This window comes from Xenopus tropicalis, chromosome 6 (genome assembly GCF_000004195.4).
Source record: "Xenopus tropicalis strain Nigerian chromosome 6, UCB_Xtro_10.0, whole genome shotgun sequence".
In the NCBI taxonomy this organism is placed as follows: domain Eukaryota; kingdom Metazoa; phylum Chordata; class Amphibia; order Anura; family Pipidae; genus Xenopus; species Xenopus tropicalis.
In genome coordinates, this window is record NC_030682.2 from 23,137,343 (window position 1) to 23,281,521 (window position 144,179).

Below are 144,179 nucleotides of genomic sequence, written 5' to 3' on the forward strand. Positions count from 1 at the left end.
ATTAGGGCCCCAGGAAGATGGGAAGCACCAATCACAGGCATTAGGGTCCGGGAAAGGTGGGAAGCACCAATTACGGGCATTAGGGTCCCGGAAAGGTGGGAAGCACCAATTACTGGCATTAGGGTCCAGGAAAGGTGGGAAGCACCAATCACGGGCATTAGGGTCCCGGAAAGGTGGGAAGCACCAATTACTGGCATTAGGGTCCCGGAAAGGTGGGAAGCACCAATCACTGGCATTAGGGTCCCGGAAAGGTGGGAAGCACCAATTACTGGCATTAGGGTCCGGGAAAGGTGGGAAGCACCAATTACTGGCATTAGGGTCCGGGAAAGGTGGGAAGCACCAATTACTGGCATTAGGGTCCGGGAAAGGTGGGAAGCACCAATTACTGGCATTAGGGTCTGGGAAAGGTGGGAAGCACCAATCACGGGCATTAGGGTCCGGGAAAGGTGGGAAGCACCAATCACGGGCATTAGGGTCCGGGAAAGGTGGGAAGCACCAATCACGGGCATTAGGGTCCCAGAAAGGCAGGAAAGATGAGGAGAGAGTAGAAATAGAAGTGATGGAGACAACGACCACATTGGCCAATATAATGACAACTACAGAGCCAATACCACTTACCGGCATCGAAGATTATTTTGATACATTTTTTTACCAACTCTAAAAGACACTGACTGGTTTGATTCACTTATTCTCTCAAAACTAAAAGGACACGAAAGGACGGCAGTTATTGTGACAATGGCTGTCGGATCATTCCTTGTTTTAACCTCAGTGATATCACTGATTGGATGGTAAGTCACAGGTTTTTTATCTCTTTATCTGATTTTTGGGCAAAATTAACACCTAAATCAACTGACACAACTGACTTAAGCTGTTTAAGAAATGAAGTGAATGGTTTTTACCCTTGGGCTACTAAGCATTGTGTTCATGGGGTTCACCTTATGGACAGTTCTTAGAAAGTTTTCAGTTGGTCTTCATTTTTGAATTTTTTATAGTTTTTGAATTATTTACCTTCTTCTTCTGACTCTTTCCAGCTTTCAAATAGGGGTCACTGACCCAGCAGCCCCTAACCTACTGCTCTGCAAGGCTACAGTTTGTTTTTTAATTGTGATTTTTTAAAATAATTATTTTGTTCTATTCAAACCCTTTCCTATTCGTATTCTACTTTCACTCAAACCACTGCTTAGTTGCTAGGGTAATTTAGACCCTAGCAACCAGATAGATGCTGAAATTCCAAACTGAACAGCTGCTGAACAAAAAGCTCAATAATTCAAAACCTGCAAACAATAAAAAATGAAGACCAACTGCAGATTGTCTCGAAATCTTACAATACTACAAACTAATTTAAAGTTTAACACAGACCATAGTTAAATAATATCATCTCTCAACTAATTCACCCTCTTTTTATATTAACAGCTTCCTGTATTGCTGCCGGAATAAAAAAGTGCCAGGACCGAAACCCAGGACAGACCAACCCAACAATACAGTCTAAAAGGTTTGTAAGCCTGAATAAAATGTGTTTCTATATCATAAACCCGGGCCTATGGGTATGTGTCTAACAGAAATAACTGCTAATGGGACAATCATTATTTTACACCTTAGTTTTTATTTGTTTCATTTTTTGTGACCCAATAAAAGGGAATCATTCTTAGTACAATACATGAGTCCTGATGTAATTCAGAGGCTTTCTCTGAAGCTGCTAAGGATGTTTTAATAACAGGTATCACCCAGGAGCAGCTTTTGTTTTGATACTGCCTGATATATGTACATCCCATCATAATTTGTTAGAATAGAAAAGACTGTTTGTTTATAGTTTTTGAGATATAAATTGTATAATTTAGAAAAGATCCACCAAAGTTTAGAGAATTTAGGATGCAATGGTTCCTCTACCAAAGGCAATTTTATTCACCATTGTACTGGCCATGGCACCAAAGCAAATAATAAAACAATGCCCTTAATTTGCTTTATAGTCAAGCTCAGCTCATAACTGAGAATGAGATTTCAAGTCATGATTTTCGAGGAGGATGATGACGATAATGAAGAAGGGGACAAGATGTAATGCCAGTCAGATGATGAGAACTGAGGAAGACAGAAGGTACCTTCCCCCTTGAACCAATGACATGGGAACGTAAAGCTGGCCATACACGAACTGATAATATCGTACGAAACCTCGTTTCGGTGCGTGTATGGCATGTCGGCGAGTCGACCGATATCGCAGGAAGCTGCTGAAAACGGCGATTGGCCAGGTTAGAAAATTTTGATCGGGTGCCATAGAAGGCGCCTGACCAAAATCTGCCGTCAGGGCTGAATCGGCAGAAGGAGGTAGAAATCCTATTGTTTCTACCTCCTTATCTGCTGTTTCAGCCCTGAACGGTGTGTGGCGGATCTGATGATGTCAGATCGCCACATGTGTGGCCACCTTAAAGCAGAAATGGATAATTGAACTTGAGAGTAGAATGGAGGAGAGTAGAGTGGAGTGGGGAGAAGTGGGGAGGATGGTGGGCTACTGGTTGAAGATCTTCATCCACTACTACCAAAAGCCTACCACTATATTACCAGCTGTGGGTGAAGAAACCAGTAAGGAATGAACTTAGAATTAAAAAAGTGAAGAAGAAGGCCAAAGATGCACAGGATGATAGTTATAAAAATACTATAAAAATGTTAATAAAATCAGAATTTAGTTTTTGTTAATTGATTTCATGGCATTTGATCATAAGTACTGTTGGCTGATGTGTGAGCCTTAGGGTATTTGGTAGCAAATCAGTAGGGTTCATTGTGTAGATTTGGGATTAGTGATCACTGCAGTTGCTTGGGGGACATGGAGATATTATTGTACAGAGACCCCCTGCAAATTCTGTGGGTGGGGGGGGGAGCAGCTTGCAGTCTCCGGCGCATCAGACTCTCCCCTGCCCTGCAGAACCCCCACATGCACATGTTTGTTCATTTGTTTTGCCCCGGTCCAATTAATCTAAAATTAAAATACAGCAAATGTTCCACTAAACCTGACTGTTTGCAAGGGAACCCATCAAGAAATGCTTGGGAATAAGATAGTCAGGAAGTTTCCTTTTTTTAAGGAACAAATCAATCGGTCTCAATGGGTGTTTCCCATATTGCTCAGGATAAACACAAGCAGGCATGTAAATGTGGGGCAAACAGATGGCAGAATTAACCTCAGTGTGACCAAGAGCTGTCAGGGGATGGGGGGGGGGGGGGCAGGGGGCACTTGCTCTCTCTACCCCATCACATAAGCAACTCTGCTCTTCCTCCTATTTGCTTAGTGAAGTATTCCCATATCCACAGTATGAATGTAGTAGAACATCACTGAATATTAGAGAAGGGAGTTCTTCAGCAGAGCATAGTGTGACATTTCTCTTTATCTGGGTGAATCTAGATATAGTGAGAGATGAATGTACAACACACCTGTTCCTGTGGTAATTCCATGAAAACCAGTTCTCAGTAACTGGCACTAATCAAGATCAACACACATGTGCCACTCGGGCAACTCTGCCTCTGATTATACACCAACCCCAAGGGAAAGGTTCAGCTCTGTAACAGAAGAAACCTGTTGCTTTGGTTCATTGTTTAGAGCAGGAGTAGGCAAAATGCTTCTAGGCGACTACTCCTAGGTTAATTGCCATGTATGTAACTCAGCCTGGTCTTGGGTTTAGTTCCAGCCATGGCACTATTTGTGTTTGTGTTTATTATGTACCCCTTGTGTTTGTTTGGGCGCCTTATAACAGTTCAAAGCATGCTGGTTCATTGGCTACTGATGAAACTACTTCTCTCTGTATAGGCAGGTATTGATGCACTTGATTATTACACATACCCATGTTCAAGTTATAAAATTACTCAGAATCTTTTTCTAAACAAAATGTCATGATATTACCCCTGTAACTTGGCCTATTTAAGGGCAGGGCAGAACAGCACTGAAGCAGGAGGCATCTCCTGGCACTTTTCTGGTAAGTTCTATCTCCATCACTTTGAACAATTGAACTGAGCTAGGAAGTGACAAGAGATGCTTCCTGCTGCAGTAAAGTTAGCTTTTTGCTAGTCTTGTTCTTGCAGAGATAATCAGGTTTGCAGGAATTAGATACCAAACAGGCAAGTGTGTTGGCAGGGCTCCATTCCTAAAGCTGTCCATACACTGAAAGATCTGCTTGTTTGGCAAACAAGCAGATCTTCCCCAGATATGCCCACCTTGAGGTGGGCAATATTGTATTGATCTGATCATTTGGCCCAAGGGATCACATTAAAGCTCATTAAAGCAAGGACTACATCAATGCACCCATGTGCTCCTTGTCCAGAAGGCATTTTAAAACCTGCACAATCAACAGATACCGTCTGAGGGCCCCATACACAGACCAATAAGCTGCTGACTCAGGCCATCACCAGCTTTTATTGGCCCATGTATGGTCACCTTACAGAATGTACAAAAAACAGTAATTTCATTTTGTTTGAGGACAGTATTTTATATTAATTTTTCAAATCACCTCCATCATGTAGGCAATGATGGGCTAAAATTGACTTTAAGAACAACACCTGAGTGGTGGGCATGTCTTAATCTTCTATGCTCAGAAGCCCAGTAGTAGGTGGGTAGCCAATCACAGCTTTGCCTTCAAGGAAAGACGAACTGCAGGTCCCTGTCAGGTCTGCTTAACTGCTTATTGGCTGCCATTGTTCACTGAAGTTTGCTGGGAGCAGTGACTCCTACTCAGCCAGGGAGAGCAGTAAGCACAAAGTGGAAGGGATAGATGGTACTAGTAGGGTTTTTGGGACAAAGCTACTTTAATAAACACATTCTTCTATTTTAAGAGGTGTATATTGCAATGAGAAATCCTTGTTCTTGATGCTGTAGGGAAGGGTGAAAAAACAGGCAAGAACCACCATGTTTTCTTGCAATTTGCAAACTGCCCACAGTAAACACTTGTTTGTATGAATTCATAAGGGATAGCCCATTCTATTCCTTTCCTTCCCCAAATGCCATCATTCAGACAAGCAAACTAGGGGGCACCGGGGGTGCATAGTGCAACCCATGGGAAGGGGGGTGAGTTTGTGGCCCTTAGTACTCTGACCCTTGTGCCTGGGGCATTGCTAAATTCCTTTAATATGTCCCCTTTCTATTCTTGTTCTCTGCAGCCTGCATTTAAAGGCCAATGGTCTTGTTGGAAAGTCTCTATTGTGTATAAGCCATATATGTTACATAGCCTACTGATTTAGGAATGAGTACAGGGCTTTCCTCTTTCATATTTTATTCTTTGTGGCATTTAATTCTTGCTGATGTTCTTTGCAGTCTCTTTTCCTTTCCCTCAGTTTGTATATCTGCCCCTTGCCTGGGTGCTCCATTAGTTTGCCTGCCAAGCTACAGACCTCTGACCTGCCTGCAGTCATTTTTTATTGATTCTGCCCTGTCTATTCTTTGTCTTTGTAAAATCTATCTCATAAAAACACGTCTTTTAACATAACTGGATCTTTTAGGGGCCTGAACTGCACACAGTATGGGGCAATGAATAAACTAACATTGTTCCACAGCACCTCTCCTCTCTCTGTATGGCCTACATGTAAACAGGGCTGGTCCTGCTGTACAGGTTCTCCAGGTTCCACTGGCCATACTGTAGTGTGGTTAGACTATGGCCCTTGGAAATGAGGCCAAACCCACCCAGTGCTGTCTAACGTATTCCATGTAGTGGGCCGATTATTTCTCATACAGCATGTTGAAGGACCAGATTAAGTTAAAATAATGATATCATACAATGAAATATATAGATCCCTAGAACAGACTGGGGGCCATAAAAATCCTTTGAAGGGCCACATCCAGGCCACGGGCATCCAGCTGGACATGTATTTGATTATACCACCAAATGAGGGCATTGCAAGGTGATAAGCCTGAGGCCAGGAAGCCAGTGGGAAATGGGTTGTTGATTTAGGCCTAAGGGCTTTCAGCAAATTAAAGTAACTCAAGGGAATTCCATGGACCAGCCACGTCATATGAAAAAGTAAGCGAACTCCTTGTCATATGCTGACTAGAGATGTAGCGAACTGTTCGCCGGCGAACTAATTCGCGCGAACATCGGGTGTTCGCAAGTCCGCAAATTCGCAAACTTTTCGTGATGTTCGCAATTTGGGTTCGCCGGCACCGAAAAAATCGCAAAACTTACGATAACGGTACGAATGCTCCGAAAAAGTCGCAAAACTTACGATAACGGTACGAATGCTCCGAAAAAGTCGCAAAACTTACGATAACGGTACGAATGCTCCGAAAAAGTCACAAAACTTACGATAACGTTACGAAAGATCCGAAAAAGTCGCAAAACTTACGATAACGGTACGAATGCTCCGAAAAAGTCGCAAAACTTACGATAACGGTACGAATGCTCCGAAAAAGTCGCAAAACTTACGATAACGGTACGAAAGCTCCGAAAAAGTCGCAAAACTTACGATAACTTTACGAAAGCGCCGGAAAATACGAAAAAGTCGCAAAATTACCGATCATTTCGAAAAACGGCGTGTGTCAATTTTTCAGAGGTTTTTGCCCTTGATCCCCCTCCTGCATGCCACTGTCCAGGTCGTGGCACCCTTTAAACAACTTTAAAATCACTTTTCTGGGCAGAAATGGCTTTTCTAGGTTTTAAAGTTCGCCTTCCCATTGAAGTCTATGGGGTTCGCAAAGTTCGCGAATATTCACAATTTTCGGCGGAAGTTCGCGAACAGGTTCGCGAACTTTTTTTTTGAGGTTCGCTACATCCCTAATGCTGACATATTGATCTTGGATTTCCATTCTAACTGTATATAAAGATAATGATGTAACTGAAAAAAACAAGGAAAGTGTATGCTAGTGACCCTGGTTCGATTCCCTGTGGTAGCTCCTTGGGGAAGTCTATATATAATAAGCAACTAACAATTTACAAAGACAAAACATTCAAACCCCTTTATTACACCACCCTATGTCTCACACTTTTATCTCCATACATTACTAGAAGTCTCTGTTTCTTGCAGTCTGTCCCGCAAAAACCACTTCCACTGGCTGAAACCTTTTTTATTTTCTCGTTGTTCCAATCACCTGCATACTCAAACCCAAACCGAACCCCTTTGGAGTTCTACCATCTGGGGGGGGGGGGGGGGGGAAATATTGAGGAAACCCTTGGAGCACTACATGTTCTCATTGTTATACTGCAGACCCACAGCTGGCTCCAACCATTTGCACTTACAATTCTGCGCCTGAGTTTAATGTTTATCATTCACCTGTTTAAGAATTATCACCAAAGCGAGATTGTTCTTGTTGGTTCTGTAATTTACGGAGTCTATGAAAGCATACAGATGTCTTCATTAAGACAAAGTGGCTGTGCCCGAATGGGACATTTCACTATCAGCTAATGGCAATTAAGGAAAATGATGGCTGCTATAAATTTGTGTAAAGTGAATAACAAACAGCATTCACATTTAAAGAGAAAATCAGTCTAAAGACTTCCCTATAGCAGACAACCAAGCTTGGTTAGATAGAGCTGCTAAAGGAACTTAACTAGAACATAAAATATTTATGTCTGAAGGCTTAAAATGAACATTTATTTGCTAAGCCCCTTATTATCACCATGGGGTATATGTCAGAGGCCTTGGGTGCAAGTGGGCTCTCATGGTATCTGGAAGATGAATGGTATAAGGTTCTGCCTGAGGGGTTCAACTTATCTCTACAGAGGTGTAGGTCAATCATTAAGGAATACTGTCATGGGAAAACATGTTTTTTTCAAAACCCATCAGTTAATAGAGCAGAATCCTGCATTGTAATCTGTTTTTTAAAAGCACAAACAGATTTCTTTGTATTTAATTTTAAAATTTCACATGGAGCTAGCCATATTCTTCATTTCAGTCACACTTTACTGCTGAGCTGCAAGTTGGAGTGATATCCCCCCCCCCCCCAGCAGCCGATCAGCAGAACAATGGGCAGGGAGCAAGATAGCAGCTCCCAGTAGGTATCAGAATAGCACTCAATAGTAAGAAATCCAAGTCCGGCTTGGGACTCCTCCAGTTACATGGGAGTAGGAGAAACAATAGGTTACCTGAAAGCAGTTCTAATGTATAGCGCTGGCTCCTTCTGAAAGCTCAGACTCAGGCACAATGCACTGAGATGGCGCCTACACAACAATATTACAGCTACAAATACATTTGTTGACTAAATAATAAAAGTTTAAATGGCAGAGTGAATTATTTGCTATGTAACAGTGTAATTTAGAAATAAAAAGTACCCCATAAATATCATGACAGTATCCCTTTAGTTACCAAAGTCAACTCCCTTAGGGTGAGGTCACACGTAGTGCAGATGCAAATCCCCTGCATTTTTCTGTCAGACTGAGAGAAGCAAATCTATTTCCCTGCACTGAAACCTACAGTATCCCCTCAGTGCCGCCACAGGCAGCGGAGCTCTTCCCAAAAATGTCTGCTTTTCTTTTTTTAGCGCAGGCACATGGTCAGCGTGGGGAAGAGGATTTGCTTCTCTCAGTCTCACAGAAAAACGCAGGGCTGACAGAAGCGCATCTATGCTACGTGTGACCTCACCCTTAGAACACCAGTGTCTATATAATACTAAAAAAACGTAAGGTAAACTACTCCTTTAACCTGTTGCAGGTATAGATCTAATAAACCGAGATATTTTACCTCTCAATGAATGTTCTAAGAGGGCTTCTAAGTGCAAAACATTCCAATGACTTTCATAAGATCATTTATCCGGCTGGCCAGTGCTTTCAGCAGAACTTTCCGTTAGAGCACATTGGAACTAGTGATGAAAACGTGATATAAGCTAAATGTAAGATAACACACTGTGCAATATTAAGTTCTATGCCTACAGCAGCTAGGGTTACCACCTCACCCCTTTAATACAGGCCACATATTAAATCTACATCCTACATGGCTAGGTAGCAATTATTTTAAATGCATTCAGCATGGCCCCACATATATCAGTTCAGTCTGCAGCATGCATCTAAATTAATTGTTTATTAGCCATTCATGATGTGGATTGAATATGTGGCTGGTATTAAGGTGGCACCCTAATAGTGACTCCCTCTTACATCACTGTTCTGTGATAACACTGTTGGTATAGAACTATGGGCAAATGTGTTCTACACAAGATGATAACATAAATAAATTAAAATAAATTGCCCCAGTGGCTGTGATGCTCTGCAAATACAGTTGTAAAATATCCAAAAAGCCTGAAACCACTGATCTGTTATACACAGTATTTACTAGCACCTAAACAAAGGATTGACTTTATACAGTAAATTGAGTTGTTTGATGAGACTATGGGGCAAGAAGTAGAATCCTGCCAGGTAAGTTGTACCCAAGGGTAAGTGCCTTTAACTGCTGGTACTTGCAGAACATCGCGCCTCCCTGCATAATTTGTTTGATACAGTGGGTGGCAGCTTGTGGGTCAGGGGGAAGGTTCTGAAAAACTGCTTGGGTAGCAGAGGGTTAAATGATTCTGCTGTGTATAGGGTTGCCGCCTTTGTCTGTCAAATCGAAATGAGGAATTGTTTCCCTAACTTGGCCTCGCTGTATTTCAGAGCTTTCTGGATAACTAGTTTCTGTAAAATAGATCCCTGCTATTTGTAATTTTGCCTTGAAAGTACTTGGCCAATGCTTTGACACAATCTGATCCTCCATGTCCCTCTATGAGGAGACGACCATAGTTGTGCAGCAGGAGGCTGTTAGCATTAGAAGCTGTAACTGACAGGCAGAGAAGGGACAGTCAGGTTGGCAAAACAGTCAGGTTAGGGAACTGCAAGTAACAATTACTTACAAAAGCAGCCCCTTCAGGGAGAAACGATCCCTAGTAGTAGTTTTTTAACATCAGTATCACTTTAAGAATTGGATTTACTTATCAGGCAGAATAGAGATAGAGATAGGGTTGACATCTGTCTGGACATTTCGGACACCCTAGTTTTATAAAGCACTGTCCAGTTCAAAACTCTGCCTGGTTTTAAATGTCCAGAAAACTGGACAGAAATCCTGCCAGTTGCATGTAAGTGACCCAATAACCCTTCCCCGGCATAAAAACCCCACCCAACAAAATCATGCCCGCCCCCAGTATCACTCCCCCACCCCCGATGCCATCAGCCCCACCCACTTTGTTTGGGTTTAGCCATTGGCAAAGGTGGAACCCTTTGAAACCTGTGAAAAACTATCACCTTGTTTCTGATCATTCCCATACTGTACAAGAAGAATTTATAGTGTATTAATTAAACCCCATTGCCAAGGAGAGACGATGACATCTACATACAAACAGTGTGTGTGCAACAGGCAGAGACTGCCAGGCCCATAAGCAGGGTGTCCCTGTGTCTCGTCTTACATCAACACAAACGTTCTGCTAGAGCGAACAGAGTGAAACTGGACAGTGAATCCGGCACGCGATGGGGCAGATTTATGAAAGGTTGACCAAAAAAAATGCTTTTCACTTTTATCAGTAAAATTTAAAAAGGTTGTGATAGGGATTAAATTACTAAATGCTGTGATAGGTTATCAGGTTGTTGGTAAAAAAGTGCTTATTTTTATTAGTTAGTATTCTTTTGTACCATTTCTCCAGCTTTCCCATAGGCTCCCCGGTGGAGCTTACAATCTAAGGTCCCTGTCACATTCACATAGATAAACCCTTGCTCTGCTTTAGCGCAGTGGGTTCCATGGATAATTACTGATGTGTAATTGGGTGAATCAGTGGGGCTGAAATCAGATCTGAGTGCTATGGTGCATTGCATTTGATTTGTGCATCTGGCGTCTGCTTTTCCCCACTCAGATTAATGGCATAATGGTATAATGGTATGCCGTGTTTGCTGACTTACATCTGCTCCATAATATATTAGAAGCACATTTAATTTTTTTGACAATCAAAGGCTTAAAGTGGAACTGTCCAACAAAAGAAAAATCCACTACAGGGATAGAAAGGATGCTTAGTAAGTCTGTTTCACAAATATTCTCAGTTTAATATTTTTTTTTGGCAGATTAAATTGAGAGAGCTCTCTAATAAAACATGGAATAGGGTCTCCTGCTGCAAACAAGTCACTCCTGCTGGAAACTACAGATAGCAGCAACAATGGGTTGGACCAACAATTAGGAGGAGGAAATTTCTTTCCCCTACAACACTTTTTATTAAAGGTTGGTATATCTACTGTAAGGGGGAAGACACACAGAGCTACTAGTAGCAGCTACTTGTCACGGATACTAAATCAGACAATACTGATCATTTACTGATAATTGTCTCTATGTGTGTTTTAGCAGAGGCAATTCTCAGTATTGTCTGTGGCAGGGGATTTTCTGCCATTTAGTAGCTCTAAAAAAATAGACCTATAAATGGTCTGAATTATTGTTCTATAGATTATTATTTTAAAGGCTGCCAATGCACCACATCTATTGGCCCGAATGTAAAAACAGCTTGGATTTGGCCATCTTTATCAATGTCCCCTCTTCCCTCACCGAGGACAATGTCACCAATGGAGTTATGTAGATAAGGCTAATTCCCTAGCAGCATTATCAGCAACAGACAATGTGTATCAGCCGCAGTATGTCTGGAAACCCACCAGCCCCCAAAAAGGGAATTGACAATGTTTTATGGGGTATTTGTCTATTTTTTTTCTTTAAACCCTTTTATAAATAGGGATTCAACTCTGGGCAGATATGGGGGCATATTTTGTGGCCCCATCTTATAGGTTAAGAAACCCACATTCTGTACTGTCTGTCTGTCTGTCTGTAAGCCGGGTGTAGACCTGACTGCACTATTTTCACTTGCAGAACAGAGAAAGTATTTTTTTTGCAGCCTTCTGTTCTTTCAGAGAAGGATGTAGATTAAAATTAGATTGCCCCTGGGCAGTTAAAGGAACAGTAACACCAAAAAATTAATATATTTCAAAGAAATTAAACTATAATGTGCTGCTGCCCTGCACTGGTAAAAGTTTTGTGTTTGCTTCAGAAACATTACTAGAGTTTATATAAACCCTGGTATGTAGCCATGGGGGCAGCCATTCAAAAGAAGAAAAGGCACAGGCACATAGCAGCTAACAGATAAACCCTGTAGAATCAAATGGTGTTTTATCTGTTATCTGCTATGTAACCTGTGCCTTTTCTCCTTTTTTCCAGCTTGAATGGCCGCCCCGTGGCTACACAGCAGCTTATCTATATAAACTAGTTGTGTTCCTGAAGCAAACACCCCAGTTTTACCAGTGCAGGGCAACAGTACATTATATTTCAATTAGTTGAAAACACTTTCATTTTTTGGTGTTACTGTTCCTTTAAGATGAGCCTTACCTATGTCCCCAGCTTATGCATTAAATAAGTGATCCCCAACCAGTGGCTCAGGGGCAACATGTTGCTCACCAACCCCTTGGATGTTGCTCCCAGTGGCCTCAAGGGGCTTATTTTTGAATTCCTGGCTTGGAGGCAAGTTTTAGTTGCATAAAAAACAGCCGTACTGCCAAACAGAGCCTCCTGTAGGCTGCCAGGCCACATTGGGCCCCCTGCATTAAATTAATGTAACATTCATACAGTAATACCCCCAGGATGACTATGAAGCACTGCGAGGCAGGATACTAGGGGCTAGGAATAATATATGAATTTGAATAAAAGAAAGTACCGTCCACTGCATATTGCAGCTTGGGGATTGCACCCTATAAATTCCAAAATCTCCCTGTACTGTATGTGTCCCGGTAAAGGCATTGTGCTGTGTCCCTGGGGTAATTACTGGGTGACTTTCCTTTGTGGCTGTTGTATGTGCCCAGATCTGTCTGTGTCAGTGACAGGGAGAGAGTGTATTTGTTACAATAGATATAACAGTCAGAAACAAATAATGATGGCAGGGTGCACAAAAATGGTCCTTCCATCTCTAATGGGAAGAATTTACAGGCGCACAGCAGGAAATTTAAGCAGAGATGGATACATTGCACATCTTCCTGATTTATGTCAGATTCCCCTGCTATCGACACACAGGAGCCATCACTCCAACCGCTATCGGCAAAGGTCTGATTGGACTGAACTCCTCCTTTCAGAAGAACGACACGGGAGACAGGCAGCCTGCCTGCTTGGGACTTTCGCCCATCACTCAGAATGCAAGACGAGGAAGGATAGATTGTGTAGTCGCAATCCAATTTACTGCGGTGATCAACAGTGAGAACAGATGGTCATTCTAGAGGTCAAGGATTCATTAAAGAGAAAATAGAGAAATTCTGCATCAGGGAAAGCAAGTGCTGGGCAGACTGCATTAGGCAAGGTTTAGAATTAGAATCCTTTCCTGCAGGGCATGGACACCTACCTTTAATGTTCAGGGTTCAGACTAAATTGTTCCCCTATTGAAAGCCAATAATACACAGGCCAAGGCCCTGTGCAGCACTACCGTAAAGCAAACCTGGTACCCAGTGACCCAAACCATGAAAGTGCAGACGCCATACAAAGCCACGCGCACACAATAACTGGTTGATGTATTTTATTGTGAGAGAGGGAGCTTGGTAAAAAACTAGAAAATGACTATGATATAACAATGAACATAAAAACTTTATGTTTTGTTTACTTTTCCCTGCCCCGCCCCCCCAAAACAGAACAAAAACAAAAAAACAAAACACATGAATACTGGAACAAATTGGCACAAAAATGTTAAACATTGTTCCCAAATTCCCAATACTGTATTGTAAAATGTAAAATTCTAATTTGGCTTTGCTAGAGACCATTACCCCTGTGGCGCCCTGTAACCAATGGCAGAGCTCGGACGCAGCCCCACAGCATCGGCGTTTGTCTTTTTAACTATTAAAAACCAGATAAGAGCAAGATGTCTGCAACGGTGAATCTAATACATACATTTCTGTCTCAAGTTACCTCTCCTACAGTCCAAGGCAAGTAAAAATGTCAACGTAACACTGTTAAATCTCAATGCGAGAGAGAGAGCGCTGTTTGGTTCTCTACTATTTTTTTTTTCATTTTTTTTTTAAATCTTATCAACTTTCCAAAATTTCATACTAAAATATATTATTGTATTAATACAAACTACAGTTTTATACACTAGAGACTGTGTAATAAATAAAGAAATATAAAAATAAGACACATAAATATAAAAGTTTTCTAAAACTAAAAGGGTACGTCAGTAAGAAGGAAGGAGGGGGGGGGGGGGTATTAATACTGCCGGGTTTTGAAGACATACAGTACAAAACAAAAAAAAAATGTTGCACAGGACTAAACTAAATAAAAACGTAAAATAATACTGATAGGTAATCTTAGCTAACACCATTAATGAACGAGGTCCATAATAATTAGCATTTTATGGAGAAAATATTGGCAAGACGGAATATTCCCAGAAAGCATAGCTCCCACTATTCCCATTGGGAAATGTTACCGCCACTAATTAAAACCACTCCTATAACAACCCTACTCGGCTCCAAACTCCTCCCACTTTCTAGTAAGCTCCACCCATATCCTGGACAGTGCCAAACAATAGGGAGGTATGGGGGGATATGATGCAAGACAGAAGATCCTATGTGCTCAAGAACTTCAGTTTCCTATCAAAACACAAAAAGCAACATTAACACAGAAACACAGATATTATATACAAAATAAAAGTTCAGAAATATAGGTTCTCTTTAAAAAATATTATCAGACCACAAATGCTAGTTATTATAGACCCCCCCATGAACCCTTTGAGTGCCAGAAGGGATTGTCATGCATTGCACACCCATTGGGCACCCTCAAGAGTCAAACACAGGCAAATGTAAGCCTTTAGAATACTGAAAATGGCACTAACAGCACAGAGGTCTTGCATAAGGCCAAAAGGAGATACATAGCTTCATATCCTTCATTTTTATACTACACGTTCAAGCAATTATGAACTGTTGGTTTTTGTTTTTTGCTGTCCCAGTATAAACGGGTATTCCAGGTATGGGTAACCTGGGGCCTTCAAGACGATCTAGAACTTCCGGCAAAGCACAGAGTTGCAGAGCGACCTCTGTAGGCAACTGAAAGCCCATCGACTGGGTTATTCCCTGCAATCAAGAAACTCTTAATACATCAATTTAACCACATCAATAAGAACACGCCCTTTACCCCCTCCCCCAAAATTCATCGCCCCTCCCCCAACACATTTTGTCTTAAGGCTAAAACAAAAAACAATCTGCTGTAAATGATAAACTTGAAAACTCTATCCTCTGGGAGCCTCCGCCCGCGCCCCTCTCGGCAGGAGCACCGAGGCAGCGGTTCCGTTCCATATACCAATATGCATTATTTGTAAAAGGAATTCTGTAGTGCAGTTATACTCACATTTTTTCTTTTTTTTTATAAAATAAAATACTGAAGCGGACTTTTAGTAAAATGTCTGAACAGAAAAAAAAGAACATTTTTCTCCCAAATGTACAAACTAACCGACACAATAAATGAAATGTAATACTGATAAAAGCAAGGGTTCCAGATGTGTGTATGAGCAGAATGAATAGGTTCCTTAAAACCTGATTTTTTTCCTTTTTTTTTTTTCTTTTTTTCTTTAACTTCCAAGTCATTATTTCTATATATATATATCTTTGACGTTGCATGTAACAAACTTGTTTCCTAAATTTTTTTTTTTTTAAAATTGCTGTGAAAAATTTCTAAGTTTGAGATTTCAGGCACACCTGGATTTTTTGTTTTTGTTTTTTTTCTTTTTTAAACACAGTAGTGAAACAGAAATCACAGTATTTAAGCTACTGTGTTTCAGAGAAAGAAGCATGTATATTATAGAATAGACTTCATTATAACTTCAAAAAAAAGCCTTTTCCACCTTGGGAAAATAGGAGGAGTCTGGCTACGGCTGAGGGAGGGCTTTCTCCGATACATTCTCTTCTGTGACCTCTTCTTCCAAACATTTGTCTTCCTCTACACATTCTTCATCCTTCAAAGTACCTGCCAATGGTTCTGCTTCTCCCTCTTCCATTTCCCCCTCTCCAACATGTTCCTTTTCTTCCTGTCCATCATCCATATCTTTCTCATCCTCCTCTTTCTCATCCTCCTCTTCCTTTTCCTCCTCTTCCTTATCCTCCTCTTTCTCATCCTCCTCTTCCTTATCGTCTTCTTCCTTATCCTCCTCTTCCTTCTCACTGTCTTCCTCCCGGGTTATGCTCTCGCGCTCATCAGAGTCTATCTGAGATGGAGACACCTGGGAATCCACGTTCTCGTTGCCAAGGATCTCCTGAGCGGATTCTTCCTGCTCCATGCCATCTCGTTCCTCGGCTTCCTTCTTGCAGTAAGAGTAGCGGTGGTTCATGTGCTGAGAGTAGGATCCGGAGTGCGAAAACCGTTTCCCACATTTGTCACATTGATAGGGCTTTTCTCCAGAATGTAGGCGCATATGCTCAATTAAATGGTGTTTGTGTTTAAATGCCTTTGCACAGATTCCACATTCATGTGGCCTCTTACCTGCAAAAATATAAACGGTCATTAGAACATCACTGGATACAATTTAGATCAGAGGTCAGACCTTTGGTCAGGGCACCTCGTAGCTTATAACAAAGTTTTATTTAACCATTATGCCAACAACATACAGAACAGAAAAGTAAGTATTCAACCCAAATCCTATTGTACCTGACTTTCTTGAAAAGCAATCCGCTGAAATCTTAACCTAATAGGCCTTCAGTCCCCCAACTACTCATTTAGACCCCACTGGGGTTGGACAGCATCACAGTTGGGTTTTATATACTTGTTCTAGATCTGCAAATGCACTAATGGAACAGCAAAGGGAACATACCGAAGCATTCCTATATAAAGAACTTATAGGGGGTTCAGTGTAGTACAGGGATCCCCAACCTTTCTTACTCATGAGCCACAGTCTACTGTAAAAAGACTTGGAGAGCAACACAAGCACCATAAAAGTTCATGGAGGTGCCAAATAAGGGCTACGATTGGCTATTAGGTACCTCTATGCACACTATCAGCTTACAGGGGGCTTTTATTTGGTAGGAAATCTGGTTTTTATTCAACCAAAACTTGCCACCAAGTCAGGAATTCAAAAATAACTCCCTGGTTTTAGGGAACTGAGAGCAACATCCAAGGGGTTGCAGGGCTGGTTGGGGATCACTGGTGTAGTCACATGACTAATTTTCAGGTGACTATCATGCTGGACAAACATTTCTACTCACTAAATGTAAAATTTAAGGCAGACGTGCAGAGACAGAAGCTCTACGGTCATATTGTTAGGGGAACAGAAGGTGATGTGCTCCCATGCACTAAACGTGATTAAGCAAATAGATGTCGGGAGGTTAGGCGGCTTTGGATATATCAGGCATATAGTAAGATAAATAAAAATAATCCCAAACACACGTACCTGTGTGTTCATACTTATGTCTCAGCAGTGAGCTGCTTTTCTGGAAAATTTTGTCACAGAGGTCACAGGCATAGAGACCGTTCTCTGTTTTTTTCAGTTTCTTTTTGGGTGGGGTGGAATCAGAGTCATTCTGATCTTCTACATTTGACACTCCTTCCGAGCTTGTATCCTGCCGCTCATCCTGAAACAAGACAAAGGCCTCAAACTTACTGTAAACAACATATCAAAAGGGTTAACGGTCTCCCTACAGCGATTGGCAGAGAACCAAACCCCTTCTCCTCTTCTGCTGACAGTGTGTATTTACCCTTTGCTGCCTTCACTGGCCTTTCCTTGAGTTATCCCAAGTCACATTGGCAATTATTACATTTATTATTATATGTACAGCACCCTAAGAACCCCCATTAAAGGGAAAGCTCACCTTTGAATAAACTATTAGCATGATGTAGAAAGTGACATTTGGATACAAGCAGCAACTGAGCTTCTTTTTTATGGTTTTGTAGTTATTTAGCTTTAGTTTAAGAACCTGGCAACCAGAAATACTATTTACCCTAGCAACCAAGCAGTGGTTTGTATGAGAGACTAGAATATGACAAATAAAAATTAACGATACAATACAGTTACAGCCTCACAGAAGAACAGTTTTTCGGCTCTTGGGGTCAGTGACCCCCATTTGAAAGCTGGAAAGAGGCAGAAGAGGAAGGCAAATAACTGAAAAACTATAAAAAATAGAATGTCATATTCTTAGCAAAACATGAACATCGGTGGCCAGTGGTCCAGGGAGTTTTAGCTACTCTATAATGATTTTTTTCCAGTTTTATTTCGTTTTTACAGTTTTATTGTTACTTTTTTCAACTTTCTTTTCTATTCAGCCCCTCTCCAATTTATATACCAATCTCTCAGCCGAACCACTCCTTGGTTGCTAAGGTAACTTGGACCCTAGCAACCAAATAACTACTGAAACTCCAGACTGGAGAGCTCCTGAACTGAAAATGAAATATCTAAAAAAATACAAATAATAAAAAATGAAGACCAATTGCAAACTGTCTCAGAATATTACTCTACATCATACTAAAAGTTAAAAGTGAACAACCCCTTTAAAACCAATGTTTTTAATCAATGTAATTTAATTGGTCTCAGAGTTATTTGTAAAATAATTGCTAATGAAAGTAGTGGTTGCTTCTTTCTATTCTCTGCACTGCTAGTTATGACTTTTGAAGTAATGTAGCAGAGGCCAGTGGATTATAAAGCTTATTAGGGTGAAGACACACAGATCTACTAGTAGCAGCTACTTTTTCATGGCTACTAAACTCCAGAAAATCCCCTGCCATAGACAATACTGAGAGTTGCCTCTGCTAAAATACACATACCACTGGGATATGGATCTAGTCAGGAGCAAGGTGGGGTAGAAGGCAAGCCCCAATTCATTTAGTAACTATGATCCCAGGATCATGCACTACAGCTTCTTTCCAGCAGTATTTAAACATCTACTTGTTTGTCTTAGGCCCCTATACACACATTACCATTGCTTACTATTTAAGCAATAACATAACAATCCCATTAGTGACTAATTTAGCCTGGGATAACTCATTTTTGCAAGGGAATTAGAGGAGGGCTAGAGGGGAGTGATACAGTTATTGGCAGCAACCCTTGGGCAGGTTGGGGTAATGACATATATGGGGTTATGTAATAAAAGGCACCAAGTTTGCATGGATGCAGTAACCCATAGCAACCAATCAGCAGGTTGCATTTACTGGTCACCTATTTAAAAGCAAACATCTTATTGGTTGCTATGGGTTACTGCTACCGGGCAAACTTAGTGCCTTTTATTACATATGGGGGATAGACTGTTTCGCTCTTTATGTTCCTTTTCATTACAAGAAACCAGAAGAAGGCATGGCCTGATATTCAACAGAGCATGATATGACATCACTGGGGGATCCCTATGTCAATGCTAATGTAGGCACCCCTGTATTAAGTAAAATTCTACTGAAAACATTGATGGTATAGTTGCCCTTTGAGTGATAAAAGTGGACACACTATTATTTAACTCATGCAGCACAAGACCACAGCGCCAAGAAATATCTTGAAGGTGCATTACCTGATTTCCATTAGGCTGGATGTTCTTGAGTTGCGGTTCCGGTACTGAAGGATTAGCAGTGGTTGAGTAAGTGTACGTCACTTGGGGAATCAAGATAGTTCGCTTACTGGCAGCTAGAGCTCTTAAACACGGAACACCGTTTTGATCGGCAATGGCAACGATTGTAGGTAACTGGGCAGTGACTGTAGGAATAGCAATATTTATTGGATTGGCACTTGGGTTAATAATTAGCATTGGCTCTGCTTTTGTAACATCGTCCACTTGCATTGGCTCTTTTTTAACACAAGACAAGTTCAAGGGTTCTTCTTGAACAGAATATGAACTGCTCTGGTAAACACTAGTGATGGAAGGTCGCTCCGGCACATTTCCATGTGGCTTTGGTAAGGATAGATCAAGAGGCTCGGCCTGCTGCTCCCCATCTGGGGTTCCATCGGAGCAGGCTGCACCTTCTGAGTTTTTTAAAGAAGAGAGGTTTAGTGGTGTAGGAGAAGCTGTGCCACTTTCTGGACCATTAACAGCTAACGGTTCCTCAGGTTCTTGTTTGGGGGATTTCAGTGAAACGTTCGTGCCGTTATGCAATCCACTTTCATCTTTAGATTCCACACTGTTTTCTGTAACACTGTCTTGTCCAGGTTTTGGAGATGAGGGCCGAGATGACTCCACAGATATTTCTCCATTCTGCATTTTTTCAAACCAGTCTTTTACCACGTCGAGTGGTAGGTTTACTGAATCTGCAATTTTAGAAAGTTCCTCGGAGCTCGGCTGAGCATTTAAAGCATAGTATGCTTTCAGAAGAGATAAGAGATTCTTTAAAGGTGGTTGGCTTGGAGTAAGATTGCCATCTTCGGGGTCGGCAGAAGTTGGCTCGGATTTGATAGGTTCGGCTTTGCTACTCTCTGGAAGTAGGCTGTTCTTTTTCTGATCATAGTGCTTGGGTTCTTGAAGTGCATTTTTGTCTCCTGGGTGATCGGCACCAAGTAAACAAGTGCTTTCTTCTGTAAACTTAGTATCCTTTTCAGTTTTGATAGTGAGATCTTCTGGCAACTTCTCCGTTTTGCAGACTTCTGCAGGAGCTGTGGCTTCTTTTTTCAAATTTTGCGCAACGAGGGGAAGCTGACTAGGTTGCTCTAAGCTGTAATTGATGATGATCTTGGTTGTACCGTCTTGATCAACCAATGGAAGACTAATAGCGGAAATAACAGAATGGCCGGCTTGTTGGATTGTGGCGGAGGTGAGAGTCCCTTGTTCTTTGGATGCAAGACTGACATGGTTATTTTCTAATACTTGTCTTATTACATTCCCATCAACTGCCACCTTAAGAACATTCTGAATGTCATTAAGGTTAATACTTATGGGGGACACCAGACCCATAGTTGGCAGAACAACAGCTTGTACAACACCCTGAGGAGAATTAGTTGCCTGCAAACGGCTACCACTACTAAACACCCCATTTTGCAAAGGGGCTGAGCAGTTGATTCCTGATGTCACCACGATAGGCTTGATTTCATAATCCACAGGTTCGGTTTTGATTTGGTTAACTGGAATCTGCTCTTGCAAAGGTTTGTTCTCTATCTTCTGGCGGATCTGTGGTCGAGCTGGACTTCCCGGAGAAGCAGAAAGGGACGGGGAGGAGCACTGGGGAGTCTTCAGCCCTGAGCGCACGCGTCCATTCACAGGCGCCACACCGATACATTTCTTACTGCTTATGTGGGAACTGTAGGAACCAGAATGAGAAAATCGCTTCTTGCAGTTTGGGCACTCGTATGGCTTCTCTCCTGTAAGAGAAAAACACAAAAGTTAAGTTATAATGCAGAATCTCAATTAGTATACTGAAATGCATATAAACTTATGGATCTCTCTGTGTACAGGGTATAATCAAAGCTCGTGTTGCTATGTCTGTAGTATTTCATTAGGGAGCTATTATTGCCAGCAATGCCCATAATTGTCAGGTCATACCCTCTTGGTCAGTAGGTCACACCCCCTTGGCCAATATACCACGCCCCCTTGGTCTGTAGGCCACTCCCCTTGCCGGCTCCTTGTGATGATATTAAACATTGCAGGAGGGCTACGGTTGATTACCTGGGAATCTGTATACAGAATAGTAGCTCAGCAAGAATGTAATTGGTCAGTATCAAGCGGAAATAATTACACAACCACCTTCATGCAGGTTCATAACAACAAAATGAGAACACTATTCACAATACACTGCAAAGCCAAACAGCTCCCAGAATTCACCACATTCTCAGCCACGCAAACAAACACACGACCGGACAACTTACCACTGTGAATCCGTAAGTGTTCTTTCAGATGGTGTTTGTATTTAAAAGCTTTTCCACACTCAGGGCATTTGAATTTACGGTTGCCTCCAGACTGCGTCACATGTCTCTGAAAGGTTAAAACATTTTTTTTTAACAAAATTTCCTATTAAGATTCTTTCATGAAGGCCTGAGGTTACAGAGGGTTTCCCCACAACACAGGAAGGCTGAGCCCCCCTCCCCCCAATCTAAAGGGAAACATAACATAAATAAATGACCAACTTGCAACTGTTATTGTCTCAGTATGGCCTTTCTATCTTACATCCATAGCCCTTTTTCTTGTTTACCCCCTCTGACATTATACTGTTTAGCAATTGCTCTCTTGGCCCCTCAGCATTTTGGATTTGTGTTGTTTGCGGCAAATGCCAGTCCCCTACTTGCTAAATCCTGACCAAAACCACTTACCTTGGGAAAAAATGCTTCCCCCCTCCCCCTTCCATAAGCAATAGCCATTTTCTCCATAAGATCCTTTTTTTTTTTTTTAAATATATATATATTTTTCTAAATATTTAGTTTTTTGTTCAGCAGCTACTTAGTTTGTTATTTCAGCAGCTATTGCTTGCTAGGGTACAAATGACTGGAATATGATTAAGAGAGGGCCTGAATAGAAAGATAAGGAATATAAAGCTACAATAACAATAAAGCTGTAGCCTCACAAAGCAATTGTTTTTGGCTACCGGGGTCAGTGACCCCCCCATTTAAGGGCTGAAAAGCATCAGAAGAGGAAGGCAAAAAATTCAAAAATAAAAAAACAATTAAAAAGCTGCAAATAACGTAAAGGTGAACCACCCCTTTAAATCCCATCAATGCAGTCTGATAATCCAGTAAGTCAGTAGGTGGGCCAACATAGCCTACCCACATAGCCTATTTCACTTACCTGATCTTTTCCTGATTTATGAGAGGTCATGTGACGATCAAGCTGGGTTCTATAAGCAAAGGTATAACTACACATCGAGCAACTGAAATTGTCTTCATTTTTCTCATGGCGGTACTTAATATGTTCCTTCAAAGACGTGAAGCGCTTGTATCCCCTGTCACAATACGGGCAGGTGAGGAGCTGGGAGAATGCGTCTGGCGTTCCTGTAAGAGGAAGGGAGCAGGGCATCAGCACCATTGCTGTATAATGCATTCAGTAGTATGTGACATGCGTGTGTGTATGTGTAGTAACTCTGCTTACCATTTTCATCTTGACCAACCGCCTCCGGCGTGCCTTGCCTCTGGTCATCCTCTGGCGCTTCCGGATAGATTACAGCAGTGTCGCTTTGCTGTAGGAATTCTTCAACGTTGGGATCTTGGTTTTGTTCATTTTCTAGGTCTGAATCGCATTCTTCATCTTTAACTTTGAAAACAAGAGATTATACATTACACACTGCGCTGCTGATCTCTCTATTCGTCACAAAAAATAAAGACTAAATTACAAGCTTGGAATCCTATTGTTTAAACCATACCAAAAGTGAATTGTAAAGGACAAGGAAAGACACCTTGCAGTGTTTGTATACACTGAACTTGTGATTAAGAGGAAATTAATTAGGTGGCTCATATTTAAGTGACCTTTTAGTATGTTATAGAATGGGCAATTCTAACCAACTTTATAATTGGCCTTCATTTTTATAGGTTTTTTGTTTTTTTTAATCATTTACCTTCTACTTCCAGTTTTCAAATGTGGGTCACTGACCCCAGCAACCAAAAAACCTATTGCTCCGTAAGGCTAAAATGTGGTTATGTTTTTAATTAGGTCCTCTCATATTCATATATTAGTCTACAAGACCAATTCAACCCCTTTAAGATCATCTGGCCCTTTGACTTAGCAATTAGGTCTAAAGATAAAAATCCAAATTAATCACTGACAATTAACACAGTAGAGAAATATAATTTTCTGACAAACCATACATTTGCAAGCACATAGGGCCATTATAAAACCCGAAGCATACAGATCCCAGCGAATGACGCACAAGCATAATTAAAATGTGCCAAAATGGCACAATGGATGACAATTTAAACAATGTACTGACTGGCACAACATCCTGAAAGTCAGGCCTAGGGTGCCGGCAGTATTAAGGTGCTTTGCAGACAGCTAAAAAGTGCCGGAAAACCCTACCCCCTGCTGGCTCCCATTTATTTGAATGGGAAATACGTAACAGTGCCAAGATTTGCTATATTTCGCTAGAATGTTCTGTAAGTGCTACTTGCACCCCCCCCCCCTCTCATTAACTGCAAAGTGTAGATTGGAAATACGGCAAGCAAACTGTTACATGACTGTTAAATTCCCATAAGACAGAGCTCTGGAGATAAACTTAATGGGATCCAATGGCTCATCTAGACTGAGACTGTCTGTCGTAGCTTAATATCCCACCAGAGACCACAGAACGACACCGTCTGATTGGGGAATTGCCGAGGTGCCAAGCAGGCAGGCAGCTAGCTTTGGCAGACTTGGCTCAGCACAGACCAGGCAACCCAGATTAGAATCAATCTGATGAATAAGCACCTGTACATCCAAGTTCATCAGCTTCGGCTTCAGGCCCCAGGATCTCATCACTGCAATCTGCCCCTTCTGCAAAACACAAGCAAAGGTGTGCTGCTGAGACGGTGCAAGGTCCCCAAAAGTCCTGACAAATCTGCAGCCCTTCAGCTGCTGTTGAACTATAGCTTCTAGTGTGCTTGTGTGCCTGGCTGTAGCAGAGGTGCTGGAGGGTTGCCGGTTATACAACAAATATTGTCGTCATTATCCATTTCTATACTAAGGTTTAATCAAGGACATTTCCCGGCCAAAGGCAAATGCACTTTTAGACTTGTTTTACTGATTCAGAGGGGCTAACAGTGTGGTAATCAATGACAACCAATCCCAGATTGCCATTCATTTATGACCTTACACTTGGCTGATGAAAGCTTCTTAATGATTGGTTACCATGATTTACTGCCATAAGGCAAATGTAGCAAGCAGCTCCCAATTGTCATTATCAGAATAATCAATTGTGCTGCCTCCTAGAGAGAGGGAATGTTGCCTTCCTGTTACATGGCAATGGTTTATTTAATGCAGCAGCCTCCGTATTAAGTATTTACTTAGGGAGTTCGGACAAAATACTTCTATGCTGTCACAATGTGGCCCATAAAAATACATTTCAGAGGCCTAAAAGTACTTTGCTCTTAGGAGTGTGTGCCGAGTGTTGCTGATTGTACATGAGAGTGGCGCTGGCACAGAGGAATTTTTGTGGTTTAATCGACACCTCTAATCAGCTCTAACTGAAATAACTCCCCTAGGCACCTGTCTGAGGCTGGAGTGTGAGAGCGGAAGCAGTCACATCTGAAGCCGGGGGAACCCAGCAACGTTTATTAGATCCCTTACCCCAAGCCTGGCAGTATGTTACTTTCTGCTGAAATGGTTACGTTCTTGTGTAAAAAGCCAGGCACAGAGAAGCAAACCCTGTCTTACTGTACTATGGCTAAATCAGACAGACACTGGGTCTTTTTTCAACCCTGACAGCTATGCTTTGATCACTTTTAAAGGAGACCTAAACCATGAATATGGCTAAAAATGCCATATTTTACATACTGAACTCACTGCACCAGCCTAAAGTTTCAGCATCTCAACAGCAGCAATGATCCAGGACTTAATGTAATGAAATGAAAATAAGGTTGGCCTGTCATATAAGCTAATGCCACAGGGCTGATTATTACATTCTGATGCTAACTGCACTGGTTTCAGAGCTTATATTGTGCCATTTATATTCTATATATACAGTATAGTGTGCCATTTATATTCTATATATATATACAGTATAGTGTGCCATTTATATTCTATATATACAGTATAGTGTGCCATTTATATTCTATATATACAGTATAGTGTGACATTTACGTTCTATATATACAGTATAGTGTGACATTTATAGTCTATATATACAGTATAGTGTGACATTTACGTTCTATATATACAGTATAGTGTGACATTTATAGTCTATATATACAGTATAGTGTGCCATTTATATTCTATATATACAGTATAGTGTGACATTTACGTTCTATATATACAGTATAGTGTGACATTTATATTCTATATATACAGTATAGTGTGCCATTTATATTCTATATATATACAGTATAGTGTGCCATTTATATTCTATATATACAGTATAGTGTGCCATTTATATTCTATATATACAGTATAGTGTGACATTTACGTTCTATATATACAGTATAGTGTGATATTTACGTTCTATATATACAGTATAGTGTGACATTTACGTTCTATATATACAGTATAGTGTGACATTTACGTTCTATATATACAGTATAGTGTGACATTTACATTCTATATATATATATATATATATATATATATATATATATACAGTATAGTGTGACATTTACATTCTATATATACAGTATAGTGTGACATTTATATTCTATATATACAGTATAGTGTGACATGTATACTCTATATATACAGTATAGTGTGACATGTATACTCTGTATATACAGTATAGTGTGCCATTTATATTCTATATATACAGTATAGTGTGCCATTTATATTCTATATATACAGTATAGTGTGCCATTTATATTCTATATATACAGTATAGTGTGCCATTTATATTGTATATATACAGTATAGTGTGCCATTTATATTCTATATATACAGTAGTGTGACATTTATATTCTATATATACAGTATAGTGTGACATTTATATTCTATATATACAGTATAGTGTGACATTTATGTTCTATATATACAGTATAGTGTGACCTTTACATTCTATATATACAGTATAGTGTGACATTTATATTCTATATATACAGTATAGTGTGACATGTATACTCTATATATACAGTATAGTGTGACATTTATATTCTATATATACAGTATAGTGTGCCATTTATATTCTATATATACAGTATAGTGTGCCATTTATATTCTATATATACAGTATAGTGTGACATTTATATTCTATATATACAGTATAGTGTGACATTTATGTTCTATATATACAGTATAGTGTGACCTTTACATTCTATATATACAGTATAGTGTGACATTTATATTCTATATATACAGTATAGTGTGACATGTATACTCTATATATACAGTATAGTGTGACATTTATATTCTATATATACAGTATAGTGTGCCATTTATATTCTATATATACAGTATAGTGTGCCATTTATATGCTATACAGTATAGTGTGACATTTATATTCCATATATACAGTATAGTGTGACATTTATATTCTATATATACAGTATAGTGTGCCATTTATATTCTATATATACAGTATAGTGTGCCATTTATATTCTATATATACAGTATAGTGTGCCATTTATATTCTATATATACAGTATAGTGTGACATTTATATTCTATACATACAGTATAGTGTGACATTTATATTCTATATATACAGTATAGTGTGACATTTACGTTCTATATATACAGTATAGTGTGACATTTACATTCTATCTATATATATATACAGTATAGTGTGACATTTATATTCTATATATACAGTATAGTGTGAGTGGGCCCCTAAGCTCAGGTAAGTGACAGCAGCACAGAGCAGGGAATCAGCAGAAAAGAAGATGGGGGCTACTGGGGCATCTTTGGGGGCACAGATCTTCCCTGCTAAAGGTCTGTGGGTGCCTTGGGCTGGTACAGAAGCACAAAACATAATGTACAACATTTCTAGCCTAGTTAGGCTTTAGTTCTCCTTTAAATACTGTGACCTTACTCATGATTCTTATTTCTGCTCCACTGCCAGAGAGCATTTCATCCTCTCTCTACTGCTTCCCTGCTTCCCTTCAACAGTTCTTGCAGTGCTATCCAATGGCATATAAGTGGCAAATGGTTTCAGTACAAAAATACATTTCATCTCTCAAGAGCTTGCAGTCTGTTCATTTACAGCCACTTCACAACACAACCAATTTACAGCCACTGCACAATGTGCAAAATACAGGAGTGCATCACAGGCAGTTACAACACTACAATGAAACATTCATTTGGTTTGCACTTGGGAAGATTCTGCTTTCTGGGAAAAAAAACACACACCAAAAACTTTAGCTTCTATTTGTAGGGCTTTTGGGGTAGGTCAAGGATGTGCCCTATATAAAAGGTATTGTACATACATTAGCAAATTTGGTGAAGTCAGACCATCTGCATGTATGTTACTGCTTGAGATCATGCCGGAAGGAAAAAATCTCTTCTGTATCTTTTATATGAGTACAGAGACGCCAACCTGGATCTGAATGCTTATGAGGACTGATTCAGGTGATTTTCCAATGCAGGGGAGGGGGAGTAAGTTGAGAATTGGATGGAGATTACTTATAGCAGCTGAATGGGCTGTTCCTCGTAGCTTTTATGAGGCAGTAGATAATTAGATTACGGTACACAAGCCTCCCATCATCCTTTGTTGTGACTGTTTTGTAAGCAGGAGCCTATTATGAAGGAAGAATTACCTGTGCACTGGGAATCTATGTTTCTCTCAGCTAAACCTCCCCCCACCCCCTTTACCACAGGGTTGGAATATTTATTTAATAGAGAGAGAGCAGCTCCAGGTTTACATCTACTCAAAATCAATACCATCTAGATGTCAAAATCAAATAATATCCAAGTATTTGAAGCATATGTTGAATGGTCACATGACAGAGTTGGTGGCCTTTGTAAGAAATCCCTTCCCACCAGCAATAAACTGAATCACCAGTGGGAAGGAATGCACAACTCTTCATTTTTTTTTAAAGCCGCCCTAAAGTTTCCTGGCCATGGCCCTGACCCTTTACTGAGCAGAATAGCTGAGACATCTGATTACAGCCAGACACACAGGGAGACCCTGGTCTTGGGAAGAATTTTCATTTTTTAATGAACTGGGAATTCTGGTCTCTCCACACTAGCGATCTATCAGCCCTGCCCTCATGTTAGAGAAGGAAATGTAAGCATAGGCGGCAGAGAGGCAAAAAGCCAGAAAATGCCCCTGTGAAAAAAACAAAGCTGGCGCTAAGCACAGTGCAGTTTAAAGTCAAATTAAGAATCTTCAGTTTTTAAAAGTTCTTGGGTTTGAACCGCAACATTTTGGCAAGTATTATACACACACCATGGGCCTCCTGCCCAAAAGGCTTAGCAGCACCAGATAGACAAAAGCAAAATTCCAACTCGTGTTGTACAACTAATTTACCTACATTGAGACAAGCCAGTACTTTCATTTTAGTGAGACCTCTGAAAGGAACAGTGATTTAGATGTAGGAGACTAATGGGTTAAAGTAACCCTCCACTGCTAATTGTGCATAAAGAGTCCCACTGTAAAACAAAAAGCTCCCCAAGGAGCAAACAGAGTCTGAACTGAAAGCACAGCAGCTGCAATAAGCTCCGAGATTGTGTGCTTTATCTAGAGCGGCACCAGTATGAATTTCTGGACGCCCTGCAGCAATGCCATCTTCTCAAAAAGTTCTCTCTGCTAAATTAATACACTGTAATGTCACAATAATAATAATAAATGGCTAAAAGGAAGACTGAATAGCATAATGCCAAATATCCAGTTGAAAAACCAAAGTCATACTTGGCCTTTAAAGGAAGGGCAGTTCAAATGTAATCCTAAAATAAAACTGCAAATATTAAAATGGAAAAGGGTGGGGAATGAGCCACAGGGACCAAGTTGGTTTCCAGCAGACTGCTGACTTAATAACTTTGTCCCAAAATTGCTCAAATCCAGTCTATGAACCATGAGCACATTTTATGGTGTGCACAAAATACCGCCCCCAACCTATAATCACTTGAGATATGCAGGTAGGACATTTACCCTTCCACCCCAATAAGTTTCAGGTGATTGTCTATTTACATCTCAGCCAGTCATATATACTGTGCTAACAAGTCTTCACTACCCTATGTCATAAGGCCAGGTTATGATATTAAAGGAAAACTATACCAATGTAGGACTCTATAAAAATATATCACATAAAACAGATTATATGTAAACCCTGCTTCATCTAAAAAAAAATATATTTTCATAAAAGTATACTTTTAAGTAGTTTGTGCCATTGGGTAATCCTAAATTTAAAAAAATGCCATTTTAATTACTAAGGGCCGCCCCCTGGGATCATAGGATTTACAGGGCACACAAACAAGCCAAGGCACACATACATGCTAGGCCCCATCAGCCAATGAATGGACTGAGTTCTGCCTTTTGCTCCCACACTACTTCCTGTTACAGTTAGAGCTGCATTATTTCCTGTCAGCTGATCTCTGAGGGAGCACACAGCCCATCACTAAATGGCGGCTCAAGGGAAAGGATGTAAAAGGGCAATATTTACTGATGTATATTCCAGTTTGGCAAGATCTTTAATTTAATCTTTAATATCATATAAACTGTCTGTTGGTTGCTTATTCATTCTGGGGGTATCATTTTCCGTAAAGCACAAATGTAGTTTGTAACAAGGAGCAGCAGTACAGCTGGGCAATGCACTTCCCCACAAGTCCCTTTATTTGCAGATACAGTAAGTGGTTTCAAGAAAGGATTAGATGCCATTGTAAGGCTAATGGAATTACAGCATTCATTAGAGTGTTGCTGCAAGGATACGTCTAATTGCCATTACACTTTTGATGACTAACAGCAATTAAGCTTTTGTGGCGCATCTCATAGAATCTTGCGGATTCCCTCTGTACGAGAGCGCTATTTAGCCACCCAAGGGGGCCCGGGGGCACATAAATCACCTCACATATGAGTCACGTTTAGACAGGTCCACTGAGGCCCTTGCATGAGAGTATTTTCAAGCCACAAAACAGGCCGAGTCCCAATCAGATATTGATCAGGAATGACACATGGGTCAATGGGTCATTTCCAAACTGTGCCCAGGGTGCTACCACCAACAAACAGCTTATATCGGGGCCCTCAGGCGCACGCTCCTTCACCTTTTGGACGTTATATATTGTGGTTTAAACTTGACAGTCATATGGAAGAGGGCAGCAAATTTGCCTTATAAAGAGACACAAAATGAAACAAAGGCAAAGTATACCTTCATCTTCCCAGCAAGTTTTGCCGCTCCCCTTTGCGCTCTCGCTGCCTTCTGGTAATACTGTTTGGTCTGTTGGCAAGTCATCTTCTGGAACGCTGCCCTCGCCATCTGCTGCGTCTGTAACACTTTCCTCTTCCACTATGTGCAATTTGTCTTCATCATCCGAATCAGAATTTGCTTCGAGCACACTGTTGTAATTGGTAACTGTGGGAAAGGAGACGAAAACAAGTCAGCGAACGCAAGCGACACGACGAGGTGCTAAACCCATTACAGCTTTCAGCATATACAATGAGATCATGTGAATCATTAGTACGTGTCTACAATTAGTGGCTTCCCCTCCCTACTTGGTACCAGGGGCTGAAATCAGCAGGGCTGTAATGGAAGAATAGGCCAACTAATGCCCAAGTACCTGTAGGATCAGATAAGGAACTGCCTGCCCCAATCCTCTCTAATGAAAATAAACTCTACATAAGCTCAACTTGTCATGTTCATGTATAATAAGTATAACTATATAAGGCTGATTAATTAATACAGATAATTACTACATGGCAGCTCTGAAACCAATGCAGTCAGAATTTAATAATCAGCCATGAAGCATCATCTTATATTACAGATTAACCTAATTTTCTGCTTAATAATTTGGGTCAACCCCTAAGTTTAGCTTCTCATCAGCCACTCAGAGCCCACTGAGCATGTGCAGTGTCACTGACACTCCTAACAGAATCCAAGATGGGGAGCTGCTATGACAACTCTGAAGTTGGTGGATCATTACTGCTATAGAGATGCTGAACCTTTAAGCTTGTGCTGTAAGTTCAATATATAACATAAGGCATTTCTACCCATATTTATTTTTAGGGTTTAGTTCTACTTTAATGGTTCCTAAGTGCCCCTGATTTCCTGGAATGCAATTTCTGGGGTACACGTCCCAGCTATAGGCACACACTAATAATGCATAGATTTAATTTTGACAGGTTTTTTAAGCAGCACTAATGATTAGCAGTTAGCAACGGCACAGAAAAATACACATCACTGCAACACAAAATGTCTGAGAACTGTCACACAGGAGAAAAGACATATACGGTGCTCATTTCTACCACTGCCCATTATATGCAGCCTCATTAGTACATTAGTATGTGCAATACTGATTTTACTGTCACACATATACACAAACACATCAATCAAAAAGTGAGATTTTGAAAATAAATATGTATATTTTATTTTTGCCTAACTGCCATGTCTGAGACGTCTAGATCAAAATCTATTGCCTGTTGTCATTGCCCTTTATTTTGCCCTTAGGAGGGCCGTGTTTTATTATAGCCCCCTTCTTGCCAAATAAGCAGTGCAACTTTCTCTCATACCAATCAATACAAATATGCAGAAAGCCAGCCATCATGGCATATACACAGGCACAGGGGGGAAGGGTTGACATATCAGCGTGCAATCCTATTGGACAACAGCTAAAACTTTCTACCTACACCCCTTCTAAGCTCACCGATATACAGGGGTGTTTCTGGGAGAGCTGCTACCTGGGGCCTTCTATGGAACTATATTATTAAAGGAAAACTAAAGCCTAAAAATGAATATGGCTACAAATGGCTGCTATGTTATAAAAACTGGAATGACTAATTAGCCTTGTATTGTGGCTTTTATACGCTATATATACTGTATAGTGTGCCATTTATATTCTATATATACAGTATATTGTGCCATTTATATTCTATATATACAGTATAGTGTGCCATTTATATTCTATATATACAGTATAGTGTGCCATTTATATTCTATATACACAGTATAGTGTGCCATTTATATTCTATATACACAGTATAGTGTGCTATTTATATTCTAATTATACAGTATAGTGTGCCATTTATATTCTATATATACAGTATAGTGTGCCATTTATATTCTATATATACAGTATAGTGTGCCATTTATATTCTATATATACAGTATAGTGTGCCATTTATATTCTATATATACAGTATAGTGTGCCATTTATATTCTATATATACAGTATAGTGTGCCATTTATATTCTATATACACAGTATAGTGTGCCATTTATATTCTAATTATACAGTATAGTGTGCCATTTATATTCTATATATACAGTATAGTGTGCCATTTATATTCTATATATACAGTATAGTGTGCCATTTATATTCTATATATACAGTATAGTGTGCCATTTATATTCTATATATACAGTATAGTGTGACATTTATATTCTATATATACAGTATAGTGTGCCATTTATATTCTATATATACAGTATAGTGTGCCATTTATATTCTATATACACAGTATAGTGTGCCATTTATATTCTATATATACAGTATAGTGTGCCATTTATATTCTATATATACAGTATAGTGTGCCATTTATATTCTATATATACAGTATAGTGTGCCATTTATATTCTATATATACAGTATAGTGTGCCATTTATATTCTATATATACAGTATAGTGTGCCATTTATATTCTATATACACAGTATAGTGTGCCATTTATATTCTATATATACAGTATAGTGTGACATTTATATTCTATATATACAGTATAGTGTGCCATTTATATTCTATATACACAGTATAGTGTGCCATTTATATTCTATATATACAGTATAGTGTGACATTTATATTCTATATATACAGTATAGTGTGCCATTTATATTCTATATATACAGTATAGTGTGCCATTTATATTCTATATATACAGTATAGTGTGACATGTATATTCTATATATACAGTATAGTGTGAGTGGGTCCCTAAGCTCAGGTAAGTGCCAGCAGCACAGAGCAGGGAATCAGCAGAAAAGAAGATGGGGGGCTACTGGGGCATCTTTGGGGGCACATTTCTTCCCTGCTAAAGGGCTGTGGGTGCATTTCTAGCCTACTTTTTTTGTTAAGGTTTACTTCTCCTTTAATGCACACAGAAGACTCACAGAGCTAAGACACAGAGCTAAATAAAATTCAATGCAAACAGTGTAATGGAGGACCAGTATTGGCATCAGTGTTTAGGCCCCCCTTACAGCCATGAAATCTGCTGGGGGTGAAACAACCCGCGTGTCCCAACACTACACATCAAATCCTTCTAGAGAAGGAAAGAGGTCGTTTTGAAAATGCTCAGTTCCAAAACCTATTTTCCTGCCTGTAATATATGGCTCTGCCAATGGAAAAATGAGAGGGAGACACGTATCCTGCCAGAGTGACGCCTGGCCAGCTTTTTCACTTTATCCCTGGGCCGAGGGAGCCAGGTTGAAATCATCTATGAATCACCGAGGCCTTTAAAGTTTAATTCCAATTTCTAAGCTTAACAAAGAATTTGCAACCTGTGGCTGCGCAGCTGTGGCTGAAATACTACTCCCAAGCTCACCGCGCCTAACCCCACCCTCCAACAACTGCCAGGGGGATGCTGGGAGTTGAAGGCTCAGCAACAGCTGGACAACACCAGTTTCCTAGGTTAATAAACAAAAGTCTGAGATATTTCAGGCCTTTCTACTGACCAATGTAACGCTTTCAAATGGTTTTATAACCTGTACAGACTGGGTACTGCACATTTTATATAATTTAAAAGGGGCACTGTCATAAAAACATGTTATTTTTTAGTAAATCAGTTAATTCTACAGGTAAATCTGCATAGACAGAAGGGATTTATGTAATTTTATATAGACAAGTACAGTCAAGTAGTCCTTTTTTACAACAGCAGTTCTATCGTGCTTTACGGCTGAGATTCAGGGTATCTATAAAATTCAGATTACTGTATTCAGAGATCCTATCAGCAAATTGCAGGGATCTTAATTTGGGTACAAGATTAATTAGCTTTAAATAGGATACGGATACAGTCAGGAGTGCCATTCATTTAAACTTAAAATAAGCAGTAAGGTAACTCCTACTCATGTACATACATAAAGTAATTAGCCAAATGCAACCTATGCGTGTCTATGTTTTACTGAACATTTATAGGGAAAAACAGGGCAACACCAGTGCTATTATGTACTGACTTGAGTAACTTTGGTCACTAGATGGCGCCATTATGTATAACGGAATAAACTGTAATTGTTCAGTCATTTCCGCAAATATATTTCCACTTTAACTATAATTTGTGTCTCACATGACTAAAATGATAATTCCTCCTATCATTAGCGTGTGCTGTAATCACTGAGGAGACCTCATCTGGCTAATTCCTGCCCTAGGAGAAAACATTAGTCTCAAGTGAGTACCTGCCTAGAGCGGAAATTCTATTGGCCCTGGACTACCAAGGGGCCATAACCTGCTGCTAGAATTCCAGTCACAGCGGGAAGTTTTTGCCCATTGTTTGTATTTTTCAGAGCCAACAGGAAGGGCCACTCGGCTGCTGTGGGCAAATACCTAGTGGGCACTACTCTAAAAACCAGCAGTGATGATGCCAATGCCCCTATGTGGGTTAAAAAGGATTTTGATCATCCAGCTGTTATTGTGTCATTGCAATAAAGGGCCCAGTGCTGACTGCTATAGGATGCTGGGAGTTGCACAGTAACAGCTGGAGGGGTCGAACAGCCCAGATCTCTCAGCACAGACACTGGCTATAAATGTGCTCCCATCCACCCCCACCAACACATGGGTCCCATAACAGAACTTTTCCGCTGCGTCTCGTGTTTTGGCCTGCGCTCCCCGGCGCTGACAGATCACATCCATGCAGCCTGGTGATGTGGCCCCTCCTCTGTAATGCTGTGAAGGCCAGCTGTTTGGATCACTGTCATGACTTCTCCCTGATACATTACATCAGCAGCCGCACAGCGAGCCAGGGACACTCGGGGAGAATGTCGCTGTAATGGAATTAAAGCCTCTCACTGGCAAAGCATTAACTCTCTCCTAGGAGCCTGCCCTTATAGAAATCCTGCTCTCTGGCTCCCCAGCAGCAGCTGTCTATCCTAGAGGAGTTGTGGTCCTTCACTCCACTCTTGCATAATTGCGTTGCTACCCCAGGAACATAATAGCAACTGACTAACTTAATTAAAACGTCTGCTATTAGTCCACCAGTGGTGCCTTGGGAGGAGATATATATACAGCAAAAGCTAACTGGCCTTTGTAGCTTCCAATGCTGCCTTCATTGAAGATTCCAGAGTGCATCATGGGGTATTCCATTTTTCTAGCGCACGACAAGGCAAACTTGGGCTCATTTATAAACACTAGGTAAATTTGAACCTGGGTAGTAACCCATGGCAACCAATGAGAAGTCTGCTTTCATTGGTATACCTGCAGCTGGCTGGAAAATTGTAATTGCTGATTGATATGGGTTATTGGCAAGGTACAAATTTGCCCAGTGTTTATAAATGAGCCCCAGACTGTTCATCACCTAACAGTCACTTATACTTTGTGTTAATGAAGACTTCACAGTATAGCATGGAATTTAACTAATGGAAACTAACCCAGCAAAACCCCAGGCAGATTGACAAGAAAACTTGGGGTTCCTAATAATTGTGTTTTAGTGGATATTAGGTACCGTGGTCCAAAGTCCCAGGTCCCAACGATTCATAATGATAGGTGTGTTATCATTATAAAACAAATAAATAAAATGTGGGAAATTATTGTTGTATATCTAGAATGTGAGGAAAGTCAGTTGAAGCAATGAAAAGGTCTACTAGCAAGTACAGGCTTAAGAGCGAGAATCAATATAAAGTTATTAACAGAAACAACCTACCTGCTTCTACCTCCTACCATACTGATGTTGTACACGTCAATGTGATAAGAATTCTCTATATTTCTTATGGTGTTTATTTATGTTTAATTTAGACAGCTGCAAATCAGCATTTGAAACGACTATGGTAAGAAAGGGGAGAAGGTCAAAGAGGAATAAAGCTGGTCATATGCGGTAAGATTTTTAAACAATCTTTTAGTTATCGTAGGACCAGGATGATCTTGAAACGATCGTTTGAAAATGTGTCCATCAACCAAAATCCTCTTTTTAAACGACATTGTCTAGTTGGAGCTGGGAAACCTACCTGCTTGGTCCTGCAAACAACTGGACAAAGGGCACATTTCATTGTTAACAAAAATTATATTTTTTCTGACCAATGTCAGATGAAAAATTGCCAGATGTGCGATTGTTCGGTGAGACAATTTGACAGATTTGTCGGATTGCACTGAAATTGGTCCGGAGAGAAAAATCTTACTGTGTATGGCCAGCTTAAGGTATTGAGGACATAAAAAGGAGGAAAACTAAGGAAGGGGACAGAGTGAATTTGAGCAAGGAGGAAAGAGAGTTTGTGCCCCATGGCTATAAAGCACTAAAGGCTCATCTATTTGGTAATACAAAGGGTCGGCTCCTGGAGCAAAATGATTTTGGTGCAACATTTATCAGTTTCACTGGCGGCCTGGCCCGCGACCGGCTGACAGGATTAGCACTCGGCAGGAAATTAAAGTAAATTAACAGTAATTACAGCAAATACAGGAGAACAAAATCAAAAAGGCATGTAAGTAAATGATCACATGGTTCAATGGGCAGAAACTAATTGTGTTATATGTGTGCAATGATAAATTAGCTGACAGAGCACAGGGGCTACACTGCGTCTAACAAGGACTGTTTCCTACCTAGGACTTCTAGAAATCAATAACGCTTATTTATGTTTATTTATGATAGATAATAACTGACCAAATTGTAGTCTGATGGGGGTTTAGAGTTTAAAAGCAGCAAGTTTATTTATTATTCATATAAATGAAAAAAACTGTTGTGGCATTGGATTGGTACCTGACTGCAGTGGGCACAAAAAGGGCAAGCAAGGTGCATTGTGGGCACACACAAAAAAAACTATTCCTTTTTATGTACACAGCACTGGCACCCTGAATCAGCACATCAGTCCCTGCCCCAGCAGAACTTACAATTTAAAGTCCCTATTATCATAAACACCTATGGCCACCATGGCAATCACTAAAAATCTGTGTGCCACAAGCCTTGATTATTTACTACAGGTAAAATAAAATGGAAATAATCCCACCTTTAGCTTCTCCTGGAAATTTAAAGAGAAATAAAATACAAATTCATAATCAAGATGCTGATGGACGACTTAGCACTGATCTACCAATCAGTTTACTTGCGGTGCAGTTGCGATTAAAAAATATCTTTTTAATCAGGAGGGGAAAGAGTTAAGGTTCCAGAGCAGCAGAATGTTACTGCATATACCAATTAGGTAGGCAGTGAAGCAGAGAGAGAAGTGACCAGGTTTGGGAAGGTGTTTATACAAGGCCCGGAAACCAGCGGCTATAAAAGGTAAGGAGCGAGCAATCTGACACACTTGGGAGGCCTGCTGATTAACAAAGCTCCAGGCCACACAGGCTCGAGAGAGGGGGGGGAAAAAACAAAGTAAAAGAAATGATAAATTTCCTGGACACTGCACAGCTCCTACCACAGGGAATCACGGGAAAGGTTTACAAGCTGGCTTTTGGCCAGAATGCCTTGTGGACCCATAGGATTGTGCTGAGGCCAGGGTAAAGAATTGAGTTAAAGGCAAGAAGTGTCACTTAGCAAAAGGAGAAAGATTTGTTACCATTACTATCCTGGGCTTGCTCACATGTGCCCCGGTCAGTCGCTGCTGCCCTGCCTTGGAAGGGAGGAGAAGGGAAGAACATTTGGAGAAAAAAGGGGCCCCTGTTGGAGAATGGCTCAGCAGAGAGGAATATATGTGGAATTACCTAGGGGAGGACTAATCTCTTTGTACAGGTATTGGACCCCTTATCCGGAAACCCGTTATCCAGAAAGCTCCGAATTACGGAAAGCCTGTCTCCCATAGACTCCATTATAAGCAAATAATTCAGAATTTTAAAACTGATTTCCTTTTTCTATGTAGAAATAAAACCGTACCTTGTAATGGATCCCAATTAAGATATAAATAATCCTTATTGGATGGAAAACAATCCTATTGGGTTTAATTAATGTTTTATTGATTTTTTAGTAGACTTAAGGTATGGAGATCCAAATTACGGAAAGACCCCTTATCCGGAATACCCTTGGTCCCGAGCATTCTGGATAATGGGTCCTATACCTGTATTGGAAAATACTGGGCTTATCTTACATATAAAATTCATATTTATATACTCTCTCCCAATGTTGGGAAATCAGATAGCTCCGTCCGCCACATTTTCACCAGATATTAAAGGCCCGGACTGCAATTCAAAATAGGCCCTGGCATTTCAAGTACACAGAGCCCCAACAGCCCCCCACCAGCCCAATACATAGTGACTGTCTGTGGCATCTTACAGCAGCCCCTCTGGCATTTGCCTGAATCCACAGATTGCCAGTCCGGCCTGCTCACATACAACTGTACAGGTGTTGTTTCCATTCAAGTGGGAAGCAGGAGGCAAGTGTGGCACTTGAGAAGGACACGTGGCGTAGCCCTTACAGTTATGTGGTAACACTGGAAATTTATCCCAGTTTCAGTAACCCACAGTACACAATTAGCACTTAGTAAGATGAAACCAAGCAAATGAGTGGCTCTTTAGGTTTACAGGTCAGGGGCTAAATGCATGTTAGGATTGAATTGCCTGATCGTTTACCTGCAACTGCGGAGATTTCCACTTCACCTCACCTCATTTCTGTCCAAATTTACACAAGAACTGAAAAACACTCAACAGCAGCAACATTTTGACATCGACTATTTTGTCTCAGTTTCCTGCAATTTCGTAGCTAATCTTTGTTGCATGATGCATTGGATATTTTTATATAAACAGATCTTTAACACAAGTCTTTCTAGAATTTATTCAACCATCTAGTCTACGGAGGCAGCATTATCCAGCCATAGCCAAGCCCAAGGCATTTTCGAGCCATACCCATAGTAATGACCACACAGTTTTGCATATGAAGAGTTGGTCTGTTGCTGCTGACACAAGACTGATGGTACACCCTACCTCCTATGTCTTTCATCGTTTTTCGGGCTTAACAGCACCTGTATTGAAGGTTTCAGGTTTGAAATCCTTTTAGAAGAAACAACAAATTGTTGAGTAAGGATAACGGGAAAGAAGTGCCACACAAATGGCATGGTGGTGACCAGAGAGGAAGTAAAGATGGTTCTTGGTGATGCCTGTAAAGGAGTAGGTCTAAGTTGGCCAGACCCATAAGTATAAAGGGTTTTCCACTGAGAACCAGACAAGCACAGGCTGAGTTGCAACAGTCTGAGATATCAGAGAAAAATGGGTCTTAGAAAAGCAACTTGTTTTCAGCGTGTGCATCACTCAAGAACAGAGACATAAATAAAAAGAGAAACGCCTTTACAAGAATGATGTTACTGAACTGAGGAGCCAGGCTGCTGTCCTGAAACATGTGCTACACAGCAAGAAAATGTTATTAATCTGAGAGGTATGGTGCGAGTTAGGAGTCAAGATGTTCTCATTGTCTTGGTATTTATGGGGTACACAGAGACTATTTGGGCAGATACTGTAGTCATGGCTGGGGTATGATTAGTAAAAACACACTGGTGGAAACCAAGCCTAATAAACAGCGCTAAAGGAGCAACACTAGGCTTGCTAATGCCATACCTAGCCCACTCATATGTACATGTTGCACTCTTAAGGGCTATGGCGTAAGGAAAGAAAATAAATTGCCTCTGAGCCAAGAAACTAAGGAGCTGGGATGAAAGGAGGGTTTATTTAGAGCAAAATATATTTATCACCTAACAAACTGCCAATTTACTAGAGCCGGGAAGTTCCACCTACATTTTGTTGCTCCTGCTGAGTTGCAGAGGTGTAAGGCAAATGGAATAGACCACAGCAACAAGGCACAAACAACCTGTAGGGCAAAGGATAAGGCCAGACCAAGTTATTACTGGCCCTTGTTGAGTGAAGTCTAAATAGATCTGCTTCTTCCTGCTTGGGGAGACAAGCAGTGAAAAGCACAGGGCCCTATGGGTCCAAAGAGCATAAGCAATTACTTGTAGAACCATAGTAAAATGTGCACTGGTTTAAGGCCAAGGCAGCATATGTTTTCTAATAAAGCAGTTATTAATAATACTGGTCCAGCTATATCTGCCGCTAAAGCCAACAAACTTCTCAAAATTTAGCCAACACACTAGATGCCAAAGGGGAACTTTTTGGAACTGCATGAGGCAACACTATGGAATCTACAATATTAATTAACTGAAGACACTATGGAATCTACAATATTAATTAACTGAAGACAAATGATGCCCTAGTATATTAGATCCTTATGAGTCTACATGGCATTTGCCATCACCAGCCCCTGTGTAGCTTGCAACAAGCTAGAGAGAACACCTCTTAGGATCCTGGCAAGGCAAATTTGAAAAAAAGAAAAAAAAAAAGCACTGTGTATATTTTCCCATTGGCAATTTACATTATTTTGGGGAGATTAGTAGCCCATGGTAGCCAAGATTTATCATGAGTGACTATCCTCCCCATGTGCCATCACCCCTAGGCCAGTGACAAGCTCCAGTAAATGCTCCAAAAAGAAGTCGCTGGTGGAAAGCCCTTCGCATCCCTTTGGTAATCCAAATTCACATGTCGTTTCTTCCTGCAGGCAACTTTGTGCAACCTCGGAAACGAAAGCTATGAGACGGGCTTTCCACCGGCGACTTCTGCCGGTAGAAAGCCTATTTGGAGATATCAGCAGATAGTCAAACATTAACTTCTTTCTAAGAGATCTTTTGTACACATCTGCCAGAAGAGGGGAGAAAATCATGGCATTTGCCAACTGGCCTCAGTCAGAAGAAGAGATGCCAGATGTTCCTAAGGATACCCTAAGGGGAGGACTAACTAGTGTAATATATATGGGCCAACAGTGCCTTTGGGGCAGTCACTGTTATGCAAAAAGTCTTATGGAAAAGAAAAAAAATGTCTTTTAAGGGACATCTGGATTGAATCATGGTTAAAAGGTTTGTAAATGGGGTTGGGTGTTGGCATTGTGATCCTGCACTAGCAATACGTATCTGCCCTAATCACATGTACAGAATTACACACACAGTAACACTTAGAGGGTCTACTGCTCTTGATTAACAAAGGCAACAATATAAAAAGCCCACTAGCAAACCATTCCCAAAGCTCTGCGTTAGAGTAATCAAAAAATGATGCCCGTAAATACTGTCGATCTAAGAACTGTGTTTTGTCTGCAAAATAAGATTTCAATTTCCAATTTCAAAATGAAATACCAGGATTACATGAAGCACTTGTCAAACCAGAGAAAGTGCTGGTGTAAACGATAACAATTTATCTTCATATTTACTGCTGTGTGGCCTCCATAGGTGGCTATAATTATTCACTAACTGTGCAGACACAATTTGGTCATGATAGAATGACAAATAGGCTAACGCTCATCCCCTGCATACCCTGAAAAACACACAGGTGGCACGTTCCAAATACGATTACAGAGCTGATCAAGGTGGGTGTCAATAAACCTGTGTGTGGCACCTATGGAAAAGTCTAAATAGTGTAACAAACTGTTAGATGTATTTAATATTAGGTCTGGAGATTATATAGGTGCAACATACATTAATAAAAGCAGAGGACTAGAGCTGATGTAGGGCTGGGGGAAACACATAAATAGGAGCAATAGGTGAAGAACGAGGGCACTGATAAACCCTCACACACCAGGTAGGCCATTTTATTCCTACAGGACAATCTCAGGTAAGCCTAGCTTTGCTGTGTCAGAGTTCCTTAGCTTTGTCATGGCTGGTGCAGACTCAAAATTTATCTGAATAAAAGCCCACAACTGCTCTACTGACGGATCTGCTCATCTACTGCTATGAGGGATGAAGTTCAGAATAGTCACCAGTAAAGCTGCTGAGAGGGAGGAAGTACGATGCCACCATTAAGCTGAGGAAGAAAATGTGGAGCCAACATTAAACCTACTGTGAGCTCAAGACTGGAGGTTAGGTTATATTTCTCCAGCAGAGGGCACAGCTAGAGCAGAGTTTCTATGGAAACCAGCAGTGCTATCTCTTCACTGGCTGCTAGACTGAAGGGTGTGTTTGGTAACCTGAGTTGAGAAGAACTGAGCATGCTCAGTTTGCCAAGAGCCAAAGTCAATTCCTGAGGGAGGGGGCCGAATGGGTTAAGGTGGCCATACACAGTATAGGCACAGTCAGTTCAGGAACTGCATCAATGAGCTGATCTAAGGGACCGATATTGGCAGCTAGAATTGGCCCGTGTATGGCCACCTTTAGAGAAGGATTCCTAAGTGATTAAGGGGACCTAAACTTTGAACAAAAAGGAGTGACAGATATTTCAAGATTTTAAAGAGCAAAAGCTGTTCACTGATTACATTTTTGTGGGGTTTACATGTCCTTTAAAAATAAAAGGATAATTAAAAATGTAAAAAATGTTAGTCTTACAGACCCTAACACTCTGGTTTAGTATAGTGTAGCTTCCATAAATACACTGCGATATGGGGCTAAATAAGTGCAGACTTTTTATAAAATCTGATCAATTCTAACACAATTAAGCTGCAAGATATAGCCCAATAATATCATATAAGCATCACATGGCTGGGTAAAAATGACTATGCTACTATTTCTTAAATCAAGGCACATTATTGGGTCTGACTAACTTAACCCTTTCTGGAGTCAGTCCGTGACCACTTATGACAACCTTGCTGCAACTGGAACGTATGCAACACAGGAAGTGACAGGGAACAGGGGAGAACCCCTGCCCTACAGGCTGGTACCATAAAGGACCCAGTGCACTTATTTCTCTGCATCATTTACACCTTATGAAATAGATCATCAGACCCATAGTCAGGGCCACGTAAAACTTTTAATATGAATACCACAATCAACTTTCTACGAGCCATAAATCATATACCAATCAATAAATCGCTATTCGTATACTCATCCTTTAGCAGATGTAAAGAATAATTCATGTATCCCATCTAGCGTGTAAATGTATATCGATCAGCAAACGCATCTGAAAGTTTCACCAGGAAGTAACACATTAGGAGGGGTATTTATTCATCGTCAGGCCAGTTCAATTACTATTTCAGCCTTGAGAATACTGTCAAATTCCAGAGTTTAGCATTTGCTGAATTTTAATAGTTACAGTATATGATAGCGATAAGAAAAACTTCATCCATCAGTTGGTACAAACTACATTCCCCAGCATGCTCAGTAAAGAAAGGTTCTGGGCAAAACACACATATAACTCACAGTGGCAAACATTGGATCCTGCAGAATAACATGTTTATAGTTTTACCCTTTATAGTAAATTAAATAAGACCTGTTGACTTATTCTATAGCTTACAAAGGTAAAACAATAACAGACAAGGGATTCTGAATATAGTTGACAAAAGCCGGAAGGTTAACATTCTTGATCTGATGTTTTACAGAAATCCCCCTCAAAGCACATTATGAACAGGACAAAGGCACGGGACAGCAGGCAGGAAAGGTAGGAGTTGGCAGGAAGATAACAGGCACAAAAGGTAGGACACAAGGGACAGCAATAAGGGGAAGAATAAAAGCTCCAGGATGAAGGCAGAGGGCGGCAGGCAGTAATGGTAGGAGCTGGTAGAGTAGCCAGGAAGAGGGCAGGAATGGGACAGGAGTTGGTAGGGAGAGGACAGCACCCACAATACAAAACACTCAACTGGCAAAACATGCAGAATTGTGTGCCATTACCCTTGGGCCTGGAGAGAAGGGAGGAGTAGGTAGCAGGCAGGGCAAGCAGGAGCGGATATGGAAAGGCAGGTTTGGAGAGGAACAGGTAATAAGAGGGGGTGGCTAACGCTGCTAAAAAAACAAAGAAGACTAACACACAGTATGTGGTTATGGTGAGATACACTATGATCCCTCTTTGGTTTATAATTTATATTTAGAAATTCAGTAGTGGAGGGCCATTCCTACAAGACCCAGATACATACTCCGGGTCAGCAGTGGCACTATCCATAATGCTCCCATTCCCCACCTAGTGGTAGATATGAGAATAGCACAATAGTAAAAACCAAAGCCCAGCTCACCCAAGTCATTTCTCCTCCAGTTACACTGAGTAGGAGAAACAATAGTTTATCTGAAAGCAATTCCACTGTGTAGTGTTAGCTTCTTCTGAAAGTTCAGGACCAGGCACAATGCACTGAAATGGTTCCCTACACACAAATATTACAACTAAGAAAAAATCCAATTCTTGTTTCAAGAATTTTAAATGTGAACAGTGTAATTTTCTAATAAAAACTATACAATAAAAAGCCTAAACAATGCTTAAGATATACCCTGTAGGCACAGTACCAAGTACTGGCACTGGTAAAAAAAAACAAGAATGAACCAACACCCTCGTGCCTGTATGAAGCTGAAGGTCAGATGACGGATTGGGTGGGCAGGGGAGTCAGTGGAGCATACAGGGAGGATGGGTGGCACACCTGCTTCGCCCGTAGGTTTCTCTCCAACAGCATGTGATGCCGTGCCACACAAGCACATGAAAGGATACAGTGATTCATACTTTTAAAAGAGGTGGTAGCCCCAAATATAACTATGCTCAAAGCAGCTTTCTAATTTCAGTGATTTCAAAGTCCTTTGTAAACGTATTTGCTTTTGAAAATAATACCTCTGTGCCATTACCCACGTGGCTGCTTCTGACTACATGTTCCATTGAAACAGTGTGGCAGTAATCTTACCCCGATACCTTGCAAATACCCCTTTTGGACACAAAGGTCTTTAGTAAAGGTGAATAAACATTATCTGAATTTAAATATAAATGTATTTTTCTTTTTTACACAAAAATACCTCATTCCACAGATTGAAAAGTAGCCATGAGAATCTCTCTGTGCTAACAGGGACAATTTCCCCACCCCTCTCAACCCATCACAGTGTAATGCAACCACTCTCTCACACTTTATTCCATTGTGAAGTAATGGATTCTGGGACTTAAAAGTCTTTTCATAGTGGGTAATGCACAGATTCACAATACACCACTTCACCACAGAAAAAGACGAGGGCAGGATTGCATGACTCTGTAAACCTAAGGGCAGTGGCAAATCTTCATTACCACAGGCAACTAATCTCCCCGCGATGCCATCCCACTGGCTGGAATGTAAATCGCCGGTCGGATGGCATATGCGTTGCTGCAATTTGCCGAAGTCGCCTAAAGTTTCCTCTCAAGGCAATGTCGGGTGACTTTATGGAGCTACTAGTAGCTCCATGTGTAGCAGCTAATTGTCGTGGCTACTAATATAGACCATGCTGATCATTAACTGATAACTGTCTCTACGTGTGTTTTAGCAGAAGCAATTCCCAGTGTTGTCTATGACAGGGGATTTTCTGGTGTTTAGTAGTCGCAATAAGTAGCTGCTAACTAGTAGCTCCCCATGTGCCTTCACCCTTAGTATATGCACACTGGACTGCAAGATCTTCATTATAATTGTTCTCATTGTAACATGGGAGATGCACAACAACATTCCACGTTACTAAACTGGAGCACAGTTTCATATGTCTAAAGAAGTGGAGATCTAGAATAAAAACTCTAAACCCGATCCTGATCACCTGAAAGCAGAACAGCAGCCATAATTACCTTTACATTTCCAATGAAAGTATGCTAACAACTGGGCACCCCCTCCCAGAGATTTTAGCTTTCGTACTTCTTTATATATAAATGAAAGTTAATAGTAGATAGTGTTCTGTTTTTGGGGCGACAAATTATCAGTCTTCATGTTAATTATGTCATCATCGTTTTATATACTGAGCAATCAATCTCATCACTACAATGCAAGTATAACATCCCTATAAAACAAAACTTCAGTTGAGTGGGAGCAAACATTTCTTAATTGTAATGAATAGCCTTGGTCTGCAGTACACTAAGAACACTAAATACAGCGTTTCCCCACGAGTATCCTTTGTGCACTCTGATTACCCACCGATGCTATGCTGCCGAACTGTGGTCTGACCACATGAAGGGATTTATCAAATCAAAAATCTAAGCACATAGGAATATCAAAAGAAATAGGTTAGGACCCATTGTTTTAGAATGACCACAACTTTCTCACAACAGATATTTGCTACCCACCCTTTAAAGGGGATAAAATAGCATGCTGCATAATGAAAGAAAATCCCATTCTAATCAACTTTTCATATACATTAAAAACTTATTTGTAAATGTTAGGTCCTGTTGAAAGCTGTATGTGCATGGCCCTTTCTGCACGGCTGGGTCCGTCTCTTGAAACAATGCAGCAGAAGGCACCCTGCGCAGCTCAGTTAATCAGTTGGCTTCTACTACATTGTTTGGAAAGTCAGATGCACCAGAGCAGGGAACAGAATCAACAGGCAGACACTGCAGTTAAAAATAATATTTGTAATGAATGTTTATTGGAACGTTGCTAAGGATTACAATTCTTTTCATAAGGCTACATTTTATTTTTGGATCTACAATTTGTAATCTGGCACAACTTCTACTTACCCTACCATATCTGTAGGTTTTACAACAAGAGATGAGACGGACAGAACACAAAATGCCACAATTAAACTATATGATATCCTCTTAAGACTAGAAGAATGTAGCATGTAAGGATATTTATTAGTCACTTCAGAGTGCCCACGGGTCTGTTGAGTAAATATTTAACGCTGACCTGTGTTATATTGTGTAAAGTATTTTTGCCCACTAGGTTCCATACCAGCCAGGGCACTATCTGCAGTGACATTGTGTGTTCTACCCCCTGCCTGAGTGCGCTTCCTCTGGGTACTCCAGTTTTCTCCCACACTCACAGGCTCCTGATGAAATGGACCCTAGTGTGCTGGGTGGTTTTAATAAGGACCCTAGATTGTAAGCTCTGCTGCACTGGGGACTGATGCAAATGGCAAATCATCTCTTGAAAGCAATGCAAGTGCTGGCACTATATAAAGCATAATAATAACAGAAGTAGTTATAAAATTTAAAAAATTGTCCCGGGGCAGTGCCCCTAAAATAGCAATGGATCTATTACGCACAACATGCATATTACAGATTAAGAAAGAAGCATTTTACAGAAAACCCAAGATAGCAGTGCTGTGGTTCCCCTATAACTCCCCCATTCCTCCCACCTTAAAGAACAGGACAGGCTGCAGCCATCTGAAGTGAAGCAGGAGCGGCGCCACCTCCCATCTGCTCCCAGGATGTAACAAAGTGCATTAACCTTGCCAGCATGCAGCCCAGCTCTCCTTTATACACACATACACAAATGGCAGCTCCCAGGACCCGCTCTTTTTTTTTTTTTTTTTTCCCCACTGCCGCCTTAGGGATGGGGACTGTGTGCACTTATTTTCCCAAAGCACTGAGGTGCAAGTTGAAAGGACAACATTCCCTGCTATGGGAGGTTTGTCAAATAAAAAGCTGAGCACCCTATTAGCTTCTAGTAGTGGAAATTAGGCCAAAGGGGAGGAAGCGCAGATTAATTAGGGATCTCGTTAGAGCAGAACTTGAAGACGCCAATTGGCTGTTTCTTTCACCTGGAAGGCAACAAGACCCATGCACCAAAAACTGCCAACATATAGACATGTTTAAATTGTAGTCAACCGGCTGTTGTTGAACTACAAGCAGTATCCTGCTTATGGGAAGATGCAGTTACACAAGCATGGCAGTAGGTAGCATGGCGGTATGTAGCAGCCACAAGGTAGGTTATGTATTGCTCGCTGTGCAGGCTAAATTGGCTGCCGTTTAGCCTTTCAGCCATTGAATAATGGAAGCTGCCACACTGCTATTGCACATAAAGAAAACATTCACAACCTCTATTGAAACTATGCACGAGAGGCCATATTACCATAATTAAAGGGGACGTTTAAAAATGAACACTCAGTAAGTACAAATGGCATTTAACAAAAAGTCAACCCGCAATTCCTCTTCATTTATAAAACACAAAATGTACTTTTTTTGGTATCCAGTTCTCTAGTTTGGAATTGAATGGTTAACCGGTTGCTGGGGTCAGTGACCCTAGTAACCAGGCAGTGATTTAAACGACTAACTGGAAGATGAAGCGAAGAGAGCCAATAAAGACATTATAATATAAATACAAATACTTTCTAACATTATTGAGACATTTAAGGCCACACAGCCTGATCCGCCATACTCAGGTTACACCCACACACGCGCTGATCTGACCAAACCTTGGCCACTTCCGTGGAAGCCTCATGCCTATTAGGCTCCATAATTCAGAAAATTGGGTGCTATGGTTAAGGGCAAGTGCAAAAAGTTGGCATGGATCAACTTCAACAAAGGGAGCCTGAACTGATGCAACAGTCTATGGTATATGGGCAGGACGCTGGGGAATAAGGTCCCAATACTAACTAGCTGGCAAAGCCCACCTCCTGGGGGCCCAGGCAGGCAGTGGGCTTATAAACCAGGCCTCCTTGGGAGGGGAGGGTTGTGCTACCTAAGTAGTATGGGACCTCATCAGGCTTGTTAGTTAAAAAGCAAGCTCCGTAGGCAAGACAATGGTACCATTAATATAAGTGTATAAAAAGTTAGGCCTGTGTGGGTGTGGCAAATCACAGGGTACTACAAATCTTACTAAACTCCATTTGGAAGTTCCTAATCTGCGTATTGCAGCTCAGAGCTAAGCTGCAGGGCAACATTGCCTAAACAGTGCCACGCCAACAGGTTTCTCACCATTAAACTCAAATGAAGACGTAATAAAAACAACAGAATATGGACTTAACAGCTGCAGGAGTGACCTAGTTGCAAAGAAAAAAAATTAGGAAAACAGGAGGCCAAGATTGATGGGTAAGTTAAGTGCTCAGTGAGTGAGTAACAAAGGTTTGTGTGTCAGATCTCACAGCTGTTAAGCCTTCTCTGGGACGTGTCCCTCGTGTCAGGATCCCCTTACCTATAATGTGAAAGGAGCGTGGAAAATAACCAATCTATCTTGGGGAGAGCAAAATTTAGAAGAATTTTAGCAATAACTCGCCTCCACCCAAAATCTATTAACCCTTCACACGCTGGCAACAAAGTAACAAACTGCCAGTTTCTTTGTTTCTAAGTTTCTGTATTGCAGATTATGCTGTGCAGGATGGCACTCATGGCTAATTTGCTGGCACAAAAAAAAATCTAAGTTCTCAGTGCACATTGCCCTTTTTGCCCCATTAGGATGCCAAATATTTCCAATCAGGAGTGCTGGGTTCAGAAACCGCCTATGTCTATCCTCTTAACCACTCTTACTGAAGAGGTGCAGCTATGGGATATCACATGATCCCTTGCTTATGTTAAGCTTGTCTCACTACTAGTGACTCCAGGCCAGTTGTTACTACTTTCCAAAACTTCAGGTACCCAATAAAAGACCACAACTAGTTTTGAATGGCTTACTATATTCTATGTTGTAATAAAATGCTTTTCACACAAGCATGTCACCCCGAGCCTGACATTTTGAAATATTATGCAAGGATGGGCATTACAAATAAATATTCTAAAGACTAAAAAGGCTACCTGTATGTCATAGAATTAATCAGTAAAAAAACAAGTATTACGTGTGTGACAATATCCTACATTTCCCAAGACGGTCCTGGAAAGTGGGCCAGATATGGGGCAGGAATTATAGTCAAAAATGGGAGTGAGAGTTGAGAGAATTGGAAATGTAACTGGGAATCAAGCGCATAGTCAGGTAGATTGGGTGTGGTTAAAATAGGATTTATTTTTAAAATGCAGGCATTAGAGCAGGTCTGTTGTATTCTGTGGCCAGTGCCTGACTTTATGTTGCCATTAGTGCTATCATTAGTGCTATCAGAAGGCTGGTTATTTAGGAGTGCAAGGCCAAGCCTACCTTTAGCAAATAGGAAACAGATGGGGGAGCAGTAGAGTGCTTTTGGCACGATATGGCTCAGGCTGCAGGGAACAATAGTATATATTTATAGGAACAGTTTCCTGCTTTTTTCAGACTACCGATGCCTAAATCACAGCGCTTCACTTTGAGGCTAATCAGTAGATAGGAGGAACTTCTATGCATCCCACGTGCCAAGAGGGGAAGGGGTCCCTACCATGACGAAGCACAAAAACACTCTCACATGTCCTCCCTGGGATGATCTCCAAACCAGAGAGAGACTGAGGGATGAGTTACGAGTGTTTATTTGTAGAAGGCACAACAACAAGGAACAAAATCTGGAAGGAAAGTCATTTTTCTGCCACGTCAGTAGATGTTGCAACAGTCATGTTGTTAAAGGAATATATAAGCCATGCACCAAATTTATCAGCATCCAATCTGCAATGCACCTGGCTAAGACCCTAGCTTCTGTGGGATTCTGGGAGTTGTAGTTTAAGACAGCTAGAGAGCAAAGAAGCCTGCATCCAATCTATGTTTTTACTTACTGCCCCCTACAGAATCCCACTACAACTGCTGCTGGGGTTGCTGCTTCAGTAACAGTAACTGAGATGGAAGCATCACAGATCTTGGGAGGACTTCTTGCTTTTCCAATAAGCACTAGCTGTTGAACTTTAATATAAACATACCCTGCAGTGGTTCCACAGTAGCTCTTGAAGAGGCAGAGCTTGCCCGATAATGGGCAGTGGTTCTGGCAGCACTGGGGCCAGGGCACAACTGGCCCAGATCAGGGCAATGGCCTAAACTGCCTGTTTATCATGCATGTAAGCATGTGTAAAGGCTATTAAAAATGGTCAGAATGGTCAAAATGGCAATTCTGATGATATTTTTGCACAATAGGAAATTTGGTGACAATATTGGAAACATGAGATGATGTCTTGCCCTTCCCATGATACCCTTCACCAGGTATCATGGCTCAGAGCTATAAACTGTTAGCATTAGGACCCCAGTCTGAGGGCCTGGTCCCCCCTTTAGTGGGGATTCTTAACTTATTTGTAGGGACCCAAGCTGTTTAGGGTTAGACCTCATGAGCAAAAACTGGACAGTAATAAGGTAAATAACTGATCCTAAACCCATTTGTGGGTCATCAGATGGATTCCCAAAAATAATTTGGGTGCCATGAAAAATGGTTGAGAATCACTACCCATGGGAGAGACTAAAATGATAAATGATTAGATGGTGGCTTGTAGCCTGAATGGCGAAATCTGAGAGGATTGTCATCAACATTGTTATTCTTCTTTATTTATATGACACTGGCATATTCCACAAAGCTTTTAAAGATATTATATATGATCCTTATTGGTACTAGTGGAGCTTACAATTTAAGGTCCCAACACCATTAAAAACACAGTTAACCTTCCTTGATGTTTTTGGAGTGAGGAGGGGAAACCAAAGTACCTGAAGAAGACCCATGCACTACGTAGAGAACCAGGCCTGGCTTGGGATCCAAACTAGGCCCTGCCATTACAAGTACAGAGGTCCAAACAGCCCCCCCAGCCCAATAAATAGTGACTGTCTATGGCTATAGTGACTGTATCTTACAGCAGCCCCTCTGACATTTGCCAAACCCACAGATCTGGGCATAGGAGCAGACTGAGAGAACTATATATATTTCTCATGCCGTTTAGCAAAGGTTATTATAACCTGCATAACATACACTTCCAAAAATGAAGAATTTCAGGTATTTCCATGATTGCACAACTTTGAGCTTATAACTTCTGAAACTCTCACAGAGGTGCTAGAGAGCCAAAAAAACAGAGAAAGAACTCCTATTCCACCATCTGCTCAGATCCATGCAAATGGCTACTTGTAACTGTGGGAATATATAGATCACACAGCAATAGCACCTGTTGTTCAGGGAAACTGCCAACATGTTAAGGGGCAGCTGTTGGGATTGGAGCAGGCACCCTGCCACATGCAAAGCTCAGGAATATTAAGGGACCAATTCACTAAAGGCTAATTTATTCCTGCAAACAAATGCACTTAGTGAGAAAAAATATAGATTTATCACCCTTGGCAAATAGCCTGCACTATATCAATGCTTATGTTTAGCAAATTCCCAGTGGAATTTAAATTATTGTGGGTATTCAAGCAACATGTGCCAAGTCCAACTTTAAAGGGAAGGGGGGCTCACCTGAAAATAAACTATTAGTATGCTGACCGTTGAATAAAGTTGGTCTATTTGCCTAAACTTTAAAATGCCATGTGGTTGCCAGGGTCACATATGTCTCTTTACAGTCTCCTTCTAATCTTCCAGTCTGCCATTCAAACCATTATTGGATGGGATAGGTGGGCCCTAGCAACAAGGCAACAGTTTATATACAATAAAGTTAAATGATTCCAAAACACCCAGACCTCAAAAATACCCAATGAAGAACAACTTGAAGCAGGTGTTGTCTACTGTCTGTATAATAAGAGTTAATGCCAATGTGAAGTCCCATTTTAAAGGGGAAGTTTGCCTTTTGTGATGGTCTTTTACAAGTCTCTCTTTTTTATGCTTATTTTGTCAATGGGGGGGCTTGTGGGAAAGACCTTCACAAAAGGCGAATTTCTTCTTTAAAAATTAATTAAACAGGGAAGGGGGTATTTAACAGTCAGTTTGCACTACAGCAAATGTGTAATTATGGCTTCATCCTGTATTATCATGGATTTCTCAGATAGAACACTGACCTTTCTGTGCTAATGCTTTACAATAAAAGCATTTCAGCTTAATGAATACAGTGATAATATTACTTTGACAAACGATAACATCAGTTTCACGGTAATAAAGCCAATTTTTGAAGTTATTAACACACCAAGTGATATTAACACCAGAAATATTTCATTCAGGAAATTTCAAGCATTAGCCCCTGCGGCAAACCCATGGGTAAGGAATAAACCAGCAGCATCAGCTTGCATTCCTCCTGTGATGAAGCACCCAATGGTGCGAAATGCGTAAGGAGGGTGAATTATGGGACCATGTGGCACTGGGATGCACCCCTGTGTCATTTAGTATTATGTTTCATTTTTAGAATTTGTAATTAATTATGACCATTAAATGTCTTTGCATATTTGCTAACTTGTTTTGTAGTTTCAGCTTTGAGTTCAAACCTTCAAAGTTTGGGTGTCTCTATAAAATACTTGTAAATTATATATATAAAAAAAAAAATCTAAGCATAATTAAAAAAAAAAAATAGATGTATATTAATGGCAAATTTCTGATGTTCATTCCCAGGAGTGTGTTGCCCCACCCCTTCCCATAGCTAATTGGCACATATCTCAGATTCCACTCCCCCTCAACTGCAACACAGGCCAAAAGTGGGGTTCATTCATCCACACTGGGAAAATTTGCACCCGAGCAGTAATCCTTAGCAACCAATTAGTTTTTAGCTTTTTTAAGCTAGCTGCAGGTAGAACAATAAATGCAGCAATTTGATTTGTTTCTGTGGGTTAATGTCCATGGGCAAATTTGCAGAGTGTTGATAAATTACCCCCCCCCCCCCCAGTGTCTGCTAGTGGGATTATGGGCAATTTTTTTTCCCATTTTGTACTGGGACTTTTTTTTTCCATCATAAGCACCAGAGTGTTAGGGCGAAGACACACAGGGGCATTGGTCAACGCAACTTTTTAAAAAGTCGTTACAACAAATCTGCCTAGCGAAAAGTCGCAGTGACAGACTTTTTAAAAGGCGCGGCGACTAATTGCCCTGTGTGTTTTTGCCCTCATAGTAAATACGGCACTGCTCATTCCATTGTTTGAATTTGGTTTGTGCAGTAGAATATCACTGCAACCGAGCATGGCCCTCTTTACCTCCTGCATTTTGTATATATTCTGTATCTGATGTATATATGTTTGTATTGTACAGCACTGCAGAATATGTTGTGGCTATTACAATAATAAGAATATATGACCAAGAGTGCCAACCATATATCTGTGGTGCAAAAGGTAATGCAAAAATTCAAGCAGCTCCAGTTGTAGGCAAGTACCATATGGGATGGTATTTGGTTTCACTCTAATGGTGTTTACTGCTGAAACAACACTGGGTTGGATTAGGAGGACACAGTGTTAAAAAGGCTGGGGAAGTTTCATGGCCTCCAATGAAATATTGGTACCTGAGATTATATACACAGGAAGACCATAAAATGCGAGACGTGGTCACTATGCAGATCGAGGCTGTAAAAGAGATCACTGTTACAAGGGAAGAATGCGACTGTGGAAGGTTAGGCGCAGGATACAAGAAGGCTTTTCTGTGCGTCAGTCTCTTACAAGGCTCACAACTCACGTGCACTCAACTGTGCAGATCTGACACCCCCCCTCTGCGAGCACACAGTCATTTTGCTAAATGACTAAGTTGCCAGAAGAACAGCATTCTTGCTGAAGAAAAATCTACAGAGGAAAAAAATTCTTTACTTTGGGTGGATAAGTAATTTGTGCTCATTTCTACACAAGCTGCTGTGTGCATATGCTGCACCACAGGTCAGTGTCTTGGTAAACAGGCTGTTGTAAAATATAACGCCTCCTTGCCGGCTGGGAGCAATGCTAAATGGCCGCCATCAACGTAGGTGCCACTGGGGGCTTTGGTATAGGGAAGCGTTACATGAAACGTGCCATTTACTAGTGTGAAAAAAGACCCAACATGCAGAGCAGGGCATTAAAGCACACAGCAAGCAATTCAAGGCAGCTTTGGTTATATGTTTGTTTCTAAGGGTAACATGGTCACAATCTGTTCTAACATGAACAGGTTCCAACTTCTCCATCACTTATAATGCCAACTGCACCGATTTCAGCCACGAGAGAGGATCTAAATTATAGCACATACACATGGCATTAGTCATACCTTACAGCTTTCACGAATAAACCCCTCAAGTAATTAACCCAGCCAAATTATGATTTATGTTACGTTATAAAATTGTGCTCCGTGTATCTCTCATTTAACAGAGAAAATGATTTCCAGACCTTCTTTATAACGGAGGCTATACAAGGGCAGTCAATGACTTCCAACTCAAATGTTCTTGAGTGAGCCTATCAGTGCACCGGCCCAAAACAAATGCCTTTCTCAACAACTTATTTTGGGTCAATCAGATACTGATTTCTCCAGGTGAGAAAAAAAATGCATGTGGTGAGATCCATATAGTCTGTAGGTAAAGTCTGTGGAAGATGGGTGCCCCTGGGACTGGGAGTTGGACTAGGCTGCTGTAGCCCTAAATATAGAGCAAAGAATAAATACAAATCCCTGGAGGATGGCACTTCATTCATTTTAAAATTATGTCCGTATCCCTTTAATTGTCTGTCTGCTCATTCTATTTTCTCTTAAACCCCGTAATGTACTTTTCCCAGAGATGTCACTTGAGGACAAGAGACAAGTACAGTTTGCTTAATAGCAATGGAGTCAAGTACATGGCTCCCTTATTCTGAGGAAGGACATGCAAGAGCCACCCTTGATCTCTTACTGCATAAAATAATTACATTACTTACCACTGCCATTAGGGTGCCCAAGGTTAATAGTAGAATTTATTATGACGTAAATATATTTTTAGACATGTACAACTGATCTTCCTTTTTTTTAAAACAAACTTGTCTGCCTCTCTCTCAGCTAAAATTCAAATACGTTATGTGTCTGATCTGGTTACCTGGGCATGTTTATAAATATATCATATATTTGTTAAATATACTATACCTCCAATCTACCACAAACACCACATGATTTCTAGTAAGGCCCACCCCTTTTAGAGTCCATGAAAGAAGGGTGCTCCACATAAACAGTAAGCTTGGCTTGTAATTGTAGCCAAAACCAGTGTGCAATAGTCCTCAGTTTTAATAATTAAAATAAATAGAAAAATGTCCGTATATACGAGACACTTAAGTGAATACTGCATATGTAATGAAAATGTTGCCTATCTTCGTTGCATTTCAAATGGAAACTTGGGCTAATTAATAGGTATTGCAACGTTCTAGCAGCTAGAGAGCAAATGATGGTAGAGCCAATTAAAGCGAATGGTCTTATTCTTATTGTAGATTGGAAATAGACATCACCCCCTCAGCTAGAGTAGGAGATGGTACAGTCTGCATGCAGTGTTGCTACCTGTCTCCTCACATCAGTGCTGGAGGGAAGGAGCCATTTGCTGCCTGACTGCTCTCTGAATGGCGTCTGGGCAGGATGTAGTCACAACTTTAGCTATGAACTCTGACTTTTATGACCTGATAACATCTAATTAACATGGTTCTGCTTTACTGGAAGCCAGTGAAGTCTGACACTAGCAGGATTTGGCCAAAAGGACCAGCAGCGTAAGCAAGAAAAGCCAACACAGGCCATTAGCAATGATAACGAAATGCCAACAGTGGCTACTTGCTTCTGTTAACCCTAACCCCCTCCCCTTCAGGTATGTCACCGAGCTAAACACTATAAATATGGAGATTTTCTGCCGTAAGCCAAACAATACATAACATTAATATAAACCACTCCAATTAGCTTGCGGAGGAACATGTACACAAAGGAAACAACCTGACATATTTGGATCTTGTGGAAAGAAAAATGTAGACTTTCTTCCGGATCACTGACTCCTATACTTATCTGCTTCTTCATCTGTTTGACTACTAATGCTCTACTAATTGCTGGGTAAACAAAGAACAGAAGCACATGTACAGCCCCACAGTCATCCATTCACAGTGTTCTTTAAACACCATCAGAACCTCAAAATCTTGATTAAATGCAGAATGCTCCTATCAAACTGTTACTCACACAATAGTAAACAACTATCTTTTTCTTGGCTTTATTAAGGAGGGTATACAGCACCAATATTATTGTACAAAACAAGGTTTATGCAATATTAGGTGTGTGTACGGTGGGAGAGGAGGTGACCGATATTGGCAAAAGCCAATCAGTAATTGGACAGGATGGAAAATATTGGGTGCCTTTAAAGTCGCTCAAAACAATGCTGAATCATCAAATTGAAGTAGAATACGTTTGTTTATACTTATATCTGATGTTTCAGCCTTTAACATTAGTAAAGAAAACAAACAATCTTTCCAGCAACCAATGGTTGCAGGAAATATCGTTAATTGTAACTTGTATGGCCAGCTTAAGTGCTACCTGTACTATATTATTGGAATGCTGGATAAAAATAAGCTTTCTAAAATGATAACTTGAAAGGCATCTTGAAAAGTAAAGGCTCCTTGCCCCATAAAACTATAAGTGATAAATGGAGATATATTTTCCTACATATCTGAGATACATTAGACAAGTACCCAATGGCCCACAGGTTGCCAAATTAGCAAAAACCTGCTTGTTTGGAAACCTCACCAAATAAATGTATGCCCAGTGGTTCCCAACCACTGGAGCCGTTTCCCCAGACTTTTTTCCAGACTTTTAAAAACTCCATTGACCAGCATCTTCTTTGCTTCTTGTATCGTTCATTGGCTGTATTTTTTTTTTCAGTGTATACACCCATAAATTGTACAGCCCTGCAGAATATATTGGTGGTTTTTAATTATAGTTATGTTAGTCCCATGACAACAGAGATTTGTCGAGGTGCAACTAATCTCCCTGTGTACCCCTGCCCTTAAGGCTAATGCCACACAAGGCGTAGGGCGGATATTTTCGGCAAGCGTAAAAGCGGTTGCTGAAAATTCTGCCCTACGCCTCCTACATGTGCCTGCACTCGAATGAATGAGATACGCTCGGGTGCAGGCACATGTAGCCGAAATATGCATAAAAATGCAAGATAATGCAAAGTCTCGCATTTTCATGCGTATATCATTTATTCGGGTGCAGGCACATTCATTCAGGTGCAGGCACATGTAGGAGGCGTAGGGCAGAATTTTGTGCCTGCCAAAAATATCCGCCCTACACCTCGTGTGGCATTAGCCTAAGGGTGAAGACACATGGAGCTACTAGTAGCAGCTACTTGTCATGGTTACAAAAATAGACAACGCTGATAATTTACTTATTGTCTCTACATGTGTTTTAGCAGAGGCAATTCTCAGTACTGTCTATGGCAGGATATTTTCTGGCATTTTGTAACCATTACAAGTAGTTGCTACTAAGTAGCTGTGTGTGTCTTTGCACCAAAGGATGAAACAGGTGGGGCACAAATGATCACATATACATACATATATGATGGTGCATTACCAGCAAACGTCCTTAATGTTTAGTCTTACCCCAGTTTAATAGGGCTTAAAGATAAAATGCGGAGTGTTCATCTTTGCTATTCGGCCATGCTCTTACGACCTGCTGACAAGTGGGAGCAGGTGTGTAATCAGAAGGCAGCTGAGGGGGTGACATGAGGGGGAGGGAAAGGAGACAAAACCAAAGCCCAAAGCTGCTATCAACCAAATGTCCTGTTCAGGCACCGGTGGGACGATATAAATCAGTCTCCTTGGGGGGAAAGGGGTCTTTCCGGGACTGGCAACTGAAAAGTGTGCAGATAAGGCAGATATTGTGCAGCAAGCAGAGAGCTATTCCCAGCCAGAGACGTCCCACTGCTTAAACCCTAACAGGCCCTCTCATACGCCTCTTCCTGCCAAGAGTTTTGCTTTCCTTTTTAGGTTTGCTGTGCGAGCCTGCTATGGCAGAATGTGCGCTATTTTTATGAATCAGACATTTACATACGATCCATGGCGGGTCCGACTGCCTTTCTTTGCACTAACTTACTCCCCGTCACATATGCAGATTGCAACCTTTCAAACAGAATAAAAGCAAGCCTGGGAATTCAAAGGGATACTGTTTAAAACGGCACATGAGGCTTTGGCCTGAATAATTAACAGCAGGGAATAGCAACTTTGGGCACTCTAGCTGCTTGCCTAACTACAAGCCCCACAATCCGTTGGTAGATGATTTTTGTATGTTTCCAAATCCTAACTGAAAAATGACCCCAGCCCATAAAGAACTGATACGAGAACACACCGAGAAACAATAAATCATAAGCCGTTCATGTGTCAATATCTAGATGTGCATTGCCTTTACACATTCAGGGATATTTGTCCGCGTACCTGCCAAAACATACCCCTGGCACAAACCACCCCCCTTCCATAGTATCCAGTATATTCCCTACCAGGTTCTAAGGTTCCAGGTTCCTCTTTAATTTATGCCATGCTTTTAATGGACAACATATGGCTTACAAATTGTAAATATATTGACAGGTATTCAGTGGGGAAAGTACTAGCAGATGTTACATGTGTGTTCCTTTCATTTGCCCACCTAAACTAGACTGACCAGCAACTGCTGCCTGCTGATTGGTTGCTATGGGTTACAAGACCTGAAGAAAAACTATTCACCTGTACCTAAATGTATTTGTCATTGTGCTGCCTTTGCCTATCAACTTGAACAGGTAAAAATGTTGTTTTTTTCCCCGCAATCTGTTGTTTCTTTTCTTGCAAAGATTCTTCTTTTATTACTTTCAGGTATCCTGCTTTGCACCAATAAAGGCCACATTTGTTTGCTAACATTTCTTATATAGTACAGGTATCTTATATAGTACGGTTATCTAGAATGCGTGGGACCTGGGGTTTTCCAGACAAAGGGGTCTTTCCATAAGTTTGCTAAAAATAATTTAAACATAATATAAACCTATTGCATTGGTCCATTTATTAAAGTACGATACCTTTGTGATTAAGTTGGTATATATCTTCCTTAGGAGGCACAATGCATTTCGACCCATTGCAGCCCACTCTCTTGCCATGTCACAACATAATATTGTGGGAAATTACATGGTCTGTTACAATCTACACCTGGGGGCTTGAGCTCCCACCATGTATTTGTCAGGCCCAGTATCATCACAAGAGACTGCAGTCACTACCAATTCTCTTCCAGGTTAGTATAACTACGAGTACTAGCAGTCTTAGCAGTCTGCATTGTTCTACAGCTACTATTTCCATATAGTGAGCCAATTATTTACTATACTACGTGCCCAGAGGACATACCATAATAATATAATAAGGTCATCAAAAGAGCTTTTAAGCAGAAAAATTATAAATATATATATTTAAATAAAGGTGGATATGATAATAAAATGTGAAAAGTGTTTCTTAAACAACCCCCAACCCTGCACCAGCACTCATTTAAAAACAAGTTTCCCACAAGCCTCACTGAAGGACCTGTTGCCACCGACCTCTGAAAAGAACTTTTCTTCCGCAACACAATGGTGCGAGGTACATCGAACAAACTGTATAGGTAACAAAGCCTTTTGTCAAGCGCTTTCACTTCTTTGACTCAACAACAGCTCATTAAAGAACCCACAAGTCCAAAGGAGACACATTGTATAACACAGGGAGATGTAAAACGCGCTGCTGCATGACAATGTTAGCGGCTTGCTGAGTAGCAGATAGAATAGCTTAATGCACCCAGCACTGCATTCATTTTAGCAAACAAAATGTTTTAGATTTTGTGTTGGCCTGCCAGCAGACCCCCTGATGGCACTGAACTACAGCTCCCTGCATTCCCTGCTAGCCTCCAGGCTGTAAGGGCTCAGTTTAATTTCTACTTTGCTATTGGTTAATTGCCCTCGGTATGAAAGTCCTAAAATGCCAGCCGCAGAGGGAAGAGATTCTGTACTTAACTGTTGTGCCTGGCACAATCACAGTTCCTGCCAGGGCCACCTAAAGATTGGCTTTCTGATGCCCATTTTGGCAGTGTCTGGATTGTGCTTGCGATGCCAGGCTGTTCAGTATACAGCTGCCAACGTTTTTTTCGATAATGGCTGCAAATATGCAGAAATGTAGAATTAAAATTTGCAGGTAGAGTGGTTTTGCATTAGAGTCGAAGCTTTGCCAATTGCCTCCAACCTGTTGCCCTAAAACATTTTTTAGGGGTGTGTGGGCTACAGGAGTGCCATATGCTGGGTACGCCAGGTCTGGAAGCACTTCTGAGGTCGGGAGAGGCACGCAGCGTGTCACACCTAAGTAACATGGGAAAGACCAACTGATCTCTGCTGTCAAGGGCAATCAGGTCATCCAAAGGCAGATGTCTGCAAATTCACAGAAACAGATGGGGGTCCATAGGTCAGGTGGGACTTTGAGACCCCCGCTTCCTGCATGCTTGGAACACAGCAACAGAGACACAAAATTCTGTCTGATGTCAAACATCAGGCGAATCAAGGTAAGTACACAGGGCCCGGAGTCATTAAATTTTTCTGTCACTGCAAGTACTGAGAGTGTATACCCTTTGCCTACATTTTCTCTACTGGCTTTGGTTCCAGTTATTTCTGACATGTAACAGGAAAATTAGACCACTTTGAATGTAGCACTTCCTGGTTCTGTAGAGTCCACAGATAAACCTAAACACAATAAGCTGCTCATCATATCAGCAAAGACTTACACAGAGCTCACCTCTCTGTTATCTCTATAGTGCCACCATATTCTGCAGATATTGTTCATCAATCAGATTAATCCAATCCCCCTTTCAATCAAATGACCCTGTTTAAATGGGAGTGAAAGGTTTATATAAAAGGTTTACGTTCTCTTTAACACTGTGGGGCTCGTTTAAAAACACTAGACAGTAATTCATGGGAGCCAATCAGTTGATTGCTTTTAGTGTTCACCCTGCAGCTGGCTGGAAAAATCTAACCCCTGATTGGTTGCTACGGGTTACTGCCCAGGTGCAAATTTGCCCAGTGTTTATACATGAGCCCCATGTGTGTCTGTCTACTATTGTTCTACTTTTTCGTATCAACAGAGCAAATAAAGTATGTTTTAATTAGCAACACTTAATTATGGGCAACTGATACCCCCACTCAGGAAAAGGGAATGGATTTAATGGACACAATTTCAAAGAACTTCCTCAGAGTGAAGTCATGGGCCCTAGGAGCTAGAGGTCAGTCCCTAGACTTTATCTTGTGCTTTCCCTTTGAAACAGGATTAAGTATGAAGGGAGCTGGCTTAGCCGCATACAATTTGCAAAGTGGGGGGGAAACACTTGCAGTGATGAATAATTTGATAAAACTGCATTTAGCCGCCTTCACAGAGGGCCACAAAAGGTTATCAGAGGCTTTGCAAGATGTGAAAAACTTTCATTTTCCTCCGCTCCTTGGAACTATATTTCACCTACATTTGTAGCTAAACGAACTCAGGAAACGAGAAAAGAACCCAGTTTGCAGAATCCTGCAGGCAAAAAAATATGATTACGTTTGTACAGGGAGAGGGGGCCATTAAAATTCTGCAAATTCAAATAAGGCATTGTGCAACTAAAATGAATTTACAGATTTTGTTGGCAAATATAAAATTAAAGGGATAGTGCCAAAACAGACTGGCCCGATCGTATGGAGCAGAGGCCCCATCCTAATATGGCCAGGCAGGCTGTTTAAGGACTCCAAAACACAGGCCAGAAAGATGCAAACTCTCTCTGGCCATCAGTCCTTTGTGGTTACTTTTAGTGGTCAGTCTATTTCTCTTTGCATGGGATCAAAATAAGAACCACCCCTGAGTGATATCTGATCGCCCTATGTGCATCCTTCATATACCAGCTGGAAGAGCCAGCAAAATTCTACAGATTCCATGGCAGCATCAGATCATGGATAAATTCCTTGGGAGACTGGCCTGCCCTGACGCCATATGACCCAACTGTTAGCTTGCAGGCCTTAGGGTGAAGACACACAGAGCTACTAGTAGCAGCTACTTGTCACGGCTACTAAAATAAGACAATTCTGATCATTTACTGATCTACGTATGTTTTAGGAGAGGCAATTCCCAGTATTGTCTATAGCAGGGTATTTTGTGGCATTTAGTAGCAGTGACAAGTAGCTGCTACTAGTAGCTCTGTGTGCCTTCACCATTACAGTTGGATTAATACTATTTTGCCCACCACTTGGTCAGCCAACAAGTCGATCTTCCCTATTTGGCTAGCTTTAGAGTCTGGCAAATGCCCAAGGAGCTGATGCCATAGACAGTCACTATTTATTGGGCCTGTGGGGGGATATTTGGGCCTCTGTGTACTTGAAATGCCAGGGCCTGGCAAATAAAAAGATGAAGCAGCGCAAACAAGACCACTGAACACATGCAATCCAAATCTTTAAATGTGACAGAAAATGTCCCTGATGTTAAAATCCCCTAAAATTTTATAATGGAAAATGATTTAAATATTTTAATCAACTTAGAATTTCAAGCAAACTCTAGCGTTCTCTAAAATGCTTGAGAGAAGGCAGGCAGAAAATGTAGCAGTCTGTACTGTGCATGTTTAGAACCCTATAAAATACACATAGAAGTGAAAGGAAACAGCCCCAGCTCCAGACATTGTCCAGCTCCAAATAACACATTATTTAGGAGAAAGGAACGAGGAGCTGAATCTCTTGTGGAGCGATACCGCTCTGGCCTCTCATACAAACACTCATCTGGCATTATGGTTCCCAAACAATGGGCCAAGCCTGAATTCTAAGGGGAGAGAGGTGACTGGTAATTTAGCGAGGGCTGACCACACTGGGGGAGGGCGTTAGTGGCAAGCGAATGCATCCATTTCCATGTGTGCCGGGGCTGGGAATGCTCCATTCACAAAGGAAAAGGGAGGACCCGGCTGTCACTTGGACAAGCAAAGAGCAGGATTCGGGGATTGAGGGTTTTCCGTGACTCCGCCTCCGCTGGATTTGAATCCCAATAGCACAAAAACCCAAACTTTGATGGTGGTGATTGCTGGGGACACTCAAAAGAATTAAGGGGGTTGGAATTTAGACTCCCTTTCTATTGCTGAGGAATAATCTATGTATTTCAATACAGGACTCTGTATTTAGAGCCCTTCAAGGATTAACTGGAACATTTACAAGTAAAAGCGAGATTAGAAAATCCACAAAATAATGGCTTATTTATATATAGAGTTTCTCTGCCACAGAACAGTGAAATATAAGGCGATATGTGCATTCCTACATTGGAGCGTATGATGGAGCTGCCATGCTGTTTGCTTGAGCTAAGGCATTCTCTATCAGTCATGAAATTAGCACTACAAACAATACTTGATCACACTTGATTAGAGCATAAGAGACAATCAGTTCTGCTGTAAAATGAGCACTTTATAAAGCTTAAAGGCTAAATGGTGCCAATACAACTGCAATACCACTCCTCAGAGACTCCCCAAATGAAAGTAACACCATGGTAAAGTTGGGCTTATAACAAGAAAAAGTTTTATTGCAAATGTTCCTTTTTTTTTCGTGAACCCACCACAATCATCATACAGGGTTACAGCTACTTGCTATTCTGTACTGCACAAATCTACTCTCAATTCTTTCAGCTTCTTGGCAGGCAAGTCAGCCCCCTAAGCTCCACTGGAGTTGCCATACAGCCAACCCCTGAAGTGGAGATTCCACTAACAAGAAAGATGTTCATATTCAGGCAATCACACACTGAAAAAAAATGTACCTTAGGCTAGTGTTAGTCATTTTTATAGCAAAGAAATTTTGTTTACATAATACAAACTTACAGTGTGATCTACTCCGTGTGTATCTGCATGTATATTTTACAAAAATCTGAAATGGTAAAATAAATTTGGGTTACCCCACAAGGCTCTAAACTCATGGGATTCCCCAAAACAGATTTAGCCCACAGTGACTACAGAGGAATGGGTGGGGGCTTCCCCTGTGTAAGCTCTTGTTCTGCATAAGGCTTGATTATTAAAAAAAAAAATGGTGCAGAAAACGTGAGTGACATTTAGCAGAAAAGAGTAGTTTTGAGAAAAAAAACTGAAGAAGAAAAGGGAAGGTAATAAATATATACATTAAAAAAAAAAGTTGCCTTTAGTGCTCAAGTCATGTGATAATATAAAGGGCTCACATTGGGTTCAGCTGAGCTTGAAAGACCAAACCCCCAATTATGAACATGGATTAGGTGAATACTTTATTTAAATGTTGAGCACAGGTTATCTTTGTACTAGGCGTCATGTTTTCCTATAAATGTTCATGACTAACTGGGAGCTGCCATACTGTTTGTGCAGTGAGGGTGAAGACACACAGAGCTACTAGTAGCAGCTACTTTTTCATGGCTACTCAACTCCAGAAAATACCCTGCCATTGACAATACTGAGAATTACCTCTGCTAAAACACACAGAGACAATTATCAATAATTGATCAGCCTTGTCTATTTTAGTAGCCACAACAAGTAGCTGCTACTAGTATCTCTGTGTGTCTTCCCCCTAACACAGTGGCCCTTACCTGCAATTGGTTCTGACTGCAGCTCAGCTCATACGCTGCAAAGGATTATGGCTTATAAAATATATAATGCCCCACAATATCCATATAATATTTTCATTTTGTTTTTACTCCACAGCCATGAGAAGCCTTTACCAACAGATTCAACAGGACGTCTCCCTGACCTAACCAATAACCTGCTTTTAAATTCATTTTATTTGCACCGAACTGATTGCAGTATCTGGTAGTTATAAAAAAATAAAATACAAAAAAATAAAATACAAGTGAATATGTTTTTCCATTTTGAATTCCATTTTTGAATCTGGAGAACAATGGTTGGAGGCAGTGATTGGGCGCAGCACTGAGACCTGAGTAAGCTGGATAAGAGTGAGCGCAGCAGATGGTTCTCTAGACCTGGATGAGATCAGAATTCACAATACAATGTAATGAGTTTAACTGAAGAGAGTGACTTGACAGCCTGCACCCAGCAGCAGCACAAACATCCCACAGCTATGCTCTGCCCTCCATTAGCCTAATGGCCATGAAACAAAGCTCGGCTGCAGGACCCTACCCACCAGTCTCCTTAGTTAGGCAACATTCTATGGGTGGCCAACCTGCAGCTAGGGTTACCATCAAACCCATGTATTCCACTGGGCCCGGTACTATTGCCACATGGATCAAAACTATGCCCCCCCCCCCCTGCAACCCTCCATCTATTGCTGAACTGCATATCCCAAGCAACCCCAATGGCTAAACATTAACAGAGGAACATATAAACACACATGTGGCTACATACTTCACCAGCTAAGGGTTATGGGCACTACAGTTTATAGGAGATATAAACTCAAAATGTTGCCCAATTAAAGAAAAATAAGAAACTTCCAATATACACTAAATTAATTTTACATTTTTTTTCCTGTCTCTTTCCTTTCTCTGCCCTGGAGGATCTGACTTTGGAAATAATTTAGCAGAAACCAGCCTGATAAGACTGACTTCTGCTACATTGTTTCATGAGACAACCAACAGGGCAGAAAAATACTGCTCTCAGCTGTAATTATACTTGCAATTAACTTTAAAACCACTGTAAAAAAATATGAATGAAATAATGTTTATTGGAAAATAAAAGTTACATTTTAATTTGGCCAAAATGTATTTTTGGGTTTACATCCCTTATAATAACTACTGAATAAACAAACACTTGAGAAAAAAAAAAACTGTATCCAAAAAATGTCTGTAACGGCAACAGAACACATTGCGTAGTTGGCACAGCTTATTTATGGAAAGTACACAGAACATGATGGAATAAACGTATGTCATTGCAGAGCTGCCGTACGGGACCTTCCGGCAGGCAAATAGTTAAACGCTGTTCTGCCGCTCTGCTAAAAATAGTGAATTATAAAGGCTTGAAAAGTCTGTATTTCCTTTTCTGACTAACCAGAAACCCAAATGTGTTTACACTTTAGTCACTAGCTGGGTATGTCTCCCTACGCTACATAACACTGCCCACAGAAAATCCACAGATGGAGCAAAATCGTGGCCACAACCCTATAGGGTCCAGGGGAAGAGGAAGGAAAATTATTACAAGTCAAGGATATCCATAACTCTATACTTCTAAAATAAAAAAAAGTACAACTTTTTTTTAGAATATCCATATTTTAATAGGTAATGTGACATCACTATTTATTATTATATATCCTTATGCTCATGTATTATACAAATAAATGAAACACTAACAAGATGTAACTGCCCTTACCACATACATTTTTATTCAGCTACATTTGATTTTCCAGGACCCTGAGCAAAAAATGTGTATATTATATAACTTTTTGACCCCTTGTGCACTTATATTGTGCTTATATTAGCCCAGTGCCTGCAGGGTCATGTAACCATATATCCAGGTGTGTTCGAGAGGGGCCATGGCAAAGATCTAATTGGTGGGCCCCTGTGCCCATCTTAAGAAATGTGTGACTAGACTGCCCTCAAGCAGGTGAGCTTGAATATAACGAGGCAAGCAAATCAAAGAAATCTCCTAATTTTGAGACAGCCCACCTACATGGGACCCCACATGAAAGTAAGCACCCCCCAATAAAGCCTCTTCCAATAGCACGTTAAAATAAAATATAAGCAAACAATGATATGATTATGTTGTAGAGTTCTAGCTGCTCTGAGTCTGATGTTGAGTCCCCTCTAGTCCTGGTGGGCCCTAGGTAACAGCCCCTTTTGGCCATTTATTAAAACGAACCAGCATATATCATTTATTTGGACACAAAATGAGCTTTGCAAACCTGCAACCTATATACCCCCCCCAAAATCTAAAGCCTGCCCATATAACCAATGATAAAATACTCAGGAGGGTATCAGGGTTTGTTTTTACAAGGGTTTGGAGTTTGATATTTGATCCATTTTCCTGCAAATCGGATTGACTCCCAGGACAATTCTGGGTATAGGACTGCCTTCCTAGAGAGAGAAATCCTCTCCTTTGCTTAACCCTTTCGTCAGTTGGTCACAATGACTACAAAGGATCGCAATAATTCTCTAATCGTGCTTGGTTAGTTGAAGGCCTAGCATTTACAAAGTCTAAATTAAAAGAACTGCAGTACTAAAAGTTAAAGAAAACTAAGACTAATTATAAAAGGAGCAGGGTTGGCTATATAATACTAAATAGGAAATGCAGGAAAGAAGACATTCCCAAGCACAACTGACAATACTGCATAGAAAGATGCAGAACCAAATACTGAAGTGATAATATGATCCATACCTGAGCATAGCAGGGAAACTCCACAGCCCGACCACTCCAGTCCCCCCTATGCTGGTTAAGATACTGGAAGAGTGTGGCTATCTGCACTGTTACTATGGAATGATAGTGGTATAAGCGCTTGTGGTGTTTCCTAGCACCAAGCATTTATTCCATCCCATAGAAAGATGTAGCAGGCTAGATACACAGAAATCACAGACCTAAGTGAAACTATACTCCCGCCGAATGCCCCCATCACAGGGCTATATTTATAGTGCCCTCTGCTCTCACTCTGGAACTATTTGCTATTTTTGGAACCCAAGAGGATCAAGTGAAAACTGGACCACACTAAAATGATAAAGATTTAGGTGGCCCACTTGAGGGAGCAAGTGAGCCAAAACCGGAACCACCTACACAAAAAAACCTTCTTAGATTCCTGGGACCCCTAAACCCCAGGGTTGGAGAGTGTTGGTGTGCACCAACTTTTTTTCCACGGCAACATGACACTTGCGCATATCACATAGACTCTAAAATGCAACACTGAACTATTTACCAATTATAACCAATAACAACACTAATACTCTATGATCCCTTAAGCACCTCACTGCCGCATCTTAAGTGCGGGAGAACAGGACAGTTCACACCTGTTATTAGTATTTTAGAAGGTAAAAAGGTGCTTAATGCCTAATCTTTACAGCTTTTATTTATGGCAATTGTCCTGCCGTATAATATTTCCCAAAGTGTTTTCCTCATTTGCTCTGTTTCATTGCTACCTATACTGACTAGACCCGAGCTTGCTCTTTGCCCTCAGCTAAGCCAAGGCAGCAGTCTGATTCAGCACATCTAGTAGGTAAAAAAAGGGGTCACATGAACAATGAGGGTTTTACTTGCATAGGGCTGCTGTACACAGAGACTTACTGCAGGGAGATGCACTATAAGCGAATCTGTACACTGGTTGAGTGTGGTTTAAAACCCCAAGCATTAATAAGCCAGAAGAATACTAGTTTATTTATAGCTACAGTAAATATCATGTATAAATATAATAAAACAAAGTAACATTAATTAAATGAGTGTAAATTACATATGTTTACTAACATAATGCTGCAAATATAAATACCCTATGTGCACTTCTATAGTAACTGTCAGGTAGTACAAAATTTCCCAAACACCAGCTTAAACAGTAGACTGTATGACTGAACAAAATCACCTCTAATTCAAGGGTTTCCCCAGGCCCCTCTCACCAAACATTCTATCAGTTCTATTCAGGATCGCTGCTGCCTGCACTGACAGTAAACTGGGCTAATTCAGAAACTTAAAAGCATCACTAATAAGTCTCAATTCTCAGCACCAACGTGGAAGGTCTATATATGACTTTATCCCGGCAAAGCAGACCCAACTCAGAATGTTCTTTAGTCATCTATGACTAATCCATAAACCAGGCCATTGAACCTTAAATCTTTGGGCCAGTCTTCACCATTACACCTGCCTCCAATATCCGCAGTAGAAATTGCAGTCCCTTTAATTAGCAACTAAACCTCTAAGACGATTGGTTGCCTACAGTAAGGCATGAGTTCCAATGACCGCTCACCGGCATGTCACACTATAGCGATTCACCTCCAAGTCCCTTGACCTTTCCAAGAGCATTAGGCCTGGAGCTCTGTTAGCTCGGTAAGGTCACTGCGCTCCTCCTCTGCTACTTGTCATCTCCTTATTATAAACAGTAAGGTGTACTTTACGCGAGTGTGTAAACTGCACGTACAAGGATCCTCTGTTTCATGTCCCACTGACTTGCTCAAACAGAACTAGGCTCAAGCAGGGCACTTTATCTACATTACATGAATCTCTCCCTGACGAATGTATTAGCTTAGCTGGCCTACAAGCTTGTTCAGCCTGGAATGTTAACTTAAGCCTGAATTCCTCAATTCCCCAACTAAAATGTAGAGAGTGAAACCAGGATAGAAAGGAGAAAGGAAGCGACAGCAGAGAATGCGGTTATCCCTCCGTCACCGGCACCTGACATCCTGCCACTTTAACGGACCTGAAGGCACTTAAAGGGGATATAAACCCAATAATAAACTTCTGCCTAATGAAAGATTATCATTTTAAGCAACTTTCCAATATACATCCATTACACATTCTCAATGATTTCAAAGTTATTTGTAAATGCAACTGCTGTTGAAAGCAGCGTCTGTGGGGCCCATTGCGATTCTATTGGAAACTATGTAGCAGAAGCCAGCTGATTAGAGACCTGCCTAAGCTGGAGGAGGGCTGACTTCTGCTACAGTTGTTTCAAAAATGAGTACACCTATGGGACCTGTTATCCAAAATGCTCAGGACCTGGGGGGGTTTCCAGAGAAAGGACTTTTCATAATCTGAATCACCATTAAGTCTACTAAAAAAACTACATTAAAACATAAATAAACCCAATAGGATTGTTTGGCCCCCAATAAGGATTTATTATATCTTAGTTGGGATCAAGTACAGGTACTGTTTTATTATTACAGAGAAAAAGGAATCATTTAACCATTAAATAAACCCAATAGGGCTGTTCTGCCCCCAATAAGGGGTAATTATATCTTAGTTGGGATCAAGTACAGATACTGTTTTATTATTACAGAGAAAAGGGAATCATTTAACCATTAAATAAACCCAATAGGGCTGTTCTGCCCCCAATAAGGGGTAATTATATCTTAGTTAGGATCAAGTACAGGTACTGTTTTATTATTACAGAGAAAAGGGAATCATTTAACCATTAAATAAACCCAATAGGGCTGTTCTGCCCCCAATAAGGGGTAATTATATCTTAGTTGGGATCAAGTACAGATACTGTTTTATTATTACAGAGAAAAGGGAATCATTTAACCATTAAATAAACCCAATAGGGCTGTTCTGCCCCCAATAAGGGGTAATTATATCTTAGTTGGGATCAAGTACAGGTACTGTTTTATTATTACAGAGAAAAAGGAATCATTTAACCATTAAATAAACCCAATATAGGACTGTTCTGCCCCCAATAAGGGGTAATTATATCTTAGTTGGGATCAAGTACAGGTACTGTTTTATTATTACAGAGAAAAGGGAATCATTTAACCATTAAATAAACCCAATAGGGCTGTTCTGCCCCCAATAAGGGGTAATTATATCTTAGTTGGGATCAAGTACAGGTACTGTTTTATTATTACAGAGAAAAAGGAAATCTTTTTAAAAAAAAAACTGAATTATTTGATTAAAATGAAGTCTATTGGAAAGGGGCATTCCTGTAATTTGGAGCTTTTTGGATAACAAGTTTCTGGATAAAGGATTCCATACCTATACTAGCAGTACTGAGATTCTCATTTCAACAACAATCACATATACGAATAACACAAACCAATGACATTAATATATAACGGAATGTTGCTTAGATTTTCTTACATTTTCTTTCTTTTTACTTTTCAATTTAAGTTTTGAGGTTTTTATGGCCTTTAAATTTGGAAATGATCTATGTAAATAAAAATACAGGTTTTTTATGCTATATAAATGAAGGATGATAATGCTAATATAGTCGTGATGTCAAATGAGCAGCAATAGGGAGATGAGGACAGAACTACATTACAGCTATAAGAAATAATGGGTGCCCCGGGTGACATTTATTAAGAATGTGAGAAGTCACCTTGGAGTCCCTTGACCTCTACAAAGACATAGGGCCACAGGCAACTTAACTCTAACACAGAATCAGTCATCTGCCCGTGTATTTGACTTTATTCATCTCTCTCTTTCTCTCATGCACTGATTTAATTCCCCTAATAACTCAGAGTATCTGGGATCTTTATAAATCCACCTACGACGGTCACAGGCAGATGTCCCTGATCATTTACAGTACAGGAGATTTATGACACCCGTAAAACCAAACATCTATAAATCTATATATACGTATATTTACATATCTGATGGTTGCAGCCAGGGTGGCATTCATATGGGCATCGTCATGATGTGTGAGCGTGGAACCATGATATTAAATATATTATTTTGTTTGATTTAAGTATTGTCATGTATACAGACACAGCTGAATAGATAAGCCACAAAAAACATCGCTGCAATGGATTCTGCCTTGGTTTTAAGGCAAACACATTTAAATAGAAAACAGGTTTAAAAGTTTTCTCCCCATTAAAGAAAACAGTTACTGCTATAGCGGGCAGGCATTCCCTGCAGCAGCAAGTGCCTGTCATGGGATGCTGGTAGTTGTAGTTCACCCCCCCCCCAAAGGGTTAGAAATGAAAGATCCCCAGCTCAGCATCACCTCACCCACTGAATGACATTTTAGAAATGCGAAACAGCAAGTCATTCTAAGGAGTCAACTCCACCCCCGCAGCATCAGCACAGACCTGTCATAGCAATCAATGGACAGCACAGAATTCTATACTGTAAATATATACTGTAGATCCTGGTGTGTATGTACCAGGGGGTAAACACCCATCACACCTCAACATGAAAAATCTCATTAGAATTCCTTTTCCATCCCCAGCGCGCGGAAGAGCCTTATTCTAGGCGTAAATAAAACAGTAGCTCTAATGCAGCTTTAGAATAGCATTAACACAGAGCTCAATACATACAGTTTGCTGCTCTGGCCAAATGCTTTCAATTAGTTTACAGGCTGTCAACTTCCATTACTTACTAGCCCGGCACCCACCCTCCGCCCCCCCTTTACAATGCATTCGGCTACCTTTACTGCAACGTGCCCGAAGGCATCTTGAACCAGCTACGTTTGAAGCAGCTGTTGTAGAACTAGAGTTCCCATCACCTCTAACCAAGCATGATGGGAAATGTAGTTCTGCCACAGCAGGGAAGCAGAGGATGGATCACAAACTGGGACAATCTAATTGCAATGATTTCATAAAGATAAAATACAGCTCATTTTTAGTCCATGGCACCAAGGATGAGGTCAGTGCTTCAGTCGTCCGAAGCAACATGCTGCTCGCACCCCTTTCCCATTCCTGTACAAGAGCAGGTATACAGACATGCACAATAACGACAACATTGTTGGAAATAATCAGAAAACTGAAAATCTTACAAATCATAAATTAATATATAAAAATGTATATAAATAAAAACATATCTGGTGGACACCCCGCCCCCCTCACTGTGCAGAAAAAAAACCTGCAGGATGACGCCTCTCCATTATAAGCATGGAAAATACCTGTAACGAGATTTACCAACCCCCCCCCCCACGCCATGCACCTTTTGTTTTCTGGGTGGGTGGCATAATGCAGATTGCAGGAGGCGAAACGCGTGATCATCAGATTCTCTCTCACTTCTTTTTTTTAAAGCATTAAACAGGAGGTAAAATAAACCCTTGACAGAGGTAAATCAATGCTTCCCCGGAGGACGGAGGCAGCAGACGGGGGGGGGGGGTGACAGGCACGCAGGAGAAACGCTAAACACCATTTTTTTTCTACCTGCACAAGTTGCCATTTGCTGCAGCGGCACACGGGAGGCACTGGTCCCCTGCCGATACCAACGGGCTCTCACGAATCCCGGCGAGCCTCTGGCTTCCGAACATAACTCATTTCTTTTTTTATTGCCATAAAGAGGAATTTATCCCCTTTAAACAGAGAGAGGTATACATCTATATCCACATCCCTTCCCCTGCTCAGGTATAAACATGTTTACAGGCTCCTTGCACAAGCGGCGGCTGACACAAGCACATGTCACATGCGTGTCGTCAGCAGGAAGAATTGCCTCTAATCACCCAAACGGGCGAATCAAAAAACATCTTTGCCCCCCCCCCCAACTTACCTTGTACTAAGCACCCAGCATCCTAAGAGGGTCTAACAAATCTCAGGAAAACAAAAACCCGATTCCTTATTCCGCTCCAGCACCCAATCAGCTCATTATCATACTCCCATTAAAGTGCACGCAGAAAAGCGTTAAAGTGAGCTGGCGGTTCCCAAATCTGAGGAAGGGGGGGGGGTATATACGTTTGTCATCTTAAAAGGAAAAATCCCTTCCTATTACTATACTCCAAGGCAGGAAGTCCCAACACAAAACCCCTTACAAAAAATGTGCCAAAGAAGAGAGCGAGAGGGGGGGAAAAGGTTACAAAATCTCAGCGGCATACAGCAGGAGGGGGGGTGGTATTACAAAAACAAGAAGCTTTTTCCACCCCCCTTTTCCTTGATCTGTATTTTCCTGGACCTGAAAAAATCTTTATTAACCCCCTGTATACAGCATTACAGGACATGTGCAACCGACTCCTCAGCCTTTACTTTCTGCTGTTTGGACACCGGTATTAAACTCCCATTTCTTCAAATAACTCATGGGAAGGAGAAGGGAAGAATGGGAAGGGGTGGGGGACAGATGAGGAGGAATAAAGGCAGCCTGGGTTAGAGAGTGTGAAATGTAAATGTTATCCTTATATAGGCTGCAGCAGTTGCTGGACAGAGAATTAAGAGGGGAGGGGGGGCTCACTTTTGCAGGCACCACCCCCTTAAAAGATATACAGGTACCTCTAGAGGGGAGAAATATGGGAGGATTGTAGAACACTATTAAAAAAAAAAAAACTTTAGCCATTCCCCAGACTACCGCACCCACTTCTTCGCCATCAACATCATCATCCTCCGCCTCACCATCATCACCAATTTCATCCACCCCCACCAGATGGGAAAACACGCTTCAAAAATACCGTCATATAATAACTAAATAACCTTTATTCCTATTAATAAGGGTAAAACGCGTTTTGTTAGAAAAAGGGGGGGGGGGGATAAAAAAAAAAACCAAACAGATTAAGCAGAGTTTAAAAAAGGGGTGTAACTTAAAGTATTCAAAAAATTAGAAAAATGATTAAAGTTGTTAGAAATAAAAGTTTATAGGGAAAAAAATGCTCAAATCTATCTTGCCTTTAACCCCTTGTGCAACACACACCTAATGCAATCCCTTTAAAGCTCTGCAGTGCCTCCTCTGCAACAAGGTAAAGGGGTTGTGCCAATGAATGAAGGAAGGGGGGGGCTTTGGGGGGGAGAATATGGGGGAATCTAGAAATAAACATGTTAGAAAAAAAAATAAACAGGTTTCCAATCCCACCCAACACACACAGATGAACAGAACTGTGCCGCAGCATCAGGACAGAAACACTGCCCCCCGACCCCCCCCCCTTTCTGGCTCCAGTCAGATCACCCAGGTAACAAGCCCAAGAGTGATAATAAGTAGCAAAGTTATAAGAGAAACTATCTTTTGGGTTATTTAAGGAAGAACGAAGAACCCCTTTGCCCGGCCAAGGGCTGTGCCACTGCGAAATGCGTTCCACACGCAGCCCTCTGGCAGCGAAAGGGTATTTTTAAGGTGGGGAAGAGGAAGTTTGGAGTTAGCATAAAAATAAGCCATAAAGAGTGGAGTTGGTGAAGAACAGATAAAAGTGAGAGGGAGAGGGGGAATGAGGCCCCTTACACTGGCACAGAGAGGAGATGCGAATAACGGTGCAGAGAACCGCTAGGCGGAGGAGGAGCAGCCTGAGCCTGAGCAGCAGCAGGTAATGTAACGGTACAGCCCCGGCCCTAGCCCACCCCCACAGCTTGCTGTCTCCCAGGGCAGTGATGGTATAGTCTCCGCGGAGCAGCGCCCCTGCCAACTATCCCAAATAGAGGGGAGCCCCGCAGCCCGGCCTCACCGTTATTCCGTCTGGGGTTCGCCTGTTTTCTGCGCTTACACCTGGGGCCATCCGCCATGATCCTCTCGCTCTTGTGTCTAAATGCTCCGAGTCACCTCCCTCCCCCGCCCCTCCTCTGCCCCCCACCTCTTCCCTCCCCTCCCTGCCTGTTCTCTCACTCGTACCCCCCTCCCATCTCCTGCCCGCACCTGGTTTACGACACTTTTCTCGTTTACGACATCACCTCAGTCCCTTCTTCTTCACCTCAGTGCTGGGGGGAGGCTGGGGCTAGCATGGGGGGCGGTGGGATATGGGGAAAGAGGGGCGGCTGTGGCGCTCAGGTGGGGACCCTCAGTGTATATCTATGTGCAGCCTTCTTATGACAGACACGTATTAAACTCAACTGCCCTATAGGATAGAACAGAGGGGACCAGACCTGTGCGCTAAAGGCAAATACCCACGAATATAAAGGGTGCTCAGTGAGGTAATCAGTTATAAATGGTTCTTAATGATGTCACCTGTGTCACATGACTAGAGATGCTGTATAAAAAAACAACAAATCCCCCAGTTTAAGAATATGAAGATATTGGATTGACCTCAGACTCTGGTTGCCTGTATCCTTGCGCCTTTATATGGCCATGGGATGCCACTTTGGCTTCTTGTAGCCTTAGGCACACTGCGGTTTGTGCAGCGCTGCCATCCAGCAGAAAACAACAGTGCTCCTAAAGGAAAAGTGAAAACACTGGGGGTGCCAATATGTTAGTTACCCCCCAGTGATTGTAATCGCTTACCTGATACCCCGGCCTGGTGCTCCTGTTAGGAGAAAACTGCACCGGCCTGGGGTAGCTGCGAGGCAACAATCCTCTTCCTTCCAATCATTGGGGGGTGCCTAACATTATGGTAGCCCCCCCCCCCCAGTGATTGTACCTTTGCTTCTCCTTTAACAAAATGTTAGTAAATGAGAGTGGCCTGACTGGACCACCAAACGACTGGTGAAGGAGGACCGCCGCACACAGAAATGTGCAAGTGGTTTTTTCTTTGCGCCCATGTCCATCTATCATTGCTCCACGTGCATCAGCTTTATTTATGAGCTATAGCTCAGGCAGACTGGGCCCTATGCACCATTAGCCCAATACTGTACAGTAGTAGTATAACCCCTATATATACTATCAGGGCCTCTACACAAGGCAGCTGGCACAGGAATCCAGAGCTGGGTGGGCAAATAGCCCCTGCCTCTCTCCATGTGACTGATGGTGGAAGCCTGCCTATTGGCCTCTTACTCTTGTTCCATCGGCCCCCCAACATTTCATGGTACAATGTGGCCCCCAAGCACTGGGCACTGACACACCAAGCACACTATATACAGTGTGAGAGCGATTATTGACCCCTCAGGCACACTATAAACAGTGACAGACAGTGCGTACCCTGGGGTAGCAGCATGAATACAGTGCCCACTTTGTGTTTAATGTCCCAGAACACATAGCATTATAAGGCAATTGTTTTTGGGGGTGGGCTGACCAGCTTTATGTGCTTATTCCATTTGGTGCGGGGCCCCCATAGGTGTGGGGCCCTATTAGGCCCAATAAGTCCCATTGGCCTAAGGCCAGCCCTGTACACGATGTGCCATAGGTGTTATATGGAGGTGCCATGCTTGTAGCCAGGGAGGCAGCAGCTTACTGATGGGTAATGGACACTTGTGCTCCCAAGATGTTCTGCAGCAGGTGAGGAAGGAATCAGGTCTGGAATTCACATTGGTGGGAATTTTTTCCAAATTCAGTGACAGAGGTTCTGCAGCAGCTGAGGGGATTCCTTTGCTGAGCAGAGGCTACATCAGACAGGCATTGGGGTATAAAACCAAATTAGCTGATTTTTGGGACTAAAGTTAGCTAAATTGTTCACTTGGAAGGTTTTACTTTCAAGAGGTTCCGTAGCAGCTAAAGGGACTTATTAACCTGAGCCAAGCCCATTTTACAGGGACTAGGTCTTGTAAGTGGGTTGGATCCCCAAGAGGTTCTGCAGCAACTGTAGGGTTAACTGAGGGGCGGAGACCATATTACAGTGGAAGAAGCAGCCCCATCTGGAAAGCAAGTGGAGCTCATTCGGTAACGTAATCCCTGCTGTTGAGGTGTGGGACAGTTCTACTTCCCAAGAGGTTCTGCAGCAGCGATGGAGATGTTTGCCCTAGTTAAGAGCAAAAGACATTTTGTCTTGTTACATTCCATCCTGCCCCCTTTAAAGCTCCCTGCTATCGGAACAGTTAGTGCCAGGATTTCACGCCCCCCCCCCCCATCCTGACATTCTTCCCCTCCTATTCGGTTGCCAGTCTGATGTTGCCTGCCTAGGTGGGCACAGCCAAGGGGCGCGGCACGTTGGCAGGGGAAGGAAGTTAGACACGGGCAGCTGGCAGCTGGCTCAGCGTATTAGCTCACATTGCCAAGGGTCCTGTTGGCTCTGGCAGTGATGCAAACACAGCTTGGCTGTAGCCGGTGAGCTTGCAACAGGCACTGCAGTTTATAACGGGACTCAGTGGGGAGTTGTGGGGCTCGCACTCATGGGGGTATCACACTGCCTTTGGCACACAGTGGGCATTCAGCTCACCCCTTCCTTCACTGGTACCCACCATCATGTGTAAATAAAGGAGAGGGAAGTGGGGGCTGAAGTGGTTTGACCAGGAGGAGCTCTCCCCCCTTCCCTGGGTGACACAGTATGACAAGAGCATCCTTTGCCAGGGCTGCAGCCCACCTGCCAGGCACGTAATCAGGTGGGGAGGGGCCCACTGCCTGCTCACCCCCTCCCTCCCTGCAATTCATCACTGATTTTCCACAGTCAAGGGGAAGTGAATGATGTGAAGCAACAGAAACTGCAACACGGAAAGTCCACCAAATGCAGCAGGAAGCACCACATAAAGCCGAAACCGTCTCTCTTATTTAGATGTCCAACCTGCAGCCCACCTGCCTTAAGGGTACATAAAAGGAGGCAATTTCTCTAAGTACCCCCCCAGTGTACATCAGAGCTGAAAAAAATGTGTGTATGTCTCTTTCTGGGGTTGCTGGGAAATGTAGTTTAACATCAGCTGAGGGATTGCAGCTTTGGACATCCTTTAGGACTTAATTTTTTGGGCCTCCTTATGCTCAAATGCTAGCCATAACAATGAAATGGCTGGTCAACTTAAATCTGGCTCTGCAAAAAGCACCCCCTACAGGCCAAGGGTGGTTGTACTATTTGAAATAATAATAAATTCTGTGTCCTGCAATACTGGGCTTCTGAGTTCAGTTGTGGCCTTGGCCCTTTTTCCCTCTTCAAGTTTGTTTGTTCTACCCGTACCTCTGTGCATTGCTCTGCAACTGGCTCCTGATAAAACTGATGGGAGAACTGTGATTGAATGTAAAGGGACCTTAGAATGTAAGTTTCACTGAAGCAGGGACTTGATTCATATGGAATATATATTTTATATTTAAGATACTTGTGAGTAGAATAAATGGGACAGTGTTGGTCTACCACAGTGTTTTCAGTTATAAGCCCTGTACTCTGAGGTCCAATTCTTGGTCAGCCACTCTTAGCTCATAACAAAGTCACACTCATATGAAACCACTGTTCCATCAGGCATTAAGCCACAGTTCCAAGGCTATTTAGGGCAAAAAATAAGAGTGCAGCCATAATCTTACCCTAACTGAGTGTGCCGGCTTTCCTCCAATATGTAGGATAAACTGGCATTCTTTTCAAATGTCACCCCGACTGGCTTTCACACTGGGCCCTCCAGCCACTGCTTTGGGATGCCTCGGAGGGGAGGGGGAGAGGTGGTCCTGTAGCATGGGAGGAGCTCGTGTAACCACCCTTGCTGCCTCCCTTTGACTTTAATGGAAACCACCTGTCACCAGTCATCAGATGTCATTAGAGTTTTTAGTTTAATGCTTCCTTTCCAGCATTTGGATAGGCCCACCCTAGGTCAAGAAAATGTAACATAAATGTGAAAATATGGCAGCTATAGCCACTCTCCAACTTCTGAGGCTGTCCACAATAGTATATAAGCATTTAACCTACAATTTTCCCAAAATATCTTTCATGCTGAACCCCTCCATTGCTCTGAGCCTCAGCCCTTCAGTTTGGGAAACAGTGCTACCCAGAACTGGTGGTCTTCAGCCTGAAAGTGGGTATTACAGCATTAACAGCTGAAAAATGCTTATCAAGAGCCATATTTATAGGGTTGGTATTGATCATCACAGGTGTGCCACCTGGCTGGTGTTTTGCCAGCCTGGCTAGTAAAATGATGCTTGGTTTGAATGTTATTAATAGGGTTGCCACCTGTCTGGGTTTGACCCGGACAGCCTAGTTTTGAGAAGTGCTGTCTAGGTCAAAACTGCCTGCCCAGTTTTCCCAATTAGGAAGACTGGACAGGACTCTCCCCAGCCCAGAGTTAGAGATGGCAAGAGATAGCAATCGTAGTTATTAATAGGGAAGAAAAATAAAAATATAGGAAGCCTAGTGATTTTTTCTAGAAAAGGTGTTAACCCAGTCTGAACACATGAAATCACCAGTCACTGTTTCCTATAACATGGGGAATTATCTGCCTATGTATGGCCCCTTGGGGAATTACTTTATTTGGGAATAGCCTTCAAAATGTTATCAGGCCTGGCTTTCAGACTGGGCCCTCCAGCCACTGCTTAAATAAAAATCACTAAAAATTGGTGCAAAAGTTTATCAAAATTCTCCCAAACCAGCTGTAGTATCAAAAGTGTTGCATCAGGTGTATACATATTCGTGGAATTACTGTTGGGAATATGGTAAAAAAGCAATCAAAAGCTTTGGCTTTTTGTTTGGATTAGTTGGGTAGCTTCATGCGAGAGAAACCATGATTCAGCTTATATAGCAATATAGTTGCTTGTAAATTTGTAATATACCTAAACTTAGCTCCTGGCCCACCCACCTAAGCCCTTGACCTTCCCCAATCTTACTTTTTTCCTTCCCTGAACTCCCCTCGATCAACTCTTTGGCTGCCTGATGTGCCATAGCTCCACCCCTGTGGGGTTACCTGCCTCCCCATCACCATATCCCAATTAACATCATGACCCGCCTACGATTTCCCCAATACTCCACCACCTGTGACTTGTGCATCAAATCGATTCAGTATGCCAAGTATAGAAAAGGGCTCGACACTAGGGGACTGCAAGAATATACCCAGCCTCACTGTTGTGCCCTATGCCCATGCCTCTTCTGCCTTCCCCTAGTTCTGGCCCTAGTCATGGGTCACAAGGAAAAGTTAGTCTTTATTGTAGGACCCATCGGTTTGGGCTGTAAGGGTTAGGTACTGTAGCTTAGTAAGGGTGGAGGGCTTGGGGTTTTTAGGTCTCCGTCTTGTAGATAGTGGCCTATGGTGTTGCAGGTCATACTGTTATGACCCATGTTCTCAAGGAACGGGGACACCAGTGATTATTTAACTGACCTTCCCTTGCCACTATCAGTTGTGTAGGAACAGACACAGGGCAAACTGAGTCATTCATTGTCCACAAATGGACTGTGCCCAGACAGAGGGCAAGATGAGTGGTATGGCATACAGAGTGCTTGGTTTACTTGGAAGGGTTGAACTTGATGGACTCTTTTTTCAACCCTATGTAACTATATGTAACTATATGTAAGAGTGGGACGGCACATAAATGCTCTAACAAGAAAGAAGGCAACGTGACTGGCACACCCAGAATCAAGGGAAAGGCAGCCCAATCGTTTGCTGAGACTGTCACGGCACCTGCCTTGAAGAGCCTTGTGCATCTGATCATATCTTGTGTATCAGCACACCACAGGTTGTTATCAGAGTGGGGTTCTAGTTCCTTTTCAGATAAGCAATACAGACCTACGTGCATCGGTACTGCTCCTTGTCATGCCACCTGCACACGCCACTTTTATTTTAAGTATTATGTTTTCTTTTTTAATGGAATTAAACTAATATACATTCAGAAAGTGCCTCAGCTGACAATACATGTTTGTTAATACTTCCTAAATTTTTTAATGTAATAAAAAGTTACATTTATATAAATTCCCCCCACCCAAAACAACTTTCAGATGGCGTGTAGAGGAAATACATGGCACCACACTGGGCACAGCAAAAGGGAGGTAATCCTACATTCTCAGCTTAATTTTGCTGTACATGTATAGGATATGATATCCTGAATCCCATTATTAAGAAAGCTATGAATTACAGGAAGGCTGTCTCCCAAAGACTCCATTTTAATCAAACAACTCAAATTTTTAAAAATGATTTAATTTTTCTCTGTAATAATAAAACAGTACCTTGTACTTGATCCCAACTAAGATATAATTAATCCTTATTGGAGGCAAAACAATCCTATTTATTGGTTTATGTAATGTTTATATGCATTTTTAGTAGATCCTAGGTCCCGAGCATTCTGGATAACATGTCCAAGTATTCTGGATAACAGGTCCAAAGCATTCTGGATAACAGGTCCCATACCTGTATAACAGTAAACACAGCTCAAATCAAGAGTGAAAAAAGGAGAATAAATAAAACACAAAAGTTAATAAGAGAAAGCTGTTTGGTCTCTTCCTGTCCTTGCAGTTCAGCCGCTGTCAGTGCTACTATTTTGTTCTATGGCTGCATCTCCTAACAGCACAGCTGTATATTAAATGCAGACCTGGACTGGGATTCAACATGGGCCCCGGCATTTCATGTACACAGAGGCCCAAACAGCCCCCCACCAGCCCAATAAATAGTGACTGTCTGTGGCATCTTACAGCAGCCCCTCTGGCAATTGCCAGAATCCACAGATTGCCAGTAGGGGACTGCTTAAATGTTATTTTAAAACTAAATGCTTTTTTTTTTTTAGATGCTTTTCAAACTGTGGGGTTTGCATGCAACTCCACTGAGGCTCCACATGAATGGTTAGTTAGTAGCTGCCAAATATTATCTGTTATGCTAGTTTTTTTTTGTTTTTTTTTTTATAAATCTAGTTAAAGATGGGCAGGCAATGCAAACACAGGTTGTTGATAATGATAACCATGTGAGACCTGGCTAAAAAGAAGTTTGAAAATGCCTGGTAAGAGAGATAGGACTGACTCTAGGGTGGGTCCAAAAGAGGTGGCTGTCCTGAAGCTTGCGTTTCCTGTGGCCTTGCAGAGCAGCAAGGAGGTAGGAAGACTGTGGTATAGTAGCAAAGGACAAATAACTTCTGGGTAGAGAATGAGACTGTGAAATAGCAGGTATAGTAGGGGAGATGGTGCCTGTAGTAGCAGTGGGGGGATAATAGCCTCTGGGAAGGGACTGTGGCTGTGGGATAGCAGGTATAGTAGGGAGAGATGGTGCCTATAGTAGCAGTGGGGGGATAATAGCCCCTGAGAAGGGAGTGGGGCTGTGGGATATCAGGTATAGTAGGGAGAGATGGTGCCTATAGTAGCAGTGGGATAATAGCCTCTGGGAAGGGACTGGGGCTGTGGGATAGCAGGTATAGTAGGGAGAGATGGTGCCTATAGTAGCAGTGGGGGGATAATAGCCTCTGGGAAGGGACTGGGGCTGTGGGATAGCAGGTATAGTAGGGAGAGATGGTGCCTATAGTAGCAGTGGGGGGATAATAGCCTCTGGGAAGGGACTGGGGCTGTGGGATAGCAGGTATAGTAGGGAGAGATGGTGCCTATAGTAGCAGTGGGGGGATAATAGCCTCTGGGAAGGGACTGTGGCTGTGGGATAGCAGGTATAGTAGGGAAAGATGGTGCCTATAGTAGCAGTGGGGGGATAATAGCCCCTGGGAAGGGACTGGGGCTGTGGGATATCAGGTATAGTAGGGAGAGATGGTGCCTATAGTAGCAGTGGGGGATAATAGCCTCTGGGAAGGGACTGTGGCTGTGGGATAGTAGGTATAGTAGGGAGAGATGGTGCCTATAGTAGCAGTGGGGGATAATAGCCTCTGGGAAGGGACTGTGGCTGTGGGATAGCAGGTATAGTAGGGAGAGATGGTGCCTATAGTAGCAGTGGGGGGATAATAGCCTCTGGGAAGGGACTGTGGCTGTGGGATAGCAGGTATAGTAGGGAGAGATGGTGCCTATAGTAGCAGTGGGGGATAATAACCTCTGGGAAGGGACTGGGGCTGTGGGATAGCAGGTATAGTAGGGAGAGATGGTGCCTATAGTAGCAGTGGGGGGATAATAGCCTTTGGGAAGATACTGTCATTGTTGGATAGCAGGTATAGTAGGGAGAGATGGTGTCTATAGTAGCAGTGGGGGGATAATAGCCTCTGGGAAGGGACTGGGGCTGTGGGATAGCAGGTATAGTAGGGAGAGATGGTGCCTATAGTAGCAGTGGGATAATAGCCTCTGGGAAGGGACTGGGGCTGTGGGATAGCAGGTATAGTAGGGAGAGATGGTGCCTATAGTAGCAGTGGGATAATAGCCTTTGGTAAGATACTGTCGTTGTGGGATAGCAGGTATAGTAGGGAGAGATGGTGTCTATAGTAGCAGTGGGGAGATAATAGCCTCTGGGAAGGGACTGGGGCTGTGGGATAGCAGGTATAGTAGGGAGAGATGGTGCCTATAGTAGCAGTGGGGGGATAATAGCCTCTGGGAAGGGACTGGGGCTGTGGGATAGCAGGTATAGTAGGGAGAGATGGTGCCTATAGTAGCAGTGAGATAATAGCTTTTGGGAAGGGACTGGGGCTGTGGGATAGCAGGTATAGTAGGGAGAGATGGTGCCTATAGTAGCAGTGGGATAATAGCTTTTGGGAAGATACTGTCGCTGTGGGATAGCAGGTATAGTTTTGTGTTGCCCAATGGGATTCTGGTAGTTGCTGGCCGTTGTGCTTAACAAAAGCTGAAGGGCCACAGTTTAGACAGTCTTGCTTTATATAAATAATCAGACCCTGTATAGCCTTTTTTGCTGTAGGCACCCCCACCAGTGCAGAGATATTGTAGTACGAGTTGCCATTTGTATTGGAAAATCTATACCACAACACGAAGGTCACATACAATTGCAATTTGACTCTCTCCCTCCTTTCTCAGTCTCAGTATTTTTCATTTTACTGTAATGTGTGAACAGCTGAACAGAAAAGACCAGCCCTTGACTGAGCAGGTACAGAGCACCAAAGTGACGTCTGCACAAGATCTTGCATCTGACCACAGTAATATTCCTAGCAGTAAGGCAATGAAACTGAAGTGCCTCTATGAATGCACTGGCGTAAGGCTACATGTTAGCTTTCCGTAATATGATTAACCTTAATGCAGAACATTGTAGGCAAACACCCCCTTTTTCGTCACTCATGTTAGTGTAAATCTGACCTTTAACTAACGGTTTGTTTTCCATAGATTTCTTCTTTTTACATTGCTGCTTTAGTTACAGGAACATCTGTTATTTCTGTGGTTTTAATACATCATTGCATTCCTGTTTGATGTCTCTTCAATTGGGCTCTCCGCTAAACCACCTAGGTTCATTATTTTGCTGTGAAACTGCTTTTCCTCTGTCAGCGATCTCTGTGTCAGTTGGCACAATCGTATTTCCAAGCAAACATTCTGAAATGGAAGAATCCAGTAAGCCGCAAACCCAGGCCTGTGCTGTTCTGTCGCCTTCGTTATATATCACATATAAAATGGACCTATGCTCTGTGCACAGGCTCTTAAAACTAAACGCCAACAGAATTAGCCACACTATAAAAATGGACCCCCCCCAAATTATAAATCCGTAATCACCAATGGTAGACGTAGTTGTGTCTGATACAATTAACACAACTGTGGCTGCGCACTTTGTTGCAAATCAGACACAATTGTTCTGAAGGCAGTTTGAAGTCAATTCACATCTTCACGGTGCAAGTGATGGCTGCGTCTGATTATTTAGATTCTTTAGCGGTAGCCAGGGCCGGATTTAACTTGTCGGCGCCCCGAGGCCGCCCCCGCCCCCCCACGAGTGCGCATGCGCAATCGCGCGGCGCCCTATCCCCCCAGTGCGCATGCGCGATCAATGCGAATGCGCAAACGCACATTTAAACTCCCATACGGAGCAGTGGGGAGAGGTCCCGACTGCTCCGTATGGGAGCCAAATTTAAAAAAACTGTTATGGCGGGGCGGCATGCCGCCCCTAAACTTGTGCCGCCCTAGACCCGGGCCTTTGTGGCCTTTCCACAAATCCGGGCCTGGCGGTAGCACATGAAAAATTAACCCTTTAGAGTTTCTCTAATACATCATTTGTCAGTAGGGATGCACTGAATACAGGGTTCAGTTCGGCATTCGGCCAGGATTTGGCCTTTTTTGGCAGGGTTCGGTTTCGGCCAAATCCACGGTCCTGGCCGAACCAAATCCCAATGAACATAAATTAGCAAATGCTAATTAGCATTTGGATTCAGTTCAGTATTCGCCCGAATCTTTCAGGGTGGATTCAGGGGTTCAGCCGAACCCAAAAAACTGGGTTCAGTGCATCCCTATTTGTCAAATTCTTTTAGATTCTATCTAGGGAAATATTAGTGTATCATTTACTAACTTAACATAAACTGAAAACAGAACTGGTTTTATTGTCCATGATCCACAGGAAAAATACAGTAAGTACAAGCAGAATTGAGCGGCACAACTGTGGAGAGTAGTCTGGTTTGTAACAAAGTCCTTAGGGTTTCTACCTCTAGTAGTCTGGATCCCATACAGCAGACCTGGATCATGGAGAACAAGCTATACCTGATACTCTTGTCACTGCTGTGGTCCCTTCACTAAAGGTGGCCATAGGTCCTTCAGACCCATTTGTCAGCTTATCTGCCCGTGTATGGCTCCCCCAATGGGCCTACCTGATCAAGATCTGCCCTAAACTTGGCTAGATCTCGATCATGCTGGTTTGATTTTCCATTGGATTGAGGACCACATCTGCTTGTTGATGTGGCCCTCAATCCAATGGTGCCTATTAGCACGATTTAGCCCTCTGTAGGTGGGAATATCGGGAGATGATCTGCTCGTTTAGCGACTTCGCCAAACAAGTGGATCTTACCATGTATGGCCACCTTAAGGCAGCAGAGCCTGTAAAGGAGAATACTCCCAGGTATCCCTCCTGGTTGGAGCCAGAAAGCTGCTCTTTCTAAATAAAGCTATCTCACTTTCCTAGAAAGTGCTATTACATAGATCTATCCTGCATTAGCTAATCCTCGTTCACAGGGTCTCTGCTTCCCAACTTCTCCAAAGGTAAAGATCCCTCTGAGGTAAGATGGCTGTACTGGGGCTTTGTTGATCCCAGGCTCAGTGGAACATCCACCTGGTTCAACAGATGCTGGCCAAAGAGGAAAATCCACCCCTTTGCTAGATGTTAGAGTGTGGTAGGGAGTGGTCTAACTATGGGCCAATAAAGTGCAATATGTAAATAGAAAAATGTTACATTGGTCTCTTCCAGTATCAGTAAAAGAAGGAAGTGTAGGGTTTCAAACTATAGGGATTGTTAACCCTATATGTTCCCACACACACATATATATATAGTTTTATTTGTTCCTAAAAAAATAATGTAATGCTGTAAATAGGTAGGATACAATGGAGACCAAAGGCTTTATTCAGTGATTTACAGACCAGCACACTATTATTATGTGCAACATGAATATATAGCTATTTTGTTTATCCAGCACTAATATGAGCTGCTTTCCTCCCTTCCTGGAGGTACATATATCTTGTCCCACAAATCATTTAGATCAGGCTGTAATTAGACTTGGCAGGGGCTTCTGGCATGTATAAAGAAGAGGAAGTCCCATCAAGCCTCATCAGGTTTGCAAGTGATTCTAAGTTGAACAAACTCTATTTTAGAATGTGTACAAGGTATTTTAACACTGCAAGCAACTGGAACCAATGAAGCAAATTGCCCCGTCTGGGCTAAACCAAGTGCGAAAATGAGCAGTGACCATTATTTGAAGGTAGAAGCGGAATTTACAGTCATTGTTGCAGACTAGCAAGGTGGGTCTTGCGTGCTAGGGCATCAACAATAATATCATGGCGGCTAGTTTGCTGACCCAACACATCTGAATATCTTACCATTTGTCTGCCCCCCTCGATACGTTGTAAACACTACAGAAATTCATAATATAACTTACTATTAAGCTTGCTCCTCTTGGTAAGTTGTTGACAGGCCCAGATTTGTGGGGAGGCCACAAAGGCCCGGGCCTAGGGTGGCACAAAATTAGAGGCGGTATGCCACCCCGCCGCACCTATACTTTGCTCACGTACACAGAAAACTTCAGCGTGTCCTATCCCCGGTGCTCCGTATATGAGCTAAATAGATGTGCATGCCTGCGATCTTGGGCGGGGAGAGGCTCATTAATGTGGTCCTTGGTCCAACGGCGCCTATTGCCCTAGGGCCAAATGATCAAATTAGCCCAATATTGCCCACCTTAGGTGGGCATATTGGGAGAAGGTTGCCAAACGAGCGGATCTTAATGTGTACAGCTTCCTTAAGACACGGTTGTATACATACCTACAGGGCCAATCAATTACAAGTAATTGTATTTTCCTTATCGGTTGTTTTCTTTCCAAAGTGCATCTGCCTATATAGCGTGGGGTCATTTGTGTCTTCTCTCCTGTGTCCTGCAATAGTTGTGCCACTTGAAGATCCTGCTAAGCACAGTCAAATGGAACCTTTTTTTCCAAGTCATGCATATGCTTGGCTTAAATTCACCTTGAGTATGTTGTAGTTGGTCATTATTTTTTGGTTTCTAAATTATTGACATTTTTGTTTCTGTAGCTCTGAGGCTTGGAATTTCACCTACTACCTGGTTGCTACGTCACAATTACCTTAGCAACCAAGGTCCATCTATAGCTATAACATCAGTGAGGTAACCATAGGGAAGTGGACACCATCGTCATAAGGGGCCAACAGACAGGCATTAGAAACTTCATTCAGCGCTGTACTGTGGTATAATAGCTTGATTGCAGCTCCCCAAATTGATTCAATCTGCCAGATCCTCCGAGTAAAACCAGCAATTTGTAGGGAAGCGCAGAAAAGAAACCACTGGTGCAGTACCTTCAATAAAGTAGATTAAAGTGCAAATGTAACAATATTATTGATTCATTCCCTTAAGTGAACAAGTGATATTGGATTGGAAAGGTGCAGATGAAAGTGAGGCTTGATACACAGGAACAAGTGATATTGCATACAGTAGGAGAGGCGCACAGTGATGATTCAGTTGGGGAATCAATGCTGAATAAGCCTGATACTTTGCATCATAGTTAGGAGACATAAAGACAGCATTTTTAAAGCCATGTGGTATAGGTGACTATAGGAAGCATAGTGCACCATGTGAAACGCCTAGAGGATCTCAGAAGTTTCCAGGATTTTAGAAACATTTATTCAATGCTTATATGAATCTCTGTTTGTGAGTATCCCATTTGGGTTTCTAATTATTTCTTATTAAAAACATTATTACACTATTTTGGGACACTTTGTTTTCAGTGGGTATCCACACAGGATACACAGAAGGTCCCCGATGAAAGGTTGATGTTGGGCCTGGCTATATATGCATCTGGTGAGTAGCTGATTCAGCCAGAGTGTGATATTACCTACACCTACACAGGTTTGCATGGAAAAGATTTGAGCACTCATATTTTTAAGAGAATGAAGCAATAACATTGGCACATTTGCACTTTAATCAACAGACATGTGTGTTTGGTAAGGCTGCCCTGCAATCCCCATTCCCGAATCAGTGCATATACACCAAGTGCTGGTTCAGGGATTGTGGGTTCCAAGTTATGCCACTGCATAACATGTTAAAAGTATATTCAGATGTGCTAAATACATTGGCCCCACCCACCTTTTTGTTCCTTTTGATGTATATAGGACCAGGGTTCAATGACATGGTATAACTTGAATTAAATGTTGGACCTGTGAGCAATTTTGCTTGGACTGATAAACTTCGTACAGTTTAGGTGTGCTTAGGGTCAATTTATTAACTGTGATCAACAAAAGTGGCTTGCAGCTCAATATACAACATCCTCCAAACAGGCCGAGAAAAAGGAACCAAAAGAGCGTTCAACAAATGTGAAACTGAACTAGCAAGTTTAAAAAAAAATAAAATATATATATATATATATATATATCACTTACCAAGAAACACTCCCAGTCTGATGGCTACAATGACCTTTGGGTTTGGAAATGATGATGAGCAGCTACTAGAAAACAAGGACTCCTCTCAAGACTGAGCTACCCAACAGAGAGATTCCATGATATCTGCAAGGAAAGCCTATGGGATGTATCTCAGCCTAGCCTGGAAATTTTACTTCTTATACTATCAGCTGCTATTATCTCGCCAAGGCTGTAGGCACTTTCAACATTTAATAAAAATGCATTTCAATTTTTTAAATCTAATTTGATGTGGATTGTACAAATCAGCAGACGCAGTCCATCTGACAAAGACGCCTTTGATAGTGCCTTGTATAGAAGCTGGAACACAATCAATCCTGCCAGTGACAGGACACTAGTCATGAGGAAGCTGGATTCATACCACATCTGCCCGCTTATGAATGGGGATTGTGAGCGAATGGAATGCATGGATGGCTCTTTCATAGTCTGGCTACATTGGCACTTCTCATTTGTGGGCCTGATATTAGAATAGCTCTAAATGACACGGTAAATATATGCAAGGTATTTAATTCATTAGTTATTTGCTGCTTAAATCTATAAGTTGACATTGAGGCTTGTGTCAGAGGGCGTGTTCCTGCACCGCCTGGTCTGGCTGAAATTTATCTACCAGTTTTTTTTTTATGTTTTCAATTTTGCAAAGAAATGTAAAACGTTATTGGCTAATCTACAAACTACACTAAAATAGCAGAATACTATTAATATATACTTTCTACATTGCTCTATATAGATTGGGTAATTTTCTTCATCTATTGCAGTGATCCCCAACCAGTGGCTCAGGGGCAACATGTTCACCACCCCCTTTGATGTTGCTCCAAGTGGCCTCAAAGCAGGTGCCATTTTAATATTTCTGGCTTGGAGACAAGTTTTGGCACAGAGACAATTTTACTCCAAGCAGAGCCTCCTGCAGGCCAGCAGCCCACATGGGGCTACCAAATAGCCAATTACAGCACTTATTTGGCATCCCCAAAGAACTTACTTCATGCTTGTGGGGCTCCCCAACACTTTTTACATCTGAGTGTGGCTCATGAGTAAGAAAACTTGGGGATCCCTGATTTATTGTACTGTCAATGAGTTGGAAAACACTTTGCTCAGTTTACCCAAAACAAAAAAAAAATGCCATCCAAAAAGAACTTGCATCTGGAGTCTGTGTTCTGCACCTAGTGCTGGACTGGAAGAGTGAGAGAAAGGCAGCCCAGTCCCTACTGGTAAGTATGAGATTCTGCTGCTTTTGGAAGGAGAGGGAAGGGCTATGTGCCTCTTCCTGCCCTTCATGGATTCAGCACAACTGAACACAGCACCACTGTACAGATATGGGCTCAGTTATCCAAAACCCCATTATCCATAAAGCTCCAAATGACAGGAAGGTGATTTCCCATAGACTTCATTATAATCCATCAAAATAATTCAAAATGTCCTTTTTCTCAGTAATTATGAAACAGTGCCCTGTAGCTGATCACAACAAACACATAATGATTCCATAGATTTGAAACAATCCTATATGGTTTATTTAATGTTTAAATTATTTTTTAGTAAGCTTAAAGCACGGAGAGACAAATTACAGAAAGATCCCTTATCCATAAAACCCAGGTCTAGAGCATTCTGCATAACAGGTCCCATACCTGTATTTGCTACATTTTAGGGCACCGAGATTCACAGGTTATGGCACATGTGAAAAAAGGCAATTTCCACAATTTTAATGCACTTTTCACTCTGCCCTGCACTATGTAAATGAGCCCTAATGGGTTTGAGAATCTCTGTAGTGAAGAATGGTGTTCAACAACATGTTCTTTCAAGAATTCATTTTGGATGGTTTATAAATAGACTAGAAAAGTCAATAATGAAATAATGGATTTTATTTAAAAATACAATGTGGCAAAATTGAACATTTACATGAAAACGTGGGTCATATTTTCACTACAGATGTAAAGGTTAGGCCTATGCAGAGCTAATGTGACATTGTCATTTGCATCACAGAGCAAATGTATAAGTTTCTATTAAATAACTTTGTTGATGTTGCATATGTTTGTATGGCACAAGGGAATGTTTCTCCAGATATCTGCAGGACAAGGTTGGCTTATACCTTCACATTTCTGCAACAGCTTATGGTGGCTAAAGCTAACCATAAACGATCAGATTTAGTTGGGTAGTATGGTCGATTTCAGCCATTACTGCTCTACCTTCCGTTATGTATGCCATTTTGAGGATCAGTTTTGACAGACTATCCTTTTATCCTATATGATAGCCAATGATTCATCCAAATTTAAAATGCACGATACTTCAGCAGATGAGGAAGCAAAAGTAGCTGTAGCTCCTCTTCTTGTCAGATCCAAACATTTGGGCCATCAGCCAAAATGGACAATAACTGTGTATGGACATTCATACAGCACCATACAGCATATGTTTAGTCAGGTACCTTAAGGTCAGCCAGTGTGGCCACCCGAAGATCAGCCAGTGTGGCCACCCAAAGATCAGCCAGTGTGGCCACCCAAAGATCAGCCAGTGTGGCCACCCAAATATCAGCCAGTGTGGCCATCCAAAGATCAGCCAGTGTGGCCACCCAAAGATCAGCCAATGTGGCCACCCAAAGATCAGCCAGTGTGGCCTCCCAAAGATCAGCCAGTGTGGCCTCCCAAAGATCAGCCAGTGTGGCCTCCCAAAGATCAGCCAGTGTGGCCTCCCAAAGATCAGCCAGTGTGGCCACCTTAATAAAGCTGTTAATTTCAGCTGAACATGAAGTTAACATGAAGCTGACAACCTATGGATGTTATGGTTTTGCCACTGTTGAGTAGGTTCCACATTTTAGCAGTCACAGCTCTGTTGTACAGCAAACAGTAACAAATCTTCTTTTTACAGAGGAAGGAACAAATTGAAATTAAAAACCTCAGAATGCTATAAATCTGCATTACTCTGCAAGTTGGGGCCCCTGGAAGGGTTACTGGATAACTTGGAGGGGGATGGGGGACAGGAATTCTAAGCAGATCAATATAATTGATGTATGATTTGCATTGTATGTAAGATTTTCTTCTGACTAATACAAGGCAAAGCAGTCATATCCCTTTATAGTTCTTGAGACAAATGGCCATTATCTTGTACAGTGCCACCCACTGGGCTTGCAGTACATTCTTTGTTTCTCTGAGGGTCCAGTAAAATCTGAACATTTTTATGGGGTCATGGCTGAAAGAGTTTGGGCAACCCTGCTTTAATGTTTAAAGAGGAGCACAATTCTTTCATTATACACTGTGGCTTGCTGACGATCGTAATATAATCCCATTGGCTGGCATACACTGAGACACATGCTGAATTGCTAGTTATTATACATTATTTTATTTTCATATAGTTTCAGGCCCAAGATTGTAATCCCAAGATTGTGATTTAATCTGCATCCCAAAGTCCCAACTAAAGCTGTATGTAAAGGTATTTGCTGCTGTTTTATTCCAGCCTACAGTTGGCTGACACAGTCCATATAGAGCAGTGATCCCCAATGTGACCGACATGATGCTCACCATTGCCTTTGATGTTCCTCCCAGTTGCCTCAAAGTAGGTGCCCATTTTTTAATTTCTGGCTTGGAGACAGGTACAGTTTTAATCCAAGCGGAGCCTCCTGCAGGCCAGCAGTCGACATGGGGCTACCAATAGCCAATCACAGCCCTTATTTGGCATCCCCAAAAAACTTTCTTCATGACTGAGTCGCTCACAAGTAAAAAACGGTCAGGGATCCCTGATATAGACTTTCCTGTCAGCACTGTTATCATCAAATGTGCTTTAGGGAATTGACACACCCAATGGCAACCCACCATCTTTTGACTTTTCTACAGAAAACTCCCCACAAAAACAGGTTAAATCACATGTTACTTGGTCACACCAGAAAAGATGTCAATCACAGTGCTTCCACAGTGCTTCATTTTTCATTGAAAAATAATCCAAAGCAATTAAACTCGCTTTTCCAGCATTAGTATTATAGTAACAAGGCGTAGGGAAAATCCAGGTGTGACTTGTGAATTGGCAAACAACTATCCAGCAAATGATGTACCTGTCTGTATCTATCAACATTCCAGCATGTATGTATGAAACCCTTTATCCCAACCCATGCAAGATAAGGTCATACGATGGGCTAGGAGGAGAGACAGGCATAGGGTTTGAACGATTCAAGCACCCTTCATTTCTTTTCTTCTCTATCAATCTTTCCCCCTCCACCCTTTCATATAAAACTCCAGAAATTATTTCTGACAAAAATGGAACCAACAGTTAAGTTTAAATCTCTATTTTATAACGCAGAGATAAGGCTGCCACTGTAAGTGCCACGTAATTTACCAATCAGCTCAATCTGTTGTTTTTATTTGCCAGATATTTCAGTTTCTCCTCTACAACCCATTTGTTATTATATCAAAATGGTTGTCATTAAAGGGGAAGTCCAAACCAAACTTTGTTAAAGAGCCCCACACAATACAGAACCCATAATATACCTATCACTCGAATCTGTTCCTTCAAAAAATATGAATAAATACCATTTGTATATGCTGAAATCCAATTGCAAAACAGTTTTTCTTTTTCTGCATCATTTGAGATTCTGGCAGGGGAGGAGGGACTAAAACATTGATGTTACACATTGTAACAACTTCTCCACAGCTTACAGACAGCATGCAGGAACTACATAACCCACAATGCACTGGGATGTTCCTTTCCTTATTGACATCACGTGTGCAGGGAATTGTGGGATTGGGAGGATGCAGGCTGAAGGCAGGCTGAGGGACAGGTGACTACTGTTACATTTATTTGAGTCTCAAAGTAGCCAGCCAGATCAGCAGGGGAACAGGGGGTGGGGCTTATTTTTAACTGATGCATATTGCAAAGTTGCTGGGAATTAGGTTTACTTTTCAAAAAGCTTAATTTGTGTTTGGTTGTTGTCCTTTAATAAAGGCAATAATGCCCACCCCATTGTGAAATATAAGGATATTAGAGAGGAGTATTATAACCATATAAGTGTACAAGGCAATGGGCAAATTACTTTCTACAATTCATGGAGCTCCAAGGTGATCTCTAATTCTTCATATTTTAAAATACAGCTAAGATTTTTCTGATAATGTCAATAAGTCATGTGACACAAGGACACTATGCAGAATATCAAGCAGTTAGAACTTTGTTAAGCCACATTTAAAAGAATCTGTTTTACAGTGCAGTCTATCGTCTGTGTATTAAAGGTACAGGATGTATAGGAGTAGGGATGCAGCAAATCCACTTTCTTGGATTCTGCCGAATCCTTCGTAAAGGATTCGACTGCATAATGAACCAAATCTGAATAGTAATTAGCATATGCTAATTAGGTTTCAGAAGGGTTAAATGTTGCCACGCGCGCAGCAAAACATTTTCAACTTCCCTGCTTTTTTTGGATTCTGCTGAATCTGAATCCTGCTGAAAAAGGCCGAATACCGAACGGAATCCTGGATTTGGTGCATCCCTAATCGTTAACCAGAAAACACAGAATTACGGAAAGGCCGTCTCCCATAGACTTTATTTCAAGCAAATAATTCATATTTGTAAAAATTATTTTCTTTTTCTCTGTAATAATAAAACAGAACCTTGTACTTGGGGGCAAAAGAATCCTAATAGGTTAGACTTAAGGTATGGAGATCCAAACAATGGAAAGCCCCCTTATCCAGAAAATCCCAATTCCCAAGCATGGCTAATAGGTCCCATAACTATATTAACCACACAGGTTTTTCAAGAAAACTGCCATATTGGTTGTTAATGTATTATTTTGGACAATGAAAGGTTAATATAAATTAAAAGTAAGTCTAAAGGCATTCTTTTTAAGTACTTACTGCATATCTAAATTCCCAGATCCCTGCTTGCTTCTCTGAGATATGGTGCTGGCAGCCTACAGCAGTGTGAAGACTACAGTGACATCACTGAAATCTCTCTCCCCTTCCTGTAGGTGCCAGCGGCAGCCTTCCTATTCTCTGAGCATGTGTGTAACTTGATCCTGTCTCCTGTTCTGAGCTACACATGCCCACCAGCCAATCAGAAGCGGATCTGGCAGAGGGGAGGGGGGGAGGGAATGAAACATGTGCAGTATGAAGCAAGGAGGGAAAGGAAGGGGGAATACCTTTTTAGAGATGGCTGCCTGATCTAGAAAATGTGAAGTAAGTGTGACTGAGTAAATATATGATTAGGTGAGCCAATGGTGGGGCGTTTTTACTAAACAATAGGAGGACTATTGGGCAGTATGCTTTTTACATTTTGACTTGCATTCTCCTTTAATAAATGCTGAAACTCCGCAGCTACAAGACAGAGGAAATCTGATGTCACAAGGCCATCCCCTCGTGCCGAGAGGTTATTCAATCAAATTGTCCATGTTGGAATCCAATGCGCCACGTATGCTGAGCTCCCAAGGGGATATTTGCTCAGAAATGCAACAGATACTTATGTGTGTGACAGCCCATTGAGTATATAATATTGTACAACAACTGATGCCCATCTCTGCTCTGCAATGTTTAAATTAATCTTCCCAACCATATTATATTAGTTATAGTAGAATAGTACACAGTGCAAAAACTGCCTCCTCTAACTGTCACTGCAAATTAGTATCTGTCATGCTTTTTGTTAAATAGATAACTGCAGCTTGCACACTGAATGGTACAAAGGACTGAGTGTTCCATGACTGATGCCAGGCCAGTAGCCAAATTCAAGGCATACGTCAATTCTGATAAAGGGATGGTTGCCTCCTGGCCTGTATTTTAATGGTTGGTCAGGACAAATTATGCTTAAAGGAATACTGTTATGGGAAAGCATTCTCCAGCAGAATCCTGCATTGAAATTGGTTTTTCAAAAGCGCAGATATAATTTTGAAATGATACATGGGGCTAGCCATATTCTTCATTTCCCAGGGTGCCACAGCCAGTGCTCTGATAAACTTCAGTCACACTTTACTGCTGCGCTGCAAGTTGGAGTAATATCCCCCCCCCCTCCCAGCAGCCGATCAGCAGAACAATGGGAAGGGAGCAAGATAGCAGCTCCCAGTAAGTATCAGAATAGCACTCAATAGTAAGAAATCCAAGTCCGGCTTGGGACTCCTCCAGTTACATAGGAGTAGGAGAAACAATAGGTTACCTGAAAGCAGTTCTAATGTGTAGCGCTGGCTCCTTCTGAAAGCTCAGACTCAGGCACAATGCACTGAGATGGCACCTACACACCAATATTACAGCTAAAGGAATACTGTACATTTGTTGGTTCAAGAGCAAATTATTTGCTATGTAAACAGTGTAATTTAGAAATCAAAAGTACCCCATAAAAATCATGGCAGTATCTCTTTAATCCCAACAGCGAAGACATATAACAAATAGGGTATATTTTCCAGAATAGGTCCAGACGTCAACATCTACAAGCTTGTGAGTTCATGTAGAAATCAGTGAGAGCTGTTCCAGGCAAAATGTAAGAAATTTTACAATTAGTTTGAGAGCCTGTAATAACGATGAGTAGAATACGAACTTGAGGCATTTGATTTTTTTTCAGTTTTATTCGTCAAGTTTTTTAGATTCTAATTTTTCTTAATAAATAAGCAAAATGGGAAATTTTTGAGTTTATTCAAATTGAAAACATGCACTAACTCAAATTTCAATAAGTAAGTCTCTAAACAAATGTGATCTGTTAGCTTAATAAATATTTAAGAGAGAATTAAATTCAAACGATGATAAATCAGCCCCTATGGGGCACATTTACTAATCCACGAACGTCCGAAATCGTCCGAATGCGTTTTTTTCATAATGATCGGTATTTTTGCGATTTTTTTTGTCGACGTCTCGATTGTTTCGTATTTTGCGCAACTTTATCGTCGCCGTTACGACTTTATCGTACATTTTCCGCGACTTTTTCGTCGCCGTCGTGAAAAATTCAGATTGGTTTTTCCGCCGTTTACAATAGCTCAATACGAAAAAATCGCGACGGCGACGAAAAAATTGCGCAAAATACGATAAAGTAGGGATGGTGACAAAAAAGTAGCGCAAAATACGAAACAATCGCGACGGCAATGAAAAAATCGCAAAATATTCATTTCCAATCCGTTTTTTTCCCATTCGGGTTTCGGATTTGCGGATTAGTAAATGTGCCCCTATGTTTACAGTATCTTTAATACATCTTTCGAATGCTTACAGTGAATTTTGGAAGTACTCTGGGAGAAGGACAATGGAAGGAAGACTGCAGCATATCAAAAATAAAGCATTAGTAATAGGTAAAAAATAAGATTTAGGGAGACTTTTTCAGCTGAAGCCCCTTTTGAAGGTCCAACCTTTGGTCATACCCCCCCCCCCAGCTCATAACATGGTTACAGATAGGGCCGCCATCAGGGGAGGAGAGGGGGTACTTTAGTATAGTTAAGGTGGCCACACACGTGGCGATCTGACGATGTTTGCACGAAACATCGTCAGATCCGCCACACACTGTCAGGGCTGAAACAGCAGATAAGGAGGTAGAAACAATAGGATTTCTACCTCCTGCCGATTCAGCCCTGACGGCAGATTTTGGTCAGGCCCCTTCTATGGCGCCCGATCAAAATTTTCTAACCTGGACAATCGGCGATTCGACCGATTTCAGCAGCTTCCTGCGATATTGGTCGACTCGCCGACATGCCATACACGCACCGAATATCGTACCAAACGAGGTTTCGTACGATATTATCGGTCCGTGTATGGCCAGCTTTACATGGGAGTAGGAGAAACAATAGGTAACCTGATTGGTTGCACAAACTATGTATAACGTTACGGCACAACTTACACAATTTGTGAAGCTTCTGCAAAAACTGCCTGGAAACATACGGAACTTACCTACTTGCATAATAAACAAAAGACAATGCAGAGAAGTGACAGGGACAGACAGAGGCAAACGCCCCTCACCACCAATGGTTTAAAAAACTTAAGGTAAATCCCACTGCCCCCAATGAGCTGACTGACTTATTAGCACATTAATCATTCATTTTAACTATTTATATGAACTGCTTATTATAGAGTAACGTCCGCTGTTTATATTGGGAGCTAGTTACAGAATTAAATGATATATATCTTTGGGCCCCTACGTTTACATCATTTACGTAACTTACTCCCAATTAAAAGTCTGACTTATTAGCACATTATATATTTTACTATTTATATGAACTACTACCGACTAGTTATTGGGCCCCACAATAAGATCATTGAGCCCCTAAACCAGGGGTCCCCAAACTTTCTTACCCGTGAGCCACAGTCAAATGTGAAAAGACTTGGAGAGCAACACAAGCACCATAAAAGTTGATGGAGGAGCCAAATAAGGGCTAAGATTGTCTATTAGGGGCCTCTATGCACACTATCAGCTTACAGGGGGCTTTATTTGGTAGGAAATCTTGTTTTTATTCAACCAAAACTTGCCCCCAAGTCAGGAATTCAAAAATAACTCCCTGGTTTGGGGGCACTGAGAGCAACATCCAAGGGGTTGGGGAGCAACATGTTGCCCCTGACCCACTGGTTGGGGATCACTGGGTTAAACTAACGCAGTTTAAGTAACGTATTCAAAAACTTACATAACTTCCATGATGACAGCACAGAGTAGGGACAGAAAGCAATGTAGGGTTTAAACTCAGGGCAAACCCCACTGACCCCCAATGAACTGACTGTTAATTAACTAATGGCACATTTTACATCTACTGCTTATTATAGAGTAACATCAACTGTTTATTTTGCACACAAAGGGGTGTGGCCAAAATGGTGGCACTGTGCACTTGTGTTCCTGTGGGGCCCCCACATATAAATGACAGGGTCACAAAGTTTCTGATGGCGGCCCTGGTTACAGATACAGAAAAATATTGGTGCATCAGTCATTCACCCATAGTTTCATTAATATCTTGGACAGCAAATATATATTCAGCACAAATCTCACTCTAACTGCCCTTCAAGCTGGGTTTAGGTGCATCTAGGAAAGCAAATGGCCATTCTTCCCAGTGGTCTTCCCACTGCTCCGCGCCTCACTGTTTGGCAACCACTGGCCTAGAGAAAGGCAACCAAACAGGATAATGGCAACTGCCAACATTTTTGGATCAATCAATGTTATTACGTAATTATAGCTAAAAGATTATTTTTGTGCATACATTGAGAATGTTTATTGTAACCAATGAAGCCCTCATCAGGGTCTCGTTCATTTACTAACACAGATGCAAATTTGCACAAGAGCAGTAACCAACAGCAACCATTCATCTGTTTAATTTGATTGATGTAGCGAAGCTAGAATAATGAAAGTCATTCAGTGTACATAAGGTAAATTATATATTCTCTCAATTAATATGGTTGCTTATCTCTGAACTGTTTCAAGATCCTATAAATGTGTGCTTGAAACATACTTTCTTAAAGGAACAGTAACACCAAAAAATGAAAGTGTATAAAAGAAATTCCAATATAATGTGCTGCTGCCCTGCACTGGTACAACTGGGGTGTTTGCCTCAGAAACACTTCTATAATTTATATAAATAAGCTGCTGTGTAGCCATGGAGGCAGCCATTCAAAGGAGAAAAGGCACAGGCACATAGCAGATAACAGATAAAACACCATTGTATTCTACAGAACTTATCTGTTATCTGCTATGTAACCTCTCTCTTTTTTTCCAGTTTGAATGGCTGCCCCTGGGGTTACAAAGCAACTTATTATATATAAACTATAGTAGCTTTTCTGTAGCAAACACACAATTTTTACCAGTGCAGGGCAACAGCACATTATATTTTATTTACTTTAAAACTCTTTAATTTTTTGGTGTTACTGTTCCTTTAACACCCAATAGACTGAAGGCATCCCCTTTCCTTGCTACTGCGCTGGAAACAATAAAGCTAATCTTTATTAACACGGCCATTGATTGTAAGTGAATGTTGATAGTAGGTGAGCAGTGATAAGGATTACGTTTCTCTAGGCAAGCAGAAAATATTTCTTTTTCATTCTATTTTCTTAATGAATACTGTCATGGCAAAACATGTTTTTTTTCAAAACACATCAGTTAATTGAGCTTCTCCAGCAGAATCCTGCATTGGAATTTGTTTTCAAAAATACAGATTTTTTTATATGTAACTTTGAAATTTCACATGGGGCTAGCCATATTCTTCATTTCCCAGGCTGCCACAGCCATGTGACCTGTGCTCTGATAAACTTCAGTCTCACTTTACTGCTGTGCTGCGAGTTGGAGTGATATCCCCCCTCCCAGCAGCCGATCAGAACAATGGGAAGGGAGCAAGATAGCAGCTCCCAGTAGGTATCATAATAGTACTCAATAGTAAGAAATCCAAGTCCGGTTTGGGACTCCTCCAGTTACATGAGAGTAGGAGAAACAATAGGTTACATGAAATCAATTCTAAAGGTGGCCATACACATAAAGATCCACTCGCCTGGTGAGGTCGCCAACGAGCGGATCTTCTCCCAATATCCCCACCTATGGGTGGGCGATATCAGGGGAATTTAGGCTAATTCAGGTCCACGGCCAAACAATCGAATTATAATGACTGGAATAGGCGCAGTCGGTTCGGGGACAGCATCAATGAGCCAATGAGGGACCCGATCCGACTGAATTTTTTAACCTGCCCGATCGATATCTGGCTGATTTCAGGCCGATATCAAGGGGCCGATATCAACAGCTACAATCGGCCCGTGTATGGCCACCTTACTGTGTAGTGCTGGCACCTTCTGAAATCTCAGACTCAGGCACAATGCGACTACACACCAATATTACACTAAAAAAAAAAATACATTTGTTGGTTAAAGAATAACATTTAAATGGTAGAGTGAATTATTTGCTATTGTAAACAGTGTAATTTAGAAAGAAAAAAGTACCATAAAAATCATAATAGTATCCCTTTAAAGCCAAAAAAAAATTGAAATACCTTTATATAAAAGATAGAGATTTCAAGGCTTCATGTGTATTCACTTATCTGTCACTGCCATCCAGTACTTCTAAAAAAATACCCCTCTGTTGCTGTAGTGATAAATACATGACAATTAAAGACTTCTGACCCTGTTTTATTAACACCAGCCTTTTAAATAACTTCATTTTCAGGTTTTTTAGAAAAGTTAAAAAAAAAAAACCAGGCCCCGTATCCCGAGAGCTGAGAACAGTTATTTCTTGGCTTTCCCATAGGCAGAGTTATTGTGAAATATGAATCAGTTACAAAGCAAATACCTTATTTTGGCAAATGCAGACCAGAAATAATTCTGGATTCTTTATCAACAATGATTGTTTTCTTGTCATTTTACCAACTGGCCCTAATTTTAGAGCAAATGTTTTGCCTATTATGGTATTGTACAATATTTTTTTTTTTTTACACCTTGTTAAATAGCTGCTAAGTGTAAAGTAACAGACATCCTATAATGAATGCATGTGGTGTAGCGAATGGCTGGTGTGAAAACCAAACGATTCACCGTACCCTGTGCAAATGCTATGGGTTTTTTTTGAGTGCTACTCTGAATGTACTGAGCAGTCGGGTACATACATACATATGAAGCTGGGAATTCGCAGCTGTCTCTCTACATTCCGGAGTGTGTCAGGCTGGATTTACTACATGCTCCATCACATTATGTCCCTTCCCTGAACAACATAGACCAACGCCCTATACTGTACTGCCCCTTTCCAAATACGTTATTCTCCTTGTGTAAAAGGAGAAATAGATTCCAAATGGAATTCTGCAGCTTCAGAGAAAGAACAAGTCGTTTTATGAGTGTGATATGAGAACCCTTTATCTGGTCCATCGTTTCCTGTATTGAGGCCCCCACCTAAAGCCTCCGAGCTCCAGTCAAGCTGCACTAAGGTGGAGAGTTCTGCCTTAGTTATAGCCCCAGTATGAGCAGCTGCAGCATTCCATTGCTACCAAACATTTCTAGGTTTGACTGTAGGATGGGATCCAACGTAACTAGGCAGGTTCCTTTGTTCCAATAAATCCAGTGCAATTCTGGCCACACTATGTTTACACAAAGTGCCATCTTGGAGCCGCTGGTCAGGTGATGCTGGCACTGAAAACGTTACTCAGAGCTACTTATATCTGTACATGCTAGATAGCACCTACCGAGGATGTTGCTGTACAAGTGGGGCATTTACTAACACCATGGCTCTGTGGGTTCCACTTTAGTGCTTTGTAACTGAAATGATATGTGTTAAAGCACCAATGTTTTCAGCCCTGTGACCAAGAGCAAGTGGGACCTGTTTTTGTAATATGTTCTGTTTCAGTCTTTTGCTGCAGGTGTCACTTGCTTCACATACAGCTATCCATTATAAGTTCAATATAAATAGCCACTGCCAACATTGTTTTGGGTAAGAATATATCAGTTTGGCTCATCTGGACTTGCCAATTTTTGCCCACTCCTTGCAAAAGTTTAAGATCTGTCATATTGTGAGGGCATCTCCCACGCACAGCTCTCTTCAGGTCACCCCACAGATCAAAGCACCAGTTCAACTGATGAAAAGTAGTCCCAAGCCATGATGCTGCCTCCACCATGCTTTACTGTAGGGAAAGGGTTTTTTGTGATGATGTGCTATGTTATTTTTACCCCAAACACACCTTTTGGAATTATGGCCAAGTAGTTTAACCTTGGTCGCATGACACCATAATACAAAGTTTAATTTTGCAAAGTTTTGAACATTTATCTGGGCTAGGATGTTTCTCTTTGTGAGTGAAGGCTTTCGTCTTGCTACCCTACCCCACAATTCAGACATATGAAGAACACGACTGATTGTTGTCAAATGTAGGGAACAACCAGTACAGGTATTAGACCTATTATCCAGAATGCTTAGGACCTGGAGGTTTCTGGATAAGGGATCTTTTTGTAATTTGGATCTCCATACCTCAAGTCTACTAAAAAAAAATTAAATATTGAATAAACCCAATAGGACTGTTCTGCCTTCAATACAGATTAATTATATCTTAGTTGGGATCAAGTACAAGGTATTGTTTTATTATTATGGAGGAAAAGGAAATAATTTTTAAAATTTGGAATTATTTGATTTGAATGGAATCTATGGGAGATGGCCTTCCTGTAATTTGGAGCTTTCTGGATAAGGGGTTTCCAGGTAACAGATCCCATACCTGTACTTGCAAAGAAATCCTGCAGCTAATGTTGCTGTAGGCCTTTGGGTGGCCTCCTTGACCAGTTTTCTCCTTGTCTTCTCAAAAATCTTGGAGGGACCTGCTCCTGATCTTGGTACAGTGACTGTTGAGCCATATTTCCACCACTTGTTGATGACTTCACCGTGCTCCATGCAATGTTTAATGATCTGGATACTTTTTTTCCCCACTACAACTCACTGAGAGGAGAAGTGCAAGTTGCCCACTGCGCCTGCGGATGTACATGAACCCTAAAGTGTTAAATTTGAGTCAAGACTTCTGAAAAAGAGTTTCCAAAGTAAAATATCACTGTAATAAATGGTACAGATCTGATATATAGGTAAGTGCTATTTATAACTGACAGGAAAAAGTCAAGCGCTTATGACATTTAGCAATCATGCCAATCCTTTAGCATTACTCAGTCATCCTTATATCAGTCTGTGCGGTTTGTAACAAAAGCGTTTTCGCTTGATTGTTGATTTCCGGGGGAAAGATTATGTATGTATGTATATATATTTATATAGGGCTACTTATGTACATGGCACTGTATAGCAGAACAATAGATTAATAAGACAAACAGGGGTCAATATAATAGTAAATTCAAAGTACAATTACATAAAGAGTGCTAAGTGTAAAGAGACAAGACAAAGGCAATCCCCATCCGTAGAGCTTACAGTCTGGGAGAGTAAAGGTGGCTCATTTGGCAAACACTAAATGCCCCCCAAAAAAACCTTTGAGCAGCACTACTACATGGGTGGCAAAGAGCACGTCTTTGCTCTAAGTAGTAAGTCCAGTTTCTACTGCCGCCAGAAACCACTGTGTAAGCCATTTAGATGTGCAACACTTTGCTCCCCATCACCCTTGTAAGCAATAAACATCCCATCATTCTAGGGATCATGCATAAAACTGCTGGGCAACCGTGAATCATAATATTTTGCCTATTTTGGCTAAAGAAACTGCCCTGAGAGAGATCAGCTGGGGGCAACTGTAGATAAAGCCACGATGCCTCAATAGGCAGTGCAAAAACAGGAGCACATTTGTGTCTCTATAGTAATATATTAGTAGCTAGACCTTTTTATATACCCTTTAAAAATAAGGTGAATTAAGTTGACACTGCTGCTCATAAATGAGGCCCCCCTTGTTTTTCTGTTTAGTTTCAGTAGTCACCTATATCTAACTTATCTGTAGGAAGTGGCTGAAACACTCAGCTCCTCTGCTAAGAAGAAGATAAGATGTAGCTTTGATAAATGCAAGGTTGTAGAGAGAGACCATAAATATGCATAAAATGAGCACACTAGGTATGAAATGCTGAGCCTTTAATGGAGCAGGGTGGGGGTGGGAATGATGAAGAGCACAATGTACCTAAGGAACTGTAAAAAAGACTGAATAAAAAGTGGCAGAACCATAACAACCTACGTTTTCTGTTCCTCTATGTGCATTTAGGGAGATATAACAGGCAGATATTCCTTCCACCAAAACTAGAACATAGCATAAATGACAGTTAGTGGGATAGTACATTATATACATTTCCACATTGAAATCAATTGTTTATTACATCACTTTTAAATTATTTATGTAAATATAAAGCACAAGAAAACTCATTTACAAAGAGTGATCTCCATTCCTTACTGTGTAAAGGTGGCCGCACACGTGGCGATTTTCGATTTTCCTATGGTCGCACGAAAGATCGTTCAATCCGCCACTAACGTTCAGGGCTGAAACGGCAGATAAGGAGGTAGAAACAATAGGATATCTACCTCTTTCTGCCGATTCAGCCCTACCCGCACTGAAACCTTGTTTCGTACGATATTATTGGTGCGTGTATGGCCAGCTTAAATCACTCCCCCTCCAGAGTCTTTACCCTTTCCTGGTACCTGGGCTGTAAAAGCAAGACTGCCAGTTGGGTCGGTGGCTGCCATGTTTGCCCACGTTGAGGCTCCTGGCCTGACTTTCACCACCAAGATTATGTGCACTAGAAGCTCAGCTGACCCTGGGTTCCATTTCTCCCTGCCACTGGGTGGGGCACAGCATTAATCATGCCAAACCATTAACTGCACTCATAACAAAATATCCACCTTCCTCTGTTTAGAATTTACGCCAATATGTTTGTTCAGTAACCATGATGCAAATATAGGTTTGGAAAGAAATGGACCACATAAACTACTTCTAGGGTTGCACTGCTTGTATTTGGTTAAAAGTCATTTTTTTCCTTTAGGGCCACGCATTCTCCACATAGTTTCTGTAGTTCTCTTTATTTCTAGGTCAAACCCACTTTTTGAGGTTCAACTTTTGGCAAGGGTAGGTGTATGAAGGTGTCGTTGTGGAGTGACGTGAGTCATCCCAAATCTACCCAACTGACGTAATGGGGCAGATTTATCAAAATGTGTGAGTTTATAGCTTAATACATAAAAACTCACCCACTTTCTATTCACTGCTATGGGATTTATTAACTGGTGAATTTTAATTTTCACCCATTGATAAATACGCTTCTAAATATCCCATAGGAATGAATAGAATGTAGGTGAGTTTTTATGTATTAAGCTCTAAACTCAATTTGATAAATCTGGCCTTTAATCTGAGTTTAAGGAGAATATACAGTTGCAGAATAGATAGGTACTCTGCAACATGTAGTGAATATATATACCCAGTGTTATTACCCCACATACTGGACTTTGATATGAGTGAGGTGGTAGCTACTGCCACATTCAAGTTGGTTGTAGCTCTGGAGTACCCCTGGATCAACAGACCGGTGGGCCACCTTGGCCCTCTCAAAAGTCCAGGCACAGGTCTGGGCAGGCAGCAATCAAGAACAATCAAGACAATAAGCTACAGTTTCAAAGTATTGAAAGTCATTGGTGACAGTGGAGAGTTTAAATATCTATACCTGAGCATCAACATTGGTCCTGCTGGGACTTTAATATGCCAAGAGCAGTGTGTGCCTTCCAGCATGGGAACGATGATGTTGATAACACTATGCCAATGGAGGGGACATTATTACCATATCCTACCATATCACCTACCATAGGGATCTTATTGTGTTTATAATACCTTTATACAGTAGAGGAGTTGTAAATATTACTCTTCATACTATGGTTTCTAATATCCTTTACACAGAGATACCATAAGTCTGTGCTGCCACAGGTAATTCCCTGTACTTTCCCTCTATTTAGGGAGAGAAATGCGACATAGAGAAAGATCCACCAGTCTCATAGATCTGAGAAGTGGACTTCCAGGTGGGTGGAATTAAGACAAAATGTTTTCCAGCTGGAGTTAATCTACAATAAATATTATCCCGAATAGCATACATTTTCCCTTACAATATGTGTTCTTTATTTCAGATACTTTCTGCACATTGGGCATAATAAATCAAACTAGCCATCAGATTTGGAAATGAGCATAGTATAGATAAGACCAGAAGTATCTCTCTATAAACATGACAAAATTATAGAAAGTAAATATGTGTACTCAGTGTCGGACTGGGACCCCAGGGGCCCACCAGAAAACCTTAGACCACAGGCCCGCTTTCTAAACTATTTTTCCTCCTTTCCTCACCCAACCTCTTTATTCTCCTAGTCTCTTTTATTTACATGCAAGGATCTATTTTTCCATCTATTTCTCTTCTTCTTCATTCAGAAATAGGGAATGACCATGAAGTAGACCAAATGATCAGGAGCAGGTGGGCCCACTCACACCTGGGCCCACCGGGAGTTTTCCTGGTATCCGGGTGGGCCAGTCCGACACTGTGTGTACTAAGGGATATCACTTAACAGAAGGGTTTTTCTCTAGAGATTGTATATGGTTTGGGATTAAAATGGCTGATTAAAATTAGCTGGGCAGTGTAGGGTGCCCTATGTATGGAATCTTGATGAATATTGTTGCATGCTTCGTCTTTTAATTAGGAGCTTATCAAACCTACCCTGTAAGTGACAGATAGGGGAAGATCCTAATACACCCAATTCCCTTGTACCCTACTCACTCTTAGAAATACCACGTGAATCGTATGGCTTCCAGGCAGCTTCTGGGCTTGTTTACTGCTTTGCACCTTCCTTTTTCTCCTCTCGTTTTTTTCTTTCACACCTTTTTGGCTGATAACAAAAATTAGCTGGCCAGCGTAGGGTGCCCTACGTATGAAAAGTTTTGATGAATTACACAGCTAATGCCCCTAATCACTGCCCCTAATCAGCCTGACAAAGGAAAAGCTTAATGTGTCACTTATCTAAGCTGTTAAATGCACAATACTGTTGATTTTTCTATTTGGCAATTTGCTCTGTGTTTGGAGTCAGGCCTGGCATAAATTTGCCAGCTTCGCTTTGTGTAAGAAACACCTGTACTATAAAATTATTCAATGTGAATTCTTCCCCTTTAGCAGCTGCCGGTTGCCTGTGTAGGCAGCCATTTGAATATCTTATTGTTTCCAGATTGCCAGCGAATACACTGCCTCCTTATTTTGAGAGTGTGAGAAATGGGAATCAACAAGCAGTGAGTGTCACGCCAAGAGGGAGAGGGATCTCCGTGGAGGGGGAGAGAAACCTAATGAGATCCACTGCTCAACACTAGACCTCTGTGGCTGGCACCTGGATTTACGAGCAGTTGGGTGATGCCTTTGCTCTCATTGCTCTGTTAATTTAGACAATTAATGAATTAGTGCCTCGTTACAATCGATCTGAAACAGTTATCACAGTTATTTTATTCTGCTAGTTTTCTCATTCTTCTTTAGGGATAACCCCCTTGCAGACTCACCACACTCTAAACAAATTCAATATATTGTCTGCCTATATTGACTGTCTCTAAAGGACCACAATACATTTAGGGGCGTATTTATTATGCTGTGTAAAACTAATTCGCCGAAAAAACGGAGTAAAAAGCAGTGTAAAATAAATGGAAAAGATCGCTGTCTGAACGCTGGATATTACGCCGTTATTTTCCATAAGTTCCGGTGGAAGAAAAAACGCGTAAAATATTACGCCGGTTTTACGCCGTTTTTACACGGGGAAGCCTGGCGAATTTTCTCGCCGTTTTTTACACAGCATAATAAATATGCCCCTTAGTGTTTTTTTATTTTCACCTAGCTTGTGTTACTGACTCAGCTTGCAGTTTTAGCATTGCCCAAGATGCCATTATCTCTAAGGTTGGCTGACCCCAAACTATTCTATCACCTCCCATAGTCTTGTTGTGTTATAATCCCCTTATTTGAAACCAGAAGGAGAAATGGCTTGCTGACATTAAGGGCATAGCCAAACGGGGCTGTAATAGACCAGTCCATAGTAGGGACAACAGCATTGGTATTCCCAAGTAACAAAGGGAAATTTGTGCTCACCACTAACTTTTAAACCATTTGGCAGAGGTGCAATGAGGCTGTGGCCACAAAATTCTTATAAACAGAAAAAATAGATCCTCTGCCCTCATCCATTATCAATGTAAATAGGATATTAAGACTGTCTGTGCATTAAGCTATTAAGAAATGCCCTCCCCTTTAAACAAAATAGGGATTATTTGTCCATATATTGTAATATACTTCAGGCTGGCCAACTAAAGTCAGGTGATCCCAGTGGTGGCTAATGAAAGGGCAACCATTTAGCCTTGAAAGCAAGTTGGTAAAACTCAGTCACTTTGTATAATGTATAATAAAGCAGTAGAATTCTTAATGAATTGGATGAAAGTGAGTGTAGGACTGGCCAGCCCGGGGATGATTTAGTTGACCAGCTTGAATTTATTGCAATATATGGACAACAAATCTCTGTTTTGTTTAAAGGGGAGAACATTTCTTGGTATTGCCAAATACTAAGCACAGTTCTGAAGTTAAATTTAAAGGGGCAACATCCCAAGTTGGACCCAGCGGTGGGAAATGTAACTCTTTTCTTTTCTGGATAAGTATAATGTGTATAGTAAGGAACACTTTATATCAGGATCCACCTGGTAAACTGTTCCCTCCCCCCGTGCCAACCTATAGCTCCCAACTTCCCATGGTGCTGGCAAATGTAGTTCAATAGCAGCTGGAGAGTTGCTGGTCAGATTTTAAACAATGGGGCGGCACATTGACCCAAGATCCCTACAAGGACTTCTTTTGCATTTTTCAGAGTGACCAGTTAAGGCTTTAGACGAAAATAAGAATTTTATGGCTTTTCTTGGCCAAGAAAGAAAACCACTTTCATGTCTGGGACTTGACACTTCTTTGTTCAGTGTTTCTGGTCAGTACAGCCAAGCAAGTATTCTACCATTTTTCATGCCATATTTGGGCCCCCATTACAATCTGTTGATAAGATTTCATGAGTAGTTGTCAAAAATCATAAATATGGAGATACAGTTTAGATAAATTATAAATAATAATAAATGATAGGCATTGCAAAACCAACTTTCTAGACCAATATGTTACCTTAAGGTCTAGTAACTGACGGCAACCAATTAGATGTTTTCTTTTGAACAACAGACCAATAAATTATTTCTTCTAATTGGGCTCTTAGAGTTACTGGATCTGGAGCAAAATTTGCACTGATATTTGATGACCCCTTAATCTCTTGACAAAACAATCCTAATTTCTGTTGTCTGGCTATTCCAGGCAAATGTGCTTCATGTTCCGTGGCTGTCTGCTCTAATAATGAAATCTCCCTCCCTTGTTCCCCGCATTCCCATCAAAGTCTGCCCAGATTATTTTATTCTTGTGTTTTACTCCCACTGTCCTCCCTACAGCCCCATCCAACATCATCCCAAAGGGGATAGTTCACTATATTTCCCTTAGAATAGTGATATTAAGGCCTACCCCATAACACTGTTGCATAAATAAAAAATCTAGAGTCCTGCTAGTCACCCTGCAAGAAAATCTAATGTGAAAGGTTTATCTGCCTCTTTATTAGATAGATAGGCATATATTTGCACACTGCCACCAAGGGTACTTGCTATGGTTTGGAAACTGCTTTGTGACAGCAAAAAAACATTATTATTATCCTGTGTTATATAGTTCCAACATGTCACGCAGCACTTTTAGGGTGGCCACCGATTCTGTAAATAAATGCCAGCCTTGCTATGGCTTCCTATCAGGCATCATTTGAACAGATCAGGTGCATTGTAAGCACTATAAATTGAGTATCATTCATAACAATCAGCCCTCTCAAAATTCCATGCTAATTGGCCTCCAGGCTGGGGCTGCCCATAGGATTGCCACCTAGCTAGTATTTTACAAGGCTGGAATTAAAATTACGCTTGATGCTAATGTTATTATTAGAAAGATAAAATTATAGAAAGGCCAGTATTTTTTCCCATCAAATATGGCAACCTCAGCTGCCACTAACTGGTTTTGGCCAGCCCCACAGTTTTCATTATAAGCTGTGTTCTGCATGCAAATATTATGATGCCAGCACCCACAACTAAAGGTCCCCATACACGCCAAGAGAGCGGATCTTCCCCCGATATCCCCACCTACGGGTGGGCGATATCGGGGAGCTTGAAGTTAAAAAAAAAAATAATCCGATCGTTTGGCCCTGGGGCCAAACGATCGGATTATGTAGGCGGCAATGGGGCAGTCGGTTCGGGGACCGCATCAACAAGCCGATGCGGTCCGACCTGGCCGACCGATACCTGAAATTGGCCAGATATAGATCGGGCAGGTTAGAAAATCCAGTCGGATCGGGGACCGCATCGGCTCGTTTCTGCCCCTACACAAGCCGATAAGCTGCCGAATCGGTCCAAGGGACCGATATCGGCAGCTACAATCTGCCCGTGTATGGGGACCTTAAAGGTGGCCATACACACACTCCCTTCGACCAACAATGTTTGATCAGATATCATCAGGCCATTGGTGGGCCCCATATTCGGGCAGATAATCTGCCAATTTGGTCTGAAGGGGACAAATTTTCATCTTAAATTTGACCATGTATGGCCATCTTAAAAGACATGTAAACCCTACATTTTCCTACTATGTATATAAGTTGGGCACATCTCCCCTGCCCAAACGACACCATTTGTGCTACATATATCCCCTCCATTCCCCAGCACCATCACATTTTCTTTAAACAAAAAGTTGCTTTAACCCAGCAGCCATTTTCCCTCTGACACATCATCAGTTACATTTACATCGGTAAAACAGCACATGTGCATTGTAAAGGTTATGCAATAAAGAATGCAGGCTTACACAGGCAGAACTTACTTTGATAAAAAGTCCTGCTTAGATTGTGCCCTGTAACGGTTAAAGGTGGCCATACACGTTAAGATCCACTCACTTGGAGACGTCGCCAAGCGAGCGGATCTTCTCCCAATATCCCCACCTACAGGTGGGCGATATTGGGAAAATGTAGGCTAATTCGATCATATGGCCCTGGGGCCTAACGGCAGCAATGGCACAGTCGGTTTGGTCGATCCGACTTAATCTTTTAACCTGCCCAATCGATATCTGGCCATTAAGCTGCCGATAAGCTGCCGAATCTGCAGCTACAATCAGCCCGTGTATGGCAACCTTAAACTGAGCTCAGGACAGGAGGTTAGGAGAAAAAAAACATGTTTCTCCAGCAGAGTGCAGAGCTAAAGCAGAGTTTCTATGGAAACCAGCAGTGCCATCTCTTCATTGGCTGCTAGACTGGAGGGTGTGTTTGGTAACCTGAGTTGAGAAGAATTGAGCATGCTCAGTAGCCAACAGCCAAAGTCAATTCCTAAGGGAGGGGGCCGAGTGGGTTAGAGGAGGAAATCCCTAGTGATTAACGGGCCTTACTATTAACCTTTGAACAATCAGAGTTGCAGGTATTTAAAGATTTCAGAGAGGCTGTTCCCTGATTACATGTCCTTTAACAGTGCTGCACTGTAACGATTCATAACATTAAATAAATAGTGTTTTATGAAACATAATTTAAGCATCAGGGAGAGCAATGTATCCTGTGTATTAAATTCTGTAATAATAATTTGCTTTTCTAATTGAACTACCCTAGTGGATAATATAATAAACATCAAAAACTATTTTGCACCCGCTCAAATCACCCTTAGCAACCAATCAGCAGGGGGCATTTCTTGGTCATCTACTGGGAAGCAAACATCTGATTGGTTGCTATGGGGGAGTAGACCAGGTGCAAACTTTGTGACTTTTATTACGTTAGCTCTGTTAGAAACTAAATAGAAGTGGAAAGGCAGTATTTGGGAACTAGAATTCCATATTTATATAACATTATGAACTGTTTCACCGACAACAAAGTGTAACAGTTGTTGATGTTGGAATGAAAACGACACTGAAATAACCCACTGTTAGTAAAGGCCCATTATTGTATTCCATTTCCATAACCAGTTTCACAATATTGCCATGTATTTTGACTAGTTGGTAAATGTCAAAAACAATTCCCATCTTTTGCCAGAAACAAATCCATTCCGATTCAGGCAGGAAGTTGAAATTTTCGCCAGCTCTGAAAGGCTTAAAAAAAAAACTGAATTTGAGTAGAACATTCTAATGGACAGACTGGAAAGAATCCCAAATGTTCCGAACAAAAAAGCATTCACAATAAAAATCAAAATAGGTGAAATCTGAAAGTTCCACCAAAGCTATTGCTATTTCAGGGTTTTGGATCCAAAATTCAAGACGGTAAGTACCGAGGAGAATACTGAAGTCTGTGCATCTGAAACCGACGACACCAATAACAGCGCATAAAACATTTAAAGATAATTGATCAGCAGCCAAGAACTAATGCGTGTTAATAATTTACAGAGAAAAGCCCCTAGGAGGAAAGAACACATTAGAAAAAAAAATGTAATTCAATAATTGATTCCTATAATATTCAGGCTCATCTGTTTCTATCCAGCTGCATTGGGGAGGGAAAAGAATGAAGAGAGAACCCCCAAACAACTTTTCTCTTACCCTAAAAGTGAATTGGGTGCATCAGCACAGCTGAAATCCTAGACAATTGTTAGAAAACTAATGGGAGACAGGAGAAGGGGAAACAAAGGGAATAATGGCCTTATTATTAATGGCGTTCAGTTCTGCAGGGCATATCATCCTGGGGGTTCCTAAGTGCAAACTTTCACATAATAGCCATTGTACGAAAGCTTTCTTCCTCCTCTGTGTATCGTAAAGGGCAAAGCCTTCTAGTACCAATGTAAACAAATGGGGGCAAAGCATTTTTAATGTGCTACAATAAAGGTGATTGACGCTTCAGAGTCCCCCCTTGCTAGGATTAAATGGCCCAGGACTTGTGTAGCTTGAGTTATTATCAGCGTTAGAGTGCGTCTTTTGTCAAAGAAGATCATGTACAGAATTCCCATGTATGTCCCTGGATGATTCAGATGATACCAATATATGGTAAAGTATTTATAATTTATAAAGTGGCTAAAGAACTCTCTTTCTTACTCTCTACACCGTCCTCCCTACAATCAAGATCTATTACTTGAGCCATCTCCTTATTATTATTATTAACATTTATTAATAAAGCGCCAACATATTCCGCAGCACTGGAATATGCTCCTTATAGTGAATGCGGCTCATACAGTCTGGAGCTTTCTGATTTTTAAAAAGATCCAGAATCCCTTTTAAGTAAGCAGTTCCTATAGAATGCCTGCTAACGGCATCTCCGGGGGGGCATTTATTAACATTCGGATTTTCGGAATGTTATATTTCTTGGCACACAGGGAGATTAGTTGCCCGCGACAAATCTCCCTGTTCGCGGGCGACTAATCTCCCCGAATTGCCATCCCACCGGTGACAATGTAAGTCTTCGGTGGGATGGCACACGTTCCGCAGGCGATTTCGGCAAATCGGCAAAGTTGCCTCGCGAGGCATTTTTGACGATTTGCCGAAATCGTGCCGCCGCGTGTGCCTTCCCACCGGCGACTTACATTGTCACCGGTGGGATGGCAGCTGATGGCAACTCAGGGAGATTAGTCGCCCGCGAACAGGGAGATTTGTCGCGGGCGACTAATCTCCCCGTGTGCCAGAGCCCTTAAAGGAGAAGGAAAGGTAAAAACTCAGTAAGCTTTATCAGAAAGGTCTATGTAAATATAGCCATAAGCAAGAGTTCTCTTTCAAAAGAAACAGGATTTCTTGTCTGTTTGCTTTCTTCTGCCACAGACAGGCAGCTATCTCCCCTCTCCTGCTCCCCCTCCCTTAAGAATGCTAAGAACTCACTCCCCCCCTTAGGAATGTGAATCTGAGCCAATCAGCAGGAAGCTTCCTCATAGTCTTACTAACTGAGCATGTACACCGGTCTGGGTCTTGGTGCAGGAGCGAGGCATTATGGGAACTTTCTTTACACAGCTCAGTGTTTTTCTTTCCTATGAGGCTTCTGATCATCTGAACGGAAGAAATATGGGGAGACTTAAGGGCACTATTGAGAGAACTGAAGGTATACCTGCAACTTGAGATTAACTCTTTATTAGCCTTTCCTTCTCCTTTAAGGTTAATCTGGGACTGAATAAACCTTACATTATCTAAACAGCCAGTAGCAGATCAACGCTGTGCCGGGGCCCCCCTTAAGAAAAATTCTTTGGGGGGGGGGGGCAGTGCACACCTACCTGGCTCTCTCTCCAGCTGCAGGCCCTCTCCTCTCTGGCCTCTTATACCAGGTAGAAAAGAAAGCAGCTGGGGAGGGGATTTCTTAGAGCTATAGAGGAAATAGACTCCTCTATCCAGGTCCCCCCACATTAAGCCTGAAATAAACCCAATAGGTTTGTTTTGCCACCAATAAGAATTCCTGCAGCTTAGTTACCATCAAGTACTTTCACTCAGCACAGAAGGGGATGCAAAGGACGCCTTTTGGTGCCACACTTGTCATTGCATACATAACTGAGTCTTATGTTTTTTAATAGTATCTTCCATGTATAATCCTATGGCTTATGTGTAGAAGCAGAAGATGCAATGTTGGATTTCCTCGGCTGAGGCATTCACCGTATCAACAAAATGTCAGTTATGTCACCAACTGGTATGCTGCTCCTGTATGTAAATAGCTTTGCAAAGGCAATTATGTGGTAAATAATTATATAAATGGGGTTATATAATAAAAGACACTAAGTTTACCTAGGAGCAGTAACCCATAGCAACCAGTCAGCAGAAAGCTTTTACTAATCACCTGTTTGAAAGCAAACATCTTATTGGTTGCTATGGGTTACTGCTCCTGGGCAAACTTGGTGCCTTTTATTACATATGGGGACAAGGGAACAAAAATAGACCTTCTCTTGTTACTCATATGTTACAAAAGGTCTAATATGCTTATGGCATTTAAATATAAAAAAAGACACAACAGCAAGTGGAACACATGTAGTGATGTCATTAGCCAACACGGCATTCCCTGTAAACATCCCCAATAGGAACTTAACATTCCTGGGATTTAAACAAATTACAGGCATTTGGCCTTAATTATAAGGCATTTGCTTTATACTTAAAATTGTGTGTATATTTAAATTTAGTTCTCACTGCATCACTTAACTTTGGTATTTCCCAAAACTTAAAATCTGATGATTGAACCAATGCCAAGAGTTAAAATTAGAATTTCCATATGAAAGCAAATGGGGCCACCGCCTGAGGAATTTAAGCTAAACTCACAATAAAGTAAAACATTTTGCCTTAGAATCTCCTGTAAGAAGTAAAATCACATAAATATCATCATTCTTGTATATTACGCTTCCTTGAGCCATTCTATTCTTGTTCCATGCAAAAAAAACCCTACGAAGATGGAATGCTGGGTATTAATTGAAATAGTGGACTATTTTCTAGAGAACTGTAGTGACTCTGGTAGCCCCATTTGGGTTAGGAAATCTAGAGTACCCTATAGCATCATAGACAGCTGCACTTGGCATATACTTATGCTACATTAAAGATCTCAGGGATGCACTTTACAGTAGAAGTTTCCCTGTTGGTGCTCTATATAGGTTGGGTAGGCAGGCCATGGCTGGCAAACTGTATACTCTGGCAAAAGCAAGAGGGGCTGCTGTAAGTTGCCATAGACAGTCACTATTTATTGGGCCCACAATAAAGTTGGCTGTATGAGACTGGTGCTTGAAATGCCAGGGCCTAGTTTGCATCTTAGTGTGGATCCGGGGGTAGGTAGAGGTCTACCAGTCTGGTGTCTTCTCTGTGTTTCAAGGTCAAGCACAGAAGCCACCAATCACTAATCTTTCCCACTCTATCCATATTTCATATTGTCATAGGGAGTTTCAAGCCAAAGGACTGCCTGGGATCATTAGTAAGAAGACCCCTGTTAGTACCCCTTTGTGAAAGCCATCATTAGGAGGGGAGTGGCAGAAGTATGTCTGGAATAAGATTTAAAACAGGCACTGGCATTTCATTTGCAAAAATGTCCAAACAGACTCACATAAGTCCAATATAAGGCACCTATCTATGGTAGCTTGGAGCATCCCCCTCTTAGTGGGCCTAGACTGAGAAGATTATAAAAAGGAGAGGGCTTGCTGAATGTTTGCTACATGGGGGCAGTTGCCAGTCTTTAGAAGACTGGTACATAGGGAAAAGGGAATGCTGCTTACATCTCATGGCTCTCCATTAAATGATGGCCTGCATAGTTGAGTTCTCACTGGTGGACAATATGCCACATGTGCCAAGCACTTTTGGAGTGGGGTTGTATTGAATTGAATAGAGTCTATGAGTGGTACTTTTAGAAGAAGACTGGGTACTCAATTTGCTATCCAGTATCTACCACTTTGTTATGTGGGCCCAGCATGATCCTCATGTAGTGAATATGCTTTATAATGTAATGGCACTGAGTATCACTGTAATTAGCATTTAGCATTAACTACTTTGAAAGGATATATTTTAGTGTAAATGATGCATAATTATATAGAACCTGTATGCACTTCGAATAAGCATGGCTTGCTAAATTACAGTCATGTATGTGAATACTATGCTGTCAACTGTGGCCAGCGATCTATACACTGAGAGCTGTCTAAGGTAGTATATAGGTACAGTTACCCATTCTGTGGCTGAGAGGCCTATAATTTATGGTTGTAAAATGATTTTCAGGCCCCTTGAGTATTGCGCAAGGTGACCATGAAAATGCATTGTGAATTTTAATTACGTGCTGGTTCCCATGCAGCATTGCACAGTGGTTTTATCGGAAGAGCTCTGCATTAGCACGAAAGTCTGGTACCGCTGCATTATAGTAATGGGAAATGTAAGGTAGGTGTGTGGGCAATGTTCCCTTAAAGGCAGTGTATATAAACGCTTAGTGTATTATATACACTGTATCCTAAAAGCAACTTGCATGATATTTTCATACGCACATATGGGCACAAGCAGAGGTGTAACCATGTCCCTTGCTTTCTTGCCCCCCACCCATGCCAGTGCATGCAATGTAAATGCAGGGGGTGGAAATACTGCATCACAGGCACATGTTCGATGGGGCAGGTTATGTTCCTGGTTTGCTGCTCTTATTGTTATGCCAATGGAATTCCAGCAATATTTGTGCATTGCTTGTGCCTAATGGGAAAGAAACATGACGGATTGCACTATTTGCAGTTTGCACCTTGCCTGTTCTTGGTGGATAAGCCCCACAGCTGCCACTGCTATCAATAACCATATGGAACTGTTTTCTCAGAGATGAATAAAATTGTGCTTTGCCTTTATGAATCCATACAGCGCTACTGACAGCAGTGCAGTAACAAAATAGTCTGTCTGGGTTTGAGTCTGGGTGTCAATGCGCCAAAGTACGAGTGGGGACTCCCTCTCTCTGCCAATGTGCAGAATGATGGGCAGAATTCATGTTATACATGCTGCGTCTCTGTGTGCTCAGCTGAGCAGGAATCTGTTAGTACGCATGCAATGTTCCGCCAGAAATACATTTACTTTATTGAGCGAGACAATGCCACTGGAATGCGCCGCCTCTGAAATACTACCCCTTACTCACTCAGCCCCACACCTGTTCTGCTCATCTTTTAGCTAAAGCAGTGGGACTGTGGCACTTAAAGGGATGGTTCACCTTTTAGTATGTTATGGAATGACCTATTCCTAGCAACTTTGCAACGGGTCTTCATTATTTATAGTTTTATAGTTATTTGCCTTTCTCTTCTAAATCTTTTCAGCTTCCAAATGGAGGTCAGTGACCCCAGCAGCCAAATAACTATTGGTCTGTGTTACAATTTTGTTATTATGCTTATTTATTTTATTACATATATTCCTATTTAGTTGCTCTCCTATAATTATTCCAGTTTCTCACTCAAACCTCTGCCTTGTTCCTAGCAACCAAAATAGCTGCTGAAATACCAAACTAGAAAGCTGCTGAACAAACAGCCAAATAACTAAAGAACCATAAAAAAATTAAGAACAATTACAAATTTCTTACTGTCTACACCATATTAAAAGTTAATCTAATCTAGGGGTACTACTTGTATTTTAAGCACAAACTGGTAAAACACTTTTGTCCAAACGGTGCCCCTGCAGCTCCCAAAGCCAGGCCCTTGGCAATGCAGACATTCTGGGGGTTTGCAGCTGTGGCTGAACTGCAACCACTGAAGCCAAAGACTGTACATAATATAATATACCCTTTATTGTCATAGCTACTTCTCCTCAGGGGTCCCTGCGGTGCTTGCTGGTGGGAAGCCGGGTTATGCCTTCTTTTGCCCAACCCTAAAATTCTCCCAGTGAGGTCCTGATGATATACAACTCCCAGAAGTGAGCCCTAGGGTGGGATTTGTATTTCAACTAGAACCATATGGCTGCCAGTTTCTCTAGGGGAACCTAATGAGTAGGGTTACCAACTACGGCCTTTATAATGCTGTGGGCTTGGCTGCCTAGAATTCTGTACATTCCTTTCTTATACATTTCTTATGCCTGTTTGGTTAAAGGTAATTGTTGGCCACCCCGGCAATGAGCAAGCAGAGTTGCTCTGCCAAAGGGGCCCACCTACAGCCCCATATTTAGCTCTCTGTGTTTTTTGCAGCCGCACAGCTATCAGGCCGAATGCCTTTTCCCCTCCCTTTTCTCTTCTTCTTTCTGTGAGGTGACTGTGCAGCCAGCAGCGTGACCATCCCAGATACAAGGAGACATCTGTTGTCCATATGCCTATACACACCCACGTGTGCCTCTTTCAGTTACCTTTCTACTAGCTGAGTTCTGACATGTTCTTCAGCCCTGGATAAAATGCTTTGTTAGTGTGAACTGATCGCTTGCATAGTAAAACCCCTTTCAGTTCCCTGTGCTCAGAGATTTAGCTTGCATTAGTGAGGAGCAAGATAGTATAGCAATGTTCTGCGGCATTCTGGCGTTCTGGCGGTGGGCCTGGGGTATGTTGGCCAGTTTATTCCCTTGCTGTTTTCAATCTCAGTCTGGCCAATGGCCAGAGTTACCTATGGCCAACAACAGAGACTGGCTGGCTTTTTATCTGAATGCAGTCTAGTGACACCTATATGGGCAGATATAGACTGTTCCTGCTGTGTTGTTGGCTTATAATTAAGGTTGCCACCGTTTTTTCACACCCACACCTTGTGTCTCAACCCTTTCTCCTTGTAGATTGTAAGCTCTTTTGGGCAGGGCTCTCTTCTCCTCTTGTATCGGTTATTGATTGCTTTATATGTTACTCTGTATGTCCAATGTATGAAACCCACTTATTGTACAGCGCTGCGGGATATGTTGGCGCTTTATAAATAAATGTTAATAATAATAATAATAATAATAGCGGCTTTTGGGAGGTGTGGGCTGTGACCTCATTTGGGGGCAGGACAATAATGTAAGGGGTGGGGAAATGTTTGGACTGGGCGGGGAAATGGTGAGTGTGACTGGTAAATGGGGAGGGGCACAGATGGGCCTGTGATTATAGGCTGATCAGCAGCGGAGAAGGCGAGGAAAGGGGTTTTTTATAGCGTATTACAAATTTACAGGCAAGTACATTGCAGGTAAATTTGTAATAGCGGTGCTGGCCCTAGCTGGTGATTTACTGGCTAGGCCAGTTAAATACTGGCGAGGTGGCAACTCTACTTATACTTATGGCTCCGAAGAAGTGCAGCCTAAGGAGATACGTAAGGGCTCATTTACATCTGAAAGTGCAGTAGGCAACGACCTTAAGAATCGGACGCCATTTGCATGACACAAGTGAATACTGGAAATGACACCAGGCTGACTTAGAAAATATGCTCTGCAACTGTGGCCGATTTGCATTGAAGTGCAGGCGCAGTTGCATCCATTTTGGTGAATTGCAGCACAATCATGTTGAACGAACTGTCTATTTGCGCCTGCCAATATGCTGGAAATGGCTTGAAATTGCACTGTGTGCAGATAAGTAAATGCGCCCTGTATACTGATTGCACCATTTCCCATGCACGGCCGGCACGCTAGACACAAACACACTCTCATACAAAAGCATCATGGTTCTGCTTATAAGAACAAAGTGGAAGGGAAACAGGAGATGCACAAGGTGTGGCAGGGGCAGCGGGAAGCCTGGAGAGTAAATATTTTTTTCCTGTGAGCGAAACCTTCCCCACTCCTTTGGGATCTACGCCTATGGTCTAGCTGGATAGGTGAGGCTCTGTAGAACACATGAGATGCTAGAGAGTAGGTTCCAGGCTGTAGATAAAGTTCCTCTGTACAAGTGCTGCCCCATTCCCTCTACTCTGTAATATTATAGTTTGCTCCGCACTAATCTGGAACATTCAGCTCTTACAGTACCTGATACCCATTGCAAAATCTGCGCAGGGAAGATGATCCCCCCGGAGATACAGTCCCACCATACACAGCTCAACTTATTGGTAACCATTATCCTTCCTTTAGGCTCATCATGTAGAAACCATGAAACCGGTTGAAAGTGAATAATCTGCAATTAAATATACGATCGCTTCCAGTTGCATGGCTTCATTTTTTCTGTTGTCTCAATTCCAACAGCAGCTTTGCAGCTCCACCTACTGTACCAGGTCGTGTTGGCTTGGAAAACAGATATTTTTTGTTTACAAAATTACATGCAATTGGCTAAAAAATGCACTTGGCATCAAATACAGCAAAAATAAAGGCCCTTTATAAAAAATAATAACCCTTCCAACTGTCTTTGAAACACAGTTCTCAACATTAGCCCTCAAAAACAGCTGGGTTGGGTGTATGAGCCAAGACTGCAGTTCCCACAATGCCTTGCATGTTCTGTAATTAAAGGAAAACTATACTCCCAGAATGAATAATTAACCAACTGAGTTTTTATCTTATTAAAGTGAACATATTGTATAAAATACAATATTGTGCCAATGAATTGTACTCATCTACATATATAAGGAATGTGCTTTAAAAAGCTGATTTATTGAAAATTTCTTCAAAAACCCCACTAGCCCCACCCACCTGTTCCACTTCTTTCTGCCTCCTTTCCCAGGCTGTGCAGAGGATACGGTGGCACTGTGATTGGCTATTCCCCTCCTACTGTGCTTGCAGAACCCATTAGGACACGCCCACCCCTCATTTGAAACATGGACAGGGACCTAAAAGGATTTATAGGAAGCTCCAATAATAGTATTCATGTTTAGCCCAAAACTATCCTGTATATCTATATCTATCCCAATGGCAAATACTACTAATAAAGTATATTTTTATGAAAATGATTAATTTAGATGAAGCAGGGTTTTACATATGAGTCGTTTTATGCAATATATTTTTTATAGACATGTGCATTGTTCAGGGGTATAGTTTTCCTTTAACCTACCTTTGAAAATAGGTTGGCTGGAAAAGTTTCTTGCAGTGCATGTAGTGGTGCTTACCTTGTCCCCCCCGATGGCCCGTTGTATCTCGTGATGACAGAGTGAGGATGTTCCTTAGAGATAGTGAAAGAGGTTTTGTATTGTAAAGTGGCCTCACACACAGGCAATATGAGAAACAAAAATCCTTGGCAATTTCTGGGTCAGTACAAAAAAGACCTAGTTTGGAGTATGGAAGAGAAAAAGAAAGCAAGTCCCTCTGCCCCAATCAAAGGCACATAAATATTCATACAAAGGAGCTTTCACACTGGGGGATGAGCTGTAGCCCAGGTATTGTGGCACAAAGTGTTCCAAGCCCTGACTCCAGTCCTGATGTTGCTAGACTGCAACTCCCAGCATTCTTATTCATTCATATTCAGAGGTAAAAGCATTCTGGGTGTTGTAGTTCAGCAATATCTGAAGGCATGAAATTAAGAAACTGGGGTTTTAAGAGTAACTATTGCCAGAATCAAAATTGTTTACTAATACCTGAATGTAAATTATTGTGCTATTTAGTATAATGTGGGGAGAAAAAAATCATGTCAAGCGGCTTAATCACATTTACTACACTGCTGCGTGGGTGAGGCCCTTATTTAATTTAGCTATTCCTGGCAGAACAAGCAAAGCCACCAAACTTTAAAAAATGACACCATTTGGGAATATGGCCACCGTGCTGAAGGAGGAACTTCACTCGACATCGGAAAAATGAAATGATGCGTAGGCTTTTCTGCCAGTGATTCACTGTATTGTCGGTGGAAAGACATTTCATGGAGATTTGCCGCCTACGGTAGCAGAGATTTAACTGTGGGTGACTAATCTCCCCGTGGGCCATAAGGCCACTTTAGTTATATATGTAAACACCTCCATTTGGGCCCATCTCCTGGTGTATCATATACAGTTGAGCTCCAAACATCTCCGGACACGACATGCTGCTAAAACCAGGTCTTTATTGTTCCATCTAAAAACTAGACGCCTGACATGTTTCGTGCGCGAACGCACTTACTCATAGGCATACACATACAACAGTAGGAGGGTTTAAATAGTGTCATAAGCAATTAAACATGCAAATTAAGACATCAATACATACACCCCCATCAGTAAAAAAGCACACATAGTGGAATCTGGAACCTGTATAAATCAAAACAGTAGGCTATATTTACAAGGCCAATCATTTAAAGAAGACTTTTTTTTGTAAAATACATATGTAGAATACATCCAATTAATCCAAGTAAACTGTTCAATACATCAATATCAATAAATATAGTAAAAAGTAAATAATATTAATTTAATACATGAATGGCAACATTAAATGTTAGAAATTCTTTTATGTACAAGTAAATAGACTCATAAATTCAAACATAGCAGCTAATGTCAAAAATAGAATTGAGGCCATTAGGATGTCGTGTATCAAGAGTAAATATCCATTTGACTTCAGAACGTAAGAGCCTAGCATATAAGTCACTGCGCCTTGCATCAGGAAGAATTTTATCTATGACTTGAATGTGCAAAAACGATACATCAGATTGGCAACATTGTAAAAAGTGTCTAGCCACGGGACTGTTGCTACTTCTAGCAGCTATATGTCTAATGTGTTCCCTCATCCTGCTCTTAAGGGAGCGTGTTGTACAGCCAACATATTGAATGCTACATCTTGAACAGGTTAAAAGATACACAACATATCGCGTATTACAGTTGGCATAAAAATGCATGTTAAATACTGTCCCAGACACTGAACTACTAAAGGTAGTGGATTGCCTGATATGTGAACAGGTAACACATCTGCGTGCTCCACAGCGATATGTACCCTTTACTGTAAGCCATGTCGCTCTCAAAGGCCGGGACCGCCACAGAGTTGGTGAAAGTATATTACCCAATGTGGGAGCTTTTTTTGCAACAATATTGTAACCACCTTGTAATACCAATGCCAAGTCAGGATCATTATAGAGAACAGGAATTAAATTAGAAACTATACGTTTAATCTTATAGAACTGATTAGAAAACGAAGTTACAAAAGTAGGAGAAACATAACCCCTTCCAACTCTGCCATGATGTTGACCTTTCCTATCAGTGAGTAAGTCTGATCTCTCCATCCGTAAGGCCTTAATAAAGGCTGAGGACAGTGACCTCATGCTATACCCACGATCAAGAAATCGATCTCGCAGTATGACGGCCTGCTCCAAAAAGGCACTCTCTGTGCTGCAATTTCTCCGTAAACGCTGAAACTGTCCCACAGGGATGCCCCTAAACATATGTGCTGGATGGCAAGAATCTGCCCTTAGCAAAGAATTACCAGCACAAGCTTTACGAAAGGTTGTGGTTTCCACCACAGTGCCCCTAGCAACCAGTTTCAAATCTAAAAAAGAGATAGTATGGGTATTAAATTCACTGGTGAATCGTAAATTAAGCGTGTTCGTGTTCAGCTCAGTGACAAAAAGTAAAAATTCTGAATGTGACCCCTGCCAAACCAAAAGGAGGTCATCCACATATCGCTTATAAAAGACTATATTGTGTAAGTAAAGTGAATCACCTCCATAGATGTGGGTCTCCTCCCACCAGCCCATGTACAAATTGGCATAGGCTGGTGCAAACTTAGCACCCATCGACGTACCACACCTCTGGAGGTAAAAAACTTGATCAAAAAGAAAAAAATTGTGAGACAATAGATAACTAATAGAATCTAAAATAAAGTGCTTGGTGCCCTCATCATCAGTGCTATACATATCCAAGTGATAAGAGATCGCTAGCATTCCTTTCTCGTGTGGGATGCAGGAATACAATGATGCTACATCAATCGTGCCCCAAGAAAAAGTGTCAGACCACTCTAAATGATTAAGCAATTGTAAAACATGTTTTGTATCCATGACATACGAAGTTAACCGTTTAACCAAAGGCTGTAAGTAAAGATCTATATATTCCGAAAGTTTCTCATTCAAAGATGCTATACCAGATACAATTGGTCGCCCTAAGGGCGGACGCTCAGACTTATGGACCTTAGGTAAGTGGTGAAAAAGGGGGACTCTCGGAGAAGTCGGTATCAAATAATCCCTGATTCTCTCATTGAACAATCCAGACTTATAAGCATCATTAACTAATTCCACCAAATTTTTAGTAAACTCAATGGTAGGGTCAGTACTCAGGGGTTGGTAAGTAGAATTGTCATTCAACTGGCGCATGGCTTCATTCTTATAAGTCTCACTGTCTAACACGACTACCATCCCCCCTTTATCGGCATTCTTTATAACTATAGACTTATCATCCTGTAATTGTTTAAGGGCTGCCTTTTCTTGAGAAGTCAAATTAAAGCCAGTGAACTGACTCCTAGTCTCCATTTTAAGTGACAACAGCTCCTTCTCTATTAGCTCCTGAAATCTATCAACAACACTGCCCCTACAATGCAGTGGATAGAAATCAGAAGTCATACGTAAGCCATCCCTTATCTCCTCAGGGTCAACACCAAAACGGTGTATGGACGTGTCTGATTCATTTTGTAAAGCATATAAATTCTGCAAACAACGTTCATCCTGAAACAGTAATTGACAATTCAAATTATCAGACATACTGGGGAAAGACAAACCTTGACTATCAGAGCCATTCTCAATAAGGCTTCCCGGTGTCGCCGCATTTACAGGTTGTTCTAGTTGTACACAGTTTAAATCATTCAAAAAATATTTCTTTAAAACTAGTTTACGAACAAACCTATTGATATCAATCAAAGTTTCCAGTATATTAAAGTCCCTTGATGGTGAAAAAGATAACCCTTTTCCAAGTAGAGAAAGTTGTGCCTCAGTCAAGTCTTTAGTGGAAAGATTTAAAACAAAAGTCTCCTGTTTCCCTTCCGGTCGCGGAGACGATAGCCATCTCCTGGTGTAGCTTCCCTCAGAGGAACATTGATGGCAATTGAACCACTGGTTCTTGCAGGACATCCAAGGTGACATGGTGGGTTGACCTAGGGCTGCTAGTGACATGCACGCATTGTTGCTGTAGATATTTAACCCTACATGCAGTATGGCAGCATCAGCACAGTACTTGTATATGGTGTCTGTTTGCTCATGAATCCAGTTGGCATCAATTTGCCAATAACAGCAAGCGCAATGGCCTCCCAAGTCAAATAAATCACATGAGATTGTATATACAGTGTTTATGTGTTGTTTTTCTTTAATCCACGTAGGGAGAACATACCTTCTATGAAGTTTTATAATGATGCCCAAACATATCACTGTTTGCCAGGCCTACTGTTAAATTTAGCTTTTTATGGTTACATGCCCTACACAATTTGTGATACCATATGCAACCCTCAAGGTGCAGCTGAGTTGCCAAATAGTGCTGGGGAAGAGCCATTATGGAATGTGGCTTGGAAGGCATGTTGGCATTTTATCACCGCCCTGGTACAAGGCAAGCTCCAGGATGTCCTTGCCTTCTAGCTGAGATGAGCTGCAATCCCTCAAGAGTGGAACTGCTCACCTTAAATGGAAGGTTCAATTACTAAGGTGGAAAAGCGTTAGACCATCTAAACCTGCCTATTACACGGTAACCTGCCTATTACACGGTAACCTGCCTATTAGACAGTCCAGACCCTCCACTGTGAAAAGAATGGGGGTCTGGGCAGCCTGGAACTGGGGATCCATGGGGTATATATATTCCGCCATGTAACAGCAGTGTCTTTTCTGGGCATTATCACACACAGTATATTTTACTAGGAGAACATTGTGCACTAGTCAGGGAATATGCTCTCAGTTACTCACGTAGATCTTATGACTTCATCCGGAATTGTACAACAATGAGATCATTCAGGGAGAGAGAGAAGAAAGGGATGCGTTATTGGCTGCCTGGGGATTCTGGGAATTGTATTCCAACAGCAGCTGGAAGGTCACAGAGTGGACAAGACCTTTGTAAATAAATATATTCAACAAATATTACTCAGTATAATAATGTGCATATTATATTTTGCCAAGGACGCTCTCTGTCCAAGGAGTCTTAAGAGCTGGGCCCCAAGAATAAAGGCCCAGTCACTTTGAGGGATAAAGATGAGCTCCAGGTTCTTCCCCTGAATTTTTACAATAAAATGAGGCACAATGGCAGAAGGACGGAGAGAAGAATGATGGATCCCTGGGGGCTCAGTGTATATATCACATTATGTAACTATTATCTTTTACATGGACATGAGACGTTTTTTGGCTTTCACCCAGTCACTTTTATGCACTTACAATTTAGACAAGATATTACTTCTCATTGCCATTCACTTTGGTTATTATCTATTCTGACCTATTGTGGGCTAAAGGGTCATGCTTTTATACCCACGTTTAATTTGCATTCATTACGGCGAGAGCCCAGCCCTCCCTTGTACTGGCTAGCGAAACACCTTGCTGATTTACTGTCCCCATTATGTAAGCAGAGCAGAATGAAATCTGTGTTCCATTTATCAGAACTTCTATTCACACAAAAAACAATCCATTTCTATGATCTCTTTCCTCTCGTGCATCTTTATTATCTCTCTGCATTATCACATTTAAGTAGCCACGTTTAACATTGCATGGTGGTTAATGAACATAAAATATGCACTGGTGACAATTAAATATTGTCCCATGTTTCCCTTATGTACAGTATATGGACATTGGCCTCCTACTGGGAGCAACTGACAGTCCTGTGGCATGACTATGAAATGTTCAGGATCCAGTATGTACCCCATACCCTGGTTCAATACCAACTAGTCAGTAAATGGAATATGGCACCTATCTGCCAGAATGAGTAGATATTGTAGAATGATGTAGGATATTGCCCTGGGTAAAGAACTGAATCATGCTGCCTTTGTGCATATACAACAGTGAAAGGTTTAGCACTATCTCTTTTGGGGATGTCCTTAGTGAAGAATAATAACTGAACTTTAGCTTAAATTTGGGGGTTTTAAGTCCTCTATTGAGGTTCAAGATTTGGTGGGGCACCTCGATATATCCCAAAACCCCCCAATATCAAATAGTATATAATGAATATAATAAATATACATTTGAAATAGAGCTGCTTATATATAGGGACAGTCTGAGTAGATCGTACCATCAAAATCACTAAGGTTCGGGTGTACAAACCCCGAACCTCTCTCCAAGAAGTCATAAGGCCCAAAGCATTAAAGAAGTTAAAATAGTGTAAATGTGCTCACCAAAGTCCAGAGGTGGTCCGGGTGCTCGGGGCTCCGAACCCATAGCTAAAGGGGTGAGTCATAAACTAAATGAAAACCAGAGAAACTCCAAACACAACGGATGAAGAAGTCTGTTAAAAGCCGGTCTTTATTTGTCCATTTAAAAACAAGCGCCTAACGCGTTTTGTGTACATGCACACTTAATCATAGGCACCTCAGCCAATAATAAGGTAACAGATATATGGAAGCTCATACTTACCCTCAGAATGAGTCCAGTTTAAGCTCCCTAGAGGGGCAGGCACAAAGTTTGGGAAATTTTGGTCTCAAGCCTAGGCGAATAGGGCCCAGAGAAGTCCAGTAAGTGGGGTACAGGAAACCAATGTAAAATACACTCACCACATAGAAAGGATGGTCCAGGTGAATGAGCCTGGAACCCTCAGCTCAGAGAAAATAACCAACAGAAACAAATCAGGGGGCATCCAGGCACTCAAGGATTCTAGAAGGACCACAAAAATCAAAGTAAAAAAGTATATATTGTAAATGACAATTTTAAGTTTTATTTAAAAGTTCAGTATCTCCACTGGCCCTATGCCTTTGGTGCCCCAAGGGCACTAAGTACTTTTTTACTTTGATTTTTGTGGCCTTTCTGGAATCCTTGAGTGCCTGGATGCCCCCCCGATTTGTCGATGTATGTGTGGGAAGAATATCCAGTTGGAGGGCTAGACTCCTAGGTACTGAGATACTAGGGCAGTACTACATAGCTAGGCTTTGGTAGCTTAGCAAGGCTGCTCTCCACTGAGAAGAAACAGTGGGTTTACTGACTGTGGCATAAGAGCACTGGGATGTTGTGTAATATATATATAGTGCAAAAACAGTTGCACACTTACAAACAGCAACAATGGTTGGGCGCTGGTATTCTAACCATATAGGAAAAAGAGACATCAGGAGATTTTTTATCAAAAAGGTGAATCTTCTGTAACCTGCATTTCCAATGGAACTCCAACAGAATAGTGAATAAGGGACATTCTGACACATGTGAAGGTTCTTTGAATAGAACTTTATGTCGGAACACTTCTTCTCTCATCACTTATCCCATTGCGGCTGGGAAATATCAACATGAGAGTGATGTACCATTCTGTACTTATCTTACACGCCATGCTGTGTCTTTGTATCCCTCCATCTCTGCGCTCAGTTAAAAGAAGAATGAAAGCATTTCATCTTTGGATTGCATACCAATCATATATTAATCCATACATAATACTATACAATCATATATATTTTACCAGTCGATGGCCTCCCATAGTATTTCTGCCTTGTTTCTTAGACTAAAAACTGAATTGTTATCTGTTAACTGATACCTTCTGGTTTTGCCTGAGATTTCCTATACTCTAATAAAAGCATATCATAAGGATTATAAAAGAACAGTTGCTGAGATTTAATCAGTCAGTATTTCTCTGCCGAATATTCCTATTTTTTTGAAGAGCTTAACAAATAGTAGCCTAGAAATAAACACATGCAAGTGCAGTGAGCAAAGTACAACTGTGCTCACCATGCTTTTGCCCACAATGCAGCAATTTCTCAGCGTTCCAGTGACATTGCAGTCGCAAGGGGACGATACACTTGGAGCAATCGTGCCGCACCTACTGCAATTGTGTCTGATTGAATAAAATTACATTGTGGGGCAAGTACTTTTAATAAAATTGCATGCAGGGAAAGCAACTGCACATCTGAGCCCTGTTTTGGCCTTCTGTCCCAGCCCAAGGCACCCACAGCCCTTTAGCAGGGAAGATGTGTGCCCCCAAATATGCCCCAGTAGCCCCCCATAGGGGACCCACTCACAATATACTGTATATATAGAATATAAATGTCACTATATAAGGCTGACTAGTAACTAATTCACATTGACAATACACAGCAGTCAGACAGCAGTGCATTCTATAACAGAATTCAATAATCATGTTATGTTATATGACAGAGACACCTCATTATTTGCTTCATGATTTCTTATGACCCCTAAGCTTAGCTTCTCAACAGCTGCCCAGAGCACACTGAGCATGTGCAGTGCCACTGACACTCAAAGGATGGTCTAACAAGATGCAAGTGCCTGTGAACAAATGTGAAATCCGGCTAAGCTTTGTTTTCTTGCCCTCTTCTATTAATTTTCTATTCTGACTTCCAAACTGCTGGGTGCTAGAGCACTTAAACCCCAGTAGCAATTAAAATTCCAAGACTGAGTGCCACAAAATTAATTATATTTATTCTCTGCAATTGCAAATTTTTTTTTCAAAACAATCATGATTTTTTCCCCCATGGTTTTTAATACCTGCAGGTTTTATAACCTGCGAGATCAAGGAAAAATCAGCAATTGCAGAATTTTGCCCTGAATCACGGCACAACTCAGCCTAATTCCAAATTGTCTTAGAATTCTGCTGTCTGCGTCAGACTTATATTCAAGGCAAACTGAAAAAGTTCAATTATCACTTTATATAAATAAAGACCCATGCAAAAAACAAACTCCCTGCGGGTTCAGTGACAGAGTGCACTGTGTGTCCCTTGCAATGATGGATCCTTTGTCAGCTGTGGATTCCTTTTCATGGTGAAACAGTAACACCTGGAGTGCATTCCCTTGGGGGTTATAAGCATTGAGAAGAAAGTGGAGTATACTGGAGTATGTTGATCCAGCTGCACAGCCTCTGCTCTGACTGATCTAGATCTTCATCCTGATTTTATAGCCAAGGAGGCCAGGGCTTCTCCGGCGCATTACAGGCAAGAATAATTTCTAGATGGTATCATTGTCTTTTTACCCATCGCATTGGGGCAGAGTTATCAGAGGTTTCTTCCCTGCTTGATTCCTAATAAAAATTTTATTTTTTCTTGCAGGTCAAATGTTGTTTTGGCATGACAGAAAAATGTTTAATTCTGCAAATATTTTTTTTATAAATCTGCCCCCTGCTGTATCTTTAGTACCTCATTGGTTTACCAGTTACATACAAGTAACACTTTACCTCCAATTTACCTCCAGGGCTGGCCTTAGGGCAAATAGCACCTTGCGATATAGGGTGTTCCTCCTGATACACTGTCATATTTTAGGGCTACTATTTCAAGCCTTTGGCTACTAGTGGATGCTGGGAGTTGGAGCTGAACTAGAGCAGAAGAATTCCAAGTTCGCATAAATCAGAAATTGCCCTCCAGTGGCGTAACTACTCTGCACTGGAACCCCATAACCAAGGAGGATGCTTCCTTTATTGATACGCCACTGTTGCCTGCAGTGACTGACACAGCAAAATATTATATATCAATTATATATCCATTTAGCATATGGATGACTCCTCCAGATGATGTAAACTTTAATCATTAGCCCTGGGTTGGATGCTGAGAGCTGTAGTTGAAGAGCATCAGGAGGGCCCCATGTTGGACATGCATGATGTGCATAAGGTAATCCTACTCAATCAGTGGCAGACATAACAGGGCAGCAGTTTGTGTTTGCCAGGGTGCTGACCCATTGGCAGAGTGTTGCCTGGATGGGATTCCTCTAGCGCCACTATAACTCATATACATGTACTGATCCTGACACCTGAGGAATCTCCATGTTTGTTTGCTTTCTTCCACCTATCACACCGCCTACCCAAATACAACAGCCGCCTCCTAATCAGCTCCCGCGCTGACATCCCCTCCATCAAGAAAGGTGAAAGCTCCCCGAGCTGCAAACTCAATGCTTAGGGACAGATTTTACAAAGGAAAACAAATATTCTTTCATGAAATTTTCCCTGAGATTTTTTTAGCATTACAAATTTTGCACTTTTAGGCAAATGGCACATGGGAAGCTTTCAGGCACTTGTTGTTAGATGGGTTCCTGGCCTGTATTCCTACAGCTCAGATATATTATATTCATAAAAATATACTTTTTAGTAGTATGTGCTATTGGGTAATCCTAAATAGAAAATTGTCATTTTAAGTACTAAAGGCCGCCTCCTGGGATCATATGAATCACAGCACACACAAACAAACCAAGGGCACAAATACATGTTAGGTCACATGAACCAATCAACACACAATATTCTGTCTTTTGCTCCCACACTACTTCCTGTTACAGTTAGAGCTGCATTATTTCCTGTCAGCTGATCTCTGAGGGAGCACACAGCCCATCACTAAATGGCGGCTCAAGGGAAAGGATGTAAAAGGGCAATATTTACTATAGCAATAAAGGGAAAGTTGTGTTCACCACTAAGCTTTAAAGCATTAAATGGGGGTGCAATGAGTAGGGTTGCCATTTTTCTAAATTATTTTTACCAGTTGGCAGTAAGAAAGGGGCAGGCAGTGATGTAAAAGGGGCAGACCAATGTCATAAGAGTGGCAATGCTATGATGCAGGGGCTGATGAAGGACAAGGTATACAGAGGATCGGGGGGAAAAAAAGGTAAATTTGGGGCAGGCCAGGGGCTCATATTAAGGGTATTACAAATCTACTGGCAACTATATTGTCAGTAAATTTGTAATACCAGCCCCAGCCTTGGCAAGTGTTCTACTGGGTAAAATACTGGCTGGAGTGCAGAGGACCCCTTTTGTCTCTCTCTCTATATTTATATTATATATATAATTCTGCATGCTTGTTAATAACCTAAACACAGGGCCAACATCAGCCAATCGTCATCAGTGAATCAGTCTATATACCTCTCCAAAGCAGATAGCTACTATAATTGTGGGAGCATAGCACATTATACAAATATATATGTACGTAGATATAGTTTACCTGCAAGCTGGAGATTGTGTTTATATTGAATTCATTGCTGAGAGCAGTTGTTAAACCTGTGAGGGGCTAAGTCCATATAAACAGGAAATTCATGTTTGGGAAGGGGTTCCAAGGAATCTTACTCTGCTGGCCACGGAGAGACACAAGAGAGAGAGGAAATAGGAACCACACGTTCAAGCCTTGCATGAATTATGGGAGTCACACAGCAGTCATAGCCTCTCAGGACCTGTGTGTGATATTTCCATTGTTCCACGCACTCAGGGAATGCTTGAAAAGTTCCAGAGAATACATTATTTTGCTTCGGGATAATTGAATGAACAACAGAGAGTTCCTTTTCCTGTTCAATTTCTTGGGCTATTTCACATTTTTTCCAAGTGTATTTTTCCTTTGAAAATGTAACACGCTGATTGTAGGGACTGTGTCTTGTAAAGAGCCGTGTAATCTTACAAAATCTCTGATTGGATGCCTGATGAAGAGGGACAGTTGTTAATGGTTCCATATGAACATGCCAGGCTACTTATGTACGCAGTTGCACCTAAAAGGCCTTGTAGAATTAATCAAATGTACATTTTGTGGCACCTGAGAATCAGTGGCTTTTATTATTATGGGGGAAATATATATTGGTACAGATCCGTTATCTGAAAACCCAAATTACAGAAAGGTCATCTCCCATAGAGACAGAAGATATAATTAATACTTTTTGGTGGCAAAACAATCCTATTGGGTTTATTTAATGTTTAGCTTATTTTTTAGAAGACTTAAGGTATGATGATCCACGTCATGAAAAGACCCCTTATCAGGTCCTGAGCATTCTGGATAACAGGTCCCATATATGTACTATTATATAGGCAGCATTGGACTGGGGTGTCAGGAGCTCATCGGGGCTGCCACCCCAGTGCCCCCACACCCCCACAGGGGCTCCAGTTACAAACAGATCCTGGAACCTGCTGCTCACACACCTACCCTCTTTGTGCACCTTATACATAGCTGTGAACCCCTCCATTTTTTCAGGGGTTCCCCCCACCCCCGGTCTCCTGTCACCTGATAGCATTCTTACAGTTTCCGCTCCTTACTCCTAAAGTTTTGCGTCCAGCAAGCAGCATTTGGCAGCTTCAGAAGGGGATTTGCACATATATACTTCCCTCGCCATGATATGGGGAAGGTCAGGGGGGAGCAACAATACTTTTTAGCAGTGATCAAGTCTGGGTCTTGGGTCAAGTCTGTACAAGGCTAATAAAAATGTTTGGTGTTGGAAAGCAGTCCCTGGCAATGCTGAGAGGTGGGAACTACAACTTCCAGCAGCCCAAAAGCCGACAGCTTGCAGCATATACTGTAATGAATATGTCACATAAACTGGGCATTAATGAATGTAGCTGGGGTGGATCAGGGGTGTGACCTAAATGGTCCCATTTCTTAAGAGCTTATGAGTGGGAGATACAGTATATTTTCATGTTGGTGAGTTTGACTAGAAAGCCCTAAGAAGACATTTAAGCCATTCATCCCGTCAAGGTTCCTACTGAATTCCCTTCTTTCTCAGATTTTTTCCCTATAAAATGAATACGCAGTGCCCTGTCGGGGGGCAGTGAATCTGTGCTCATGTTCCTGGGTAAAAAGCAACTGCAACTCTGCACTAACATAGGGCTAATGCAGCCAATCAGCATCTAGGTCTAATCAGTCTACTGTAAGTTAGAAATTGAATGCAAGGGCATGACTGGGTGCAATTATCACTCATGCCTCAGCTAATAGTATAATACATGCTACTATCCAAAGAATATTCACATGCTAGTAAGAGGCAGTCAACACAGCAGCATTTTCTAGCTTTAAATCCCATGTGGGCCTTTTTACTAACCTATAAATATTGACCTCTATGGAGAGCAGCAGCCGGATTCTGATTGCACCGGGCTTATCAGGAGATCCTTTAGCGTCTCACTTTACTGCAGCTACTGGAAAGTTACACGTAATGAAATCAAAACATATAAATCCATTAGCCAGCATGGTTTTGGCAGCTGCAATGCTGCAGTATGTCACTGAGAAAGGAATTTAAGTTTACAATTTTCATGTGCTCGGAGGTCAAGGGAGCTAGGGTTTGCGCACACATGGCCAGGAAGGAACCTTTTTATTAACAGCGCAGTGCATTTAAGAGGCTTTCCTAGCTGAAACACATGGGAACTCTCGGCTGTTTCCCATGCAAGGTACAAACGGGAAGCGAGTGGCGTTCTCAAGGTGACCACATACACACTTAGCACGAGGATATTCCTAATAAACTTCCCCACAAGCCGATATGCATCATGGATACCACAGCCTAATAAAAACAAATCACTGCCATCCTCTTCACATATTATTCTGGGACAAGCTCTCTCCCACTTACAATTTACGTTCTCTAATGTTTTTTTGACACAGGCAATGTTGTACTAGGCCTCCTAGGGCCCACAAGGATACGAGACACCCAAGGCCTAGTCTAAGGAGGCATTAGATCAGGGATCTCCAACCTTTTTTGATCCCTGGGTGTACCAAATAGGGGCTGTGATTGGCTATTTTGTAGCATCTATATGGACTGGCAGCCTGCAGGAAGTTCTTTTTGGCAGTACTACAGTGGGACCCATAGCATAGGAGATTCCTTGGTAGCCTGGCAGGCCCCATTTCTCAGATGTTAATTCTTGCCAGTGATGATGATAAGGTGTGCTGATTCCAAAATAAAGAGCCCCTTAACTGACAAGATTTATTGTTGTTTACTGTATGCTGTTCAATAAACTATATGCTTTTCAATAAACTATACCAGACAGTTGGGGGGGAGGGGATATTGACAAAGGGGTGGAATGTGGTGTAAATGGGTGTGGTCATAATGGGGCTGAATCTACAAGTAAAGGGGAACCACATCATTAAGCATGGAAGGACATACAGGTATGGGACCTGTTATCCAGAATGCTCAAGAAATGGGTTTTTCCAGATAAGGGATCTTTCTGTAATTTGGATCCCCATACCCTAAGTCTACTAGAAAATCATTTATCCATGAAATAAACCCTATAGGATTGTTTTGCTTCCAATAAGGATTAATCATATCCAGAAAGCTCCGAATTACAGGAAGGTCATTTCCCATAGACAGTTCAATCAAATAATCTTTTTTAAACTGATTTCCTTTATTTTTGTAAAAAGAAAACAGTACCTGTACTTGATCCCAACTAGGATATAATTACCCCTTATTGGGGGCAGAACAGCCCTATTGGGTTTATTTAATGGTTAAATGATTCCCTTTTCTCTGTAATAATAAAACAGTACCTGTACTTGATCCCAACTAAGATATAATTACCCCTTATTGGGGGCAGAACAGCCCTATTGGGTTTATTTAATGGTTAAATGATTCCCTTTTCTCTGTAATAATAAAACAGTACTTGTACTTGATCCCAACTAAGATATAATTACCCCTTATTGGGGGCAGAACAGCCCTATTGGGTTTATTTAATGGTTAAATGATTCCCTTTTCTCTGTAATAATAAAACAGTACTTGTACTTGATCCCAACTAAGATATAATTACCCCTTATTGGGGCAGAACAGCCCTATTGGGTTTATTTAATGGTTAAATGATTCTCTTTTCTCTGTAATAATAAAACAGTACCTGTACTTGATCCCAACTAAGATATAATTACCCCTTATTGGGGGCAGAACAGCCCTATTGGGTTTATTTAATGGTTAAATGATTCTCTTTTCTCTGTAATAATAAAACAGTGCCTGTACTTGATCCCAACTAAGATATAATTACCCCTTATTGGGGGCAGAACAGCCCTATTGGGTTTATTTAATGGTTAAATGATTCCCTTTTCTCTGTAATAATAAAACAGTACCTGTACTTGATCCCAACTAAGATATAATTACCCCTTATTGGGGGCAGAACAGCCCTATTGGGTTTATTTAATGGTTAAATGATTCCCTTTTCTCTGTAATAATAAAACAGTACTTGTACTTGATCCCAACTAGGATATAATTACATCTTATTAGAGGTAAAACAATCCTATTGGGTATAAATATTGTTCATATAATTTTTTTTTACAGAAAGATCCGTTATCCAGAAAAGGCCCCGAGCATTCTGGATAACAGGTCCCATACATGTATTGGTATGTAATATGTATGGTACAGTATTGTGGTACATAGTGTGAATTGACCCCCTTGACTTGCTTGGCTAGTGGGAGGCAGCACATTCTTTACAGCCTGAAGGGAGCCTTTCCAGAAATAATGGACTCTGCTTTGCTTATCAAACACTAAATAATAAGGTAGGGTAGGCATGATGCCCAACTTCCGGCCCTAATGTTTCTCGAGGGAGCTTTTCCACTGAGGCGAAACAAGGGCACAGCTTAAATATGTATTCCTTTCTGTTATATTTTTAAAAAGATAAGTTACCATCAATATTCTATGTGTTACTTTAGGGACCATTGTTCTTAGTAGGAATATCTAATTTAGTACTTGCTTTTTGCTGTCTGTCCCCTATACATAAATGAGTAACCTTCTATTGCCCATGCCTTAAGTATTGGGGACAGGGTCAGTAGGGACCACTAACTTAATATTTAACCTTCAACCCCAATCCAAGAGCACAATGGAAAAAGGAAGAAGCACTGGGTTAAAACATTTATCCATCCTGTAGTCGTTAGGAATGATTATTCCTTATGGAAGTCTTTGGTAATTATGGTCCAGCATCCCTCACCCAAATGGGTAGGAGGAAGAGTGGGTGTTGGGAAGGGAAGTATCAGATATCTTCAGTTTAATATGCTTTTCTATCTTAAATTCCAGGTCAAAGACCAACACATTGGATAATCATATGTCAATGCCAACAGGAACTGATCTGACCATCTGATTGATGGCCTCTATGTGCTAATCTAATCCTAGTGCCCCACTCATTTCTTCAGTTCCCGAAACCTGAAGACACCTTGAAAAGGCTAATAAGATTACCGTATATACTAGAGTATTAACCGATCCGAATATAAGCCGAGGTACCTAATTTTAGCTAAGAAAACTGGAAAAACTTATTGATTTGAGTATAAGCCTAGGGTGGGAAATGCAGCAGCTACTGCTAAGTTTTAATAATCAAAATAAATACAAATAAAATTACATTAATTGAGGCATCAGTGGTGTATATGTTTTTTAATATTTATTTCAAAGAAAAACAGTAAATTAGCTCTGTAAGTGGAGAAGAGGGTCAACAAAAACAATATGAGTACTACCCCACACTCATTGCACATTGGCAAACTGGCAGCAGACCCGGTCCCGGAGGGATGTAAGGGGAAATAAGTATTGCTAGTGGGAGCCTAGGCCAGGGCACTGGAGGGTCTGGTTGTGGGTGGCCTAATTTGCACACAAAGGAGAGAGGGTGCTAGTCTGGAGGGACCCATGGCACCCGACTCGAGTATAAGCCGAGGGTGACTTTTTCAGCACATTTTGGGTGCTGAAAAACTAGGCTTATACTCGAGTATATACAGTAATTGTCCAGTTGGACCCACCTACCAGCTCTATCAGTGCCTATATGGCCACATGTAACATACAGCCATCTATGTATCTTCTATGGAATATTCTGTGCTTTGCGCTGTATTTAATAATCATCTGTGCCAGTATGTAAGAACATGCCTTATTTAGGTGAGATTGTGTCTGTGGTTTCCAAGCAAAGAAAACCCCCACCTGCCTTGAAAAATTCTTTAATGAATTAAATATATGTGCTAACAGGGGGCCTCTGTGGCTTGCTGGGGTCTCTTGGAGGAGAGAAACCTCTGAAGAATATCCTGCCTTGAATAATTCCTTTTGTCAGATCCTCAGCAAGACTGAACATACTCACTATAACTTTGCCTAGGGTAGCGGCTTATTTACTAACTGGTTTATGGGAACAAGTGTTAACCACAGATTGCTATAAAATAAAAGAACCGCAATGGGAACATGCTAGGCTACAGTACACCAAAGAGAAAACAGTTAACAAAATAAAGATTTAATCCCATTTATAGAACTGTGCATAACATAGGACTCATGTATAAAACACTTCCAAGCTCCCACTGTAGAACTGGCTGAATTCTTAACACAGGAGAACATTCTCTGCGAGTTTTCTAGGTTTTACGATGCAACGGAAGCCTGTTCCCACTTAACCAAATGCAACCCATGAACTTAAAATATTCATGTCATGAAGAGCATGAAAACATTTAAAGGGGAAATTCATCTACACAAGAGAGAGAACCTAGGACACTGTCCCTAGAATTGAAGAATATTTCTTGCTTGGTTCCTGCCACCAGTTATGTCATGCCACATCTCCTGGCTGCAAGGTTTGGCTTCTTATTATAGGAGATTATAACATAATAGGAGGGCTATGGTAGGGAATAAAGTCAGCCTGTGAGACTATGGCAAAAGAGGCCAGGCTTAAATTGGAAGCAGAGCCAATAGCACCTTCATAGAAGCCATGGTTTATAAAAGTAAGTAGACTATAACAATACAATCACATTAAGATTAACTTTATAGACAGCGATATTCTGAGACTGAGAATCTACAGTTCATCCTCAATTTACCCTAGGAACCAGGCAGTGCTTTCGATGAGAGACTCATAAATAAATAGAAGAGGGCATTAATAGAAATATACCTTCACCTGTTATGCTAAATACTCGGGACTTGGGGGTTTCTTGATACTGGATACTGGATACTTCCGTAATTTGGATTTCCATACCCTAAATCTACTAAAAAATAATTTAAACATTAATCAAACACAATAGGATTGTTTTGCCTCCAATAAGGATTAATTATATCTTAGTTGGGATCAAGTACAGGTACTGTTTTATTATTACAGAGAAAAGGGAATCATTTAACCATTAAATAAACCCAATAGGGCTGTTCTGCCCCCAATAAGGGGTAATTATATCTTAGTTGGGATCAAGTACAGGTACTGTTTTATTATTACAGAGAAAAGGGAATCATTTAACCATTAAATAAACCCAATAGGGCTGTTCTGCCCCCAATATGGGGTAATTATATCTTAGTTGGGATCAAGTACAGGTACTGTTTTATTATTACAGAGAAAAGGGAATCATTTAACCATGAAATAAACCCAATAGGGCTGTTCTGCCCCCAATAAGGGGTAATTATATCTTAGTTGGGATCAAGTACAGGTACTGTTTTATTATTACAGAGAAAAGGGAATCATTTAACCATTAAATAAACCCAATAGGGCTGTTCTGCCCCCAATAAGGGGTAATTATATCTTAGTTGGGATCAAGTACAGGTACAGTTTTACTATTACAGAGAAGGAAATCATTTTTACAATTTTTAATCATTTGCTTATAATGGACTCTATGGGAGATGGTCTTACCATAATTTGGAACTTTCCAAGCCTATAATAGAAAGTAACAATAACAAAAAAACTATGTAGCTTTAGGTGGTATTTTGAACTAAAGCATCCTTCTTCACCTCCTCTTCTACCTAACTCATGCATGTGTAGTACAGGTGACAATCACATAAAAATAAAACATGGAAACAATAACAGGTATGGGATCTGTTACCCGGAAACCCTTTATCCAGAAGGCTCCGAGCTAGGGGAAGGCCATCTCCCCTAGAGTCCATTTTAATCAAATAATTCACATTTTTAAAATGGATTCCTTTTTCTCTGTAATAATAAAACAGTACCTTGTACTTAATGGTAACTAAGCTACATAAATCCATATTGGTGGTAAAACAGTCCTACTGGGTTTATTTCATTTTTAAAATGATTTTTTAGTAGACAAAGTATGGAGATGCAGATTACAGAAAGATCCCTTATCTGGAAAACCCCAGGTCCCCAGCATTGCATATAACAAACGTGATAACTAAAAGAAGAATTCACGGTTCATTCCCTAACAGCATTATTTTGTGGAGACTGAATTCTCATGAAGCAGAAACCTAATCTGGTTGCTGTAAGATTGTGAGAATCAGATCTTCAGTGTCAGTGGAAAACACCATCTGGCTTTGTACGATCTCTGGGAAAGTGTCATGGTGGACAGGAAACAGGCTAGACACTTTGGACCTAATGCAATTTTATTGTGTGGCAGGGGTCAGAAGTGACATTTTCTCCACCAACGCTAAGTCTGATGGAAAAAAAGTCTTTAACACAGAGACCTCCGCTGGTTAGTAAAGGTATCTGATGCCATTCACTGTTGCCACTAATAGAGATGTTTTGCTTATAGAGTACAGGCAGGCATTGTGGGAGAGAGGTTGTATCCTACTAGAAATGTGTAGATATTGTATAGGAAAAAGGCCATGTATAGCTATTTAATTTCTAGAGAGTAGCAGTCCCGGACTGGGAATCAAATTAGGCCCTGGTATTTCAGGTGCAGAGAGGCCCAAGCAGCCCCCATCGGCCCAATAAATAGTGACTGACTATGGCATCTTACAGCAGCCCCTCTGACATTTGCCAGAACCCACAGATTGCCAGCCCGGGCCTGGTAGTACTTACTGTTTGAATATTCTGCACAATTTATATACAGGTATGGGATCCCTTATCCGGAAACCCGATATCCAGAAAGCTCAGATTACGGAAAGCCTGTCTCCCATAGACTCCATTTTAATCAAATAATTCAGATTTTAAAAATTGATTTCCTTTTTCTCTGTAAAAATAAAGCAGTGCTTTGTATTTGATCCCAACTAAGATGTAATTAATCCTTACTGGATGCAAAATAATCTTATTGAGTTTAATTAATGTTTTATTGATTTTATTAAGGTATGAAGGTCCAAATTACGGAAAGACCTCTTATCTGGAATACCCTTGGTCCTGAGCATTCTGGATAACAGGTCCTATACCTGTATTTATAAGCTTGGCAGCTTCATCAAATTTTTAAACTCAATTAACATAGTTCATTTTTCTGCCCATCTGAAAATTCTGCACCATGGAAAAATAGGATTGGGGCAGATTTATAAAAATTTGAAAATGTAGTTACATACATACAGTCTACCAATTTGAAAATTCTGCACAATTTAAAATCTGCATGGGGCAGATTTCTGAAAATTTGAAAATGAATTTACATTATTTGCACATGTGAAAATTCAGCATAATTTCAAAATACGTTTGCAGGCAGATTTGTCATCGATTTTCTTTTCCAGGTAATGATAATTTGTCGTCTGAAGTCAAATTTGTTATGGCTATTTATTGACTGTGTGGAATAAGTGGAGTAACAGAAAGATGTTACCATTGGTTTAAAAGCATCCCAGCAGGTTTGAAAAATAGAAAAATTAAATTAATCTGCAAGTAAAAAGTGATTATTTCCTTGAGAACATTTGAATTTTGAGCTTTTCTAAATCTGCTCTTTAGTTTTGTTTTGTTGGGCTTTCCTTCCTAAATCATGAATGTGTCTTATTTAGAGTTCTATGGGCCTGCATTGAGGACAAATTATAGAAAAAAGCACTACAGGTATCATACCCCTTATCCGGAAACCCATTATCCAGAAAGTTCTGAATTACAGAAAGGCCATCTGCCATAGGCTCAATTTTAATAAAATAATTCACATTTTTATAAATGATTTCCTCTTTCACTGTAATAATAAAACAGTACCTGTACTTGATCCCAACTAAGATATAATTACCCCTTATTGGGGGCAGAACAGCCCTATTGGGTTTATTTAATGGTTAAATGATTCCCCTTTCTCTGTAATAATAAAACAGTACCTGTACTTGATCCCAACTAAGATATAATTACCCCTTATTGGGGGCAGAACAGCCCTATTAGGTTTATTTAATGGTTAAATGATTCCCTTTTCTCTGTAATAATAAAACAGTACCTGTACTTGATCCCAACTAAGATATAATTACCCCTTATTGGGGGCAGAACAGCCCTATTGGGTTTATTTAATGGTTAAATGATTCCCTTTTCTCTGTAATAATAAAACAGTACCTGTACTTGATCCCAACTAAGATATAATTACCCCTTATTGGGGGCAGAACAGCCCTATTGGGTTTATTTAATGGTTAAATGATTCCCTTTTCTCTGTAATAATAAAACAGTACCTGTACTTGATCCCAACTAAGATATAATTACCCCTTATTGGGGGCAGAACAGCCCTATTGGGTTTATTTAATGGTTAAATGATTCCCTTTTCTCTGTAATAATAAAACAGTACCTGTACTTGATCCCAACTAAGATATAATTACCCCTTATTGGGGGCAGAACAGCCCTATTGGGTTTATTTAATGGTTAAATGATTCCCTTTTCTCTGTAATAATAAAACAGTACTTGATCCCAACTAAGATATTATTAATCCTTATTGGAGGCAAAACAATCCTATTGGGTTTAATTACTGTTTTAATAATTTTATTAGCAGACATAAGGTAGGGGATCCAAATTACGGAAAGACCTCTTATCCGGAAAACCCCAGTTCCTCAGCTTATTTTCTAAACACGTTTAGCGTTCTAATTGTATTATGTTATTTGGAATGTTAATAAAAGACAAGGTGGGGTTTTATTGAATGATTGAATCCTATGCAAGACTCCAGACTAGCCCCGCGGCAGTATTCATAACAGATAAAGTAGGCCAATTAGCAGAGTGATATCGTATGTACAACGTCACCTAATAAAGCTGTTAATTATTGTATGTTTATGTGAGATAGAAGAGCTGAATGTGATTGGACTGAGACATGGATGTGCTAGACCTACTTGGTAAT

General features: G+C 41.3%; 1 protein-coding gene across 5 annotated transcripts; it reads right to left on the reverse strand.

Annotated features, from left to right (window-relative positions):
• Positions 1–13,432: 13,432 nt before the first annotated feature.
• Positions 13,433–76,002, reverse strand: zeb1 (zinc finger E-box binding homeobox 1). Of its 5 annotated transcripts, none has more exons than XM_012964650.3 (9): positions 75,900–76,002; positions 30,706–30,909; positions 24,195–24,260; positions 22,887–23,048; positions 22,587–22,789; positions 21,674–21,779; positions 19,395–21,169; positions 17,297–17,477; positions 13,433–16,392 (listed from the first exon to the last, which is right to left on the reverse strand). In XM_012964650.3, exons 1-9 carry the CDS (start codon positions 75,955–75,957, stop codon positions 15,782–15,784), a joined length of 3,366 nt encoding a protein of 1,121 aa, XP_012820104.1. In that variant the 5' UTR covers positions 75,958–76,002; the 3' UTR covers positions 13,433–15,781.
• Between the last annotated feature and the right edge of the window lie 68,177 nt (positions 76,003–144,179).

Bases quoted from the DNA above. Each gene is read 5' to 3' on its own strand.
- zeb1 (XM_012964650.3), bottom strand. From the start codon at position 75,957: ATGGCGGATGGCCCCAGGTGTAAGCGCAGAAAACAGGCGAACCCCAGA. The intron at 24,261-30,705 runs GTATACTTTGCC...TGTGTTTTGCAG, and splicing joins AACTTGCTGGGAAGATGAAG to AAGGGGCAGATTGCAGTGAT. The intron at 17,478-19,394 runs GTAATGCACCTT...GTCTTGTTTCAG, and splicing joins TCCAGCCTAATGGAAATCAG to GATGAGCGGCAGGATACAAG.